General features: G+C 39.8%; 2 protein-coding genes across 3 annotated transcripts; one reads left to right on the top strand and one right to left on the bottom strand.

Moving 5' to 3' along the window:
- The first annotated feature begins 10,133 nt into the window (after positions 1 to 10,133).
- LOC311616967 (cytochrome P450 2J2-like) lies at positions 10,134 to 38,016 on the top strand. The gene is made up of 9 exons (XM_084872981.1): positions 10,134 to 10,404; positions 12,114 to 12,276; positions 14,768 to 14,917; positions 16,224 to 16,384; positions 21,419 to 21,595; positions 23,323 to 23,464; positions 27,615 to 27,802; positions 30,535 to 30,673; positions 35,009 to 38,016. Exons 1-9 carry the CDS (start codon positions 10,204 to 10,206, stop codon positions 35,185 to 35,187), a joined length of 1,500 nt encoding a protein of 499 aa, XP_084729107.1. The 5' UTR covers positions 10,134 to 10,203; the 3' UTR covers positions 35,188 to 38,016.
- A 7,429-nt stretch (positions 38,017 to 45,445) lies between these two features.
- On the bottom strand, positions 45,446 to 111,242 carry HOOK1 (hook microtubule tethering protein 1). 2 transcript variants are annotated; one of them, XM_084872962.1, is made up of 22 exons: positions 111,014 to 111,242; positions 106,601 to 106,686; positions 103,557 to 103,629; positions 99,329 to 99,379; positions 97,018 to 97,150; positions 91,289 to 91,356; positions 89,808 to 89,870; positions 87,717 to 87,800; positions 84,580 to 84,746; positions 77,079 to 77,219; positions 75,778 to 75,979; positions 75,134 to 75,244; positions 69,339 to 69,426; positions 69,196 to 69,256; positions 67,052 to 67,192; positions 62,720 to 62,813; positions 60,147 to 60,181; positions 59,510 to 59,592; positions 58,773 to 58,873; positions 56,902 to 57,003; positions 54,305 to 54,373; positions 45,446 to 49,191 (listed from the first exon to the last, which is right to left on the bottom strand). In XM_084872962.1, the coding sequence occupies exons 1-22, from the start codon at positions 111,074 to 111,076 to the stop codon at positions 49,021 to 49,023; spliced, it is 2,187 nt and encodes a 728-aa protein (XP_084729088.1). In that variant the 5' UTR covers positions 111,077 to 111,242; the 3' UTR covers positions 45,446 to 49,020. The 2 variants fall into 2 exon arrangements, with proteins under 2 accessions (XP_084729088.1, XP_084729089.1); XM_084872963.1 differs by lacking the exon at positions 99,329 to 99,379 and having other exon boundaries at positions 111,014 to 111,222.
- Positions 111,243 to 121,896: the final 10,654 nt, after the last annotated feature.

Here is a 121,896-nt window from a genome sequence, read left to right on the forward strand (position 1 = left end):
AAAATCAATAAAACATATTTTTTGGGGAAAAAAAATTAGATTCAATCATTTTTTATTATTCCAATTGGCAAATAATCATTAGCTCTGAGTTGATAAACATGAGGGGAAATTGGTACCTGGTATATAAGTAGTGGGGACTCTGTGCAAAATGTGGTTATATGTCTCAGTATTTAAATAAACATATCCTTTGACCCAATTGTTCTACTTCTGTAAATTGATCCTATAGGCATATTCACATAAGAACATTAAAAATGCAAGTAATACCCTCCCTGAAGCATTGTTTGTAATATTAATATGTACAGTCACCTTTTTAAAAAAATATACCTTATTGATTTTATACAGAGAGGAAGAGAGAGGGACAGAGAGTTAGAGACATCGATGAGAGAGAATCATGGATCAGCTGCCTCCTGCAACCAAAATACATGCCCTTGACCGGAATCGAACCCAGGAACTTTCAGTCTGCAGGCCAATGCTCTATCAACTGAGCCAAACCGGTTTTGGCTACAGTCACCTTTTGAGACTGCACATATCCATATCTAGTTAAAATGATTGCTGGGCCTGGCTGGTGAGGCTTAACAGTTGACTATCGATGCAGCAACCAGGAGGTCCCTGGTTCGATTCGAAGTCAGGGCACATGCCTATGTTGCAGGCTGGATCCCCAGTGAGGGCTATGCAGGAGGCAGCCAATCAATGACTTTATCTCTCATCAATGGTTCTCTTTCTCTCCCTTTCCCTTCTTCTCTCTCTAAAAAATGAAATGAAATGAAATGAAATGAAATGAAATGAAATGAAATGAAATGAAATGAAATGATAAAAAATAAAACGATTGCTGGGACATTTTGCCAAGTGAAAATAGCAAGGTTTAGGATCATATTTGTAGTAAGCAACAGTTTGTACCTTAAAAGGATGACTACAATTACAAATGTATATACATCTACAGCTACTTTTTGAATGCTGTCTCTACTCCTCAACTTTCTTTCCTGCAGCCCACCACAACCAGGCTCTCTTTCCACCACTCAGCTGGGATATTCTGACATCAGTGATTTCCAGATTGAGAATTCTAAGTATAACGTTACTATTATCTTACTTTATTTCCATAAATTCAATGCACTAACCATTCCCTCTTTCTTGAAAATCTTTCCTCTTGTGTTCTCTGAGATGCCAGATTCTTCTTCATCTCCTCTTACCCCTATAAAGGCTGATAATCTTTCTGGAAACACCTTTGCAAGAGCCTGCAAGCTTCTCTTGCTAACCTGAAATCATGGCATGTACTTGTCCAAACTGGCTGAAATGCTGTTTCCTTGCCAAACTTCAACTTCTGAATGTTCTGTCCTCAACTTGTTTATTATTGGGCCACCCACTGAGAAATACTGGCTGATCTGGGTATTGTTCTAACCTCCTATTTCTTTTCCTCCATACTTGTTTTCTTTTGACTAATCTCTATGCCTATATAACATTTGCTAACCACTCTTGTCCTTTCAGTCTCTCAGTCTACTAATACTTACCAAAAGCTTTCTCTTTGCTTCTCCATTTCTCTGGTCTTAGTGGATTCTTGTGGGCTTCTTTTCTCTTTCACCCCAAGTACTGGCATCTTTAGTCTCTTCAGGGATACTCTTCCTAAGTGATATAATCTAGTCTCATCACTTAAAAATACTTTTACCCAGAACACCAAATCAGACCATTCAACTGTCAACTTGATATGTCTATTTGGATATCTAATAAATGCATCAAATTTTTTTTTTAAAATCAATCTTTATTGTTCATATTATTACAAAGGTTCCTCATTTCTTCCCCCCTCCACCAGGTTCCCACCCCACCCTCTGCCCCCTCCCCATCCCCCATTGTCCTCATCCATAGGTGCACAGTTTATGTTCAGTCTCTTCCTCCCTCCCTTTCCCCGATAGTAAATCCCTTTTCAGATAGTAAATCTGTTACTTAGCATTTTCTCATATCAATAATACCTCCACATGCCCAATGATACACTTCACACAAAAGACATTTTCAAATAGGTCAACCAGCCTCATCCAGGCCCCACCCAAGGCACTCACAGATCAACACCCCAGCGCTATACTAACTCAACACATTCAGATCTAAGCTTTCATCACTTGATTCAGCAGACCCTCAAGTTCCCGCAAAAGTTTCCAGCCATGTCTGAGAGGCAGCCGTGGGCAGGTACAGGCGAGGAGCGAGCTGTTTCCGGCCTGGCGGCTCCAGGCCTGGCCTCTGTTGCTCTGGTTCGTTCCACAACCAGCTGCTCCGTGTCTGGTCACTGCCGCTCCCGACCTAGTTGCTCTGGACTTGGCTGTTGCTGCTACAGGCCTGGCCGCAACAGACCCGGCTGCTCTGGGCCCGGTTGCTCCGGTCCCGGCCGCTCTGGGCCTGGCCGCTCCCAGCCTGTCAGCCGCTGCTCCGGGCCTGGCCGCACCAGACCCGGCTGCTCCGGGCCTGGCCGCTCCCAGCCTGGCAGCTGCTGCTCCTGGCCTGGCCGCTCCCAGCCTGGCAGCCGCTGCTCCGGGCCTGGCCGCACCCAACCCGGCAGCTGCTGCTCCGGGCCTGGCCGCTCCCAGCCTGGCAGCCACTGCTCCTGGCCTGGCCGCACCAGACCCGGCTGCTCCGGGCCTGGCCGCTCCCAGCCCGGCAGCTGCTGCTCCTGGCCTGGCCGCACCAGACCCGGCTGCTCCGGGCCTGGCCGCTCCCAGCCCGGCAGCTGCTGCTCCGGGCCTGGCCGCTCCCAGCCTGGCAGCCGCTGCTCCTGGCCTGGCCACACTAGACCCGGCTGCTCCGGGCCTGGCCGCTCCCAGCCTGGCAGCCGCTGCTCCGGGCCTGGCCGCACCAGACCCGGCTGCTCCGGGCCTGGCCGCTCCCAGCCTGGCAGCCGCTGCTCCTGGCCTGGCCGCACCAGACCCGGCTGCTCCTGGCCTGGCCGCTCCCAGCCTTGGCAGCCGCTGCTCCGGGCCTGGCCACTCCCAGCCTGGCAGCCGCTGCTCCGGGCCTGGCCGCACCAGACCCGGATGCTCCGGGCCTGGCCGCTCCCAGCCTGGCAGCCGCTGCTCCGGGCCTGGCCGCTCCCAGCCTGGCAGCCGCTGCTCCGGGCCTGGCCGCACCAGACCCGGCTGCTCCGGGCCTGGCCGCTCCCAGCCTGGCAGCCGCTTCTCCGGGCCTGGCCACTCCCAGCCTGGCAGCCACTGCTCCGAGCCTGGCCGCACCAGACCCAGCTGCTCCGGGCCTGTCCGCTCCCAGCCTGGCAGCCGCTGCTCCGGGCCTGGCCGCTCCCAGCCTGGCAGCCGCTGCTCCTGGCCTGGCCGCACCAGACCCGGCTGCTCCGGGCCTGGCCGCTCCCAGCCTGGCAGCCGCTGCTCCTGGCCTGGCCGCACAAGACCCGGCTGCTCCGGGCCTGGCCGCTCCCAGCCTGGCAGCCGCTGCTCCGGGCCTGGCCGCACCAGACCCGGCTGCTCCGGGCCTGGCCGCTCCCCGCCTGGCAGCCGCTGCTCCGGGCCTGGCCGCACCAGACCCGGCTGCTCCGGGCCTGGCCGCTCCCAGCCTGGCAGCCGCTGCTCCGGGCCTGGCCGCACCAGACCCGGCTGCTCCGGGCCTGGCCGCTCCCAGCCTTGGCAGCCGCTGCTCCGGGCCTGGCCGCACCAGACCCGGCTGCTCCGGGCCTGGCCGCTCCCAGCCTGGCAGCCGCTGCTCCGGGCCTGGCCGCTCCCAGCCTGGCAGCCGCTGCTCCTGGCCTGGCCGCACCAGACCCGGCTGCTCCGGGCCTGGCCGCTCCCAGCCTGGCAGCTGCTGCTCCGGGCCTGGCCGCTCCCAGCCTGGCAGCCGCTGCTCCTGGCCTGGCCGCACCAGACCCGGCTGCTCCGGGCCTGGCCGCTCCCAGCCTAGCAGCCGCTGCTCCTGGCCTGGCCGCACCAGACCCGGCTGCTCCGGGCCTGGCCGCTCCCAGCCTGGCAGTCGCTGCTCCGGGCCTGGCCGCTCCCAGCCTGGCAGTCGCTGCTCCGGGCCTGGCCGCTCCCAGCCTGGCAGCTGTTGCTCTGGGCCTGGCCGCTCCCAGCCTGGCAGCCGCTGCTCCAGGCCTGGCCACACCAGACCCGGCTGCTCCGGGCCTGGCCGCTCCCAGCCTGGCAGCTGCTGCTCCGGGCCTGGCCGCTCCCAGCCTGGCAGCCGCTGCTCCTGGCCTGGCCGCACCAGACCCGGCTGCTCCGGGCCTGGCCGCTCCCAGCCTAGCAGCCGCTGCTCCTGGCCTGGCCGCACCAGACCCGGCTGCTCCGGGCCTGGCCGCTCCCAGCCTGGCAGTCGCTGCTCCGGGCCTGGCCGCTCCCAGCCTGGCAGTCGCTGCTCCGGGCCTGGCCGCTCCCAGCCTGGCAGCTGTTGCTCTGGGCCTGGCCGCTCCCAGCCTGGCAGCCGCTGCTCCAGGCCTGGCCACACCAGACCCGGCTGCTCCGGGCCTGGCCGCTCCCAGCCTGGCAGCTGCTGCTCCGGGCCTGGCCGCTCCTAGCCTGGCAGCCGCTGCTCCAGGCCTGGCCACACCAGACCCGGCTGGTCCGGGCCTGGCCACTCCCAGCCTGGCAGCCGCTGCTCCGGGCCTGGCCGCACCTGACCCGGCTGCTCCGAGCCTGGCCGCTCCCAACCTGGATGCTCCGTGCTTGGCTACTGCTGTTCTGGGCCTGGCTGCTCCCAACCCGGCTGCTCTGGGCCCGGCTTCTCCGGGCCCAGCCACTCCGTGTCTGGGTGTTCCTGGACTGGCCACCCTGGGTTTGGCCGCCTCTGCTTCAGGCCTGGCTGCCACTGCCCCAGGTCTGGCTGCTCCAGTGCTGGCCGTTGATGCTCTTGTTCTGGCTGCTGCTGCTCTGGGGCCTGGCCACTGCTGCTCCGGGCCCAGCTGCCACTGCCTTGTGCCTGGCCACTCTAGGCTTGGTCGCCGCTGTTCCAACATTCTGTCCCTTTTTTCTCTTTTTTTTTTTTCTTTTTAAAAAAACAAACAAAAATGCATTTATGTTGTAATGTTGGCTGGTGCGTTGAGTTCTGACTTAGTCTTTGATTTTTCAAGATCTTCTTTGTATTCTTTCTTAAGTAATTTTACTATCATTTGCTCTCACTTGATTTCTTCACATTGAGAACTTCTTTGGTTTCTTCCTCCTTGTCCAGGGAGCTCAGCAGGTTGGCCTGTGGCACCCCTTTGTTCTCCGCAGGCTCCCGCGCTGCTCCAGCCTGTTGCCGGGGGTCGGCACCGCCCAGGAAGCAGCCCCCGTCCTTGGCTCCGTTGCCCGCGCTCAGCAGTCGAAGGCTCAGGGGCACCCCCCCCCTGGGGGCCCCGTCGCCCAGCTCCTTGCTGGCGCCCAGCTGGCCGGTGTCCGGCAGGGGCTCCTGCTCCACGTCGCGTTCCTCCAGTCTGGAGCTTTCTTTCTCCCTCCCACTAGGGGAGTCCAGGATCAGAGTCAACAGACTGTCCTCTGCGCACAGTGTGCGCGACTCCGGGGGCTTGGCCTTTCGCCGCGCTCCCAGGACTCCACCTCACAGCTCTGTCTCCCCCTGCCCGAGCCTGGGTCCCCAGGGACTGGCCCAGACCTGGAGTTCAGAGCGGTCTGGACTGAGGCTCAGAGCGGCCGCCGGAGGCTTTGTTTCTTCCGGCTAGGGTAATCCAGCATCAGAGTCAACATTCAGTCCTCTGCGCGCCATGTGCGTGCGACTCCGGGGGCCCCGCCTTTCGCAGTCCCCCGGGATTGTCTCCCCCTGCCGGAGCCTGGGTCCCCAGGGTCTGGCCCATAACTTGGGGCTCAGCACTGCCTGTTCGGGGGTTCAGCCCAGGCTGGGGGTTCTATTTCCTTCCTGCTAGGGAACGCCAGGCAGCACCCAGCCCTCTCCTCCTCTCCGGCTGCGACCTCTCCGCGCGCGCGTGCGTGCGAGCGCGCCGCATGTCTCCGTACCTTAGGCTTTTTTTCAGCTCCTCTGATTTTCCTTCTGGTTTTCTCCCTCCTTCCTATTGTAGAGTTTTCAATCAGTCGACTACCTGTAGCTCTGGGCAATGTCCACTCTACATTTTAGTTGTATTCCATTGAAATTGTTGTGAGCTGCTGCGGCTAGGTGTATACCCGAGCAGCCATCTTGGATCCTCCTCTAAATGCATCAAATTTAACAGGACCAAAGGAGTCATATTTTCCTACTCAAACCTTTTCTTCCCTAAGTTTCCCCATCTCAACAAGTAATGTTATGGTCCACAGTCAAAACATTAACCTAGTTTTATTTAATTGTTAAAAAATTAGATATTTTACCTTTTTTTTTCAATTTTGAAATGAATTTCACAACAGTATCTACTCTAAAGTGTAGTTATGAGACCCTAGCCAGTTTGGCTCAATGGATAAAGCATCAGCCTGTGGACCAAAGTGTCCTGGGTTCACTTCCAGTCAAGGGCACATACCTCAGTTGTGGGCTCCTCCTGGCCCAGGGCCCTGGTCAGCGCACATGCAGGACCAATCTATGTGTCTCTTTCACATCAATGTCTCTCCCTCTCTCTTCCACTCTCTCCAAAAATCAATGGAAAAATACACTGAGTGGCCAGATTATTATGATCTCTGAATGCATAATAATCTGGCCACTCAGTGTATCTCCTATATAATAAGAAGCTAATATGCAAATTGGCCCCTCAACCAGGAGTTTGGCCAGCAGGCAGGCTGGCCAACCGCCCATGTCCCCTCCTTCTCCCTCCTAAGTGATATCACCCAGTCTCATCACTTAAAAATACTTTTGCCCAGAATACCAGATCAGACCATTCATATGTCCACTTGGATATCTAGTGGACATATACATTAATTCATATACCAGGCCTCTAATATATTCACTGAGTGGCCAGATTATTATGATCTCTGAATGCATAATAATCTGGCCACTCAGTGTATCCTTGGGTGAGGATTTTAAAACATAATTAAATAAATTGTGGTTATGAGAATTGAGCAAAATCCCCAAAGGTATTATCATCATTACTTTTATGACTCTCCTTCCATCAACAAGCTCAAGCTTATCAACTCTACTTCCAAAAACACATCCTGAATTCCATATGATTCTCTTCATCTCATCTACTATCACCATTCTTAGCTATTACCCACAAGTCTGTTCACTACAATGCCTACAATGACTTTTTAGCCTGTCTCCCTGCTTCTACTATTACAACTACAGCACATTTTCTTTAAGGAAGGCAGTGCCATTTCACAGGAAAGAAATCAGTACCTCACTCTTTACTTAAAAAAAAAAAAAAAAAAAACAAAACAAAAAACTGCAATGGCTTGTGATCAAACTTCAGATGCTGGGAGAATGAAGATGGCGGCATAGGTAAACACCTGTGCTTGCTGCCTCCCACAACCACATTAAAATTACAACTAAAATACATAACAACTATCATCCAGAACCACAGGAAAGCTGGCTGATTGGAAGTATGACAACTAGAGAGATAAAAAGAAAGTGCATTGAGACTGGTAGGAGGTGCCGAGGCGCATATTGGGCTGGCACCTGGGTGTGCTGCTTTTTAAGTCAGGAGGGAGATACTAGTTCCCACTTGCTATGAACTCCAGTGCCAGGTGAGACACATATAGGGGGAAACTGGATAGTCTGCCATCAGGGCAGGAATGTTGGGCAGCTTTCTTCCAGATGGAGGTAATCAATATTTTCATTGTTCCTGTGCTGGAACCTCCCCAGTGTAGGGCTGACTGGCAGATATTGTTATTTGCTCCACCCTGGAGATTCCCTGAGACCCCATCCTTTCAATTTACAACCCCACCCAAGCTGTATGCAATGCCTTTTGCATATGAACAGCCTGTCCTTTCTCAGCCTAAAACCTGTAATCTAAAAAGCTTACAGCTGGATCAGACCCAAGGCTGTCAAAAGAAGGCCCAAGGCCAGCACCAGTACCAGCTTGCCTTGCTTCACAACTGGGCCTCATCTTGGCACTTCCAGTCTGGGCACTTCAAAACCTGATACAAACAGGAGGAATCTGTAGATCTCTATATTGCTCCTGCTGGGTGGCTCCAGGCAGTGACTGACTTTGCACCTCCTTGGAGATCCTGAATTCAGTATGAGAGACACTACCAGTCACCTTTAAAATTTTACTTGCAAAAGAGCTAATGAGAAAGCACTTTGAAAGGTGAGGCTTCATCTTTGTTTTCCAATAAGTGGTCTCAGTTTTTCTTCTTATAGAAGTTTAAATCAGTTTGTTTCCAATCTATCTAAACCATTACTGTTTTCAGCTTTCACATAAAGTCTAGCACTCTGTTTATACAAAGTTTAAGAAAAGTCAATAGAGATAATCTAATCTAAACATGACATCATCCCACCCAAGTTCATGGCACAACCTTTCACTTTCAGTGCTATTTTAATGCTGTGCTATATTACAAAACACACAACTATAAATGGAAGTAGGGAAAAACTAATATAAATTTTCACATGGAAATGGGTAAATTGTGGTATAAAAATGGAACTAGCGCATGACCCAGCAATTTCATTTCTGGGTATTTATTTGGAGGAAATAAAAGCATTCACTTGAAAAGACATACGTACTCCCATGTTCATTGCAGCATTATTACAATAACCAAGAAATGGAAACAACCTAAATGTCCATTGGTGAATAAGTGAACAAAGAACCTATATGTAATTGAATATTATTCAGCCATAAAAAAAGAATGAAATCTTGCCATTTGTGATAACATGGGTGCCCCTTCAGGGCATTATGCTAAGTGAAATATGTCAGACACTGAGAGACAAATAATGTGATCTCATGGGCAGAGTTTTTTAAACAAAACAAAACAAAACAAAACAGAAACAGTCTCATAGATACAGTGAACAGATTGGTGGTTCCCAGAGGCAGGAGGTGGGAGGTTGGCAACATAAGTGAGGGGGTCAAAAGGTACAAACTTGCAGATACCAAATAAGTAAGTCCTGGCGATGTAAAGCACAGCGTCGTGACTATCATTAATAACACTGCATTTCATATTTGATGGTTGCTAAGAGAGTAGATCTTAAAAGTTCGCATCACAAGAAAAAAAATCTGTAACTATCTGTGGTGATCATCCCCCAAATGTACACACATATGGAATCATTATGTTGTACTCGGGAAACCAATATAATGTTCTATGTCAGTTATACCTCAGTTTAAAAAGCTGTGGTGCAGTGACAGAATAAAACATAGCTGTTAAAATGAATGAACTATAAAGCCTCAACCTGTAAAGATCTCAAACACATAATGCCGAGGGGTTTTTAAAAGCAGTTCTATGATAATTATTTAAAAATTACAGTTATGTAAATAGTCTCAACAGTTCATGGATGCCTAACAACTGGAGGAAACAGAAAGATGTCCACTGGAAGGACAAAAGCAAAACTGCCTAGTCTCTCCCTCTGGACTTTAGAAATAAACTTTGCTTCAGAGTTAATCACCTATTTAAGGACTAGGGTCAGTGCTAGGAGCTTTTTGTTTCTAGTTTGATTCCCAGTCAGTGCACAAACCTGGGTTTCAGATTTGATCTCAGATTGGGGCACCTTATGCAAGGCTGCCAATAGATCTCTCTCTCTCTCTCTCTCTCTCTCTCTCTCTCTCTCTCTCTCTCTCTCTCTCTCCTTCTTGTCTCTCTAATCTCCTTCTTCCTCATCCCCTTCTCTCTCTCATCTCCTTCTCTTCTCTCATCTCCTTCCCTCTCTCATCTCCTTCCCTCTCCATAAGCAGGTCCTCCCCTGTCCTCCAGTTAGGATAAAAAAAAAATAAAAAAAATAAAAAAAAAAAAAAAAGAGGAGAGGAGAGGAGAGGAGGAGAGAGAAGGAGAGTGGGGAAGAGGGGGAGGGGGAAGGGGAGGGGAGGAGAGGCAAAGTCTGTGACTTTCTCTGAATTGCGTTGAAACCCATAAACCCAATAGTCCCAACAGTCTCAGAGACTTTCCAAGATCTCCCTGGGTTATCCCTTGAAATCCAGAGCCTGGCATCTGGCCTGGGCAGGCTAGCTAGGGGCAGGCTGAAGGCAGGGCAGAGAGAGGGGGACTGATGTGATTCACAAGTCCTGTGGGCTCAGAACTAGGACAAAGTTCGGGGGGCGGGGCGGCAGGGAAGGGGCGTGGCTGAGTGGGGGCGGGCAGGAGGGTTGGCAGTGTTGGGATTGGTGTGACAGAGGCGAGCAGGACATCACCAGCTCAGAGTGCCTTGGAGCCAGAGGACCTCAGAGCCAGGATCTCCATGATGGGCTCCCTAGCGGCGGCCCTCTGGAGGGTGCTCCATCCCAGTTCTCTCCTGCTGGGAGCAGTTGTCTTCCTGCTCCTTGCCAATTTCTTCAAAAACCGGATCCCCAAGAACTACCCGCCTGGGCCTCAGCGTCTGCCCATCCTTGGGAATTTCTTCCAACTGATCTTGAAGGAGCCTCATCTGTCTATTCAGAAGGTAGGAGTGGGCGGGCACAGGTGCTGGGTGGAGTCCTGACCCTGACCTGAGGGCAGGACCCTGGGGGGACCTAGAGGTGTGAAGCACAGCAGGGAACTAGAGTAAATAAAGCTGTCCTGCATATGTGAAAGTTGCTAAGAATAGATCTTAACAGTTTGCATACAGGAGGTTTCAGTTCATCCACTTTAAATAGCTGTGTAGTATTGTCATCACACCACAATTTTTTTTTTTTTTTAAACTGAGGTATAATAGACATAGTACATGGTATTAGTGTCAGGTGTACAACCTAATGATTCCATATTTGTATACACCTGGGAATGATCACCATAAATAATATCTGTCACCATGCGTTAGCTACAACTTTTTTTTCTTGTGATGTGAACTTTTTAAGTTGTGCTCTTAGCAACGTTCAAATATGTACTCTTAGCAACGTTCAAATATGTTATTAACCTCAGCCAGGATGCTGTGCTTCACATCCCAGGACCTGCTGCTTTACAGCTGCAAGTTTGTACCTTTGACACCCTTCACTCATTTTGCCATCCTCTCACTTTCACTCTCTCGTTCCCACTACACTAAGGTCCCCACTACACTCTGAGGTCCCTACTACATTCTGAGGTTCCCACTACACACTGAGGTCCCCACTTCAATCTGAGGTCGCCACTAAACTTGAAGGCCCTGGAGCCACTTCAGGGTCTTGTCCTCCAATCTTACACAATTCCCTCCGCCACTCTATAGCTTCCTTACCTTGGCTGCATTCCTTCAGCTCCCACTCATTTTCCTTTCTTGAAATTCGTTAGGACCCTGGAGCCCTTGTGAGATTAAATAAGATAAAAGATAAAAGGTGCTCACATGGTACCCAGTGAGCATGGCCCTTGCAACCAGGGGGGCCGTCCTCCAGCACATCCCTGCACTCTGGTCCTCCCACCGCCGGGAGCGCACATGCAGGTCTTTCTGCACACAGGGCGCCTTCCTTCTCCAGGACCCCAGCAGCCATGTACTGGGTACCAGAAAACACAGTGCCTTTCGCATTGCTGCCCTCCTTCTCCCTAGCAGCGCCCTTTGACGGAAGGATCATTCTCTCTCTTTTATAGCTAGGGCTCAGAGGCTCCAAAAGGTGAGACAGTTTTCTCAGGAGCCAACAGTTGGTGACCAGAGAACTAAGGTCCACACACAGAGTTCCAGAGCCAGAGGGCTTTTCTCACACCTGGTCCCAGCCTGGTAAGGAATTTTCTGTCTTCTCGCACGTGTTGAGAAAGAAAACGTTCTCTTTTGCATAAATGACATGATTTGCTAAAAAGTCCATGCTTATCAACAATAAAAAATACATTTGAAAATGAAACAAAAAAGTCCAAGCTTGCTACACCAGACGTGCACTACATGGGTCTCAGCCATCTTGGTGAGTCATGTGTACTGAATTCTCTCCCTTTATTAGGCTCTAAGATGCGGGAGGTTAGAGACCTTATTCATTTTTTTGAAGCGATATCTTCATAACTCATTTCAGGACAAGGGTAGATGCTCTTATCAGCTCACTCTGTGAAGGAATGTTTTATAATGTATGTCCATGCCCTGCAGTGACTTGCATCCAGGCCTGGTTGAGAGGAGCAGAGACTCAGAGCATACACCTGGGCCCTCAATACAAACCCCCAACTCCACACTCCTTTCCTGGACACCAAGATGGGCTTGCTCAACTGTAACTATTTCCTTTTCAGTATGTGAAGCAATACGGGAACCTTTTTAGCATGGAGTTTGGTGCCTGGTCTTCAGTTATTATAACTGGATTGCCCTTCATCAAAGAAGCCCTTGTGCACCAGGGTCACAACTTTTTGAACCGTCCCATGTCCCCTGTTCGAAAACGGATCTTTAAGACAAACGGTAAGCTTCTTGACTAATGTCATATGTGGATGTCTTAATATTTTTAAAGCTTGTCAGTGGTGCATCTGTGACTATAATCCTCCAGCACTCCCCCGAGATCAAGCCCATTATTGAGCTCCTGCCTTTAAAGAAAAATTGATGTTCACATTTCCCCAGGAAGGCGCTCTCTCAGAGGATCAAACAGGGCCAGTCCTAACGACGAGAATTTGGAAAAACAGCATTTCCGGTGTGTGTTCACTCACTCTGGATGCTTTGATAAACACGTAACCCTTCATTCCATGAGAGCAGAGGAGGTGGCAATATGTTGGCTCTCTCTGGTTTCCCGCTGCCAGTCTTCCCCTAGGAATGCGGATGTACATCTGCTTCCTTCCACTGCTTTTGAGGTTTCTTCTTAGCTCCAGTTCCTCCTGCTTTATCATTAAGGTGTCCACAGGCATCTCAAGCCTTCAGGTCTATGTTAGAAGAGTTTGGCGTGAATACTTTAAATGATCATTAAATAAAGTGAAACATTTAAAAATCTGAACGAACATGTGTTGCTCTACCAGAGCACCATATTTTTCAAGTGCTCCCCAAGTCCTCTTTGAAAGAGTTTACTGCTTCACTCTCCATCCATTTACTCTATTTATTACCTGCAAGATGAAGTACAGTGCCAGGTACCAGTGATACAACAATGAGTAGAATAGATAAAATCCACATCTCTATGTAAGTCAGATTCTATCCCAGAGAAAGACTATCAATTCTCCATAATAATTTAAAGCATTTATGTAGACAAGGGCAGATGCACTTACTAGGAGTATCTAATCTAGTCCTGAGATTCAGGAAAAACTAATGTAAGTAAATGACAAGTGATTTAATAAAGAGAAGAAGCAATCAGGCAGAGGGACTAGAATATAAAAAGTCCCTGAGGTGAGAAGAACAGTAAACCTGAGGAAATGAAAAAGTGGCCAGTGTGGCAAGCACAGTGATTCAATGGAATAATTAAATGGAGATGAAGCTGCTGAGCTTGGCCTGGGATAATTTATTCAGGTTCTCAATAAGGATGTTGGTTTTTATCCTAATAACAATGAAGCTCTTAAATGGTTTCCAGCAGAGAAAGGAATCATCATATTTACATTTTAAAGCCTTATTTGGGCTGCAATGTAGAGAGTAAAATGAAGGAAGCAAGAGACTGTTGCAACATTTTAGGTTAGAGAAAGTGTTTGCTTGGACTGGAGAGGTGGCAAGAAAGGACAGTGGGTGAAAATGGGACAGTGGCAGAGAAAATACATGAATTTAAGGTATCCAGGAGATAATCCAGTAAGACATGATGAACCAGAGGGAGGGACAAGGAGGGAGACTGACGTGAGGCAGACCCCCAAATGAGTGGATTGATGGGAAGAAGGAACATTTGGAGGACAAGGTGTCCGGTTAGGCTTGGGTGGGGAGTTGCGTGGAGAAAGGCATAAATTCCATCATGGATAGGCTGGGATTGAAATGCTACATTGGCAAAGTCAAGCAGAGACCTGTATATCTATATCTGAAGCTCAAGGAATAGAAATAGAGGGTCTCTGTCAATAGATGTTACTTAAAATTGTAGGTGTAGTGAGATGTCCCAAGAATGGAGTAAGGATGCGAACAGAAGACTTTACCTTGAAGAACTCCAGCATTTGAGAACTTGGTAGGAGATAAACTAGGCAGAGATATAGGAAGTTCTCTGCTTTCAGAGATTAGGGGACAATTCTGGAGAGTGCAGTGCCCTGAGCACCCCTGGAGGAGAGAGTTTTAGGAAGAAAAGGTCAGGTGCTGCTGAAAGACCAAGGAAGGTGAGGTTGCAAAGCAGCCCTGAAGCTGCCAGCCTGGAGGGCCATTTCATGGAGATGGTGGAGGCCAGGGCCAGGTGTGAAAAGGAGTTGAAGCGTGCTCTGGAAGTGAAGAGGTGACAAGAGCATGGCCTTACCTGTGTTATGAAAGAAAGGATGGTCTGTGCAACACAATGAGATGTTGTCTTTTCCTTTGCCTGCACATGATATCCACTCCTCTGCTTTCTTCAGTCATTTACTCATCTGTTAAGGTTTAGCAATGCCTTGCCTCTTTACAAACCTGGGTTTTCTTCCCTGGGGCTGCATTCTTAGTATGTAGTGTAACATAAATACATAAATCAACCTATGTGGCTGGTAATCAAAGCTTGGGCTGGGTACTCAGGGATGTGAACTTGAATGCCTGTTCAGCTGACCTTGTGCACATTACTTTATCCCTGTGCCTCAGATTTCTCATCAGCAAAGTGGGACAAGGGGTGATAATTGTATCTACCTTAGAGTTCCTGTAAGTACTAAATTACATAATGCATAAAAAATGCAAATTTGCCTGGCATTGCAAACCATCAGTACATGTTGGCAATTGTATTCACTGCTCTGCGGGGACTCCTCTGAATATTTTTTCCTGCCTAATGCCTTTTTTCCTTCTGCCATCTGATACAACTCCCTGTACCCATTGTTGGCTTTCTTTTATTCAGGTTTGATCATGTCTAATGGCCAGGAATGGAAGGAGCAGAGAAGGTTCACCCTGACAACACTGAGGAACTTTGGTTTAGGAAAGAAGAGCTTAGAGGAACGCATGCAGGAGGAGGCCTACCACCTCAACCAGGCGATAGAAGAGGAGAATGGTGGGTATATTTCCTAGATCAGATGCAGGAGACTGCAGCTCATTCACTCACTGAACAGATATTACCAGTAGTTAGTACTTACATACCTGTCCGGTGCCCAGAAGTGTGTTAGGCACTAAGAATAAAACTGAACATGTAACCATGGTCCTGTGCTCATGGAGCGCTAGAATTACTAAGCAAAAGAAAACTGGCATTAAAGACATTACTGATTATGCCCTGGCCAATGTTGGTAAGTGGTTAGAGCATCGGCCCATGCACCAAAGGATCCTGGATTTGATTCTCTGTCAAGGGCACATGCCTGGGTTGTGGGTTCGTTCCCTGCTCCCTTGTCAGGGCACATGCAAGAGGCAACCAGTTGATGTGTGTGTCTCCCCCTTCCCCTCCTTTCCCCCTCCCTTGGCCCTACCTTCCACTCTCTGAAAAGCAAGAGAAAAAGTATCCTCTGGTGAGGATTAACAACAAACAGACATTACTGATTTATTTTTTTCTTTTTGAGAACAAAGCAAGTTATTCAAGTAGAGAAAAAGAAAGAGGCCAGGCACAGGCACCACTATGAAAGAAGCAAAAGTACAGCATTTGTCTGTCAGGGTGGATGTGGGTCAACTTGAGAGGGAGTTGTGCTCCTGGCCAGTTAACTTAATGGGATTTTGCTTCCAAGGATGTGGGTGGGAGGGGGATTGTCTCCAAACATTGTGGTGTCAAATTCTGACTCTGCCTTCTGGTTGAGAGTAGGAGTTATTGTTGTTGTTATGACTCCCAGGACCACACAGGAGCCTCCAGCCATTTACCCTTTCCCTTTGATTATTCCTGGCCATGGGGGCTCTGGTGAGATGTCAGCTCCTACTTCCTCATTCCACTTGTCTGAATTTTTTCCTAACTACTCCTCCCCCTCCCTTTAACTTCCTCCCCTCTCCCTCCCTCCTCTTTCTTTTCTTCCTCCTCCTCCTCCTCCTCCTTCTCCTTCTCCTCCTCTCAGAAAATATAGAACACTCCCATGCCATTGTAAAATGTTTTGCCTATCCTTGCAAAATAGGTTGCTTGCTTCAAAATGTTTAAACCCTTCTCTCCCCGTTGTGTAGCTGGTAATATGTATATCAGCTCAACATTACTGATTTTAAACCCTGGTCAGCAATTCGACTTTCCAGGCATTGAGTGAGCACTTGCTGTCAGATTCTGGGTAGGGTGCTATGGCCAGGCCTCAGATGTATTTCTGTGCTCAGTATGTCATATGACATATGTCATGTAGACTCTCAGTAGAAACAGAGATAAACCAACCTGAAGGATCCACCTTTTCTTCCACCTCCAGGACAGCCTTTTAACCCTCACTTCAAGATCAACAAAGCAGTTTCCAACATTATTTGCTCCATCACCTTTGGGGAGCGCTTTGAGTACCAGGATAGTCAGTTCCAAGAAATGCTGAGGTTGCTGGATGATATCATAGTTATGGAGGTGTCAGTGTGGAACCAGGTAAGGGGTTCTCTTTTCATACATTATTAAGGATATTGGGGTTGATGTCAGACATGGATTTTTAAAAATATATATTTTATTGATTTTCTACAGAGAGGAAGAGAAAGGGATAGAAAGTTAGAAACATCAATGAGAGAGAAACATTGATCAGCTGCCTCCTGCACACCCCCTACTGGGGATATGCCTGCAACCAAGGTTTGACTGGAATCAAACCTGGGACCCTTTAGTCCGCAGGTGAAAGAGACTAGAAAAATATTAATTTTGGAAATGGGGGACAGGCAGAAGCCCAACTCTAGTGGGAGGACTATGCTTTGATTTGGCCTTGCCATCCCTTTTATTCAGGTTTGGGATACACACATTGCCCTTAGGCAGGCAATTCCAGTAACAGGCAGATTATCTTATTAGTAAGGATTTACATGATTATTTGGTGGGAAAGTTGCTTCAGCTAACATACCATGTTTCCCCGAAAATAAAACATCCTCCGAAAATAAAACCTACTTACAGGTTTCCTTCTGAGTGAAATATAAGGCATCCCCCCCCACCCCCCGAAAATAAGGCCCCCCCAGGTTCTGTTTCAGAATGAAAATTAATTTACCGTAAACTGGTCGCTAGGGCCATCCCGACTGGTGTCTAGCAACCAGTGATGTTACTCAGAGTCCTGACATCACTACTGTGTGGAAGCTGAGCAGAGGTCAGAGCAAGCTGTGAGCACTGGGCGGGAGAGAGGAGGAGACTTTTGCAGATGCGTGTAGAAGAACAGGAGGATTAGAGTGGAATGGACACAGCGAAGGGGGTGAGTGCTGATCTGTCTCTGGTGACACTACCTGATGCTCACTGCTGCCCTCATGATGACTGAAGGTTCTCAGTCAGTGGTAGACCCTGCTCCAGCCCAGATCCAGGCCCTAGCAAGCCCAGTGACAGTCCGCAGGCAGGTCCCAGGGGGTAAATGTCTGATAAAGGGGTAGGGGGGATGTCTGCTGAAGGTGTTCAGTGGCACAGGGGTGGGGGAAGGGGGATCACTTAAAATGACACAGGGGGATCATAAGGGCCAATCAAAATGACACAGGAGGATCAAAAGGGGTTACTAAAATGGCAATCCCCCCTCTGATTCTCCTGTGCCATTTTGATTCCCCCCTCTGATCCACCCTGTGTCATTTTAAGTGACCCCCCTCCCCCCACCTTGATACCCCAATTCCTTTTTTTTACCCCTAGAAATGAGCACAAAAAGAAAAAGCTACTCCATGGAGTACAAGAAAGGAATCATGGAAGACTCTTGGGGCCAAAATCTTACTGCTTTCTACAAAGAGAAGATGTTGAGTATCCTATTGTTCCGAAAATGGCGAGCAGAGTATGGTAACCTCATTGAACAAGTGGACAAGGGAAATGCTAAAAAGCGCAAGTGTGGATCAGGTCAGCAACCATTATTTTCTGAGCTGGAAGACCTGATCTGTGAATGGGTTGTTGACAGGAGAGAAAGGCTTTGGTTGTGAATAGGGCTCAGATTCAAGAATTTGCCCTTGCAATGGCACCACAGTTTGACATAGCCCCCGAAGACTTCAAAGCATCACAACACTGGCTGGATAATTTCCTTCAGCAAAGTGAACTGTCTTTAAGAAGATCTACAACATTGCTTAGGTTGGAAGATACTCAAGTTATTAAGCGAGCACTTGCATTCAAGTCCTTTATTGATGATGCTGACTTCTCTAAATACAATCTTTCCAACATGATTGCTATGGATGAAACTGCAGTGTTTATGGGCCAATCATCTCAAACAACAATTGAACAGTGGGGTGCCTCCTTAGGTACATTCCCTCCACTGTTCACGAAAGTGCAAGTGTTTCCTGTATTTTGGCAATTCATCTGGATGGCACTAAAATCCCACCTTTAATCATTTCTAAGGGCAAGAAGGAAAAGATTGAACGTGTTTTGGGCATTCTTATTCTTGAAACTGAAAAAGCCTGGGCCACACAAGCAGTTATAATGAAGTGGGTCAATTTAATGCTGCCTCTTGTTATGCGATGGAGCCAAAGAGGTCTGCTAGTCTGGGATGCAGCCAGCACTCACCGCACTAAAGACATGAAGACATTTCTTCATGAAAGAAAAATAGATCAAATAATGATTCCCGCAGGAATGATGGCCTATCTCCAGACTCTTGATATTGGAATAAACAAACCATTCAAAGACAATTTGCACATGGAAATTAATGACTACATTGAAAATAGAATGGAGAGAAATCAGCATGGAAACTTTGTGAAATCTAAACTGCAAGAAGTTGTGACTTGGGTGAAGAATTCATGGGAGAAAATCACTGACAGTTGCATTGCAAATGCACTGTGAGAGGCTACCTTGACAAGAAGTACTCATTTAAAGACAGTGCTATTGCTAAACATGAGAGATTTGGTCCACTGATTCTGAAAGAAATGGAGTCACAAGAAATTCACCAGGAAATTCAGGAATTGGATTGTTATGATGATGTTCCAGAAGATGATGACATGATTGTCATTGAATAAATGAGTAAATTCTTGATACTGTAGGATTCACAGTTTGTCTGGTTTGTGTTGACAACTACCGTACTACCGTACTGCATACTGGTAATAAATTCCTTTATTTTCATTTAACAATAAATGTGTACCGTATTCTTCTTCATGGAAAAATAAGACATCCCCTGAAAATAAGACCTAGCGCATCTTTGGGAGCAAAAATTAATATAAGACACTGTCTTATTTTCGGGTAAACAGGGTAGTTTCAATTAGATAGGGAGTGGTTGGCTCTGACCTTTCAGAGTTTCAAGGTTGACCAGCCTTCTGGGTTTCTTATCCACAGCTTTTTAATTAGTAAGACAATGATTGGTTTTCCTCCTGCACCTATGTTGTTTTATTTAAAAAGGACAATAGTGCTTGTCTTTGAGTTCCCTGGTCTCTCATGTCCCTCCCTAAGCCAGCTGTCTCAACCCCCTCTCTCCATCAGCTGGCTATTTGAGATTCATTGGTGTTAGTTGCCATTTTTTAAAAAAAATTCTGAAGAATATTTCATCTTATGAATATGACATTGTGTGTCCCTCTATTCTCTATTCATATACACTTGGATTGTTTCCCGGTTTTGAATGTTATGAATAAAGCTGGCATGTACATTCTAGTACAACTGCTCATGTGGACACATCCATTTGTTTCTCTTGCCCGTATAAACCTGGGCATAGAAGATGCTGCCTAAAAGTTTTCAAAACTGTTACACTGTTTACACACCCATCAATAGAATATTATCAATCTAATTTCATAGGGTAAAGATGGATAATTATTATGATTATTATTAAACCTCACCCTTCCTTGGTGGACACTGTCTGTGCTCCATTTTTGTCCCTGGGGGCCTGTGAGTCTTTCAGAAACTCTGTTCAGCTTCTTGGTCTTAAATCAGTGCAAGTGTTGACTCACCTCTCTGGTATCTAGAAGTGGATTTATTTTTTATTTATTTCTAACAAGCATCTTTGCGTAGAGCTTTATGGCTCCATCATATCAAAACAGATAAAGAAGTTATCATGAATCCTGGCACAGGAAAAGGCCATAATGAATGAAAGCTATAATTATTATTATCAAAGTTATTTTTGAATTCCTAGTTCTCACTTCCAGTCATGGTAGCACCCAATCCAGTGATTCCACTTTGTTCTTGCTAATAAGACAGAACACAGGAAAGGTGAGAGATCAGAGGATACCCCGTGACTTTCGCCAGAAAAAATAAATCCCTGGAAGGGTAGGAAGGAGCAGCAGAGGAGGAGAATAAGCATGTCTTGGGGTCCAAAAATAGACGAGGCATTTTGATGAACAATTGCACTTGATCTAAGTTAATTTTCACAGCAACCCTTTGAAGATGAAATGAAGCATCCTGGTGTGTGCAGGCAGACATGTCAGTGTGTGAGCAATGTCAGATCATGGCTCTTTGGCTCCGTGTTAAGTTCTTAATGGATTGCATGTCACTGAGTCACCAGAATAATCCTGAGGCCCCACAGGCAACAAGATAAACAAAAGAGCAACAAGTTACATCCTCTTCATTTTCATCCTCATTATTATTTTTACTAGAAACCCGGTGCACAAAATTTGTGCACTTTGGTGGGGGGGTGTCTCTCAGCCCAGCCTGCACCCTATCCAATCTGGGACCCCTCGAAGAATATCTGACTGCCCATTTAAACCCGATTCAGGTGTGATTGGGCCTAAACGGGCAGTTGGACATTCCTCCACAATCCATTACTGCTGGTTCCCAGCTGCTCGCCTGCCTGCCTTCCTGATTGCCCCTAACTGTGTTTGCCTGCCAGCGTGATCACCCCCTAACCACTCCCATGCCAGCCTGATTGATGTCTAACTGCTCCCGTGCCAGCCTGTTTGGCCCCAACTTCCCTCCTTTGCTGGCTTGGTCACCTCTAACTGCCCTCCCCTGAAGGCATGATAGCCCCCAACTGCCCTCCCTTTCAAGCCTAGTCCCTCCCAACAGCCTCCCCTGCTGGCCATCTTGTGTCCACATGGCCATGGTGGCAGGATCTTTGACCACATGGGGGCAGCCATCTTGTGTGTTGGAGTGATGGTCACTTTGCATATTACTCTTTGTTTAAATAGGATAGAGTCCTGGTGCATGTGTAGGGGCCAGCTGGTTTGCCCTGAATGGTTTCCCAGATCAGGGTAGATCTTGGGGTGTGGGGCAGGCTGGGCCAGGGGCCTGTGGTGATTTGCAGGCCAGCCACGCCCCCTGGTGACCCAAGTGGAGGCTCTGGTATCTGGGATTTATTAATCTTTTACAATTTAAACTTTGTAGCCTGGAGCAGAGCCAAGCATTCTGCTCCATCCATGGTGTCAGCTATTTCTGTTGGAATTAATTTATCTTCTATAATTGAAACTTTGTAGCTTTAAGCGGAGGCGTGGGCTGACCAGGGTGTGCAGAAAGCTGGACTTCCTCCTTAGCCAGCGGCAACCCTAGCCTCCTGCTCTCTATTGTCTCATAAAGTGCAGTACTTGCACCATGTTGCCTTCATATTCTGTTTTTCTCTATTAGCTCTATAATACCTTTCCACGGATAATGAACTTTCTTCCTGGATACCACCAAACACACTTTCACAAATGGGAGCAATTGAAGTTGTTTATTTCTCATGTGATTCAAAACCACAAGAGAGATTGGAATCCTGCAGAACCAAGAGATTTTATCGATGCATACCTCACGGAAATAGAAAAGGTAAGGAAAATTGTTTCCTGTGCTTTGTTTGTTAGGAACAAATGGGGATATACAGGTTTCCTCTTGATGCTGTAACAAATTAACTCAGTGGCTTACAACAACACAGATTTATCTCACAGCTTTGGAGGTCATAAGTCTGAAACCAGTTGGACTGGGCTCAAGTCAAGGTGTTGGCAATACTGTCTCCTTTGAGTGCTCTAGGGGAGAATCTGTTTCCTTGACCTTCCCAGCTTCTACAGGTCGCCTATATTGCTTGGCTCATGGCCCCTTTCTACATCTTCAAAGCCATCCATGTAGCATCTTCTCTATTACCATCCTTACATCTTCTCCTTACAACCCTCTGGCCTCTTGTGATTGTATTGGGCCCATTGGGATGCTCCAGGATCATCTTCCCAAACCAAGACTGTGAACTTAATCATATCTATAATGTTCCTTTTCCCATATAATAACCACAGCTTTCAGAGATTAGACATAGACATCTTTGTGAGTCAGTATTCAACTTACCACAGGGAAGTAAAAACAGAGGCAGAATTTCATAGAGTGTAAGAGTAGCATTAACTCAGGATGGATGAGGCAATTAGGAATAAAGATAGGAATAAAGATATGGGTTCAATGGCATTTGGCTTAAGATCTTGGGAATGCACAAATACTGCCTTTTCTTCTTCTATTCTCTACCTTCCATATTTGAAGGAACTATATGAAAAAGGAAAGATAAGAATTGAACCTCAGAACTTTGTTTTATTATTATATGGACCTGTGCCAAATGACCTACCCCTACAAGAAAAGCTGAATGCATGGGAGAGTTTATCATCAAGGACTGAGTAAGACCCTAGATTGTCCACTTTATGACATTATAGGAAAGAAAAAGGGGTGGGGGTACCAAATTAGATGTGTAGATTTCAACACTGTAATCCTTCTGATTAATAGACTTTGTATCAGTGTCATAATTTTTGACAATCACATTAATTGATCCTCCTATGAAAGTTGGCAGAGTGATGAATTTCTTTCCCATTCTCTCTCTTATTTCACTGTATTGGCATTATATTAATAAAAATATTGATTTGTACTCAGAGGAGGAAACTTCATGTGCTATATGGATCCACACAGTAAGAGGAATGTTGAGAAGTTAAAGCTTTCAGAAGAAGGTGGTAAAAATGATGAAATGCCATGAAGAATGATTGTTAGAATCAGTGAGTTTTCACCTGGAAGGAAAAGATTAACTGAGAGATATACAACTTGTTGCACATAAACAAGTTCAGTTTAATCTTTCCAGTATCAGTATAAACATTTGTTGAGTATTTTCCATGTGCCCTTTGCCTCTCATGGCATTCATAATGTTATCTTCATGGGTGTGTTTTGTTATTTCTATTTTTTAAGATGGGAAACTAAGCAGGAGGGTAAGTAACTTGCCCTTTGTTATAGAAACAGTGAGTGGTGTGGCTAATATTGGAACCCAAGTCTGACTCTCCACTAATAGCATCTCCAAAATTATAGGCATAAAAATTCATTGTCTTGGTTTTCATTCATCCAAACTAATAAACATTTTCAGAACTTGGAGCAGCACTATGCTAACAATATTGCTGTGATAAGACTGCCACTCAAGGTGACCAAAGGGAGAGCATTTCTCTGGGGCTCTTTCCTCCCACCTGTCTCCCCAGGATGAAGCCCCTATACATTGTGGCCACCAAGGATCCTCTAAATAAACTAACAAACATGGTGCTTTGTAGCACAAGGGTGATGATGCTTCCAGTTTCATTGAGGAAAACCTCATCTACAGTACCGTGGATCTCTTCTTTGCTGGAACCGAGACAACTTCAACAACACTGCGCTGGGGTCTGCTTTATATGGCCCTCAACCCAGAAATCCAAGGTGAGCAAGCTGGGCCAGGACACAGTGGTGCCTCCTGGACACACTGCCCCAAAGTTGAGAGAAGATGATAGCATGGTGGAGAGGAAAGATAAGCAGGGCAGTCACCAGGCCATGTGGACGTAAGAACAGGCATGTTCTTCATTTTTTGTGTCATTATTGTAATGAAGCCACAGCATACAAATATAATAGGAGTCCCTGACCTCAGGACACTCTACTTGGGAAAACAGTGAAGTTAATTGACATTGTGATGAGTTCCAGGAAAGTTACATTCTCACAAGAAATCTGGTCTTAGTGGGAGTTAGATGTCAGACAATAAGGAAAAAAGAAAAGAAGGAAGGAGGGAGGGAGGGAGGGAGGCAAATAAGGAGGGAGGAAAAAGACTTGTTCCTAGCCTTCTCTCCTTTTATGTTGTCTTGCATTGCACTGTGGAAAATGTCTAAACTTCTTACTTCTTACCCTCTGCTGTGCCTCTTACTTCCTATCCAGCCTCAACTCACCCTCCCTGCATGGGGTCCTCATTAAATTACCTGTCATTTTCTTTGCATTGTCATTATTTGTGCCTGTGTCATCGCTCCTGGTGTTCTTTCTACAACAGTGGTTCTCAACCTTCCTAATGCTGCCACCCTTTAATACAATTCCTTATGCTTTGGTGACCCCCAACCATAATATTATTTTTGTTGCTACTTCAGAACTGTAATTTTGCTGGTGTTATGAATTGTAATGCAAATATCTGTGTTTTCTCGTGATCTTAGGCGACCCTGATAGGTTTCTCAAGAATGTATTTCCCTAATTTTTCTACTTGGAAACGACTAGCTCTGCTTGAAGGATGTGCTCAACACCACCTCTCATGTTTTCCCAATCCTCTGGAACATTAGTAGCATTCTCTTTCTCTAGAGATGACCTGATGTCCCTCCATAACTGTGCTATTGCATATTATTTGTATATCTGCCCCACAAACTGTAGTCCATTCAGTGACAGTGACTGTTATAATCAGTTTTCTTTCTCCAGGCCCCAGAACAGTTTGATCACATGAGGGATTAGATTTGTTATGATACAACTTTTTAAATTCTGGGTAACAGTTTATTAAAGGGACATAAAATCTATTTAGTGAATCAAGATCTTTTTTGTTGTTGTTGTTTTGTTAATCCTCACCCGAGGATATTTTTCCATTGATTTTTAGAGAGAGTGGAAGGGAAGGGGAGAGTCAGAGAGAGAAACATCAATGTGAGAGACACATCGATTGGTTGCCTCCCTTTCACTCCCTGACCAGGGCCAGGGATCAAGCCTGAAACCGAGGTACATGCCCTTGATCACAATTGAACCTGACTCTTCAGTCTGAGGACTGAGACTCTATCCACTTAGGCAAACAAGCTAGGACAAGACTTTTTTTCCTCTAAAATAAAGATAGAACAGAAAAGATCAGAGTGCTTTCCATGTACTATGGATAAGTTTGTTCATGCCACTTGATATATATATATCCTGAGTCATGATGCAAAATGCCTTTGCAACTGTGAATTAAATTTTTTTTTAAAGTATAAAAGCTACCTAGTTAGAATACAGACTTAGCTTCCAAAATAATAATGGTAAAACTGATAGAAGTTTACACCCATGTTCATAGCAAGGTTATTCACAAACCACCAAGAGGTGGAAGTAACCAAGTGTCCATTGATGATGAACAGATAAAACCATGGAGTATAATGGAACATCATTCAGCCTTAAAAAGGAAGGCTATTCTGACACATGCTTGAACATGGATAAACCTAGAGGCCATTATGCTAAGTGAAATAAGGTAGTTAAACACACAAAAATAATACTGTATGATTCCACTTATATGAGGTATCAAGAGGAATCAAATTCATAGAAACTAAAAGTAGACTGGTACTTGCCAGAGGCTGGGGAATGTGGAGAAATGGAGATTTGTTGTTTAATAAATACAGTTTCACTTTTGCATGTTAGAAAAGTTCTGAAGGTTGGTTGCATAATAATGTGACTATTCTTTTTTTTTTTTTAAATATATTTTATTGATTTTGTACAGAGAGGAAGGGGGAGAGATAGAGAGCTAGAAACATCGATGAGAGAGAATCATCGATCAGCTGCCTCCTGTACATCCCCCACTGGGGATATGCCCGCAACCAAGGTACATGCCCTTGACCAGAATCGAACCCGGGTCCCTTCAGTCCCCAAGCCGACGCTCTATCCATTGAGCCAAACCGGTCTCGGCTAATGTGACTATTCTTAACACTATTAAACTATATACTTAAAAAGGTTAAAATGATACATTTTATGTGTATTTTACCATGATTAGAATGTTGGTTTTATATATATATATATATGTGTGTGTGTATATATATATATATATATATATATATATATATATATATATAAGAGAGGAAGGGAGAGGGAGAGAGAGATAGAAACATCAGTGATGAGAGAGAACTATTGATCCACTGCCTCCTGAATGCCCCCTACTGGGGATGGAGCCTGCAACCCAGACATATGCCTTGACCAGAATTGAACCTGGGACTCTTCAGTCTGCAGGCTAATGCTCTATCCAATGAGCCAAACAGGGTAGGGCACTTGGATGTTTTAAATGGATGGTAAAACATATATAGAAGTTTATATATCAAATTTGAACTGCACTCTACAGAGTTCTTTGGATTTCAAGATCACTCCACTGTGATGTTCTGATGTATCTAAATAATGTTCTTATTAGCACAAAGATGTCTCCCCAATGAGAAGGGCTCAAAAGCACACACCCTTCTTTTAAGAGTATGTTCCAATTATTAAACACTAGTGGCCTGGTGCATGGATTCATGCACATTGAAATTAGTTAGAAGAAATATTTTAACATCTCTTATTTGCCTTTTCTGTATAATAGAAGTGTCAACAAAATTCACGATCGACAATGAGAGATCAAAACACACGTATGTGATTGTCATGAGAGTTTTATATGTATCACATGAGTCAATTTAATCTTTCGTATATAGAATAAACTTGCTTAATTAGACCTGCTTTCTGATTTAGCTAAACTTTTTCCAGCTAAGTGAAGCACCCCAACTTCTCTTTAAGGTAATTGTTAGCAACACAGCAGTAAATATCAACACGAAGCAGATTATTATTGTAGATCACACAGGTAGAACAAAAGGTAAAATACTTAATTGCAGCAGTGTTTGACTATTCTGCACAGTGAGAACACCTGAAGTCATTTTCAAGGCCTACCATTTCTTCTTTTCAGTCGCGTCAAGTTTCTAAGCTTTCTAAATCCCTGTTTTCTGGCTAATGAAAAGAAAATAGAATTCCACAAAGTCTCCTATCTACCTACTCCAGGACTTCTGTGAGGATCAAATGAGATGAGGCATGGGAAAATGCTTCACAGACATTTGGTTGCAGTGTAAAATGTTTGCACCTGGCTTATCTTCCTGGGCTGAAGAAACTCTAAGGAGGCTAGTTGCTAGGGACAGAAAGCTGGGCTTTGCTATGTGACATCATTACCTGGAGCCCACAGCCACTGTTTCTAGGCTAGGCTGGGCTATGGGCTGCATTTTGCGCCATGGGGTCTCAGCAATGTCAGTTGCAATTTGGGGGACTGTCACTCTGGGGTGGTGACGGGACCTGTGTCCCACTTGAGGGAAGCTGAGTGTTGCTTTGTGGGCGCCAGGTCCAAGGTTCTGTTTCTTTGTAAATGGCCAGTGCACATCAAGACAGGTCCTGCATTGAGCGTCTGCCCCCTGGTGGTCAGTGTGCATCTTAGTGACTAATAGGGCAGGGGGACATTTACCATATTAACTATATATATATATTCCTCCTATACACTTTCTATTGGTCAAAATTTAATCACATGGTCACTGTAATAAAAAGAGAATCTGGGATATGTAGACTTTGGCTGGGTAACCAGGTATCCAGTTAAAATCAATTATTATTGTAAAAAAAAAAAAAGGGGGGAAAAACAAAACAGACATTGGGACACAATTAGCAGTTTCTATCATTGACTTATTCTAGGGCCCGCTTTCCACTCTTATTACCTCCTTGACAAACAAGAGTCTATGGAGCCTAGTATAATGTTAACGTTTTGATCCTAGTCATTCCACTCCTTAGCTTCACAAGGCTCAAGGAAAGGTATTGAATGCAATAACTTATTTTTCTTTTCAAGAAAAAGTGCAAGCTGAGATCGAGAGAGTGATTGGCCAGTCGAAGCAGCCAAGCACGGATGCTCGGGAGCTCATGCCCTACACCAATGCTGTCATCCATGAGGTGCAGAGAATGGGAAATATCATCCCCCTGAATGTGCCCAGGGAAGTAAACAATGCTACCACCGTGGCTGGATACCACCTGCCCAAGGTAATGAGCGACTCCAGCTTCAGATCTTTTTTTTTTTTTAAATAAATATTTTATTGATTTTTACAGAGAGGAAGAGAGAGGGATAGAGAGCTAGAAACATCGATGAGAGAGAATCATCGATCAGCCACCTCTTGCACACCACTGGGGATGTGCCCGCAACCAAGGTACAAGCCCTTGACCGGAATCGAACCCGGGACCTTTCAGTCCGCAGGCCAATGCTCTATCCACTGAGCCAAACCGGTTTCGGCCAGCTTCAGATCTTAAAGCTTATTGCTTTGAATGGTAGAATCTGAATTTGAAAAGTGACAGATTCTTGTCCTAGGGAATTACTCTAATGGGGAGAGATATTTTACTTGTTTCAATATTAATTTTTTGTCCTTGGGTAAACATTAATTCAAGTAGGTAGTAATAGTTATTATGGAAAGGAAGGGGACTCCTAGGTCAAATATGTCTAACCAAAGACTGGCTTTTCTCTGCAGTAGGATTGCTCAGTGTTTTTACTATGAAATGTGTATTGTGAATCTCTGCAGCTGACTTTGCATGGAATCTTCTTCTTGGCCTTGGTAGAGCATCTCACATGATTAGGGACTTGCCAGAATTACTTTAGAGAACTTCGTTTCACAATCCCGAGTCTACTATATAGAACATTAAAATATAAAGGGACAATTGAGACTATTTAGGCCAGTAGTTCGCAAACTCATTAGTCAACAGAGCCAAATTTCAACCGTAAGAGGAATGAAATTTCTTTTGAGAGCCAAAATTTTTTTAAAATATATTTTATTGATTTTTTTTATAGAGAGGAAGAGAGAGGGGTAGAGAGTTAGAAACACAGATGAAAGAGAAATATTGATCAGCTGCCTCCTGTACACCCCCTACTGGGAATGTGCCCGCAACCAAGGTACATGCCCTTGACCGGAATCGAACCCGGGACCCTTCAGTCAGCAAGTCGATGCTCTATCCACTGAGGCAAATTGGTTTCGACGAGAGACAAATTTTTTAAATTTTAAAAAGGTAGGTACATCGTTATTAACTTAATTAGGGTACTCCTAAGCTGGCCTTTGCTAAAAACTCAAGGGGCCAAAGAGCCGCATGTGGTTCACAAGCCACAGTTTCCCGACAACTGATATAGGCCAACATCACATTAATCCTGGTGTTTCTAATGTAATATCCCTATAGGTGTTTTTTCAGTTTTTACTTGTAGCCTGTGATGGGAGAAACCAATCCAAGTGTGTGCAATATTAAGTATTAGAAAAGCAGAGAAAGAACACACACTTGTTAAGCAGTAATTATGTTCCATGGACTATAGTTTCTTTCAAAATATGTTAATCAGTCCTCAGAATAAGTCTGTTCTTTCTATTTTATAAACTGAGAAGTACGATCTCATAGCGATTCAGCTTGTATTAGGTCCCTCAACTACAAAGTGACAACAGTTGGGTTCAAGAACCAGATCTGTTCTGATTCCCAGGCTCATCTTTTTTGTACTAAATCATGTCCTCTACACAGGAGTTGTTTGACTTTGACCTAAAAAGGGTCTTCTTGCAATTGCTCTCAATTCGTCCCTGTTTAATTCTGTGTCCTCACAAAGGAAATTCTGATCTCACTCTACCAACTAGGCTTATGATCTTAGCAAACATCTCTCCTATGCCACCTAGCGCCCTTTCTGCACCTTTACAGGTGCAGAAAGGCACACTGCACCTTTACAGCTCCCTTGCTTTCTCACCACTTTGGTCAACCTCTGTGGGTCCATTCCAGTTGTATATGTCCCTCTGCATATGTCTTACCCAGAGATGAACTGAATAGGCAGAACCAAGGGGATTTCCCATTGTACACGTTTTGGTCATTGTCCCTGCAGAGCCAGGAAAAGCCGCTATACCTGCAGCTATTGCACTTACGATTTCTGTGCCTGCTTGTAACAATATGCTTGCCTGCAACAAGATAAGGAACTTGGCTCTAACTGGTTTGGCTCAGTGGATAGAGCGTCGGCCTGCAGAGTGAAAGGTCCCAGGTTCGATTCCGGTCAAGGGCATGTACCTTGGTTGCAGGCACATCCAGTAAGGGGTGTGCAGGAGGCAGCTGATCGATGATTCTCTCTCATCGATGTTTCTAACTCTCTATCCCTCTCCCTTCCTCTCTGTAAAAAAATCAATAAAAATATATATTTTTAAAAATTATGAGCAACGAAGATGTAGCTATCAACAAGTGAGTCTAAAAACCAAGAGAATTAAAAGATCTGATGAACAATATTAACTGTGAATATAATAGAATCAGAGGTATGGAAGGGGAGCAGACTGAAGATTCTCTGGGAAAAGGGAAATGGGGGGTGTGGGAAGAGACTGAACAAAAACTGTGCACCTATGGATGAGGACAATGGGGGTGGGGAAAGGGCAGAGGGTGGAGTGGGAACCTGGTGGAAGGGAGCAATGGAGGGGAAAAAAAGAGGAACATTTGTGATGATATGAACAATAAAGATTTATTAAAAAAAAAAAAAAAAAGAGTAGCCATACTTCCCTAGGAAATTCCCAGCAGGCATTTGCAGTTGATCATTGCAAGTTGTACCATGGCAAAGTAGGCCCCTGAGAAGGTTGGGGGTGGGGAGCTGGGCTCAGAAAACAGTCGGTTGGGGAGGGTGAGGATATGGTCAGGCCCTGGCTTGGGAGCAGGGGACTTCCAGCCCTCTGCATGGGGGTGTTGCATGGGTCAAGCCTTGACTGAGTCTTTGCTGCCTTCTCCAGGGGACCATGATCATGACCAATCTGACCGCACTGCACAGGGACCCTGAAGAGTGGGCCACCCCCGACACATTCAACCCAGAGCACTTTCTAGAGAATGGACAGTTTAAGAAAAGGGAAGCCTTTCTGCCTTTCTCAATAGGTGAGTTCTACAAAATAAGAGGGTGTGAATTCAGAGCTCCCCTCTGCCCTCTTCTGATCCTCTCCCCATCATCCTTGGCTTTAGCTGGAATGCCTCCAAACAGCCCTGCCTAGCGTGATTTCCTCTTATTGCTGTTCCAGCTCAGGATTCCCAGGGCTGGAGTGCCTCCAGGCTGCCCTTTCTTCCTCGGCCCTTGCTTGGCAGTTAGAGCAGCCTGAAGATTCCAGCTTCACTCTGTTCTGTCCCCCGAAATATTGAGGACAGAGACTCAGACCCTGCCTCTTGCTCACAAAAAAGGTTGGACACTTGCCATCTTCACAGAATTTCTAAGGGCCAGCCACTGACACAGAACTAGAGCCAATTTATAATATGGGAGTGGGGAGGGACAAGGAAAGTGGCTACTTGCTTATCATTATGGGCATCAGGAATGATGCTAATGCCATCCTGGACTAGATGGGATTCTATTCTATATGCACCCCCTTTTGCCTTTTTACATTTTAATTATGCTGTAAAAGGTTAGTTAATACATTTACAGGGTAAACAACCTGAATGGTGTAAAAGAGATGCTGTGAAAACTTATGTTTTCAAACAGCCAGTTCCAAAGGCTTTTTAAACTCATAACATTGTAAAATGAATAACAAAAATTTTTAGTATCTTTATTAGTTTTGAATTTGGTATGTCTCATGGGTTATTTTAGTTCTGGAAATGTGTCCTGAGCCAGTAGTCAGCCTGAGCATACTTCAGAGATAATGAAACTGAAGCTTGAGGGGTAGAGTGTGGCATCTTTTACATCTGTTATTGACTTGTTTATATTTCTCCTTTTTACACTTACTTTTTCTTTTTGCATTGAATATATATTACTTAGGGAGAAAATAAATTATTACACACAGAAGAGAGATGGTGGTTGTGACCAGTGAGGGGTGCTGTAGCCCAAGATAGGTGGGGTGGGGGGGGGGGGCATTTGTGAAAAGGAGGGGACAGCGGAAGCCTAGAATGGGTGTCAGAGCACCAGAAAGATGAGGCAGAATCTGCACAGAGTGGCTATGGTACTGATGGGAGATAAGTTATATACACGGGATACTCACTCAATGAGTAAGTAAACATATCAAGGATAATGGGGGAGGGGGGTAGTTATAAATAGGGGTTTATAAATAGTTATATATAGTTATGATATTAGAATGAACTCTGTGGTGTTGGATTGAAATAAGAGGTTATCTATACAAACTCAGATTTTTAATAGATTTGTAGGTAGATAAGAAGATATAGAAGTAAATCCTATATAATTAAAGAGTAACATGCAAATTAACCATACCTCTGCTACACTCACAAGCCACACCCACCGGCCAGAGTATGCAAATAAACCCAACTAAGATGTCTACAGCTATAGAGAGCAGAAGGGAGGCTTGGGTTTTTCCTAGGTGACAGAGGGAGGAAGCCAAGCTTTCTGCCTGCCCTTTCTGGCCTAGGCATCCATTCAAGGCTACGAAGTTTCAATTATGTAAGGTAAACTAAACCAAACAGAAATGGCTGCTGGCCACAGAGTGAGCAGGAGGATTGGATCCGCTCCAGGCTATAAAGTTTCAATTGTAGAAGGTAGATAAATTTCAGATACCAGGGCCTCCACTTAGGTTGCCAGGAGGTGTGGCTTGCCCATCCCACGCCCCAAGGGAACACCCACTTTGATCCAGGACACCCTTCAGGGCAAACCAGCTGGCCCCACCTATACACCAGGCCTATATCTTATCTAACAAAATAGTAATATGCAGATTAACCATCACTCCAACACACAATATAGCTGCCCACATGTGGTCAAAGATCCTGACCCTATGTGGATCACCACAGGATGGCCACCACAAGATGGCCAGCAGGGAACAACAATTGGGAGACACCAAGTCTGCAAGGGAGGGCAGTTGGAGGCAATCAACCCTGCAGGTGAGGGCAGTTAGGGGTGACCAGGCTGGCAGAGTAGAGAAGTTGGGGGAAAACTGGCTGGGAGGGAAGCACTTAGGCATCAATCAGACTGCATGGGAGTGGTTAGGGGGTGATCAGGCTGGCAGGCAGAAGCGGTTTGGGGCAATCAGGAAGGCAGGCAGGCGAGAGCCAGCAGTCCTGGATTGTGAGAGGGATGTCTGACTGCCTAAACTTTCCGACATCCCTTGAGGGGTCCCAGACTGGAGAGGGTACAGGCTGGGCTGAGGGACAGCAGTCCTCTGGAATAGATATAAACATGGATGTATATATCCTCACATTTAAATATATACTCATGTTATATACACTAGAGGCCTGGTGCACAAATTTCTGCACATTGAAAGGAAATTAATTAGAAGAAATATTTTAATATCACTATTTGTCCCTTCTCTATAATAGAAGTGTCAAACCAAATTCACACTCAACAATGACAGATCAAAAATCATGTGCATGATTGGTACCAGGGAGAACTTTATATATATAGATAAACTTGCTTAATTAGATCTGCTTTCTGATTTAGCTAAACTTTTCCCAGCCCATTGAAGCACCCCAACTTCTCTTTCAGCTAATTGTTAGCAACGCAGCAATAAATATCAACATGAAGCAGATTATTATTGTAGATATCAAAGTGAGAACAAAGGTTAAAATATTTAACTGCAGCAGTGTTTGACTATATTCTGCACAGTGAGAAAACCTGAAGTCCATTTTCAAGATCCACCATTTTTTACTTCTTTTTAGTCAGGTCAAATTTCTAAGCTTTCTAAATCTGTTTTCCAGCTAATGAAAATAGGATTCTACTGAGTCTCCTATCTACTCCAGGACTTCTGTGAGGATAAAATGAGAAAAGGCATAGGGAAATGCTTCACAGATATTTGGTTACAGTGTAAAATGTTTGCACCTGGTTATAAAGCAAATCATGTTCCTGGCCTAAAGAACCTCCAAGGAGGCTAGTTGCTAGGGAGAGGAAGCCTGGTGTTGCAGTGTGACGTCATTACCCGGAGCCCACAGCTACAATTTCTGGGATGGGCTGTGGGCTGCATTTTGCACCATGGGATCTCAGCAGTGTTGGCTGTGGTTTGGTGGGATGTTGCTCCAGGTTGGTGGCAGGACCTGTGTCCCACTTGGGGGAAGCTGAGTATTGCTTTGTTGGCACCAGGGATGTTTCTTTGTAAATGGCCAGAATGCATCATGGCACCTTGTGCGTTCAGCATCTGCCCCCTGATGGTAAGTGCACATCATAGCAACCAGTCAGATATTGGAGAGATGCTTAGCATATGAGCTTTTTATATAAGTAGATACTGAGTTGCTATACTCACCAAGATGCCTGGGAGTAACATCATCTCAATAACAATGAGCATGTCTAATGCTCAGATCTATTCGCTATCTACTAAAAGGAACCAGGAATTTGGGGGAAATCAGCTGATTCCAGGTTGAGGAAGGAAAAGCATGAGATAAGCCTGCAATGTGGTGGGTTTTTTTGTTTGTTTTGTTTTTTCTTTGTTTTTGTCCAAAGTAAGAAAATAGCAGCTTGAATGCTTATTTATTAGCCAAACCCAGAGTATATTGAGATCCAAACACTAATAACAAATTTTAACCCTTTAAATAAAATAGGAATCTGTGAATTCATTCCGATATAAGTGAGTGCATAAATAAAATAGGGAGAGAGCATTTCCTTTAGTAGAATTCTAATAATGTGGAATGAATGATGGAATTTTAAAAGTCCCAGTCAGGCAACCATTAGATTAATAATTTGGGCAAAAAATAGCAAAGGAAACTAGTCCAATGAGGAATGGTTATTAGTCTCAAACTAGTATTTATTAGTTGCAAAGGGAAAAATAATAATTTTATAGGGGAGAAAGGATAGACACTACTGTAATCAAAATAAATTCACCAATAATGGGGCAAATCAAAAGCATGTCCCACCTGATAGGGTTCAATGATAAGAGCCAGCCTCCCTTGGATGATCCTACCCCCAGAAATGCATGACCTCCCAACCTGAGTCTAATCTAGGTTTGAAAAAAATTAATAGTGTTTTCTGCTTCTGTCATTGTTGTTAATTAATTTTTTAGAGCCTGTAGGCTAAACACCCACATTCTAGGTCAACCCAGGCCTCCCACTTCAATCACTGGCTACAACTGCACCTTCACTTGCCTGACCCCTGAAGGCACTGGAGTGAGTCTGGACATAAATTCTGTGCTTAGCTTAAGCCCAGTGTTGTCAGATTGAATGAGCCTCTGTACAGAGAGCCCCGGAGCCTAGAAGGCCCTCCCCGCTTTCAAGATATAAAAAAAAACTTTAGAGAAGATTTCAGTCCCTCTGGGCATGGACACCAACTGGAAAGCTAACTCTTATGTTCTTGTCTTTCAGGAAAGCGGGTATGCCTTGGAGAACAGCTGGCCAAGGCTGAGCTGTTCATTTTCTTCACCTCCCTTTTGCAAAAATTTACCTTTAAGCCCCCGGACAATGAGGAGCTGAGCTTGGAGATCAGAATGGGCGTCACCATCTCCCCAGTAGAACACCGCCTCCGAGCAGTTCCTCGGGCATGAGGGCATTGGGGGAGCAGGGGAACGGAACACAGGAAGAATGGGCATGTCCTCCTATGGCACTGGGGCCTGCTCAGAAGGGAAGGACCAGAGTGGAAACTGGATTCAAATCCAGTTTTATCTCCTGCAATGTAGCCTTGAACAAATCATGTATCTCTAGAAAACACACTCAAAGATATTCCTAGAATAAAACCAATCACATCAGGCCTGGAACTTCCTAAATACCTGGGATGTTGCCTTCCATTTCTTTTTCCCAATCAGATCACCTGAGAAGCAGACTGGGAAATTGGCCAAAATATTTCACATAATAGCATCAGTCCCCTCAATTGTAAAATGAAAGACACTGGTGAAGGATCTGAGTTCCACTCTTGCTCTGCTGTCCATTTGTCCTGATTCCAGATGGTGAGGCATTCACACACTCTGTGTGGAATACATGTAAACTGCCCAGCACTCATCCGGACGTAACAGATGTATTGGGACTCAGAGAAAATATGATAATTATGGTGAAACCTTGGGGAATAGATAGCTGAAGTTTCTGGTAATAAAAAATGACTCCCTTCCTCCCTCTCAAAGCTCCTTAGAGGGATTCTAATATGAGACCTTTTCCTGCCCAAGAGTTACACACAGGTTTCTTCTAATTTGTACCTTTTATTTCTTGTCTAGTTTGAGAGCTCCAGGTCCCTTCCCCTCTTCCTTTGCCATCAGTGTCTGACACACAATGTGCAAGCATATGACACTTTCTGTGGCCCCCTGGCCAAGGCACAGGTTTTACCCGAAAGCAATTCAGGCTGTGAGTCTTTCCCTACTGCTGTCCTGCAGAGACACAGACACATGCAAACTGCACTGTAAATTAAAACTGGTCCAGGGCCAGAGGATTTACAGCAGAGAAGGAGCAGGACACAAGAAGCTAGTATGGAAGTGTGCTAGGGTCTGGCAGAGGAAGCCTGCATGCAGGAGGGGGAGGGTCCAGTAAAGGGCCTCTCAGAATGCCCTACCTATTTACAGCCAGGTGCCAGGGGCTAGCTAGGTGACTAAGTGAGGAATCAGGACAGCTTCCTGGGTGAGAAAGCTGCTTTGTCAGAACAGGGAATTCAGAGCTCTAACTCTTGTCAACAGATGGTCCTTGGTGCCAAGTCAACACCAACAGGAATTCACAATTGAGGTGCAGTAAAGGAAAGTGTATTCAGTGCAAAACAGCTCAATGGTGATACAGCACGGCTGTGAGACAGCCCTGTGGCCTTGCCCCTCTGCTCTCTGCTCCTCCACTCTGCGCCAGTCTGCCTCTCTCTGCCCCTGAGGGTCCGTTTTCCTTTACTCTAGTGGCAGGTCTTCAGTGTTTCTGCTCTACCCAAGGAAACACAGTTTTTAGTGTTTGGTGGGAAGGGAAAGTGCACTCCTGAGCCAGAGGGGAACTGGCTTATATAGATAGAAGTCCTAGCCCCTACTCCCTGATTGGTCTATCCTCATGCAAACGAGAACTCCAAATCCTTACAGTTTGGTCCAAAAGGCATGGCCTTATTGGCCAGAATGGAGCTGCTCTGAGTGGCTGGTAGAAATGTTAATGGGGATAATGTTGTGCCATTTTATTGGATGGGGAATCCTCAGTTCTATTGGTTTAAACGGGATTCTTGGAACTCCGCAAGGACTGGTTCAAATAGCAGAAATAGTGTAGAAAAGGAGCTGAGTGCAGGAGGCAGGCAGCTTAGTGCAGGCTTCTCCCTGAAGTGCCATTAGCATGAGAGAACCCTGTGTAGAAAAGGCCTCTAGGCACTGTTTTTGTGTTTTCCTAATATTTAAAAAAATAATAATAATTTTGAGAGATGAGAGAGGCAGAGATATTTTAAAGATCATTTCATTTGTTCCTTTCTCTTGGGAATCATAGTTCTGAAGTGTCAGTTTTCCAAGAGCTGAAAACTTATTTTTATTTACTTTGCCTAATTTTCTGGTTGTTGTTGATAGAAGGGCTAGTCCAGTGCCAATGACTCTTCCATAGCATGAAGCATAAGTTTCATCACCGTGTTGAGTTTTTATGGAATTTAAGGTAGATGAGAACAACTTTCATTTCCCAAAATAATTCATAATAATTCCCCTCTGTACTCACACCCCTTTCAGTGCAGCTCAACAATTTCTCCCATAAAGAGATGGACTCTGTGTTCATTCCCCTTTACTCTGGGCTGGCCTGCTAACCAACTTTGGCCCATAGAATGTGGTGAAATGGCTTCTGAGCTAGGGCTCCTCCTTGCTCTTTGGGGACTCTACGGCCACCATTTAAACAAGCTCATGTCACCCTGATGGATGAGGAGGAACACAGGCCTCGTTATTCCTGTCATGTTGCCCTAGATGACAACTGGCCCACCACAGAACTGTGCAAAGGGCCAACTGAGATGAACTAGTCCCAACCATAACCAATAGCTGAATGCAGATGCATGACTGAGCCCATCTGAAGCAAGAACTGCCCAACTGAATCCGGCCTGAATTGCCAACCTTAAATGAATGATTATTGTTTTAAGCCTCGACATTTTGAGGTACATTGTTACACAGCAATAGGACAGTATCTTTTTTACTATTATAAACAAAATATTTTTCAATGTTAAGAACAGTGTCTTTTTCAATATTAAGAATATTGGTATGGACCAATAAAACAAATAAAATAAGGTGGAAATTGTCTGGCTTGTATGGCTAAGTAGTTAAGCATCGACCTATGAACCAGGAGGTCACAGTTTGATTCCCAGTCAGGGCACTTGCCCAGGTTGTAGGCTCGATCTCCAGTGTGGGGCATGCAGGAGGTAGCCAATCAATGATTTCCTCTCATCACTGATGTTTCTATACCTCTCTCCTCTGAAATCAATAAAAAAAATTTTTTTTAATTAAAAAGGGTTAAATCATTGTAGGCTGGCACTAGATTGTATCTATTGACTAAAATTAGATCTCTGCCACTATTCCTCTATCCTGTCACCTCACTCCAATGCCCTATTTCTCGGTCCCAATGCCAACTTCTGTTATAATCCTTCAATGACACAGTGGAAAGTGCTCACTGCTCCATTTCCCAGCTGGCTTTCTGGAATAGGGCCACCTATTCCATTTCTCCATGCTTATTTCTGAAGAACAGGCTGATGTTCTTAGATGGGCTCTATTTGGGTCACACTGTGTTTTTGTGCATGCAACGTGAGCTATCTGTTCTGCTCTGAAAATCTAACAACCTTTCCCTCTTACTTTTGAAACACATATTAAGCAAGAATAAAGGGTCAAATGCAAAGGCTCACTTTCCAGAGCTGGCACTGAATCGTGATGGTGCCTAGTACAACTGTAAAGGTCAGAAATAAAAGGCTTCTCTTCATTCAAATACATCAAGTATCCAAAGATAACACATAAAACAACATGAAAAGACTCAGTGCAGGGGTTGGGTAGCACAGAGAATTAGATGAACTGGAGTTGGGTCTCTGAAGTTACACTGGCCTGAATTCAATCCAGGTATTCTCATTAATTTTTGCTTGCAAATTATAAAGGATACTTTACTAAATCAATTTCCCAATCTTCAAATAGAATTAATATCTGTGTGGTTGATGATGATGGTCAAAGGAGCCACTAACCCTTTCTGGTGGCCTTTCTCTGTGGTGTTCCTCTCTGTGGGATGATTACACATAACCACCCTGATATATGCAGGAATGGCATGTCCTTTGTGAGAGACAAGTTCCATGAGTATCTTCTCAGTGCTGAAGAGTAAGCTAGTAGTTCATGTTTCCATTTTCTCTGCCATGAAACCAGCAATGTCCTAGATAAGGGCCTGTCAGCCTACATCCACGTGACAAAGAGCAGAGACATAGCTGATTCAAATGGATATGCGATGTGAAGAATGAACCTATTTTGTTAGCCACTAAAATTTTGAGACTGCTAGTTACTATAGCATAACTTATCCTAAACTGTCTGATAAACCTGTGAGGCCAAAACAGAAGGGGAAAAAAATATATATACATACACACACACACACACACACACACACACACACACGCGCACGCACGCGACAAAAACACAGTTATTTTAAGATATATGAATTTATAATACATGTACACTATATGTTATACATAAATATCACATATATAAATATAATTCAAATATATATAATAAAGAAAGACATAGTGTACCTGGCATATAATAGATTAAATTGTAGCTGCAACGCTGTTATGGTTATTTCAAACAACACCTCTAGTTACGACACTGTAGAGCTTATTTCTCTACCTTTTTTTTCCTGGCAATTTGACCTTTTTCTCATTAGGCTCACAGAGCAGTAAATCCTTCTCCCTACTGACCATTGGAGGTTTTTTGGCAGGGCTACATTATGAAAGCCCAGGTGGCTGTCACTTGTAGTCCAGGTGAACAGTGCTCTCAGGAGTGGGTTCTGTGAACAGCCCTATGTGTGGGCCTGCTCCTTAGCAGGTGTATGACCATTTCTGGGATCTGAAACCTGCTCACCTCTTCACATCTCTTGCCCAACTACCAATTCTCTACACTGGATTGGTCCTTTAAAATCTGTGTGTCTTTATATAAAGTACTAGCGGCCCAATGAATGAAATTCTTGTAAGAGTAGGCCTTCCTTCCCCAGACTGCCAGGACCAGCTTCCCTCTGGTCACCGGCTTCCAGAAGGACATTCGGTCTAATTAGCATATTACACTTTTATTATTAAGATGCTTTCTGTAAGAAACATCTAATTATACCTGGCAGACTCAACTTTGATGTCAACTCCTCAATGACATTTTTCTTGACTCTCCCAGTCAGTTGCTCCCTCCTCCATCCATTCTCTGAGAATGTTAGTCAAAAATTTTAATTTGCTATTGCCAGGTACTCTCCCAATTATACTCAGCTTTGCAGAGATGATTGTGCCTTGCTTACATAGGTTCAGTACCTAATGGTTTTGATGCATAATAGATGCTCAGTAAATGTTGAACCTCTGGGTGGGGAGGAGTCAAGGGACTGAGGCAGAGCAGAAATGTTAATGCTTCAGTGTGTCAGAAGTTTCTGTTCCTATGCAGCAAACCGTTTACCTCTCTGCACCTTAGTTGCATATTCTGGACAATGTGGACTTCAAAGATTGCACACTAAGACCCCTTTTACTTCTAAAAATCTGACCTGGAGAGAAGAACTTCTCAAATGGCAAAGTGACCTCCCAAAATTCACTCCTCAATAAAAACCCTGAAAAGACTAGCAAACTTGTCAAAATCAACATTTCCAGAACTATGGAAATTAATTGAATTCTTGCAACAATCTGAGCACTTAAAAAAAAAAAAAAAAAAAAAAAAAAAAAGCCAGATCTCAGTAAGAAGTGAGCTCTGTGGCATTTTTAAAATAGCCAAAGCAATCCTGAAAAAGAAAATTTAGGATACTTAATTACTAATTTTAACACTTACTACAAAGCTATGGTAATCACAATTGTGTGATACTGGCACAAGGGTAGACGTGTAGACCAAGGCACTAGACTTGAGTGTTTAGGAATAAAAGCATTCAGGAAAGGTCAGGTGATTTTCAACTAGGGGCCAAAACAATTTAATGGAGAAAGAATAATCTTTTCAAAAAGCTGTACTGGGAGAAGTTGATATCCACATGCAGCAAAATAAAACTGAACCTCTGCCTCACACCATACGTAAAATTTATCTCAAAATGGCTTACAGGCTAGTATAGGATGTAAACTTATAAAAATCCTAAAAGAAAGTATAGGGGGAAATCTTCCTGACTTTTGGTTTCTTAAATATAACACCAAAAGCACAAGTAAAAAAAGAAAAAAAAAATTGGTAAACTGGAATTTGTCAAAATTAAAATATCTTGTTCTACAAACAAAACTTCCAAAAGAATGGAGAGACAACCCACAGGACAGTATAAAATTATTAAGTCACATATCTAATAAGAATTTGGATCCACAATAAATAGCAATACAAAGACAAATAGACTAATTAAAAAACTGGAAAGTAATTTTAATAGGCATTTCTTTAAAGATGATAGAGATACGAATGAGTAATTAAATATCAAACTACGATTAACATCATTAATTTTTAGGGAAGTGCCACTCAAAACTACAATGAGATACCACATCACACACTAGGATAGCTAAAATAATGGCTATTTCAGGTGAGGATGTGGACAAACTGTAACTCACATTGGCGGTGGAATTGTGAAATATTGCAGGCACTTTAGAAAACAGTCTGGCAGTTCCTCAAAATGTTCAACATGACTTATTATATGACCCAGCAGCTTCATTCACAAGTATATGTATCAATTGAACTGCTATAACAAAATACAATAAACTGGGTACATTATAATGTTTTTCTCACAGTGCAGGCGGGAGGCAGCAAGGCCAACATGAAGGTGCTGACAGATCTGGTGTGTGGCAAGGGCACATCTTCTGACTCAGGGACAGCACCTGTTTGCTGTGTCCTCACATGGTGGGAGGGGAAGGAAGGTTTTCTCAGGCCTGTTATAAGGGCATTAAACCCATTTATGAACCTTCAGGATCTAATCGCCTCCCAAAGGTTGTACCTCCTGATTTCTATCATCTTAGGGGGCAGGATTTCAACATAAAAGTTTTAGAGGGACATAATCAGACTGTGGTGGTATATATCCAAGATAAATGAAACCTACTTCCACACAAAACCGTGGACATGAATGTACATAGCAGAATTATTCAGAATAGCCAGAACCCAAAAATCCATCAACTGATGAACAACTAAACAAAAGGTGGCACAAACATGTAACAAAATATTAGCCTACCTAATAAAAGAGTAATATGTAAATTAATCATCACTCTGCTGCTACACCCACAAGCCATGCCCACCAGCCACGTTTATCAGCCAATCAGAGTGAGTATGCAAATAAACCCAACCAAGATGGCTACAGCCATAGAGAGCAGGAGGGAGGCTTGGGTTTTCCAGGCAACGGCGGAAGCCAAGCTTTCCTCCTGCCCTTAAGGGCCTAGGCCTCCACTTAAGGCTACAAAATTTCAATTATAGAAGGTAAACAAATCCAAACTGAAATAGCTCCCTCCATGGAGCAAGCAGGAGGCTTGGCTCCACTCCAGGCTACAAAGTTTCAATTGTAGAAGGTAAATAAATTCCAGATACCAGGGCCTCCACTTGGGTCAGCAGGGGGTGTGGCTGGCCTGCAAACCACTGCTGGCGCCTTGCTCAAGCCGTTCCTCACCCCAAGAGAACCCCCACCCTGATCCGGGACACCCTTCAGGGAAAACCAGCTGGCCCCCACCCATACACCAGGCCCCTATCCTATCTAATTAAAGAGTAATATGCAGATTGACCATCACTCCTACACACAGTAGCTGCCCCCATGTGGTCAAAGATGGCTGCCCCCATGTGGACACAAGATGGCCAGCAGGGGAGGGCAGTTGGGAGGCACTAGGCCTGCAAGGAAGGGCAGTTGGAAGCGATCAATCCTGCAGGGGAGGGCAGTTAGGGCTAACCTGGCCGGCAGAGAAGGGAAGTTGGGGGCAAACCGGCTGGCAGGGGAGTAGTTAGACATCAATCAGGCTGGCATGGGAGTGGTTAGGGGGTAATCAGGCTAGCAAGCAGAAGCGGTTAGGGGCAATCAGGCAGAGGCAGGCAAGCGGTTGGGAGCCAGCAGTCCTGGATTATGAGAGGGATGTAGGACTGCCTATTTACGCCCGATCCCACAAAATTGGGACTAAACGGGCAGTCGGACATCCCGCGAAGGTTCCCAGGTTGGAGAAGGTGTAGGCTGGGCTGAGGGACACCTCCCCCCCCCCCCCCCCGCCCCACCCCGTGCACAAATTTCATGCACTGGGTCTCTAGTTCAGCAATAAAAAGAAATAAAGGAAGCATACTACAGAATGAACCTTAAAAGCCTAATGCTTAAGAGTCTATTCATGAAAGCTCACATTTTGTATGATTCCATTGATATGAAATGTCCAAAATAGGCAGAGAAAGCAGACTAGTAGTTCTCAGGGCTGGGAGGAGAGGACCAGCAGATCAGACAGTAATGGCTACAGGGTTTCTATTTGAGGTGACAAAATGTTTTTAGAGAAATGGTGATAGTCACACAACTGTGAATATCCTACAAACTTCTGATTTATACACTTTTTAAATGTGTTCATATGGTATTCGAATTTTATCTCAATGAAGCGCTTATAAAAATATGACTATTAGTAAAACCAAGAAAGAGGCTTAGAAATAGGAGCTATTTAGTTGTAGGGCTGAAATAAAATATCTGTCAATTTCTTGCCTATGTAGGTATTCCTTCCAAAGCACTCCTCCAATTCCTTCAGATCATCTTGAGAGTGATTTCTACCGAAAATATTCAGTCCATCACCAGCAATTGTAGTTCAGCTGGTATATATTTGCTGACTTAGTGGAAGACAGTATTCCAAGTACCAGAGGGCAACAGAGATAAGCTATAGTCCCCAACTTCAAGAAACTTAGCCTAGCTCTAGCCAGTTTTCTAAGGGTTAGAACATTGGCCCATGGACTGAGGGGATCTGGGTTCAATTCCTAGTCAAGGGCACATGCCTAGGTTGCAGGTTCATACCTGTCCCCAGTTGGGGCTTATGCTAGAGGCAACAAATTGATGTGTCTCTCTCACATTGATGTTTCTCTCTCTTTCCTCCCTCTCTCCTCCTTTCCCTTTTCCCTTCCTTTATACACTAAACGTCAATGGAAAAAAATATCCTTCAGTTGTTCAATCTTGGATACATACCTGTTTTTAAAAAATATGTAAGATTAATTAAGGTCACTAAGACAAAGACTTCACCTTTTAGAAAAATGGATTTCTCACCTTGAGAAATTATGGAAGCATTTATGGAAGAGGGGAATGTTTAAGCTGAAGCAAAAGGTCTAAAATGTAACATTTACCAGGTACTGAGGGCAAGTTGCTGCAACCAGTTGAGCAAAGGATGGAGGGAGCACTTTACCATCAGACCTACAGCCAGTAAAAAACCCACTGCGGCTCTCTCCCTGCGTGTCACTGTGCAGGGATATGTCTGAAAGCTTCATCTTACTACATGTGTGTGATCTCACATCATGGGGAACTTCCAAGAAATACAGAATGTGTCCATTCAACCTAGGCCTTTGGAACAGAGCTGTCCATGATTGGTGATGACAGAACTGTCCTCTATCTGCACTGTCCAATATCTTAGTCATGGCCATGTGAGGCTATAATGAGGAAATAAAATTTCATTAAAATTTATGATTAATTATCTAATGTGCTAGCAGCCCACATATTGGTCAGTGCAGGTCTAGAATCTTGAGTCGCTCTTAATGAACCACTTATAACATTAGGTGATGTTGGGCCAGTACAGAAAGTTAAATTTAGAGAAAAGTGGTCTTCGGGGATCATGAAGATCTAACTAATGTGAGACAGAACTTCACTTTTGTCTACACCTTTGCTTATCTGGCACATTAACTTTACTCTCAGCATTAAATAAACATTCACTGAGCCTCTACTAACACCAAGGGAATTAAACATTCCCAAAACATAATCCAAGAACATGGAGCACCTGCACTTCTCAAAAACTTTCACAACTTATTTTGACAAGCCTGTGTAGATAGGGAAATAAAATAAGATTCCAAAAGAGAGAGACCCCAAAATAAAATAGCTATGAAAAACCGCTTGCTTAAATAAAGAGAAATATGGACTGTAGGTCCGCAGTTGATCTGGCAAGGTGGTGACTTCAAGGATGCAAGTCCTTTCTTCCTTATTGGTCCACTGCCCTTGATAGTCACCTTCAGACCATGGCATTCTAGAAAGGGAAAGGGCTGGGGCAAACATACCCATTCTTTTTATAGGCACACATCACTACTCTTCACATTTCTTCAGCCGGAACTCAGTGAAATGACCCTACCTAGTTATAAGGGAATCCAAGAAGTACTTATTTTTTTCTCCCTAGAGGTAAGATAAATGTAACAAGCTAAAATATGGGATTCTATTACAAAAGGACAAACGAGAGAATGGAAATAAAGAGATGAGTAGCAATCTCTGCCAAAGAAAAGACAGAAATGTTTTGAATCCACAATGATACAAAATGCCTCGATTCCAATAGTGAAACTGGAGATGTAACTGGGCAAACCAAAAAATTACTACTACACATCTACTCATTTACCAAAAAAACTCAAACATATTATAGAACATTAAAAAAATTAAATTAGTGCTATTATTTTCCTTTTCTGATCTAAATATTTTAAGTCCTTTATTTAAAGCAGCAAATAAACATATACCTATACCTAATAAAAATCAATCATAACCATTACACAGAATCAGAAACTTTATTTACTAAAACATTTTACAACATTATACTGTTATTGGACAATCATTTATTTAAAATATTCTAAATACTTACAAAAATAAATCAAATATTGCTTCTATTTTTCAAGTGTCAAAGTCTTTGCCATGGAAAATAGAAAGGACCTTTTATAAACTCAACATTATAATAAAGCTACATCATGTTTAACAACTGCACACCACTGTCTTTTGTGGTTATGCTTTAGTGCTTTACAAATTCCCAAATGACTTTTTCGTAATGTATAGGTTCACAGTAAGACTGTAGGTATACAACCATCTACACTCATTTTACAGCGGAATGGTTCTTGTTAAATATACACACAGAGAACCTAACACGGTAGTATTGTGCCCTATAAACCACCCCACAGAGCCAATGTGCCACTATACAGAAACAGGTATAGGTGTACAAGCATTATCTAGCATTCAATTCAGCACTCCAGTATCCAAGATGATACCTTCATGAGGAATGTCCAGTTTAATGTTTCTAGACAATAATTCAATTCTTTTCTGTTGTTAAATCTTACCCGAAGGTATTTTTTCTATTGATTTTTTTAGAGAAAGTGGAAGGGCGGGGAGGAGAGGGAAGATAATAAGGGGAAAGGGGAAGAGAGAGAGAGAAATATTGGTTGGTTGCTTGCTACATGCACCCGACTAGGGATCAAACCTGCAACCCCCATATGCACCCTTGATGGAGAATGGAACCTGAGACACTTTGGTACATGCACCAGTGCTCTAATCACTTAGAAACAATAGCCAGGGCAAGACATTAATTTTTAATCTATACTAAATCATTAGTTCAGCAGCCTTATTTATTAAAAAAAAAAACAAAAAAACAGTGAACTTAAAATATTTCTCAATACATTAAGTTAATCTCAGGGTAAACATCATTGCCATAAGTATACATACTTATTTTAAAAAGAGAAAGTGATATTAATTACACAGCAAATGCTCAAAATTAAAGATAATTTCCAAATGATCTGTGGTTTTACTTTATTATCACTGGGACATTCAACTCATTACCACATAAGATAAATGCTAAATTTCTCTTCCCTGGTATATGCACTTAAGCATCAGTTATAACACAGATATGTATAATTCATGGTTTATGAGGCATATTTATGATGCTTTACCACCCACAGGGTGTCAATTTCACTCTATTAACCAGATGTGGAAAACAATCTCACTTCTGATCAATTCCTAAATTTCCATATGATTAAATCACAATAATACAGAACTTTAAATTACATTAGTATTGTATAAATACTTATGTATCAAGCAATTTAAATTCTACTTATAAACTAGAAAAGTAGTAAATCACAAAATTTGCTTTTTCTCTATTAAGATAAAAGAATCTAGCTTTAAGTCCTTATTCATAAATTGCACAAATTACTTAGAAATTCCAAGTATAATAGAAAATTTGTGATCAATTGAATTGTGAAAATATTAATTTATTGGCATTGATGTTTTACAACAAGTTTCATTAAAAGGGAGCTTGACAAGGTTGTAAATTTTCAATTATAAGCAAGTAGTAAATACCAAAGGAGCTCATGTCTTACACTGACCAAAATATTCTAAAATGCCATATACTTAGAAAATTTTAATTGGCATGCTAATACATTTTCATTTCACCAAAAGTCACAGGCACGCAAAGACTATAAGGCTATATGAAGAAGCAAACCAACTATAAAACTGCACTGAAAAAAGACACCAAAATCTAAGAGGTAGTCAACAAAAGTAACCCTGATAAAACAAAATATCCTGACAGATGTGCCCTAATCTCAGAGACCACTATGAAATACAGTATGAAAGCAATTCTTGTATTTTCAGTAATTAAAAATTTACTGGTAGAGAATTAAAAAAACAACAACCAAGAATCTAAATAAATAACACTGCAAATGGAACAATATTTATATTTTCAAGGAAAGACTAAGAATAAACTCGAGATCGAAGGAGGTCCACTGCCTCCAGGCCAAATCTGAACTAACACCAGTTTTTGTAAGTTTTATTGAAACACAACCACGCCTATTTGGTTTACATACTGTGTATGGCTACTGCTTTCATACATAAGGGCAGAGCTGATTTACCTGCTACTGATCACATGGCCAACAACACACAACACCTAAAGTAACTAACTACTATCTGCCCCTTTACAGAAAAGTGTGCTGACCCCTGCCTGGTCTACGCACAAGCAGGTAAGTGTGCAGCTGATTCTGAAGAGTACTGCAAAGATTAACTATGAATGTCACAACACAAGCTATTCAACTTTAAGGAATGCAAATGCTAGTTTTGCCACAATTCAATTCCTTTTCAAACTGAAAAAGGCCTGACATTTTCTTCTTTTTACTTTTGTGGTCTAACAGCAAGGTGTGTTTCAATGTTATTATAAGAAGAGTTAGCATGGCACTGTCCAGAACTTTCTGCAATGATGGAAATACTTTATGTCTGCATTAATTCTGTAGCCATTAGCCAATGTGGATACTGAGCATTTGAACTGTGGCTGGTGCAACAAAAAAAACTTAATTTTAATTAGCTTAACTAAAATTGCCACATGTGGCTTCTGGCTACAATATTGAACAGCACACATTTTACTCTCAACTAATTAAAATTCCAACAAGTAACTCTTAAATAATGAGAAAGTAACACCTTTGAAAATAACGGGCTTTGGGCAGAAACGAACTGAATACCATAAACACAGCCCAAGACAGATTGCTTTCTTATTAAACAAAATTAACTTGATTCCAAATTGTTTCATTGCTGCACCATTTCTTCTTTGGAGGCAAAATTATTATAGCATTTTTAGCATAAATCCTGATAATTTTATGCTTAAAAGTAAAATAATTATTATCGTTATTAATTATATTAAAGAACATGTGGATGTTTCACACAAAGTATATTTTTAGCTTGTTACCTGTCAGAAAATCAGTTTATCCACTTACCCTACCCATTTCCACCATGCCGCATAGAAGCCCTGCTTATGGTAAGTAACAGAAGTATATAACCTCTTCTGAATAGTCACTTTGCTATAACAGAGTCAGTTCAACAATCAAAACTTCCAAATGTCGTTATCTTCTACTTCACGATAAGATATACCCATTCAATGACAGAGTTAGAGGCTAGAGGTCAAGCCTTGTATATATCAAGTAAAAAAATACAACTCTTTTATAGTTCTACATGTGCCTACTTTAAGCTTATTTTTATATGGACCAAAACAATAAAATGAATATAGATGCATTTTTAAATTACTTATTACTGATTACACATTGCAAATTAACCAATTTACTGACACAAATGAAAACACTAACTAAAACATACAAAGTCAATTTGAAATTACAGTAGTCTCAAAGCACAAATGTTTAGGTGGGTGCCTAATCCCTCAGAGAAATAGCTAATTCTATATTTTGCTTTCAAAGTCAGCCAGCAAACTTAATTCCGTGACTCTTGAACAGCTGATATCCAACATCATAAACATATTTTTTTTCAGTCTGGTAGTTGGTTGAAAGACACAAACTATTTTAAGGGCACTTCTGCTTGTTGTCTTTAGCAGTTTAATCAGAGGTTGCAGCAGGAACTTTAACAGAGAGATTTCTTCGGGAGTTGGTGATGTGCCGCTGCTGTGCTAGGAAAGACCGTGCAGGAGGACAGGCAGCAGGGTCTTTGCCAGCCCCGCTGCTGCTCACAAGTCTAGATTCCATCCCCAGTTTCTGGAATGCTAGACTCTGAACAAAAATAAAAAACATAATAAAATGACTACTTAGAGTTAGAATTTAAAGTGCTTTCTACATACATAAAGTTATTTAATCCTCGAAACAATATTACAAAGCTGGTTTGCCTCATTTTTTAATTTAAAGAATAAGAGTGCAGAAATTAATTCATCTGTACCTGGTACTGCTAGTAAGAAGAAAATAAGGACATAAAACCTAGTTTCTCTATGTTAATCCATTAAATATAAAACCATTAAAAACAGCACCTTAAAATAATGCTCTAGAACTAACTTTAATTACAAGAACAATTAAAAAGGTTCCAAAGCAAAAATTCTGCATTTGGGCAATCACTCCACCCACAATGAGCACCCATAACACAATATAAAAGCTTGGGTCAAAGGTTACCCTAAGTGTGAGCCCTGGATTAACATTAGCACCAACGAGAATTTGTTAAAAAATGTAAGTTTTATGCTACCCAGACCTAGTGAGTAAGAAGCTCTGTAGGAGAGTCCAATATTTAACAAAGTCTTCAGATGCATACTTAAGTTTGAGAACCACAATACTGTTCAAATTTACTATGATCTATCTACGTATTGATACCTAACAAAATTACTAATTGTAGCTATTGGATTTCTTAGTAAGGGAAATCATTACTTCTTTCTCACTAGACCACATCACCTAAGTTTACTGAACTGAGAATACTGATTAATATAAGACACAGAATCAAGAAGATGCTCAAAACATATAAGTTGAAAAATGAATAAATAATGCATTATTTAGCTTTAATATTTTTAATGATTTATGTACTAAAAGTCCACAGAGATCTGGGAAGATGGTGGCAGTTTAGGTGGAAGCTACACTAATCTCCTCCCTAGACCAAAATGGAATTACAATTAAAGTATGAAAAAATCATCCTGAATAACCAACTGAAGATTAGCTGAAAAGAAGCCTTATAACCCCAGACTTACAGAAGAAGTCACACCAAGAATGGCAGAAAGTGCAGAGGCATGAGAAGGCTGACTGGGCTCCAATGGGAAGTAGCTAAAGTTCTCGAGAAATATCTCAGCTATGGGAGTGTGGCAGAGTTATTGCCCCTGAGAAGTGTAGGGTCTAAATTCCAATGTAGGCTCACAAGCCTAGAACAACAGAACTGGGAAAGGAGCCCACAAAACATCAGCTGTGAAAACCAGTGGGGTTTTTGTCTACCAGGGGGAGATAGCATAGAGATGCAAGCACCCTCTTAAAGGGTCAACACAGCATTTTGTTTGCAGCCACTCACCCTGGCTCTGGCAGAGAGAGGGCAGAATGAACTGGAGCTGCATGAGGGGAGTCTAGGGTTGGTGGCCCCGGGGAGAGAGCTGAAGGATCAGCCGCCCAGGATCCTTGTGCTGAGTCATTCCTGCATACTGCAGAAGCCATCTTTCTCCAGCAAAGCATTCCCCTCCATGTGGCATCAGCCTGGGGTAAACAATAGCCCTACCTGCTACATGCCTCTTATTCTACCCTGTGGAGTTACACCCTACTAAGAAGTATAGCCTGAGGTTCTTTCAGTAACTAAGCCTACCAGGCAGCTTACAAGCAGAGGCGGATCTCTGGGTATTTTGAAACAAAGCCAGCCTTGGTGCTCAGCTTGGTGCTTTCTGCATGCACCTAGGTCCAGAAAAGGGAGCCACAATTGGGTCATGGATAGCAGCAAACAGGGTGCCCAGAGCCAGTTATAGGCAGTGCCTGACATAGACCTGCAGCTGAATCCCCCTCATGAGGCCCAGACCAATATACCCAGTGGCCAGCTTCAGGCAACAACAGAGCAAAGTCCAATAAGCTTCACAAGCAACATTTCTTTAGGAAGATATTGTCAGGCATCAAACCCTGCCAAGGCAAATTCCATTTCATGTGATTAGCAGCTGCTAATGCATAATGCCTTGGTGCATAAGCCTCACAGCTGGACAGCCTAAGGGGCAAATGCACACACAAACAGGCTAATAGTAATCAAGTAATTAAGACTCAATTACAACAAGAAAGCCCATAAAACACCCACAAGGAACATTCATAGAGCACCCAGCTCAGGAGACTGCACCATTGGGTTCCACAGGACACCTACTACATAAGGCCACCCTAGTAAGACTCAAAGAACTATCAGAAAAGAAAACTAAGAAAACAATCCCATTCAAAATTGCTTCAAAAGGAATAAATTTAAGCAAAAATGTAAAATACCTGTCCTTGGAAAAGCATAAGACAACAAAGCAATAAACTGAAGAAGATGCAAATAAGTGAAAGCATATACCTTGTTCATGAATAGGAAGAATTAACATCATTAAAATGTCCATACTACCCAGAGCAATCTATGAATTCAATGCAATTTCTATCAAGATACCAATGGCATATGCCACAGAATTATTCCCAAATTTTATATGGAACCACAATAGACCCCAAACAGCAATATGATCATGAGAAAAAAAGAACAAAGTGGAAGACTCATGCTACCTATCACCAAACTGTACTACAAGTCCATAGTTATCAAAAAAGCATGGTGCTCAGCTGGTGTGGCTCAGTGGTTGAGTGTTAACCCATGAATCAGGGGTCATGGTTCGATTACTGGTTAGGACACAAGCCTGGATTGTGGGCTTCATCCCCAATAGAGGGCTTGCAGGAGGCAGCCAATCAATGATTCTCATTATGGATGCTTCTATCTCTTCCTCTCTCTCCCTTAAATCAATAAATACATATTTTTAAAAACACTTTTAAAAAACATCTGTCACAATGTTGCTTGTGAAGCTGGCTACTGGCATAAAAAAAAAAGTTATATAGATCAATGGAACAGAAAAGATAGTCCAGAAATAACCCCATGCTTTTACAGCAATATTTGAACAAAGGAGGTAAAAACATACAATGGGGTAAAGCTAGTCTATTAATAAAAGTGTTGGAAAATTAGACAGATAAATGCAAAAAAAAAAAAAAAAAGAAAGAAAAAGAAACCAGACCATTTTCTTACACCACACACAAGAATAAACTAAAAATGAATTACAGACTTAAATATTAGGATCATAAAAATCCTAGATGAAAACATAGGCAGTAAAATTACGGCCATTTCTCATAGCAATATTTTTTTCTGATGTACCTCTAGGGCAAGAAAAACAAAAGAAAAATGAACAAACAGAACTACATCAAACTAAAAAGTTTTTTTTCATAACAAAGGAAACCATCTATAAAATGAAAAGACAATCCACTGAATGGGACAACATATTTGTTCATACATTTGATAAGGAGTTAATATCCTAAATTTATAAATAACTTATAAACTCAACACCAAATAAAAACAAACAATCCAATTAAAGAACAAAATGGACATAAGACATATGAAAAGTGGTCAATAGACATATGAAAAGATGCTCAAGTTCACTAATCGAGAGATGTAAATTAACACCACAATGAGATATCAGAATGGCTATCATTAATATTATCAACAAACAAGGTCGGAATGAAGATTAGTGCAGCCACTATGGAAAGCAGTATGGAGACACTTCAAAAAATTAAAAATGGAACTGCTTTATGACCCAGTGATTCCACTTCTGAAAATTTATCTGAAACCAGAAATACGAATTCGAAAGAATATATACAGCCCTATGTTCACTGTAATGTTATTTACAACAGCCATGATTTGGAAGCAACCCAAGTATCCATCAGCAGATGAGTAGATAAAAAAGCTCTGGTACATTTACACAATGGAATACTGGTTGGCTGTAAAAAAGAAAATTTTATCTGTGAGACAGCATGGATGGACCTGGAGAATATTATGCTAAGTGAAATAAGCCAGTCAGAGAGATAAGTATCATATGATTTCACTTATATGTGGAATCTAATGACTAAACTGAGATAACAAGCAAAATAGAGATAGAGATAGAAGATTGACAGCTCTGGCATGGGAGCAGCTTGGGGATGGTGGAGGGATTGAGCAAAAACAAAAAAAACGAAAGAACTCCTGGACAACAGTGTGGTAATTGCATAGGGAGGAGGTAGTGGAGGTGGAAGAAGGTATGGGAGGATTAATGGTGATGAAAAAAAAAAAAAAAAAAAAAAAAAAAAAAATATATATATATATATATATATATATATATATATATATTTTTTTTTTTTTTAAAGGGCCACAGGAGAACAAAGAAAATTATCCATAATCCTCTATATTAACTAGAATGATTAACCCATGATGGAAGATTCCAGGAACACTACACAAGTAATTTCCTTCAAAGCCTTGTTAAATTAAGTCAGATTTTACCAAACAGAGCAGTGAAGGAAAGAAAAAAGAACAAAAAGTTTGATGGCATGAAAGAAACAAAGCATGTCTGAAGAGAGACAACTAGTTCTATGTGGTAAAGCACAGGGGGGTCTATAAATTAATATTATCTCATATTAAATAAGCAGAACCTATGGTAAGTGGTATATGTGTTAATATCTATTTTAGCCGATTAGAATAACCCAAAAGAACCATGAACTGCTACTTTTCTTGAAAACATCCTACAGATATTCAGAGTAAAAAAGCAAAAACATTTTTAATTATTTTATACTATTTTTCTCCTTGTAAGGACAATTACTGAGGAGTAAGTAGTCCCTGGATTTAAAAAAACAAACAAACAAAAAACAAATACATTAAAGGACACACTGAGAGGCTTCACGGGATGTTAAAATAAATGCTGATTACTAGAAGCACTTCATATTGCATTACACATATATTCATATTTTTAAAGAAACCTTTTATGGAACACAAATATAATGCTTTAACTCAAATAATGCTTTTTAAAAAATATTTATGGATTGTTGCATGTACACTTCGTGTGCTTTAAGTAAAGGTGGATGCGTCATGAGGTCAATTTACTGATTTTGAAAAAGTAAAAATCAACTAAACACATTAAACTAAAATATATAGTTAATTGGGATTATGACCAACATTAAAAAAAAAAAAAGGGTATGACAGAAAATACCTGAATGCAATGCACATAGGGTAACTTGTTTACATATATAATATGTATATATATTGATCTGTGGTATAAATACATTTTCATCATGTTTCCTGATCAAAATGTTTGATAAACACTGTTCTAAACATCCAATCACTGGCTGAATTTCAACTCACCTTATTATACCAGGCAGAAACAATTAGTTTTTCTTCATAATCACGGAATTTTGCTACTTTACATTCACTCTGGAAAAAGAAAGGAAGACTACTAAAATCTCCCAAATTACTAAAAATGTAACAACATTTCTTTGTATGTTCATTATTGAATTTGGTGAATGCATTTTGAGGTATAAAAAATTGTCGAAACATAGATTCAGTCATGGAGAAATGCTTGTATAACAGCTTTATAAAGGAGTAAGATTGTGACTAGTAAATCTTTATTTCAGGAATTTTACTGGTACAGGTATTAAAAAACAAAAACAAAACCCACAAGAACTAGTGATTCTTATGCTACTATCCTTTATATCTAGAAAAAGTAACAACTGGTTTAGGTAACAAAACAGAGCTGCACCTATTTTGAAGAGTAAAAAAACTAAGGAGAAGGATGTAATAAAAAATATCCTAGAAAATCCTTTAAATCTCCTTTAAGGCTTAGTGTGGGTTTTTATCTCTCAGTTCTTAATGACCTATGTACTAGATTGCCTGTGGTCATAGTTACAAGCCACCTTAGTGACAGACATCCGTTTCTTAATTACTCTAACTACTTTTATTATTTTACTGAGTATCAGATATAGTTGATTCATTAAAAAAATCATAACCTTTAAACATTTGAATGTTTTCACAGCAAGATGCTGATGATACAAAAAGCTTACAGAAAATGAAGGAGGCAAGATGCCTTTCTTCTGCCTCACACCCACTCCAGACAAACACTCCTCAAGAAAGATGGCAGATAGAATAACTTCTGTTATTGATCTTACTCTTTCTACTTTTTTCAGTGTACAGATAAATACACATAAATTAAAGTCCCAAATGCTGTGACTTAGAGCCGTAGAGTTAGAGGCACCACTCTGTCATCTTACATGTTAGGGAGCTGCATTTCAAGCACTTTCAAGCATCAACAATGCTGTCCATTCTCCCTGGCTTTTGATGGGAAGTGAATAGTCAGAGCAACTTAGATTTCAGACTCAGTCCAAATATCATTACTTGGACCAGAGAGGAATAGTGATTACTTTCTTTTTAATACATTTTTTTTTCTTTTTTAGAGAGGGAGAGAAACATTGATATGAGAGAGAAACATTGAACAGCTGCCTCCTACATACCCCCTACAGGAAATCAAATTTTTAATTCACTCATTGATTGCCCTGACCAGTAATCAAACCATCAACCTTTAGGTGCTTGGGATGACACCCAACTAACTGAGCCACACTGGCCAGAGAGAAAGATGATCACTTTAAGATAAGTTACTAATAAAACTGACAACTTGGCCTCTGATTTATGTAACATTTAATGGTGGGAGTACAAAGATATAAGATGCAGTCTCTAGCTTCAGTTCACAGCCTTCTAGCCTAATTCAAAGAATACTACTATGGAATGAATTCATGAGTTCACAGTGCATGGACAAACTCTGGAGAGAGAATTAATTTTGCTTAAGAAATCCAGGGAAAACTTACCCAGGAATACATCTGAGTTGAATCCTCAAGAATGAATAGCATTTCTGCAGGGAGATATCCCCTAACCAGTGCTTTTTATAACAGCCCATATGGCCTGATCGGGAACTTACAGAAAGTACACATAAGACTGTTGTGTATTCTGGGTATTCAAGTCTTAAAATCTTTAAACAAAATATTTTTACCATAGCCCATATCTACTGGCTCAGAAATAACACAAAGAAAGTGGTAAGTGAACATAACATGTTTCTTTGAAATAAAGCATTCCTATTTGATTCAAATAGAAACCAATTATCAATTATGAGAATTTCAAGGTAGGTATATAGAATTCAACAGGGCTCTGCAATTATCCATATGTGATTATGAGGAAGTATATACTGACTTCAAGAATAACATCAAATCTCATTATAGTATTAAGAACAGTAGTTTTGTGAAACACTTTGCAAAGAAAAGTAGAACATGCCCAATTATAAAAATCTAAGAATATACAATTCGATACTGACATATTTATAGTTTACTCAGTTCATAAAAATAACATAACCACTGATATAAAATTAACTCTAAAATTTAATGATGTTACTATTACCATAATTTTGCATGGTCAGTAACAAACAGGCACTTTATTCAAGGGCTTACTGGGATTTTGAAGTACTTCCTTCTCTCAGGAATTCTACCTAGTAAGTATGTTTGGGTTCCCATGGGATCAGGGAGAAGATATGATATATTTGGTGAACTGAATAAGGTTTTCTATTTAAAAGGTGAACTTGTTTTTTTTTCTTTCATTTCCTTTTTTTTCTTTTTCTTTTTCTGAATGAACTCTCATCCACATAATTTTAAAAGGAGTGTGATAGTGGAGTCTATTAAAAACTCCAAAAGACATCCATAGATTGGCTGTTACGAGGAAGGGAGAAACAATACAGCAGGGAGCATGAACTGCAGAGACCAATCTCGTGGGCCAGTGAGATGCTCTGCAACGAACACACAATGCTAAAATAGAGTATTTCTAACTTCTTGTGAGACATGATCATTAATGGCTAATATATCAACAGTTAATTATCAGGATTAAACAGAATAATTAAGAGGAGAGAAATGAATATGAAGTTTTACCTCCAGAATCTCAATTCTTCTCTCTTTTTCTGCCAACTGCTTTCTAAGCAGCATTATTTCAGCTGATGCTGGATTTAATTTAGGATCTAAAGTTTTTATTACCTGTTTAAAGAAAAAAAAAAAAAGGATGTTCACTTTATCTTATAAAATGTTGAAATATAAGAACACAGTCTACAAAATCAGTGCAGTAGAAAATTATACAGAAAGAGATCCAGCAACTATAATTTGTCTCATAATTTAATTTTAATTACAAAATAATTATTCTATAGGTGAGAAAGAGAATAAAAATTCAATACAAAAATGAAAAAATCCCCATCTCAAAATCAAATGTCCCTTCTCCAAGGCTCAATAATCAGTAATAGTTATTTGGCCTTCACTACAGTATTTTTTTATTTTTATTTTTTTTAAACATGAGCTAACTCTGTTCAAGTAAACCTTTATTTTTTTTTTTTTTAAATATATTTTATTGATATTTCACAGAGAGGAGGAAGGGAGAGAGATAGATAGCTAGAAACGTCGATGAGAGAGAAACATCGACCAGCTGCCTCTTGCACACCCCCTACTGGGGATGTGCCCGCAACCAATGTACATGCCCTTGACCGGAATCGAACCTGGGACCTTTCAGTCCACAGACCAATGCTCTACCACTGAGCCAAACCGGCTTCGGCACTAGAGTATTAAGAATAGTAGTTTTGTGAAACACTTTGCCCTGAGGCCTCTTAAGAGATTAAAAGTAACAGCCTCTAGGCAGAAGCAACTGCCCCACCCTGTTGAAAAAACTCTCACTACACAAGTTAGAGGCTGTCCTTGAGCACTGAAGCCTTGAAGCATATTGGAAATGAGGGAAGTAAGATGCCTTCTATTTTTATGTGCCTTGAACATTTTTTATTTTTATTTTTTTAAAATTCTTTAAAAAGTTAAAATGAATTCAGTAATTATAGTAAAAATTGCTGATTGTACAAAAATTGTTAGCAACCATCTTTTTTACTATAATTATCTAGTTAAATGTGGTAATTCAATACATAATCCTATCTAATAAAAGAGTAATATGCAAATTGACTGTCACTCCAACACACAAGATGACTGCCCCCTTGTGGATACAAGATGGCCAGAAGAGGGCAGTTGGAAGGGACCAGCCTGCAAGGGAGGGCAGTTGTGGGTGATTAGGCCAGGAAGAGAAGGCAGTTGGGAGGGAAGTTAGGGGAGACCCAGGCCTGCAGGGAAGAGCAGTTGGGGGGGACCAGGCCTGCAGGGAAGGGCAGTTAGGGGTGATCAGGCCTGCAAGGTAGGGCAGTTAGGGTTGACCAGGCATGCAGGGGAGGGCAGTTAGGCATCAGGGGCAAACAGGCTGGCAGGGAAATGGTTAGGGGGTGATCAGGCTGGCAGGCAGAAGTGGTTAGGGGCAATCAGGAAGGCAGGCAGGCGAGCAGTTGGGATCCAGAAGTCCTGAATTGTGAAAGAAATCCCAGATTGGAGAGGGTGCAGGCTGGGCTGAGAGACACCCTCACCCCCATGCACAAATAAAATATTTTCAAACAAATTTAAATAGCTAAATTTTCACAATAGACAAACATGCCTTCATTTTAAAGCTAATGATGCTGTATATCACAGTGGTCATTTTCTCTAAAGAGGTCACTGCTGTCCATTCTTAACTGTTTCTGTAAGTCATGTGTTCATTTTACCTGAGGCTGATGAGTGAGAGGAGAGGATGTGAGGACTGACCTGAAACCCACCGGGAGCCTGACAGGCAAGACAGAGAGTGGGGAGGGAAGTGACGTGACAGGGAAACAAGAAGAGCAGTACAATCAGGTGGAACAGGCCTACTTAGCACCTGCGTCAGAGTCGTAAGTCCTATAGAACGGATCACTCACATTTCTTGCTTTCTCTAAATACATTTTATATCGTTCCTCCATTGCTTTCATATCTTCATCTTTCTTTTGAAGAGCAGCTTCAAGTTCACTGATCTTTTGTGCTATTGTTGAAAATAAAATGAAATAATCAAATAAAATAACCAACTACCCCCTATTTAAAATACTCCATCCTCACACAGAAAAATATACATTTATCACATTTATTTTCTAGGGACTCATAAGAGAACTTAACAGAGAAACCTTTTATTTATTTTTTGTAGTGAATTTTTATGTAAAACTTTTGAATTGCAACCAATACATCCTTGTTAATTTCATATTATTTTCTTAAAAATATCTATAACCTGCTTTATCTAGCTATTTTTCTTCTTTCAATTAAGCATTTCAATGAGCAAACACACCATACAATTTAAGCACAACCATCATGAGAAAATGAAACATTCTTTTATGCAATATTTGAATTTCATTTTAATCTGATTTTAAATCCTTTTATTTATATTTTCATAGTATTAATTCTATTATATTACAAAATGTTTGATACTCCTATATATCAATAAGTTCATGTTATTAGACATATTTTTTGCATTAAGATTAGATCATTTATTAATTAAACTAAAAATTATCATAGCACTTATTTGAAATGGATGTATCTATAGTTTGTCCAAAAACTTATACATAATTCTTGTATTTGTCAACTAAAAAGGGGAAGTCCTTAGAACCAGATTTTTACAAATACCTACCATTCTGGTTTACATCTGGCTGAAGATCTTCAATGAGCTCTTGTTTCTTCTGTAATTCTTCATGTACCTCTGTTAGTTTTTCCCTAAGCAGTAGAAAGAAGAGCAAGGAGCTTTGGAGCCAAACAGATCTAAGTATGAAAACTGGTTTTCTGCCACATAATATCTGTGGACTGTGGGCTCATCACTTTCTGATCCCTACGCTCCTCACCTATGAAATGGGAATAATATCTTCCAAATATTATAGGGATTGTTGTGAAGAAGTAAATTGGTTGGCACATGATAGGTGCAAAAAATGCTAAATTATTCCCCCTACAAACTTTGCTTCCTAAGAAAGCTAAAACAGGTATTTTATAGGATAAACATCCCTTTTTCCACATAATCTAGTTCTGATAGTTGCCAGCTCTGTAAACCCCTCAATAGCATCAGTAAATGAAAAATGCAAGCGTTGGGATCACTGGCAGGCAGGCTGAACCTTCTAGCACATTTTTTTTTTTCACTTTTTTATGGCAATGGTGAACATTCAATTGGCATCAGGGTACTTGTTTTCATAAACAAAATCAGGAAAGGATATTAACTTTAGATCTTTTTAAAAACCCTTCCCCTCTCATATTTGAAATGAAATACCAATTCTACTTACATATGAGCTTCCAACTTCTGCTTTAGGTTGCTGGACTATAAAAATTAAAAACAGTTGCTGTAAGATAACTATTGTGGCAACAATAAATTTTCCAGACATCAGAATCACTTTATCTCCTTTTGAAGGCATATTATTTAAATATAAATATGCTAAAAATTTATATATCTAATAATAAACTTTTAAAAACATAGAATTTAAGTATTTTTCACTTCAAAGGGAAAGGAAAGAAGAATAGGAAATGAAATAAGACGAGTACAATAGTAAAAAGAAAATGCTTCACATTTCTGAATACAATGCAAATACAATTTGAACTTGAAGAAAAATAGAAAATGCAAGCTGAACGTGATATATGGAGGAGTATCAAACACTGAAATGGCTACAGAATCATTTATCCTATATAATAAAAGGCTAATATGCAAATCGACCAAATGGCGGAACGACCAGTTGCTTTGATGTGCACTGACCACCATGGGGCAGACACTCAATGAAGGAGCTGCCCCCTGGTGGTCAGTGAGCTCCCACAGGGGGAGTGTCCTTCAGCCAGAGGCTGGGCTCAAGGCTGGCAAGCCCAGCACTAAGGATGTCTGACTAAGTTTTCAGTCCCACATACCCCGAGGGTTTCCAGACTGCAAGAGGGTGCAGACTGGGCTGAGGGACCCCTCCCCCCCGCTCCACCTGAGTGCACAGATCTTGTGGACTGGGCATCTAGTTTAAAATACAATGCTTGAGATTTTAGATCTTTAATGAAGAATTGACTGAAATAACTAACTTATCTTTATAATAAACCTTAATCATTATAAATGTAAAAACTTTAATATTAATATAGAAAGGAAGTCATTAGATTTTGTTAAAAAATAAAATTCAAGACATAAAATTTCCTTTAAAAAACAACCAGAAATTTAAATTTCAAAAGTAGTTCTGTATCACCTATTGTATAGCTGCAGAGCTTAAAATATATAATTTGAGCCCTGGTCAGTTTGGCTCAGAGGTTAGAGCATTGGCCTGTGCACCAAAGGGTCGCAGGCCCGATTCCTGGTCAAGGGCATGTACCTAGATTTATGGTTTGTTCCCCAGCCCAGGTCAGAATGCATGCAGGAAGCAACTAATTAACATGTCTCTCACATGGAGTTTCTCTATTTCCTCCCCAATTCATCTTCCTCCTTTCCTTCTACTCTCTCTGAAAATCAATGGAAAAAATATCCCCCTGTGAGGATTAACCAAAAAAAATCTATAAATTTATATATATATATATATATATATATATTTCTATCTTTATGTATATAATTTGGACACTAACACAATTTTTTAAAAGATAAATTTAAAATTTTAATCTAAAATGTACTCCTCCAAATAGATTCGATTTTTCAATTATTCCCTAATGTGTCTTAAAAATATATTTGTATTAGAGAGGTTACAATACCGTATATATGCACATATGAGATGCCGCCATGCATGAGACGATTTCTATTTTCCAAGCCCCCAGGGAAAAAAGAAAAAATCAAATAAAGCATAAAAAAGGCAGAAAGGAAATGTAACCCTTTCAATTTTCCTTTTCATCTCTTTATTCTTCTGAGTTTTCTCCCCCCATCAACATGGGTAGAATCACCTAACACTCCATCTAATCAGTATCTACATAACACACAATTAGCCCCATCTTTTTGCTGTTGTTTTAGTTAAATGCATTCCTCCCTCAATTGTTACTTCTTTTTTCTTTTCTATATATAGAGAGCCAACTATAGGAACACTGCTAAGTATATTTAGGCAGTTTGATCTTTTTTTTTTTTTTTTTTTTTAAAATTGATTTGAGATAAAGGAAGGGAGAGAGACAGAGAGTTAGAAACATCAATGATGAAAGATAATCATTGATCAGCTGTCTCCTGCACACCCCGCAATGGGATGTAGACTGCAACCCAGGCATGTGCCATGACCGGGAATCTAACCATGACCTCCTGGTTCTTGCTTAAATACTCAACCACTGAGACACACTGGCCGAGTTGTTTGATCTTTTTTAGTTCTTTTTCCAAGTTCTCTTATTTTCGCTCTCAAAATATATGCTATCAAAATCCATTAGAAATGGCAAGGTCATGAGCTAGAATGGAAGGGGGCAATGTCTTCAAGACTTCATTAAGGTTTCTCTCCTTTGGAGGTTGGTATAAATCACTTCATAACTGCTCTTTTGGTAGAAATCATTTTTTCATTCTCCTTTTTCTTATTAAAAGTTTTCCTCATTTCTAGCTGATGCTTTCTCTCACTAGACTTTTTTTCAGGCCAGCCCTGTTGGGTTCCCAGGAGAACTGGGAAGGCCTCAACTGCAGCAGGTCTCAGTCAGAAATTGCTATGAACACAGTATTAGTTGTTGAAGTAGGACAGATAGAATTCACCTTCCAATACATCTGATCAATTTACAGGTTCCAAATTGGCAAAATCACCGCATCTGTTATGCAAATATATACGGTATTTAAGGGTGTCATCAAAGATAAAGGGTAGCACTTTCAAATACAAGGTTAATTTGGGCATCAGGACCTAACAGAGGGGCCAAAGAACAGAATCACCACAATTTTTCAGGTACTTACACTTTCTCCTTCAGACTTGGAGCCTTGCTCCTGTAAAGACTTCTGGAGGTCTTCAATCTGCTGCTGCAATTCTTGGATACGCTCTTTGCTCAGCCTATTTTAAGATGAGTTATATATGTTTATTTGTATTGAAAATCAAAGTAGTTAAGGATCTAAAAAAGATGCATTTATGCAATTTAATTCAAACTATGTATTTAATGGCAACAAACAGATGCTGAACAATGTTCTGTGGCTAGGTATAGTATACAGTATATAGGAGACTACTTACAAGGATATCTACACTAATAAAAGAGAAACATGTAAATCAACCATATCTCCACTATGCCCACAAGTCACACCCTGACGGAAGCCACCCATTGTCCTCACTAGCAGAGAGGTGTGGACAAGGAACCTAGAAGGCTGGCCAACCTTGAAGCTTTGAAAGGTCAGAGCTAACCACTCACTGTCTAATTGAGACAATGGTAGCTAAAGCAACTCCCACATTTTAGTCTTAAGTAAATTCTTGCTGATTGGCTACTACTGGCTATGAGTGGATCCCAAACCTTAATAAAAGGCATAGCAAGGCCAGAGGTGGGGGGGAGTCCTCCCCTTTGAGGTGGGCTTCCATCTAGCCCCCAATATCACCAAATTAATACATTCTAGTCTCTTTCATTTGTGTGCAGCCTCCTCCACAACCCAAACCCTGAACCTGAACCCTGAACCATGCGGGTTGTGGGAGAACACTTGCAACTGGAGTCGTAATGTGTGTTCCTACAACAGCCACCAACCAATCAGGAGCAAGTATGCAAATTAACCCAACCAAGATGGCTGTGGCTATGGAGTGAGCAGGATGCTTGGGTTCCCCAGCAATGGAGGAAGCCAAGCTTCCCGCCCGCTCTGGCCGGCACTGGCCTCTGCTCAATGCTACAAAGTTTCAATTATAGAAGGTAAATAAATTCCAACAAAAATGGCAGTGGCCATAGAGCTAGAGGGAGCAGGAGGCTTGGATTTCCCTCAGCGATGGAAGAAGCCAAGCTTCCTGGCTGGCCTGGCCTCCACTCAAGGCTACAAAGTTTCAACTATAGAAGATAAATAAATCACAGATACCAGGGCCTCTGCTTGGGTCACCAGGGGTGCATGGCAGGCCTGCAAACCACCAGTGGTCCCTCACCCATGCTACGCCATGCCCTAAGGGAACCCCCACCCTAATCCAGGAAACCCTTCAGGGCAAACCAGCTGGCCCCCACCCTTGCACTAGGCCTCTACCCTATCTAATAAAAGAGTAATATGCAAATTGACTATCACTCCAACACACAAGATGGCCACCCCAAGATGGCCAGCAGGGGAGGGCAGTTGGGAAGGACCAGGACTGCAAGAGAGGGAAGTTGAGGGCAACTGGGCCTGCAGGGAAGAGCAGTTGGGGGGACCCAGGCCTTCAGGGGAGGGCAGTTGGGGGCAATCAGGCTGGCAGGGGAGCAGTTAGGCTGGCAGGCAGAAGCCATTAGAGGCAATCAGGAAGGCAGGCAGGCAGGCAGGTGAGCAGTTGGGATCCAGCAGTCCTGGATTGTGAAAGGGCCTGATCCTACTTAAATGGGCAGATTGGAGAGGGTGCAAGCTGAGCTGAGGAACACACATCCCTATGCACGTATTTCGTGCACTGGGCCTCTAGTATTTAATAAAAGAAGACATTTTTATCCTGAAAGCATATTTACCCACATCTAAAAATTGAGAGTATTTTATGTGTCAGTAGTAAAAATACAACATTTCTACACTGTACTTACTAATAAAAACAAGAAAACTAGTTTAATTTTGCTATACACACACACACACACACACACACACACACACACTAGAGGCCTGATGCATGAAGATTCATGCAAGAATGGGCCTTACTTCCTCTGGCTGCCAGCACTGTCTTCACTACGGCCCGGAGTGGCCTTTCTGCCTCCCATGCTGCCCAGAGGCACGGAGCTGCTGGGGTGGTAAGAAACACCTGTGTCATCACTCCAGCGATGACGCAAATGTCCCGCCCCAACCCCAGCCACTCAGCGCTTGCGTATGCAAATTAACCTGCCATCTTTCTTGGGTTAATTTGTATATTCACTCCTGATTGGCTGGTGGGCATTGCAAAGGTACAGTCAATTACCATGTTTCTCTTTATTAGTGTAGATTTATCACATAATATAATAATTACCTATTGATATATCTAGTTTCCTATATTAACTTTCTAAAAGCTAAAAATTACTATATCCAGTGTCAATTGCTATTAAACTGTGTCAGATAGTAATATTTAATGGTCACTTTAGAAAGCCAAAATGCATTCTTCATTTTACCACAGCTGATGTAATGTGTGCATACAAGTATGAGAGACAAGGTTCAACTGTCTCAGATTCCTATGGTTTCTAAAACCCAGTGAAGGTTGGTCAAGTACATTTAAATACCTTCAGTCCAAGTATCTACAATAATTAAAGAGCAACATGCAAATTGACCTTCACTCTGCTACGCCCACCAGCTAATCAAGTGAGAATGCAAATTAACCCAACAAAGATGGCAGCAGTCACAGAGCTAGAGCAGGAGGATTGGATTTCCCCTGGCGACAGAGGAAGCCAAGCTTCCCGCCTGCCCTGGCCACCACTCAACGAAGGAATGGCTTGGGGAGAGGAACAAGAGGGGCTGGGATCGTGGTTTGCTGGGGGGCTTGTCCAGCTTGCAAACAGCCCTCAGCCCCTCACCCAGGCTGGCCAGGCACCCCAGCAGGACCCACACCCTGAAGGGGTGTGGCCAGCTTGAAAACGGCCCTGAGCCCCATATCTAGGCTTGCCATGCCACCCCAGCGGGGACCCTCACCCAATGCAGGCATGGCCAGCCTGCAAACCAACACAGGCTCCTCACCAGGCTACCCCATGCCCCAAAGGAACACCCACCCAGATCCGGGACATAGCCCCCACCATGCACAAATTTCATGCACAGGGCCACTAGACCTATATAATAAAAGGATAATATGCAAATTGACCCTAACTGCAGAATGACTGGAATGACCGGTCACTATGACATGCACTGACCACTAAGGGGCAGATGCTCAACCCAGGAGCTGCCCCCTGTGGTCAGTGCACTTCGACAGGGGGAGCACTAATAGCCAGAAGCCAGGCTCACAGCTGATGAGCCCAACAGCGTTGGCAGGAGCCTCTCCTGCCTCTGTGGCAGTGCCAAGGATGTTTGACTAACGGCTTGGGCCCACTCCCCACCAGGCAACTAGTGCTATTTATAAAGAGAATGTTAGCATAGTGGTTAAAGCACAGATTCAGAAATCAGATTGACAGAGGGTCAAGGTAGGATCCAGAATTTACCAGCTGTATAACTCTGGGAAAGACATTTAATCTCCTTGTACTTCACTTCCCTACCCATAAAACAGTGGTAACCATACTTATTATTTCATAAAGTTATTATGAGGATTTACTGAATTAATACCAAAATGTGCTTAGAAATGTGCCTGGCATACAGTAACCACTATATTAAATGTCATACCCACATATATAAAAGCCAAGCAACTGGAATGGCAGAATGACCAGAACAACTGGTCACTATGATGCACACTGTGGCAACCAACTAGCCCAGTGTGGGCCCTGTTTGGCCCCACCAACCTCCTGTGGCCCCTCCCCCAACTGGCCCAGCCCCCGCAACCCCAACTGGGGGTGGGGCAGGCCGGCCAACCACCCACAGCCCACTCTCAGCGGGCCCCGCCCCTGATTGCCCCTCCCAATTGGGGACGGCGCTGATGGCCAACCTCTTGCATCCCATCTCCCTGATTGGTTCCCATCAGAGTGGGCCAGCCAGACACCATCCATGCACAAATTCGTGTACCAGGCCTCTAGTTTTTTTTTAATAATATATTTGAACACCCCTCATTGGTATTAAATAAGTAAAACATTTGCTGTAATCCTCATAACCTGTAAATAGGTATCACCTCCAATTTATAGTTGAGGACACTAAGTGTGTATTTAAGTAAGTTGCTCAGAACCAAATAATTAATAACTTTAAGAAGAAGTGGGATTCAAATTTGACTCCATAATCTATGTCCCATCTCTGCACCAGTCTGCAGTAGAAAGCCAGGTTGCCATCTATTCATTTGTTAATTTTCTCTAAATAGTGAAGACATGCAAACAAAATTCAAGGATAAGCAATCTGGTTAACAGAATCTGCTAAAAGTAGTATGAGACTACAAACAACAAAAATTAATCTTCTTCTAAAAATCCTAATTATGTTAATGACAATGATATTTGCCACTTCTGTGAACCAAGATTTTGTGGTTGGTAATTAAATCACCATGATGTTCACTGTGAAGGAGCATGTCACCTGTGCTCAGTTTCCAGTTCGTTCATCTTGCGGTGCTTCTGTTCCAGCTGCTCCTGAAGTTCTTCAATGCGCTGGTTCTCAGTACCTTCCTGCTGCAGGCGAAGCATCTTATTTTCATGTTGCAGTCGAATAAACACCTCCCTGATGTTGACAAGTAAAATTTGTTTTAAATTGTTTTAAGTGTAAGAAGTATTACATTCTTAACTTTCTAAAAAGGGAAATGCCTGGCAACTCAATAGCTGTCATTTTAAAATGTTACTAAAGCTTCTGAAAGTTATTAAATAAAAAGCTATGTATAAAACCATGTCTCAAAAACAATTAGTAAATATTTTAAAGATGTAAGATTATTCTACATATTGTTATATGACTATGGAAATTCCTGAGATAATATGAATTTTTATAATTTAGAAACTATTTACCAAAGCGAACATAGAGTATATCCTTAAAAACCATGTACAGCAAAAGCAATAGATTTAAGAAACCACAGTTGGCATACAATTTTTAAATACACTTTTGTGATAATTGCAGTCATATGACTATCTCTAGATATTTTTGTTTTTAGAGAAAAAACTATTAAAGACAAGTTTTTAAAATACAAATGAAAGAAACAACCTTATATAATAAAAGGCTAATATGCAAATTTCCCTTCGGAGATCAACCACTCACTATGACATTTGATGACCACCAGGAGGCAGTGTGGAATGAAGGAAGGCCCTGGATTGCAACCAAGGGAAAGAAGGCCCCAGCCAACAGCTGGCAGCCTGGGAAAGGAAGTCTCTGATTGGCCCTGATTGCTGGCCAGGCCTAGGGACCCTACCCATGTACGAATTTTGTGCACTAGGCCTCTAGTATTAAATAAAAAAGTAACTATCAACAATAAAAATATATTTAAAAATGAAAATAAACAATGAAGGCCTACCTGCTCCCCTCCTAAGTCCCATTCCCTCAAAGTAACCACCATCAATCTCAACTTTTATTCTTCTGATTGCTAGCACTATTATTAAACTTTAAAAAATAGGTTCATATGGCCATTTAAAAATATTAATACCACTACATATTAATAATTAAAAAGTACAAATGATTTCTGGTTCAGCATGACCAAAAACTGAAATAAAAATCAACAACTTTGTAAACATTATGCTTAGTAAAAGAAGCCAGTCACAAAAGGCCACATATTGTATGATTCCATGTATATAAAATATCCATTACAGGCAAATCAACTGAGACAAAAGTACATAACTGCTTGCCTGGGGATGGACATAGATGAGAGGTAGGAGTGGGGAATAACTGCTATTTATGTAAAGGTATCTTTTGGAGGAATAAAAATGTTGTGAAAATTTATAGCATTAATTGTTGCACAGTTCATGACTAGACTAAAACCCACCAAATTCTACAACTTTAAATAGGTGAAACTCAATAAAGCTATTTAAATAAAGTATAGAGTTTACAGTACTGAATAAATACAGCTGTTACGAAAGAAAGAAAAAGAAAAACATAAAAATACCATAAAAATAGTCAAATGTCTAAGTAAACATAGCAATAAAACCTAAGATAAAAGATGGATCAAGAGGAACCTCTAAATTTGTTATTTTAACTTCTACTTAATCCTCCTTCTATTATTGACAACTCCTGTCCTTTTCTTTTGACCATCTGGATTTGAATGCCATGTATTAAGATTTTTCCATAGAGGTTCAGAATAAGGAAAAAAAGTTAAACACAATAAAGTGTCATATTATAAAAACTAGAACATGTCAGTCAGTTAGGTTGTGAAATTTTACTTATGATAAATTTGAAACTGCTATAGTAGCAATAACAAGCTGACTTAGAAAGCTTAAGCAGCGCTGGCTGGTGTTGCTCAATGGATGCAGTGTTGGCCTGAGCACCAAAGGGCTGAGGGTTCAATTTTCAGTCAAGGGCATGTACCTACATTGCGGTTCAATCTGCACCTATTATAGTTGGGATGAGTGCAAGAGGCAACCAATACATGTGTGTCTCTCTCCCTTCCTTCTGTCTTCCCTCCCTCCTTTTCACTCTCTCTAAAAACCAATGGAAAAAAGATCCTTGGATGAGGACTAACAACAACAAAAAAGACATCATATTTCTAATATTAAGTATAGATTATAAATTAATAAAAACAAATTTACCTATATTCCACTGGCATAATCTCAGCAGCAAGATTCTCATAACTTTTGGCAGCAGATGCATCTAAATAGCAACAACAAAATAGATGATTATTTCAATATCTTTACCATTAAAAAAAAAAGTTTCTGAATTCAACAAAATTTACCTGTTTGGTTTAGGTGATCCTGTTGTACTTGTGAACATCGAAGCTCTTCATTTGTTTCTTTCAGTGTATCACGCTGCTCTATTAGTCTCTAAAAAGAATTGTTCATAGAAGCAAAATTTTTATTTATGCCCACAGGTGGTATACTGTATACTTATATAATTTATTTTAAGTTAATTTGATAATTGTTGCTTAATTTAAAATGGCAATGTTTTAGTTTTAGTGCTTAGGAGTAATTTTCTCTTGTATAAATTATATAACTACATAGTTTTTGTATAACACAAAGCTTGTGTTTCCCTTATTACATAGCTTGTCTCTGAACCAAACGAATGAAATTATGCAACATAGTACAAATATACAACTGCAGAATAATAATAATAAAAAAAAGCATGGAGTTTGGAGGCAAATAGATTGTGGCTTAAATTCCAGTTTCACTCCTTCCTAGCTATATTATCTAGGGCAAGAGATGTGGCTCTCTGGCTTTAGTATCCTCATTATCAAAACAGGAATACTGACAAATACAAATCCTTTCAAAGGTATTTTGAGCAACAAATAAAATAATGTTTGTCAAGTACACAGAATATAGTTTTATGTGTAAAAGATGCTGGAGAATTATTTATTTATTTTTATCACTGGTAAAAAGAGATGTGGCTCTCTGGCTTTAGTATCCTCATTATCAAAACAGGAATACTGACAAATACAAATCCTTTCAAAGGTATTTTGAGCAACAAATAAAATAATGTTTGTCAAGTACACAGAATATAGTTTTATGTGTAAAAGATGCTGGAGAATTATTTATTTATTTTTATCACTGGTGTGAAACTCTACTGAAAAAGTGGTAAGTAGCATCCTGGAAGTATGAATTTGTGGCTTAATATCTTAAAATCATTGCAATTACTAACCACACTACTAAATAACCACATTAATGCAAAAGACAAAAATCATATATCTCAATGAACCAGAAAAAGCATATGACAAATTCTAATACCCTTTCATGATAAAAATATGCAATAAAAAACTTCCTCAACTTCATAAATGGCTATCTACAAAACAAAACAGCAGCAATAAAAAAACACATGGCTAAAATGTAAATAATTGTGAAAGAATGGATGCTTTCTCCCTAATATTAGAACCAAAAGAATGATGGCCACTCTTGACACTTCTATTCAACATAGTACTTAAGTTTCTGGCCAGACAATTTGACAAGAAAAAGAAAAAGGCATTCAAAGTGCAAAGCAAGAAATAAAACTATTCCTCTGCAGATGTCCTGACCTTTTATCTAGAAAATCCTAGAGAACCCTATAAAACCATTAGAAATATGAAGTGAATTCCACAAGATTGCAAAATGCAATATTAATATACAATTTGCAATATTAATATACAAAATGCATTAATATATAAAATGCAATATTAATATACAATATGTAATATTAATATACAAGTTAATATAAAATTGCTATACATTAGTAATAGAAAATAAAAAATGTATATATATGTGTGTATGTATGTATGTGTATGTATGTGTGTGTGTGTATGTATATGTGTGTGTGTGTGTGTGTGTGTGTGTGTGTGTATATATATATATATATATATATATATATATATATATATATATAAATAAAAGTCCAGTGACCATTAAGGCAGAATTACCAAAACGACCAGAATGACCAGTCACTATGATGCACACTGACCACCAGGGGGCAGACACTCAACACAGGAGCTGCCCCCTGGTCAGAGCGCTCCCCCAGCAGGAGTGCCATTTAGACTGAAGCCAGGTTCACGGCTGGCAAGTGCAGCGGTTGTGGTGGTGGGTGCCTCTCCCGCCTCTGCAGCAGTGCTAAGTAGCAGTGAGCCAAGTGGTAAGGAGTGAGCAGACAGGCAGTTAGGAATGAGATTGTGAGAGGGCACAGGCCGGGCTCAGGGACATTCCCCCTTCCCCGCTGTGCACAAATTTCGTGCATTGGGCATCTAGTTTCACTTATAATAGCAACAAAAATAACAAAACACTCAGAAATAAAAATTTTTAAAGTTTAAATCTTATATAATAAAAACTATAAAACGTTGTTGAAAGAAGCTAAAAACCAAAATAAATAGAATGTGATCTAACATTTAAGGATGAGAAACTTAATACCATTAAGGTGGCAATGTTTCTAAATACATCTACAGATTCAGACAATCCCATCTTTAAAAAGAACAAACTTGGAGGGCTCATACTTGCCAATTTTAAAACTTAGTGGTACTAGCATCAAGCTAGACATACAATCAGTGACAAATAAAGTCCAGGAAATAAACTCTTACATTTATGGTCAAATTATTTTTACTTTTAATAATCAATTAACAGATATTAATTTTGCTCCCCAAAATTCAGTAGATAATATAGCCCTTTTTCTCCCACTCCTACACTGCCTAGTTTCCCTCATTAGCATCTTGCATTAGTATAGTTACTTATAAGAACAGAGGAACCTATATTGATACACTATTATTATTAACTAAGGGTTACAGTTTACACATTAAGGTTCACCCTGCTTTACTTTTATGAGTTTTGACAAATGTAAATTGTATCCATCATTACAGTCTCATGGCCAATTGATTTTTAACAGGAGTACCAAAACAATTCAATGGAGGAAAGAACAGTCATGTCAACAAATCATGCTAAGACACTTACACCATATACAAAAATTAACTCAAAATTGATCAGACTAAATATAAAACCAAAAAACATAAAACACCTAAAAGAAAACACAGGAGTAAATCTTTATATCCTCAAATTATTCAATGTTTTTACAGAAACACTACCCACAAAAGCACAAATAACAAGAGGGGGGGGGGGGAAGATAATTGTGACTTCATCAAATAAAAATTTGGTAAACAGTAACATCAAGAAAGTGAGAAGATAATGCGCAGAATAGGAGAAAAATATTTGTAAGTCATATATCTGACAAGGATATGTATCTAGAATATATAAAGAAGTTTAAAAATCAATAATTATAAAGCAAATAATCTAAATCAAACATGAGAAAGAAGTATGAAGAGACATTTCTCCAAGGTAGATATTCAAATGGCCAATAAGCATAGGAAAAGATGCACAACATCATTAGTCATTAGGAACCTACAGATCAAACTCACAATGACATATCACTTCATACCTAGGGGATAATTAAAGGTAAAAATAGTAAGTATTGGTAAGGATGTGTACAAACTGGAACCTTCAAAAATTGCTGGTGGGAGTAAAAATGGTTCATCCACTTTAGAAAACAGTCTAGTTCTTTAAACAGTTAAACTTGGTTATCATATGACCAAACAATACCATTCCATACTAAAAAAATGAAAACATATGTCCAAAAAAAAAACTTGCATGTAAATGTTCATGGCCACATTATCTGTTTAATAATGAAAAAGTAGAAACAGCCCAAAAGACCATAACCTGATGAACAGATAATTCAAGTGTCGTATATCCATACAATGGAATATTACTCAGCAGTAAAATTGAAGCACTGATATATGCTATGACATGGATGAACCTTGAAAATATTATGCTAACTATGGAACCAAGTCACAAGACCACCAAGTGTATGATTACATATTTTAGATAGACTAGGCAAATCTATAGAGAGAGATTACTGATTGCAACAGATGGGGTGAGGGGGACCAGAATGCAGAATAACCACTAAGAGGGATAAGGTTCTTTCTGGAGTGTTGTGGTGTCGGTTGCACAACTCTGTGAATATACTAAATCTCACTGAATTGCATACTGTAAGTTGATAAAATTTATGGTATGTAAATTTTCTTATATAATAAAAGGCTAATATCCAAATCAACTGAACAGTGAAACAACCATTCTCTGATGCAGGGACTGATCACCAGGAGGCAGGCACTCAACACAGGAGTTGCCCTCTGGTGGACAGTGGGCTCCCACAGGGGGAACACCACTCAGCCAGAAGCCAGGCTCACAGCTGGCAAGCGCAGCAATGGTGGCAGGAGCTTCTCCTGCTTCTGTAGCAGCACTCAGGATGGGCTGAGGGACCCCTTCCCCGCCAAGTGCACAAATTTCATGCACTGGGCTTCTAATCTAACCTAATAATAGAGTAATATGCAAATTAACCATCACTCTGCTACACAACACGCCGACCAGCTAATCAGAGCAAGAATGCAAATTAACCCAACAAAGATGGCAGTTAATTTACATACACAGAGTGGGGGGCAGGGAGTGAAGTCTGAAGACAGCATAGAAGGAAGAGGGAGGTAAAGTGGAAAGCAAGCCAGGACCAGTTTGGCTCAATGGATAGAGCGTTGGCTTGGGGACTGAAGGGTCCCGGGTTCGATTCCGGTAAAGGGCATGTACCTTGGTTGCGGGCATATCCCCAGTAGGGGGTGTGCAAGAGGCAGCTGATCGATGACTCTCTCTCATCGATGTTTCTGGCTCTCTATCTCTCTCCCTTCCTCTCTGTACAAAATCAATAAAATATATTTAAAAAAAAATAAAATAAAAAATAAAGTGGAAAGCAAGGTGGCTTCGGCTGCTGGAGAGAAAAGCACTGGCAGCGTGTGCCGGGCGGAGCGCACAGCTGTGGAGATGGTGGTGGAGATGGCTGCGGGAGCAGTGGGGTGGAGGCTTTAGGCTTGGGAAGGGGCTGAGCCTGTGACTGGAGGTTCCGGTGGGGGCAGGGGACCCCTTCCCAAGCCTAAATCTTGGGGTGGAGGCTATAGGCTTAGAAAGGGGTCAAACCTACAATTGGAGGTGCAGGGGTTGAGGGGACCCCTTCCCAAGCTTAAAGCCTGGGGTGGAGGCTTTAGGCTTGGGAAGGAGCTGAGCTTGGGATTGGAGAGAAGGGGAAAATATCAATGGAAACATATCCTCAGGTGAGGATAAAAAGAAAAATAAAGAAAGAAATGTGTCATATCTGCCCTAACTGGTTTGGCTCATTGGATAGAGTATCGGCCTGCAGACTCAAGGGTCCCAGGTTCGATTCCAGTCAAGGGCATGTACCTTGGTTGCAGGCACATACCCAGTAGGAAGTGTGCAGGAGGCAGATGATAGATGTTTCTCTCTCATCAATGTTTCTAACTCTCTATCCCACTCCCTTCCTCTGTAAAAACTCAATAAATATATTTTATTGAGTTTTTACAGAGGAAGGGAGTGGGATAGAGAGTTAAAGAAAAAGAAATGTCACATCCTATGAAAGTCACATCTTGAAAATGCTTAAAGAAAGTTGTCATTTTTTTCATAGTGAAGGGACTGGAGTCCATGTTGATCAAAATACCTTGGCAGTGACTGGCAGTGGCTACAGCAGTGGGGAATGGGGTTGGCACCTTCCCCTGATCAGCCCGGTCACCTCAAGCAAAGGGAGGCCAAACTGTGGCTTAGGTCCGCTCCCAATGGGGAGTGGGCTTAAGCCATCCATAGGACATCCCCTGAGGGCTCCCAGTATGTGAGAGGGGGCAGACTGGGCTAAGGGATCACTCCTCAGTGCACGAATTTCGTGCATCAGACTCCCAGTATCTTAATAAAGCTGCTAAAAACTGCATCTACAGTCCTCACTTTCAAAGAGTTGATAGTCCTGAGTTGAATAACATTAAATTAAGACATATGACCTCTGCTCTGTCATTTGATCTTCCCTTGTGAAGAAAACTATCAAAACTGCATGAAGAATTTTTACAAGACTTTGTTACATCAACAACTTCAATTTGAAGAAAGACAGGAGAACTGGTTCATTTCACTTCTATTCTTAGAACAGCAAGGATCACATGAAAAATAAAAGCAAACAGACATATTATTTATCAATTATAGTGATGTTTACCTCTTTTTCCTTAAGTAAAGCTTCATGTTTTTCTTCAAGCCTCTTCATTTCAAATGATAGTGTGTCTGCCCTTTTGGATTCAGAGGAAAGTTTACTGTGTAGATCCTGAACCTTTTGTCAGAAACAAAAGTAAAACACAAGAATATAAGATAATGATCGTCTGATTTCAGAACTCAATAGATGAAAAACTGATTGTAAATAAAATTATAGTAAGATTTCAGTCTAAGTCTAAAGATTTATGGAAATAGCATGTAGATAAGAACAAATTTTAAAATACCCAAATAACAATTTAGACAAAAAACACTATCAGCCTTCTACTGTTTCCATAGGTTGGATGATAAATAACAAAATAGAATATTTTAGGTTATAGTTCCATTATCTAGGCTTTTATCACTGGTTACCAGAAATCTTAAAAAAATCAAAAACAAAAAATTATCTAATAAAATATATACTCAAATCCAATAAAAAAAAGACCTAGATAATTCAAACTCAATAATCAACCCTTGAACTGAAATTATACATAGAAGAAATTTATCATAACTTCAGTTTACTATAAGCAATGTTTCTTTACTTCTTTGCAAATGGAATAACAAAGTTGAGGTCTTTAGATTTTAATGATTAAAAAAACTAAGATATATTTTTACCTGTCTCTTGTATGTTTCTAATTGTGTACGTGCCGCATTTGCCTTCTTTAATTCTTCTTCTAAGCTGACTGTATTGTGCATATACATCATGTTTGTTTCCTGCAACGTTTTCACCTGCTTCCGAAGGTCATTCAGATCTTGTAGCTTTTGACGATATATCTCAACTGTGGACTCCAGCTTATTTGCTTTATCAGAGGTAGTCCTAAATGATAAAAACTAAACATTACTGTGTGAAAACTAGCAAATACACATCATTTTCTTCTGGCTGAAAAAAAGAGTATTTCAAATAAACTCTCGATTGGCAAAAAAAGAAAAGAGAGAGAAATAATAAACTGTGAGAACTTTGGAACCAGACTCTGGCATAACACTATCTATAATTCAGCCTTTTTGTTGCAAAGGCTTTTTTTTTTTTTTTTTTAAAGCTTCTAATTTGACACACTAAATAATAAAACTGTTTCAATAACTAGCATGCTGTATACAAAGAATGGTTTTATAAATATAATCTGAGCTACTCTATAGATTATGGACCAATTGTGCTTTGTGCATAAATAACATTTAGTATAGTTTTATTTCAAGTAAGTGATATGCTTTGGGTGTTAATTCAACTTACACTTTGTCTTGTAAAGCACTTCCCTTTAGAGTTGTGTTTACCTGACCAATTGAGCCAGAGCAAAAATAAACAAGCAAACCAAATCACTTCACTCTCAGGTACAGGTTCAAATAAACGGTTATAAGGATTTTGTTTCAAATGGATATTAAAAACTGTATACCAAAATGGCTAAGAAAATGTAACAGAAATTATAAATAGCATGTGGATAGTCTATTTATTTGAACAACATTTTATAAACCAAAGCTAACTATAAATTTTATATTGTCAAATACAATTAAAGAGACCACTGAGGTGATCCTGAAATAAATGTCAGCATTCTTATCTGTATTTATTTATTTTAGCAAATATCAAAATATGAATTGAGACAGTGTGCATTTCCTTACATAAAAATTCAACAGGATAAACTAATGAGAAGATAGAGGTAAAGATAAAAGTAACTTACAAACTTTTAAGAAATAAGTTATCATTTTATTTAGGCTTGTTGGTTCTAATGTAAAATTGTCCTAAGAAGAATTGAAAATTATCTTGAAGTTGCAATTATTATCAACAAGTCTTAAAGACTAGGAGCTTGGATAAAAATTGATAAATACGTGATACATAGGGGTAACTCTAAGAATCACTGATTAAAATATGGAATACTGAAATGAAAGTAATAACTCAGAAGTGACAATCCTACTGAGACATGCCATACCTAAGAACATCAATTTCATCTTTCAGGGCTCTTGTTTCCTCAGCAAGACTAGTCAGTTCATCATTCCTATGCTGAAATTCAATTAGTTGCTTTTCAAGTTCTTCACAGTGAACACGGTAATCATCTTTTGCAGCTTCAAGCCTTGCATAAAGGAAACAAATTAGATATTAATAATTCAATTTCCATCATTTACTTTCTCACTGAGACTTGAAGTTAACAAGACTTACATCTATAATACATTATTTTAAATCCCGAATTCAAAGAAGAAAAACTAAAGAAGTAAGATACTTTGAGTTTTTGCTTTTCAAATAGACTTGAGAAGTAAATGATGTTCTGAATTTTCATTTTCACTTCTGAAACATTTGTGTTTGGTTATCTCTAGTCCAAACAGGAATTTAATTTCAAAAGATGAAGAGAATGTACATATATATATTAAAATTACTCAAAATTACACATAGCATATAAAGTAGCAAAATATTAACTCTTTGTAGACTGGGAAATTAACAATACTTCAAGCCCTACTGCAACAACAAAAACTAAAGTGACAACACAGTGATTAAAATGAAATATTAAAAAATTAGTTGACCAATCTCCCAAAAATGCAGGAAAGGGAGAAAAAAACACACAAAAGAATAGATATGAAAACAAAAAATGACATATTGATAGACAGACTTAAATATAACCATATTAAAAATTACATGAAAGCAAAGGGACTAAATGCATTAATCCTAATTACAAAAGACATATTAAACATAAAGACACAATTAAATGTAAAAAGATAAAAAAAAATATCATGCAAATAGTAAGAGAAAGCTGGGGTGATTATGTTACTATTAAACAATAAATTTTAAGACAAAAGGCATTACCAAAGATAAATATTTCTTAGTTATAAAAGGCATAATTCATTTGAAATACATATAAAAGTATGTATACCTAAAAACAGAGTTTTCACATACATGAAGTAAAACTGACAAAATCAAAATTAGAAATCCACAAATCCATAGTCATTGTTGAAAATTTTAAACATCAGTCTCCCAATAAATGATAGAACTAAACAAAAATATCAGTAAAAATGTAGACAAGATCTGGATAACACTATTAACCAGCTTGATTTAACTGACATTTATAAAACATCAGTCAAAAACTACAGAACACACATTATTTGCAAGTACACATGGAATAGTGACTACACTACAACATGATGAACAATAAAAAAAAGATCAGAAATATAAGACTGAAATTTCATGGAATATGTTCTCTAATGACAAAAAAAAAAATTAAATCAGAAATCAGTCACAATAAGAAACCTAGGCCCAGCCAGCATGGCTCAGAGGTTGAGTGTCGATCTATGAACTAGGAGATCGCGGTTTGATTCCTGGTCAAGGCATATGCCCGAATTGTGGGCTCGATCCCCAGTGTGGAACATGAAGGAGCAGCCTATTAATGATTCTCTTTCATTGTTATTTCTCTCTCTCTTTTCCTCTCCCTTTGTCTCTGAAATCTATATATATATCTATATATATATCTATATATCTATATCTATATATAGATATATAGATATATAGATATATATATTTAAAATTAGAAATCTAAAAAAGCCTTAAATATTGAGAAATTACACAACACATTTTTTAAAAAAATATATATTTTATTGATTTTACACAGAGAGGAATTGAGAAGGACAGAGAGTTAGAAACATCGATGAGAGAGAATCATCGATCAGCTGCCTCTTGCACACCCCCTACTGGGGATGTGCCTGCAACCAAGGTACATGCCCTTGACCGGAATCGAACCCGGGACCTTTCAGTCCGCAGGCCGATGCTCTATCCACTGAGCCAAACCGGTCCCGGCTACACAACACATTTTTAAATAACCCATGAGTCAAGGAAGAAATGACAAAGGAAATTAGAAATATTTCAAACTTAACAACAACAAAAATACAGCCAAACAAGTTTTGGGAACACAGCTAAAATAGTGCTTAAAGGAAAATTAATAGTTTTAAAGACTTATATTAGAAATGAAGAAAATTTTAAAATTAATTATCTATGACTCAACCTTAAGAGGCTAGAAAAAGAACAAATTGAATTAAAAGTATAAGGCAAGAAATAAAGAATACATCTAAAACTAATAATGTAAAAAGCAACTTTTCAGAGTAATTTTTAAAGTTTATTTGTAATAGCATCAACAATATAAAATACTTGAAATAAAGTTAATAAGACATGTAAGATTTCAATTATGGAAACACAGCATTGCTGAGAGAAATTAAAGACTTAAATAAATATTCCATATTCATAGAAATTCTCAATATAATTAAGATATCAATTATATACAGTCAAAATCACAAAAGGTATTTTTAACAGAAATTGACTAACTGACAAACCCACCAATAAAAAAGAACTTTAAGTCCAGAAAATGACTCAAATTTTGTTTAGATCTTTTTACACCAAGGTGTCGAAGCAAAATAAAAATGATTTCAACTGATGATATTGGAACAAGTAGGTACTCATACGCATAATAAAAATAAAACTTGACCCGATTACCTCACAATATTTTCAAAAATCAATTCAAGATGAACCACAGACCTACATGTAAAAGATAAAACCATGAAGTTCCAGGAGAAAATACTAGAGACTATCATCACAACAAAGATTTCTTGGACAGAACACAAAAAGCAACAATCTTAAAATTCTGATGAATGAGACTTCATCTAAGTTAAGGACCTTTATAGATACTATTTAAAAAGGAAAAGGCAAGCCACAGAATGGGTGAAATATTACATATATCTGACAAAGGATTTATATCCTGAATTTTTAAAACTCCTATAATTAAAATAAGACAGCCAACTTTAAAAATAAGCTTTCTGTGTGAAGAGATAATTCACGTAAGTATGATATATTGCCAATAAGCACATGAAAAAGGACTTAACCCATCATTAGTTATCAGGAAAATGCCAATTAAAGCCACAATTAGATATCCCTAATATATTCTGTGAAATATTAGGTCTAGTAATAATTAATGTCGTTTTCTAATACTTTTTTTAAATCGAATTTATTTAAACAATACAACAAAATTTAATCAACAATATAGTTGCCGTTGTTTTCTACTACTTGTGCCCAACGCTCAGGAAGCATTTTAATCCCTCTGTCGTAAAATTCTTGTGATTTTGATGCAAAAAATTCGGTCAATGCATTTTTGAGGCATTCTTCATTATTAAATTTTTTTCCAAGAAGAAAGTTTTGCAAAGAACGAAACAAATGGTAATCGGAAGGGGCAATATCAGGAGAATATGCAGGTTGAGGGAGAACTTCCCATTCCAAGTGGCGCAGTTTTTCAGCAGTGATTCTTGCAGTATGCGGTCGTGCGTTATCGTGGTGAAGAATTACGCCCTTCCAATTAATCAGCGCGGGTTCTTTTTCTCTTAAAGCTTGGGCTAACCTTTCCAATTGGGCACTATACACTGCACTTGTAATGGTTTGGTTAGATGGTAAAAGTTCATAATGAAGAATTCCTTTAAAATTCCACCAAACACACAACATCACTTTTTTTGCATGCAAGTCAGGTTTTGGCGTGGGCTGCGGAGCCTCATTTTTGTCCAACCAATGAGGCCGCCTTTTCAAATTAACATACAGCACCCATTCTTCATCTCCGGTAACAATTTGCTCTAAAAACGGCAAACGGTTTTGACGAGAGGAGTGAACTGCGAATTGTGACTCTTTGATTACGGTTGTTGTCGGTCAACTCATGAGGAACCCATTTTCCAAACTTTTGGACTTTGCCAAGTGCACGCAATTGATTGGAAATTGTTTTTTGTGAACAATTTAAAGTTGTCGCAAGCTCTTGTTGGGTAATTTGAGGATTTTGCACCAAAAGAGCTTGAAGAGCTTCTTGATCAAAACTGGACACACGGCCTCGACCACTCTTGTCATCTAACGAAAAATTTCCCTCGCGAAATTTCTCAGACCAAACGCTGGCATTTTCTGGCGCTAACTGCATCTTGACCAAGAGCACTACAGATGTTTTTTGCAGCCTCACTTGCTTTTCTTCCTAATTGAAACTCGTAAAGCATGCAGTGCCGAATATGCTCTTCATCCACCATCTTCTTAGCCCTAGTTTTGCAACAAAAACCAAACCAAACACAAACTTTTTCAAGCAAAACTTGTTAATTGCACTTCACACGTTCTGTAGATACCACGTGTTTGAAGGTTATGTCAATACAAGTCAACGCCAAGCAAGATTTTAAACGAATGTTAAAAAACGACATTAAATATTACTAGACCCGATAGCTACAATTAAGAGGACTGGTAAGACCATATGCAGCAGAGCAACTAGACTAGAGCAACCAGCAGTAAACACAGGCAGTGGAGATGTAAAATTGTATGACCACTTTGGAAGTTTTGCCAATCTTTTTGAAAACCAAACACTGATCTACTCAGCAATATCACTCTATGCATTTCCCAATGAAAAATAAAAACATATTTACAAATATTTTTGTATTCCAATGTTCATACCTGCTTTATTTCTATTAGCCCAAATTTTTATTTTTTATTTTTTATTTCTGAAAAACCAAATGTTCATCTAAAGAAAAATGAATAGCCTGGCCAGTATGGATCAGCAGTTGAGCACTGACTTATGAACCAGGAGATCAAGGTTCAATTCCTGGTTAGGACACATGCCTGGGTTTTGGGCTCAATCTTAGGTGGGTGGTGTACTGGGAGCAGCCGATGGATGATTCTCTGTCGTCACTGATATTACTATCTCTCTCCCTTCCTCTCTGAATTCAATAAAAATATAAAAAATAAAGGAAATGGATAAACAAAGTGTGATATAATGTGGAATAATTCCATATCTACACTAATAAAAGGGAAACATGCAAATTGACTGTCCCTCTGCTACACCCACCAGCCAACCAGGAGTGAGCATGCAAATTAACCCAACAAATATGGAGGTGCAAAGAGAATACTGAAGACTGCGTAGAAGGAAATGAAGCGGTGGAAAAGGGAGCTAGGCAGTGAAGATGGGAGGAAGCAAGGCAGTGGAAATGGGAGGGAGGGAGGCAGTGGAGATGGCCATATGAAGCCCTATTCTTATAGGAATCTTCCTGCAATGGGCCTCTAGTAATAGAATAATACTCAACAATAAAAAATGATGAATTATTGATACATTCAACATGAATCTCACAAACATGCTAATAAACAAAAGGAATCAGTCACCAAAGAGTTCATATTGCATGATTCAATTTATATGGAGAGTTCCATATGAGAGAAAAGGAATACACGGTGAAAAATAATCAGAAGAGTAAACAGCTCTGGGAGGTAGGGACTGACTGGGAAGAAGCATAAGGAAACTCTCCACAGTGACAGAAATGATTTATCCAATGATAAAAGTATGACTTACACAAATGTCGGCATTTGTTAAAACATGCCAAATTGTACTCAGTATTTACTCATTTCACAATATGTAAATGTTATCTTGTAAAATGAACTATAAACATACTGAAGTCTATTATTAGCTTGCATTAGCAATTCTTAAATTACTTTCTGTGTATTTTGGAGTTGAGTAAATATACTGAGGAAAATATAAGGCAGGTTTCTGGCTGTTGGAGTAGGAAGTTACCATATCAAAATGGAGATCAGAATGAACCCTGAAGTCACTGGACTAAAATAAAAGAGGTCAATATAAACTGATTTTTCATAACTGTAAACATCCAAATAAATCCAGATGTTTATACACAAGTATGTGAACATGGACAAGTATGAACCTGTGAAAGTGCATCTACTTGTTCTGTACACCAGAGTGGCCTAGGAGCAGTGATAGAAAAATCAAAATGGAGCATAGATCCTTGTTTCTAAATGGAATCAGGCTACTTGGAGAAATGGCAGACTCCAGAGGTAGGAAAGGGAAAGGAGATGAGTCGGGAACACTAGTAGTGCCAGAATGGGAGAAAATGCTCAAAGAAAAGTGATATATTTAAAGGGTACAGGGTGTACAAATCTGGGACAATATGAGCATTAAAATAAATGCCAGAAATTGATTTATAGTATATTGATTAAGAATCTAGACTAAATGCAATGCATGATCCTAAATCAGATTCTGATTCAGGGGGAAAAAATAGCTATAAAAGATATTGAGATAACTTAACTGATGGAATTTGAATCTGTGGATTCAATAACATTACATAATTGTCAATTTTCCTAAACTTGATCACTATACTGTTATTTATACGAGAACTAGAAGCCCAGTGCAGGAAATCTGTGCAGTGGGGAGGGTCCTTCAGCCTGGCCTGTGCCCTCTTACAGTCCAGGAGCCTTGCAGAGTGAAGTCCCGCCCACTGCCGCTGGCCAAGTATAATAGCCTAGGCCTCCTTCTGCAAGGTGATCATGGGGCTCCCTGACCAATCACATCACACCTGCCTTGGCGCCAGTAGTCAGTGCTGGGTTGCAGTAGCGCCCTCAACGAAGGAGGGGCCGAGAGGTCAACAGTTCAGCCTGCTCACCAGTCCCCGCCCTCCTGAGCCTGCTATGCACTACGCAGCATGGCATTCAGTTATTTTGGACATTAGGGACTCTGGCTCTTTATATATTAGGATGTCCTTATTCTTAGAAAACACATACCAAAGCAGATAAGAGATAAAGGGAATGTCTCTAACTTATTCTCAAATAGTTCAGGGAAAAATATGTTTATATATTAGTATTTAAAAATATAGACAGTGCTAAATAAATAGAAAGAAATCTGTAAAATATTGAATCTGAGTGAAAGGTATAAAAGGATTCCTTATACAATTTTTGAAACTTTTTTTTGTAAGTTTAAATCACATGTGTCAAAAACAAGGCCCGCGGGCCAAATCCAGCCTGCCAGGCCTTGCAATGTGGCCCGCACCGCACTGTCATCACTGCACTCCGCTGTCAGTTTATGACATTGTCAGTTTATGACTGTTCAGTAAACCATTCGGCCCGCGATTTAGGCTGGATTTTAGATTTTGGCCCCTTCTCTGATTGAGTTCGACACCCCTAGTTTAAATTATGCCCAAACAAAGAAAAAGAGCATATACAGTATAACCAGATAACCTGGCTCTCAGGCCAAAGAGTGCAAGGCTCAGTGGCAAGCACACAAGAAACCATCAATGTTTTCTAAATGTTAGATGAACATGAAAATCGAAAGCATCTCTTTAGTATCAGGTTTACATTTTTTCCCAGTTATTATCAAGTTCTCTGTACTAAGCAATGAACACCCCATTCCCACGAGGCTTCAGCAATCACTCCTTTAAACTCCTAGTGAACTTGCCTTCATTTGGCACTTAACACACATTATTTTGAATGGTTTACTTTTATATATATATACCCCACTTGCCTTACTGGACTATAAGCCCTGTGAGGTCAGGAATCACTTACAATAGCTAAATCAGTGACCTAAATATGCTTTATAATGTAATTAGTTGTTGATATGATTTTTTAGCTATCAGCTTAATAAGACTCTATAGAATGATTTCAATTATAAATGCTACCTGAAGTTTTCTTCCTGTAATTGCTCTAGTTGTAACTGTGCATGAAAAAACTTTTTTGCAACCATTGTGTTTGGATCATCAAAAGATCCATCCAACTGGTCAAGTTTTTCATTCATCATCGCATTCTCAGAAACCAGTGAATTCTTTTCATCTTGAAGTGCAGTCACCTAAAAAAAAGACAAATACACAAATATAAGCATCAATAGTAAAAAGCTTGTAGTCCAGAGTTTCGGGTGCTAATTCTGGCAAACCCATTAAATTAGCTTGGGCAAAATAATGTCTAGGATCCTTCCAACTCTAGAATTCTAGGTCTAGGAGGTTCCATACAGAAGAAATAAGATTTGATTATCATACAGAAAACAGAGCGCGCGCGCGCGCGCACACACACACACACACACACACACACACACACACTCTCTAGAGTTTAGAGGCCAGGTGCATGCAAGTCGGGGATGGTAGGGGGAGGGGGTGTCATTCAGTCTGGATTGTAAGAGGGTACAGGCCAGGCAGAAGGACCCCAAAGGTGCATGATTGGGGCCGGGAAGGGAAGCAGGAGGTTGGCCAGCCAGGGAGGGACTGTGGGAGGGCTCCAGGGCATGTCTAGCCCATCTCACTCAGTCCCTATCAGCTGTACTCCAGCAGCAAGCTAACCTACCGTTCAGAGCGTGTGTCCTCTGTGGTCAATGACCAATGCACATAATAGTGACTGGTCAACCTGTCGATTGCCTGCTCCCTGGTAGACAATGCACATCATAGAGAGTGGTTGAGCAGCCTTAGCATATCATTAGCATAATTCGCTTTTATTGATGGAATGGATGACTGGATAACCGGACACTTAGCATATTAGGCTTTTATTATATAGGATAAGGAAAATATTTCTAAAATGTTATGCTTGCATTGGTTACAAAAAGAAAATTTTTCTAAGTCTCTAAACTGTGATATATCAATTAACTTTGAAAAATTAATTTGTTCTCATTTTAGTTATAAATTTATTTGTAGAATGCTGTTACCTATTAAGCCAAAAAACATAGACATATGCACAAAATTATCATTTGTTTCACAGCAGAAAATGATCGGTTGCACATCATTTTCAGGGGGCAAATGCATTATTTAGTTCGTGAATCAATAACAATTTGAATTAAATTTATATGTACATTGAGACTCTTCTTTTATTTAAAACTAGAGGCCCAGCACATGAAATCATGCGTGAGAAGGGTCCCTAGGGCTAATCTGCGATCAGGGCCATCTTCCTCCAGCTCGCTCATCCCTAGTCTGACCCTGCCGCCACTACCCACCGTGGTTCCCTGTTCACCATTCAGCAATAAAAGCCTGTGGCCAGAGAGAGGGACTGAGAGGTGGTCAGTGAACCTCATAGCGACTTATCGAGCAGTCGTTCTAGTCCTTACTGTTGTGGTGTCTGGGCTTTTATTATATAGGATGGGTAACAATATGTAACTTTAAAATCACATCAATATTAGTACCAGATGTTTTCCTACTTTACTTACATATTTATGTAACAAGCATGATATGCTCTCTTGTTCTACTTGTTTTCATTTTAAAACACCTTTAAAATTTTACAGCCATGCTGTGACTTTTTATAAAGCCATAAGTTTACATATGATTTTATTGATATTATTTAAAAACAAAACAAAACAACAAAACAAAACTGGAGCTGCCCTGGCCAGGTGGCTCAATTGGTTGGAGCACTGTCCCATACACCAAAAAGTTTTGGGTTCAATTCCTAGTCAGATACCTAGTTTGTCAGATACCAGTCTAGGCACAAATGGGAGGCAACTGATTGTTTCTCTCACATCAATGTTTTCCTCTTTCCCCCTTCTTCTCTCGAAAAAATCAATAAAAACATACCCTTGAATGAGGATTTACACACACACACACACACACACACACACACGCACGCAAAAATAAACTTGACCTATCATGACTCCTGACATATTGTACAAGTTTGGTATTTTTATTTTCAAAAGGTATAATTAACTTAATCCACTTATGTGAACAAGAGTATATATTCACACATTGAGCTAATAAAAGGGAATTAAAGTTCTTAATTTTACCTTAAATACACTATAGGAAAATTACAGACATTGTTCTCCAAATGAGAAACAAAAATAATCTGGAAAACTGTCCCCAGGCAGCTATAGAAGGAAACAATTATTCCTCCTTGTCATTAAAGCAGCTTAGTGACTATTACCTGTCAACTATAATCCTAAGTGACTGACATACAAAAAAGAATAAGAGCTTGTTCCTTTAAGATCCTTACAATAAAAACAAACAAAAATTAAGTTTACATATAGCATATTATGATGGTACAATTAACCATTTGTATAGTTTTAAGACTTACTGAATAGCTTCTACAATTGCATCTTCATATAATAGCAACGACGATATATATATGCAAACATATAGTGCTCTGTGCCAGGCCTCGTTTTTAGTGCTTTATGTATATTAACTTACTTAATACTCATACTCAGTCTGAGAGATATATAATATTATCACATCATTTCTTGACAAATGCGATTGAAATTAAGATGAAGTATAGAAATTAAGTGATTTGCTTGAGAGGATATAACCAGATAATAATATGGCCAGGTTCTGGATATAAGTGGCCTGGTTTGAAAATCTATCCCTTTAACCATTAATTATTATTTCTTAAATCAAGTTTATTCTGCTAAACAGATAAACACAAGAACTATATATATACATGTGTTCATATGCACATACATGTTAGCAAAATAAAATTGGCACTCACAGTTACTGGGGATCAAGCACTTCTAAGTACTTCTAACCATCACCTCACTTAATATACAAAAATTATTAAGTAGATACTGTAATTTCCACTTTTTACAAAAGAAAAGACTAAGACCACATCTAAATACTAGTTAAAATTCTATAATTTTTTAAAATGATCTTTATGAAGTAGTTAAGCCAGCAATTTTCAATTATACAGAAAAATAATTATGAAAATCATGCTGGAATATTCACATATTTAATAGAGTCTTTTAATGGGCCCTCTATGAAATGAAACCCAACCTGCAATACACTTTGCCAATTACCTAATTAAAATTAACGCTGGTACATTTAAAATGGGAACTTTTTAAGATCGGGTTTCTTTTCCGCACCTGCATATCCAGTTCTTGGCATCTCTGCCTCAGTTCTTCTTTTTCTGCATGTGCTTCCTGAAGTTCTTCCAGGGCCCTTTTAAGCTGAAATATAAAATGTCCTAATTGTTAGTAGATCATGTTTTGATACAAACTGAAAAATATACTTTTATCACTACATAGATGTACACTGATATTGGAAAAGGTATTTAAATTTTACCTATTAAGAAATAAGTCTTAATTTTTTGTTTTTATGTGATATTTACATAAAATAATTAACATTTAAGGCTAAGGTAACATAGAAATACAATTTTATATAAATCCTTGTGAAATATTTAAGCAAAAGAGTATTAGTGGATGCACTGTTTAATTTCATCAAAGAAAAAAAAATTAGAACACAAGTTTAAATTTAAGTCTTTCTAGGAAAAAATATTTTAATTTGAAATACTTCTTCAGATGAGTGGTGAATTCATTAAAACAAATGTCTAAAAACATAACAAGAAAAGTTCTTGATGCATTTGCCTCTCCTCTTGTCCTTTCCTTTATAACCAGACTGGGTTATATCCAGGCTGAGAGGGTATTTTCCCTCATTAAGAAAGTCATATAATAAAGCCAGGGAAAGGAGACTCAAGTACAAGGTCTTTGAGCTGTTTCTTCAATATTAAGAGAGAGGAAAGCAAATGTGACAAAAATTATATTATCTTAGTAGATAAATTTGAAATTAGAAAAATTTTTTTATAAAGTGTCTACTATTTTATAACCATACCAGAGGCCAGGTGCATGTAATTTGTGACTGGGGGGGGGGGGGGGTGAAGATCCCCCTCAGCCCAGCTTGCACCCTCTCCAATCCAGGACCCCTTGGGGGATGTCCGACTGCCAGTTTAGGCCCGATCTATAAAGCAGCAGTTCGACATCCCTCTCATAATCTGGGACTACTGATTCCTAACTGCTCACTTGCCTGCCTGCCTGCCTGATCACACACATCTGCCCCACCTCCTGACCTGGGTCATCCCCAACTGCCTCCCCTGCAGGTCTAGTCTCTCCCAAATGCCCCCCCCCCACTGGCCTGGTGGTCCCTTAGGGTACCCCTTGCTGGTGTGATCGCCCCCAACTGCTCTCCCCCCCCCCTACTAAGCTGGTCACCCCTCACTGCCCCACTCTGCCTGCCTGGTCTCCCCTCACTTCCCTGCCCCTCCCCCTTCCCCCCTCCCCGCCAGACTAGTCACCCACAACTGCTCCCCCTCCTCCTGCGGGCCTGGTAGCCCCATGCAGCCTGCTGCTCGGTTGTTTGGTCGCCCCCCACTAACACCCCTGCTGGCCTGGTTGCCCCATGCAACCTGCTGCTCTGTCATTTGGCTATCCCTCACTTGCCCCTCTGTCAGCCCAGTTACCCCACACAGCCTGTTTGGTCGTCCATTCGGTTGTTTCAAATGTGATGGTCACTTAGCCTTTTATATACATAGAGATAAAATAGGTCACATCCTACATAATAAATCCCTAATATGCAAATCGACCAAATAGTGGAACAACAACCAGTCACTATGATGCACATTGACCACCAGGGGGGCAGATGTTCAATGTAGGAGCAGCCCCCTGGTGGTCAGTGCACTCCCACAGGGGGAGCACCACTCAGCCAGAAGTTGGGCTCATGGCTAGGGAGTGCAGCAGCAGTGGCAGGAGCCTCTCCTGCCTCCGTGATAGCACTAAGGAGAATCAAAATGGCGGGCAGTAAAGGACTGAGGGGTCCCAGATTGCAAGAAGGAACCCAGATTGCAAGAGGTATGTCCAACTGCCAGCTTAGGCCCAATTCCTGGGCGCAGGCCGGGCTGAGGGACCCCTCACCCCAGTGCACGAATTGGGCCTAGTATGCATAATAAGTGTCAGAAGGAAGTTCAATACCTCTCAGCTCTTCAAATGATCATAAAAAGCTCTACAGACCAGCACTACTTGCATTCATGAAGGAATGCATAATATTCAATTGAGATCTCATAACTATATAAACCTCATGGAGGAAAATAATCTTGTATATATTCTCTGTAATCTTTATGATAGTAACTGGCAGAGTACTATGTCATTGCTTTCAACATCTTTCTCACATACTGAAATACTCACCTGTTGCTCTAATTCTCCAGCAGCATCATTTGTAGGAGAGCTCAATATTTCTTTACTCATCAACTAGAAAATTAAAATAGTAAATTAAGTACAAGAAAGTGATGTTTTACTCTACATTTTACTGTAGAGTAAAAATGTTTACTTGAAAGGACAGAATATTTTATAATTTTTCCTTGTCTTAATTTGACAATCCTTAGATTATTCAAATAAAAATTTTAGAGATTTAAGTTAAATAATACAATATTCAAGGCATTATACAAGTGTGAACATAATAAGTAAAGTAGGCTTAAAATAGGTACACATATTGAAAATATGTGCACTAAAGAATTATAATCCAAGCTCTAAAAGAAGAATGAATAAAAATTAACATAACAAAATGATTCTTCCATAATAAATATTAACTTTTAAAATACAGCCTTTAAATGAGTGATACAGCAGAATTATGCACCTGAACCTGTATAATTGTATTAACCAGTGACACCCCAGTAAATTGAAAGGGAACAAAAACAAAAACAAAAACAAAACAAAACGAAAATGAAAAAAAGAGTGATATGGCAAACTTACTAATTTAAAGAGATTTTAAAAGCAGGAGTTATATGAAAAAATTTCTGTAAAATAGTTATTTTGCACATAAGCAGCAGATTTATTTATGTATAGTGACACTTTGAATTCAAACCAAAAATGCATATTCAGATGTTATATATACAAGTCCTATATAATGCCCCATCCAAACTATGGTTGTCTTCAGTAATCCTTCACTCTACTTTCCCTCAGGTTTCCCCTGCTCTGTATCTCTGCCTTTTTAGTCTGATTTTAAGAATAAACATGTATCACATGACCTCTGAATCTCTATAGTTCAACTTTTATAGCTAGTTTGGCTTGAAAACCTACCCTGTTTCCCCGAAAATAAGACAGTGTCTTATATTAATTTTTTCTCCCAAAGTTGTGCTAGGTCTTATTTTCAGGGGATGTCTTATCTTTCCATGCACTAGGTCTTATTTTTGGAGGATGTCTTATTTTTGGGGAAACACGGTAGTAAGTATCACGATGTTTTCTCACAGTTCTAACATTCTGAAAATGCAAATAGTACACACACATACACACACACACACACACACACATAAATACAAATACACACACTTTAAAATTTCAGAAGAGATTGTTCTAACTGGCAGAAAAAAAATGAGAAGAAATAATTCCTACCTAGAGAGAGATTATTTATCCTGCTAACTTGAAATTATTTAAAAGACCTTGACAATATCAATTTATCTTTTAAATGCAGAGAAATTAATATTGGACTTGATCTCCTTTTAAGATATATATTGGGGGGGGGCAGGGAAGACACAATAACTAAAAGCAAGTAAACATTCTGCAAAGAGCAAATTTATACAAACAGAAAAATAAACATCCATAAAATTTGTGAAAAGTTTTATACATTTAGTTTAAGATTTTCATACATATATGAATATGACATAACTTACCTCTTGAATAGCAGTCATGACCACATGTTGAACAGATTCTTCCAGTGTCATTATGTTTTGAATATGTTCTATGATTTAAAAAAGAAATCAGATCTGAAAAATAATCTATTCTTTACCCATAGTGCTTTAGCCATTCAATTAATAGCATAAAAATGCATTTACCACATATAATTATCTATGCAAATACATTATTTTTCCACAAGAAATATATTCATTAAAAACAAGCAGAGTTGAAAATATTCATATAAATATTTTTAAATGGTTTACCTACTTATTTTTTAATCCTCATATAAGCATACACTTTTATTGATTTTTAGAGAGGAGGGAGAGAGGGAGAGGGAGGGAGGGAGGGGGGGAGAGAGAGAGAGAGACATCAATTAGTTGCCTCCCAAATGCGCCATGACCAGGAATCAAACCCACAACAACTTGGTGTACAGGATGAGACTCCAACCAACTGAGCCACCCAGCCAAGGGTAAATGGTTTATTTTAAAGAAGAAAACTTCTAATTTTCTTATAAGGAACAGGAAGAGAAGAGATTGCAATTAATCTTAAAACAATTATAACAATTTCTTCCCTCTTGTTAAAATATTCAGTATTATGGAATAAATTCACATGTATTAAATGAACTCCTAAAATCTTAAGCCCAGAAAGTTTAATTTGATTGCCTATTTAGTTCATTTCAGGAACGCTTTCAAAGAAGAAACTTACATAGCTTCCTGTAAAAGCCCATCTAACATTTACCAAGTCTCATCTTAAGGTGATACTTATACCTTACAAGCACACATGCAATAAATTAAGCTGATACTATCCCAATGAGAAAGGAGGAATGATGAGAAAACGTCTTTCATGTATTTGCAGATTTAAATCCATTTCAACTGCATATTTTCTAGCTAAAACAATTTTCTAACAACTTTAAAGACTTCTTATTTTCTAATAGTTTTGTTATTTTAATAACTCCTCTGAAAACTTCTAAGAAGTTATTTAAGTCTTTATTTTATTTGTGAAGCCAACAAATAGATTCTGATTCTGGTATGTACTAAGTGCTATAAGAGTGTGGGAGGGGGAAGAATAGGTAAAATTGCATACCTAACTTAGTACTCTGTATATAACATCTGTGTTAGAGCACTAGTTAAGTATACAATTTTACCTATATGTTCCCAAAAATTCTAGTTTAGCACTTCTTAGTTGGGATTCAGGAATCTGTGTTTTAACAACTCCACCAGGTGATTCTCATCATGAGAGAAGGTTGGGAAACACTGAACTAGAGAATGCAAAAGAAGTGGAATGGTTTCCTTTAACTGAATTTTTGGGATAATAGAGTACTTCCAGTTTCCTAAAGTCATCAAAAGAATGATCATTTTCCTCACCAAAATATACAGGATACTTGTTTACCAAACTAATTCATTCATTCATAATTAGAATGTTGCAATACCTTGGAATCATTTTGAAAATCAAATTTGCAAAGCATGAAGATATAGATGCTGCATTATATTCTGTGTTTTATTTTTAAATTTTAATTGTTAAACAATTTTTATTCATTTATCTACTTACTCCTAAAAATTGCAAACCCAGACACATTCCTCCAAAAATAAATTCAAGTACACAGTCCTGATTTTTTAATAATGAAAATTAAACTATCTTCTTATATTTACTACTTCCTAAGCTTTTAATTATGTACCTAGGAAATGAATTTTTCTTTTAAAAATATAAGGACCAAATTGCTAAGTAATGCTTACAATAATGAAAATACTACATATTACATTAAAATTTGTAGGAAGCAACAAAATTATAATGTAAGGGAAAACTCTAGCTTAACATGCCAATCATAGCTTGAAACAGAACTGATTTATTCAAGTGAAAGAAATAAGATAGAATAATTGATATTTATTAGTAGAAATAGAAGAGAATCAAAGCCCAAGTTGTTTCTTTAAAAAAAGAGTATTAAAACAGACAAACATGCTAAAATTAAGCAAAAGTAATGTGTGAACCCTGAGAAAGAAGACACCTACTAAGAAGGGATCCTGGTGGTTAACTGGGCTCAAATTTTAAAAAAACCAGAGCCCAGCCTGTCCGGCATGGCTGTATTTGAACATAGTAGACCTGTGAATCTGGAGGTCACAGTTTGATTCCCGGTCAGGGCACATGCCCGGGTTCCAGGCTCAATCACCAGAAGAGGGTATGAAATAAAAGGCAGTTGATCAATGATTCTCATCATTGATGTTTCTATCTATCTCCTTTTCTTCCTCACTGTAATCAATAAAGAATAAATAAAAAAACAGAGCTTATCAGCCATTTCTACAAAGGAACCTCACATGCAAACTGCTCTTCAGGAAGAATCTGCACTTAACTACTTGTCTTGCACTGTGTTTCTTCCATAAGAGCCAACTTATAAAGGAGTTCTGAGGCTTTCTCCATCCAATCAGAGATTCGAAGCTCCAACCAACTAGAGTGGCTCTATTCTAATCAATCAGACAGTGCCTTTTGGACCAAACTGAGAGAACATAGATTCCTCATTTGCATGAGGAAAGAAAAATCAGGGAGCAGAGGCAGGCACTCTTTTCCATATAAACCAGCTCCCCTCTAGCTCTGAGAGAACACTTTCCCTTTTCACCAAAAACTGAAGACTGAGTCTCCCTGGCTGAGCTGAATGGGCCAGAGAGGAACAGATCAGAAGACCAAAGCACAACAGAACAGGTCAGCTCAACCCAAAGCAGACCATGGAGTAGCAGAGCGCCTCAAGTCGACCTCATAGCCCTGCTGTTTTCACAGTCGTGCTGTATCACCGTTGAGCCGTTTTGCGCTGTATATAGTTTTTTTTCTTCACAGTACCCAAACTGAGGATTCCTATTGGCATTAAATTGGTGCCAAAGCCCACTATTTGACAGATGTTATATATACTCAGTAACTGAAATAGAAACAAGGATTAAAGAAAAAATTCAAAAGATCACAATAACAGAAAATTGCTAAAAATGAGCTTTGATTTGTCAATTTTTAATTAAACACTTATTGAAGTTTTAACTTTATATTCCTTACATTCCAGTAGGTAGACTGGTATTATCTGTTAGGTAGTAGGTATTATCTGTTAGAAATAGAAGCCTCTAGAGAAGTGCTGATGTGCCCTAGACAAAATAGCTAATGACACAAGAACTAATATCAAAATTTCCAGATACTCAATCCCTTTTTGATACAGGTAGTCCTCGGGTTACGTGGGACTTGACATACTGGTACGTCATTTTGTTGTTACATCGCCATCTCCCATTTATTTATAAAAAAATAAAAAAGTTCCGTCATTTGACGTATGTACATTTGTGCTCTATGTTTTTTATTTATTTACCACAAGTAAAGGTCAGGAATTGTTATCTTTCTTTTCATTTATTTTTTTTACTGTTTCACTTCATTACTGCTGTGTATGTGCTCCATGTGAATGACGTAGGTGCTTATGTAGGTGGGTTCTGACTTACACTGAAAACTGCATTACGTCCTGCTGTAGGAACAAATCTCCAAAGTAACCTGAGGACCTACTGTAACTAAGGGCCTGGTGCATGAAATTCATGCATTCGGGGTGGGAGGTCCCTCAGCTCAACCTGCACCCTCTTGCAGTCCAGGAACCCTTGGGGGATGTCAGACTGATGGCTTAGGCCCACTCCAGACATTCTTAGTGCTGCCGCAGAGGCAGGAGGCTTCTGCCACCACCACTGCGCTTTCCAGCCTGAGCCTGGCTTCTGGCTGAGCAGCGCTATCCCTGTGGGAGCACACTGACCACCAGGGGGGAGCGCCTACATTGAGTGTTTGCCCCCTGGTGGTCAGTGTGCATCACAGCAACAGATCGTTCCACCATTTGGTCGATTTGCATATTAGCCTTGTATTATATAAGATTAATGTCAGGTTTTTTATTTTTCTCCTTCCTCAATTTGTTTTATTGAATTTATCCTAACTCATATGCTCTCTTCTCTCATTAGATAACATGGAATGTGTTTTCTAAGGTCCTGGCTTAAAATACTTTACAAACTTAGCCTGGCTAGTATGGCTTAGTGGTTGAGCATTAACCCATGAATCAGGAGGTCACTAGTCAGGTACATGCCTGGGGTTGTGGGTCCAATCCCCAGTAGGGGGTGTGCAGGAAGCAGCTGATCAATGTTTCTCTCTCATTGATGTTTCTATCCCTCTAAAAACAATCAATAAAAACGTATTTTAAAAATATTTTACAACTTAAGTATCCAATATTTTGTTTTAAAGTAGGAGTGTCGAACTCAATCAGAGAAGGGGCCAAAATCTAAAATCCAGCCTAAATCGCGGGCCGAATGGTTTACTGAACAGTCATAAACTGACAATGTCATAAACTGACAGCGGAGTGCAGTGATGACAGCGTGGTGCGGGCCACATTGCAAGGCCTGGCAGGCTGGATTTGGCCCGCGGGCCTTGTGTTTGACACATGTGTTTTAAAGGTAATGTACTACTTGGTTGTGGGCATATCCCCAGTAGGGGGTGTGCAAGAGGCAACTGATCGATGACTCTCTCTCATCGATGTTTCTAACTCTCTATCTCTCTCCCTTCCTCTCTGTACAAAATCAATAAAATATATTTAAAAAAAAAAAAAAAAAAAAAAGGTAATGTACTAAAGCCAAGTTTGGCTGAATCATGCAAAAAAACCACAAGCATAAAAAATCTTGCTACCTAGATAAATGTAAGCCCTTCAGCCAAGTAGATCTTGGTTTGTTCAGTTCATCATCTTATTTACTATATTCAACCAAAATGCTCTTTTTTTACTCAGTAGAACATGGATCACTATGTTTGTTTTTATCAATATAATACACTAATTCCATTTATATCATTAGACTACTTATTTGGAGGATTCACTGGACAGACATTCTTCTGAAGAGCAGAATATCATCTAAAGAAGCCTGAATTATAATTTAACACCTGCATATTTATTTTTAAAAATAGAGGCCCAGTGCATGAAATCCGTGCATTGGGGTAGATGGGAGGGGGTCCTTCAGCCCATCCTGCACCCTCTCCAATCTGACTGCTGGACATCCCTCTCACAATCCAGGACTGCTGGCTCCTAACTGCTCACCTGCCTGCCTGCCTGCCTGCCTGACTGCCCCTAACCACGTGGCCTGTCTGCCTGATTGCCCCTAACCACTCTGCCTGCCTGCCTGATTGTCCCTAACCACCTCTGCCTGCCTGTCTGATGCCCCTAACTGCTCCTTTGCTGGCCTAATCACCCCCTAATTGCTCTCCTGCTAGCCTGATTGCTCCTTACCATCTCTGCCTCTGCCTCCATCACTGCAGCTTTGTCCAGAAGGACATCCAGAATGACATCCAGAAAGTTGTTTGGCTATCCAGTTAATTAGCATATATGGTTTTATTAGTATAGATTCTGAATCAACCTAAGGTTCTAGATCTTATAAGTGAAAGATATAATTTATCAAATGAATAAGTACAATATTTACTGATTATCCACTAAGTCTTAAGCAATAAACATATTTAACTAATTAAATTAAAATACATTACATTTAGCCACTGAATATGAATCTCAGAATCCAGGTATCATTATGATACTCAAGATTGGTAGCTTTTTAGTGGCAGAGCTGGGCTAGAATTCCTATCTTCTGGCTTACATCTCAGGGTGCTGTCAACCAGTAACAGTATATTTAGTGCTACTTTCTACAGAAATGTAGGTTGTTTATAGAAAGTACATATTCTCAAATGACAAAAACTCGCTTACCTTGCTTCTTTTCACAGTTGACTGCACAACCTAAAATAAGCTGCAGTAACCTCCCAAGCTCCACAGAATCTGAACTTTCAGTTATTCGGTTTAAATCAGGAATAAGTTCTTCAGAAATCTGTTGCCCCAAAAACTGTGGTATTGAAACAATAAATTAAATCATTCATTTATATAGGCTACAAAAAATTTACTACAATTAATTATTACTAGAAAAATAAATATAAGTAGGTTCCTAAAATGACTCAGATAAATTAACAAATGATATACCCAAAATTACTAACTAAAACCAGTTAGTAAAGTTCAAGCCACCTCCCAAAATTTTGAGTAACAAATCAAAAGCAACTGAAATGCTTTTATACAAAATATCCTTTGATCTCACTATAAAAAAGGGATTGTTTAAGAAGCCCCTGGCTTGATCTATCTTGACAATATTTAGGCCATTTCATAAAAAAAAAAAAAAAAAAAAAAAAAAAAAAAAAAAAAAAAAAAGATTTATGTTATGCCAAGGAATATTCATGATATTTTGATATAAAAGCAATTAAGAGAATCACAAAATAAATCACCACACATGAACAACAAATCCAATGAATTAATCTTTTCTGCCCTGATCTTTCTTTTTTAGCTAATTAAAGAGTTTTTGTGGCATTAGAAAAAGATTCAAAATGATTTTAGGCATAAATAAATTGAAAATTTTTAGTCTTAACATTATTTGGAAGAAATAACAAGCTGTGACAACTTTAAAAAACAGAAATATAATTTTGTAATGACAATTGCTGCCATTCCCAAACATTAAGCAATAAACTTTGTTATATCAAATAATCCTAGTAGTGAACTTATGCTGAATAAGAAAAAACAAACAAACAAAACCCTGATAATGTACTAGCTAAGGCATTTAATACTACTTTTACTTTGCATTTTCCCCCAATTCATTTGCACCAGTATAATTTCATAGTACCCTGTTTCCCCGAAAATAAGACAGTGTCTTATATTAATTTTTTCTCCCAAAGTTGTGCTAGGTCTTATTTTCAGGGGATGTCTTATCTTTCCATGAGCTAGGTCTTATTTTCAGAGGATGTCTTATTTTCGGGGAAACAGGGTATATTTGTTGCTATTGTTTGCATTGTAAACAGCTATCAAAGCAATGTTTTAAATACGAAATAATTGCAATCCTATTATCTGATAAAAGAGTAATATACAAATTGACCATCACTCCAAAACACAAGATGGCCACCCCCACATGGTCAAAGATGGCTGCTCCCATGTGGACACAAAATGGCTGCCACAAGATGGCTGTCAAGGGAAAGGCAGTTAAGGGTGACTGGGCTGGCAGAGGAGAGCAATTGGGGGCGACCAGGACTGCAGAGGAGGGCAGCTGTGGGGTACCCAGGCCTGCAGGTAAGGGCAGTTGGGGGGGACCAGGCCAGCAGGTAAGGGCAGTTGTGGGGGTGTGGGGAGGATCAGGCCTGCAGGGAGGGCAGTTGGAGGGGACAAGGCCTGCAGGGGAGGGCAGTTGGGGGGAGGGACCAGGCCTACAGGCGAAGGCAGTTGGGGAGAAATCAGGCCTGCAGGGAAGAGCATTGGGGGGAACCCGGCCTGTAGGGGAGGGCAGTTGGGGAGAACCAGGCCTACAGGGGAGGGCAGTTGGGAGGGACAAGGCCTGAAGGGGAGAGCAGCTGGGGAGAACCAGGACGGCAGGGGTGGGCAGTTAGGGGCAATCGAGCTGTCAGGGGAGCAGTTAGGTGTTTATAAGGCTGGCAGGAGAGTGGTTAGGGGGTGATCAGGCTGGCAGGCAGAAGCAGTTAGGGGCAATCAGGCAGGTGAGCAGTTGGGAGCCAGCAGTCCTGGATTATGAGAGGGATGTTTCCAGAATGGAGAGGTGCAGGCTGGACTGAGAAACACCGCCCCATGCACAAATTTCATTCACAGGGCCTCCAGTTTCATTATAAGATCAACTTTACAGCATTGCATAAAGTCAAATCATTTGCAGGCAATTCTATTTCAAAATATAATCAATTTAAACAGTATCAATATAGAAGCAACATTATTTCCCAAATCAATATATTAAGTTTAAGCCTGTTTATGTTCACGTAATTTGAATGTTCTAAAAATGGCAAGAATATATATGTATATGTATATATATATACACAATATATATGTGTGTGTATATATATATATACATATACATACATATATATTTGTTATAAATTATTTGCCAGTAATATGTTATAAATTAAAAGCCAAGTCATTTTTCAGTGTCATATAATTATCACATAGCATTTTGTAGTTAAACAAAGTCAGATGTTTCTCATACCTCGCTGTAATAACTCATAATTCCTTGAAGTACCTTCTTTAAATTACTAGCCTAATGGGGGGAAAAAAAAGAATAACAATTCAAGAATTTCATAATGAAAGAAACTGTATGCTAAAGTGAAAGACAACAGAAACTGCCCCCTGATAAAAATAACAACAAAAATACTATATGTTAGAGTTCTACAAATATAAGTACATGATAATTTTTAAACATTGAAGTGTTAATCAGTTTGACGAAAGAAAATAATGTCCGCATGCTTACAAAGTTTAAACCAGTATTTAAAATGAGTCAGAATGAAGTTAAGTACCAACTTTAAAGATTGAGCATGTCCATGTTCATTCATGAGCGAGTAACTTGTCTAGACTTAATTTTCCTGACACAAACAACAAGAAAACAGGAGAAAATACAAGGGTCAATTGTTTCCAAGCTGTAGCCAACAAGTATTATCAAATTAGAATTTCTGAGAGAAGGAAAAAAAAAAAAAAAAGATGACCCCTACATCATCCAATTTCACACCATAGCATAGGGCCTGATGTTCTTGTTGAGTTAAGGAGAAAGACCTAAGATGTTCATGAAGATCACAGTATTTGGAATTTACTGGGCAGATACAATGAAAAATTGAGAGCTATAGAGAAAAAGAACTCTAGAAATATGCATTAATGGTTCCTTTAACTCTATGCCTGAATATTAGTTTGTATGTACACGGGTAAAAATCAATGAGATTTAACAAGAATAATTTCCAAGGAAAGAACAATCCTGGGTACTATAATCTGAACAATTCTCAATGATTATACAAGCCAGAAATTGAAGAAATTCCCACCAGCCAGGGTGAAGAGACTATGCTGTATAGAAAAGCTTTCACTAATAACTCCCAAAAAATCACAACTTAGTAGTAGGTCTAACCTAGCCCTAGAACAGGAGTGGGGAATGTCTGACCTGCAGAATCATTTGATCTGGCCCTGCCAAGGCATTAGGGGTGAGTTAATTAAATGTTTGACCAAATATAGCAGGCTAATTTTTAAGCTGATAATTTTGTATGGTCCGAGAATTATATTATAAATATCCAAATGGCCCTTTGGAAGAAAAATGGTTCCCTACTCCTAATGTAGAGAATCTGCTTTCCATACCCCCAAACCTTTAAAAGATGACCCAGTGATTCCACTTCTGGGAATATATCCTAAGAAACCTGAAGCACCAATCAGAAAGAATGTATGCACCCCTAGGTTCATAGCAACATAATTTATAATAGCTAAGATCTGGAAACAGCCCAAGTGCCTATCATTAGATGAGTAGATAAAAAAGCTGTGGTACATTTATACTATGGAATACTATACAGCAGTAAAAATGAAGAACATTTACTCTTTTTTTTTATAATATATTTTATTGATTTTACACAGAGAGGAATTGAGAGGGATAGAGAGTTAGAAACGTCCATGAGAGAGATACATCGACCAGCTGACTCTTGCACACCCCCCACTGGGGATGTGCCCACAACCAAGGTACGTGCCCCTGTTCGGAATCAAACCCTGGACCTTTCAGTCTGCAGGCCAATGCTCTATCCACTGAGCCAAACCGGTTTCGGCTCATTTACTCTTGAGACAACATGGAGGGACCTGGAGAGTATCATGCTAAGTGAAATAAGTCAGTCAGAGAAAGACAAGTATCACATGATCACACTCATATGTGGAATCTATTGAACAAAACAAAAATTATTAACAGAGTGGATTCAGAGACTTGAAGCATGGAACAGAGTATGGAATCTCAGAGGGAAGGTGGGGACAGGGTCGAGGGTGGGGTGGGGAGGTAATCAACCAAAGACCATTTATGCATATATGCATAACTCATGGACACAGACAATAGGGTACTGAAGGCCTGGGGTAGGAGTGGCCTAGAGGGGGTCAATGTGGGAAAAAGGGGGACAATATGTAATTCTTTCAACAATAATTACTTTTTTTTTTTTTAAGGATCAAACTAATTTAGAAGTATCTTAACTGCTTGCAAGAACAAAGTCCACCACACTATAAAATACAAAACAAACCTCAGCACTAAACAATAATGCTCAAACTGTCTAGCACCCAATAAAAAATTACTACACATGTGAAAAAGCAAGAAAATGTGTATTATAATGAGGACAAAACTCAAGTCAATGAAATAGGCCTAGAAATCAGAAATGAAAGAATTATAAGATAATGTTATAACTGCTAGTTTAAAAATGTTCAAGGATTTCAATAAAAACAAGCATACAGAGGAGACATATGTACTACTATGTGTAATACTTTAAACAATAAAATAAAATTTAAAAAACAAAACCAAAAAAACAGGGATATAAGAAATGAAAAGATTTTTGTTTTTGTCACTATTTTAAAAAAAGCAAGACCCAACTATTACGTGTTTCCATGAAACATTTCTAATATAAAAACTCAGAGATTAAAAGAATAATAAAAAAAGCAAACCACTAAAGCAAAACATAATCATAAAAATGAAGTGGCTAGCCGAAACCGGTTTGGCTCAGTGGATAGAGTGTCAGTCAGTGGACTGAAAGGTCCCAGGTTCAATTCCAGTCAAGGGCATGTACCTTGGTTGCGGGCACATCCCCAGTAGGGGGTGTAAAAGAGGCAGCTGATGGATGATTCTCTCTCATTGATGTTTCTAACTCTCTATCCTCTCTTCCTCTCTGTAAAAAATCAATAAAATATATTTTTTTTAAAAATGAAGTGGCTATATTATTATCAGACAAAAGACTTCAAGGACTATTATAAAGGATAAAAAAAGATATTTCATACGGATAAGCATATTCATTCATCTATTAGGACATAAAATTAATGTATATAAACCTATTAATAGAGATTAAATTACGAGATTTAGAAATTAACAGAATTTAAAGGAGAAACTGACAGTCCACAATCATCATTAGAAATTAAAAGTCCTTCAACCTTAATAAAATAATCAGATAGGAAATCAATAAAGATATAGAAGATACAAACAGTATTATCAACAAACTTGACATAAATTGTAGAACTGCAGAATACATGTTATTTTCTTTCTTTCTTTTTTTAAAATATATTTTGTTGATTTTTTACAGAGAGGAAGGGAGAGGGATAGAGATCTAGAAACATCGATGAAAGAGAAACATCGATGAGCTGCCTCTTATACACCCCCTACTGGGGATGTGCCTGCAACCAATGTACATGCCCTTGACCGGAACTGAACCTGGAACCTTTCAGTCCACTGACCGACACTCTATCCGCTGAGCCAAACCGGTTTCGGCTGTTATTTTCAAGTATACATGGAATATTCATGAAAGACAGATCAGATGTTAGGCTATAAAACCAGTCCATTAAACTTAACGGAATTTCATATATCAAAATGGAATTAAATTAAGAAATAAAACTTTTAAAAGTTAATTAAAATTTCTAATTTTTTAGAATTTAAAATATTACTTCTGATGAACCCATGGATCAAATGAAAATTACCAAATATTTTGAAGTGACTGAAAATAAGAACACTGTATGTCAAAAATGTGTGAGATATGGCTGAGGCAATGCTTAATAAGGGGGAAAAGGAGGACAAAGGTCTAAAACTGATGATTTAAGCTTCCATCTTAAGAAGCAAGAAAAAGAAGTGACTATTCAAGTAGGAAAAAGAAAGTTAAAAAAAAATTTAAAGAGAAAAACCAATAAAACAAAACATAAGGTAGTTCTTTGGAGAAAAAACAAACAAACAAAAACCCACAATAAAATTCAAAAAGATTGAACCAAACTTAACAAGACAAAAATACATAACACATAAATTACAATATCGGGAAAAAAACAATTTAAACATCCATCAATAGGTGAATGTGGTATAGTAATGTAATGAAATAATACTTAGCAAATCTATTGTTAATAAAGTCAACACAGATGAGTCTCAAAAACATTATACTGAGTAAAAGATGCTAGAGACAAAGAGTACAAAATGTTTGATTCCATTCATATGGAACTCCAGAAGTGAAACCTTTAGGGACAGAAAGCAGATCTGTGGCCAACTGGGACCAAGATAAAGAATAAGAATTAATTGGGGGGGCCATATCTGACAATAGTTATAATGGAAACATACAAGTGTCAAAACTCAATCTGCATACAATAAGCGCACCCTTAAGTTAATTTTTTAAAAAAATTTAGTTGAGCTTAGTCCTAATTTAAAAAAAAAATGGTTGGATAAAGTGGATTCTTCAATTTAATCTGCATACCTTTATCCTCCAGTTGTCGGCAATATCCTCCTTAATTCGGCTTAACCAAGATTCATTGAACCACGCTGCATCACTGAAACAAAAATAGAAATGCTAAACATGTAAAATACCAAATTTAGTCAATAAAGTTATTTCATATTTTATAGCCTGTCCTTAATAAGAATAGTACTTATTAGTATTTAGAAGACCCACTAAATTTTTTGTTATTCCTAATGACCCATTTCAGAAATTCTCATAATAAACTACTTAAGTCATTAACAACTTCTATTTAAGAAACATTTAATAAATATGTCAACAGATACCAAAAGTCCCTATCCCACTGGTCGGCAAACTGTGGCTTGCGAGCAACATGAGGCTCTTTGACCCCTTGAGTTTTTAGCAAAGGCCAGCTTAGGAGTACCCTAATTAAGTTAATAACAATGTACCCACCTATATAGTTTAAGTTTAAAAAGTCTGGCTCTCAAATTTCAATTGTTGTACTGTTGATATTTGGCTCTGTTGACTAATGAGTTTGCCAACCACTGCCCTACCTAAGGAGAAAAAAAAAAAAAAAAAAAAGAGAGAGCGAGAGCGAGAGCGAGAGCGAGAGCGAGAGCGAGAGAGAGAGAGAGAGAGAGAGAAAACTAGTTTTTCATGTCTGCTATGTCTCAAGCACTATGCTTGATGTTTTTCCATATTATTTCATATAAATGTCACATTAATTTGGGCAAACGATCTATTATTTTCAATCTTACTCTTCAGAGCACTGAGGATGAGAGAACCTAAGTAATTTGCCCCAAGTGAAATTAGTATCTGGCAAAGCCCCAAATAAATCTCATTGTAACTGAGTATAATAAATATAATAAGAAATCAATAAGGACAAATTTAGTTTTAAACTAAGTATTATTGATATTGAAGGTCAATACAAAAAAATTGTTACTATATCAATATTTATGTATTAAATAAATAAGGTCTTGAAGAACGACATTTAACTATAAATAATGGACTATATTAATAGATTATATTTAAAACAAATATTTGGATACTTGCTCTGAGTAAGGTATTGAGCAAGATTAATTTGAAGGTAAATAATTTACTATTCTGACTCTTAAATAATTATTAAAGGGAAAAATAGAAAGCAAAAATAACTATACTCAAAGGAGAATGTGATAAATGCTTGCTAAGATTTAAGCCAACACGACTTAATATCAGAATACAGTGCTAGAATAGGTCTTAAAAGTCCCATTTAATCTTGACTTTACAGATAAGCAACCAAAGTGAGAAAAGAAATCAATCTTTTTCCATGGCAGTATCTTGAATTTAAAATGCAAGGCTGAAATTAGAACACAGTGATTAGCTTTTCAGAAACTGTCTGCCTCAGATGTTTTAATACAGAAGATCTCACTTCTGACAGGAGTAACCAAAAATGGCTTCACCACTTTAAATTCCTTTATTTTGAATTTTAACTGTTTTCTTTTTTGTTAATCCTCACCCAAGGAGGATATTTTTTCCTGATTTTTAGAGTGGAAGGGAGGGGGAACAGAAGAGAAAGATAGAAAGAGAGTGAGGACAGGAGTCGGGGGAGAGAGAAAGAGAGAAACTTTCACGTGAGAAAGATACATTGATACATTGATGGGTTGACTCCCACACACACACCTACAGGGAGCCAGGATCGAAACTGCAACCCAGATGTGTGCCATTAACCTAGACTCTTCAGTACACAGGTCAAAACTCTAACCACTGAACCACCTTGGCCAGGGCTTAACTGGTTTTTCGGCTTTTTTTTTTTTTTAAGCAAATTAATGTTAATTATGTTCAACTTTTCCCAGATGCCTGAGGCTACAATTTATCAAAATAATTTGGCTAAATGTATAAATTATATAACCAGATATTTATCCGAAAAGACTGAAATTAGTTAATGAATCAAAACTAAAAGTAAATTTGCTTTCTCTTGACATCAGATTAAATAAAAGAGCTATGTCAGTTGCAATGGTTAATTTTATGTCCACTTGGCAAGGCCACAGTAACCACATATTTTGTATGTATTTGGTCATACATGCTTGGATGTTATTGTGAAGGTATTTTTTAGATAAGATAAACATTAAAAAAAAAAAAAAAAAAAGTAGACCTTGGATAAAGCAGATTGCTCTCCATAGTGTGGGTGGGCCTATCTGTTGAAGGCCTTAAGAAAAAGACCTCCCTCCCCTGAGAAAGTGCAAATTCTGACTGTACACTCTACCTGCAACAGTATCTTATTGGGTCTCTCTCTCTGGAGAACCCTGACTATTACAAGTTTTTGACCCTAACAAAACTTCATATGGGATAGTATAATTATTTAGTAATTCATTTAGAAATGAATCTAGGGATAACCTCTTCTAATTTTTCATCCTTTTGTCTTGCATTCCTCCTTGCCTTCCTTTCCATCCCAAATCAAATTTTTCTACTAAGTACATACCTCATATTGTAGATGTCAAAACCCTTATTCTTATATGTTTGGCAAAAATCAAGAAATAATGGAGTTAAAAACTTTTCATATTATGCATTTAAATAAAATAAGCCTAACCCAAAGAGAACTGCCTTATTAGTTAAGGTTCCCTAGGATTTGTGACTTTAAATTTCATTTATACATTTCATTATTAGTGGATTAATACATTTACTCTTAGTTCAAAATACAGGTTTAAACATTTAATATTTTTTCTAAATCCAATATTTTATTTGCATTGATACCTTCAAATGATAAGAGTATAACCAAAGAAAACATTTCAAGCAATTATACCATAAATTTAACCTGTTCCTTTCAGTTACTATAAGTTGTAAAAGTGATAAGAACAAATTTAAAATTAACATCTCTGGAACAGAAATCCTGATTGTTCATTTAATTAAGACATATCTTTATTAACAACGATTAATCAGGTGATATACCTATTTGTTTTGTAGATGCAAGAATGCTTTGATACCATATGTGAGTCATCAATGTTTCAATAACCTTTAAAATACAAGTTTAAGTTTCCTTCCTTGGCATTGGGTTTACAATTCTTTCAAGAAGAACCGGGACCACTACTTACATTTGATGAAGAACTTGTGCCATGGCAACTCCATTCGTCAGCTGTTTTACATCCTGACAAGGCGCAGGGGTATTGAATGTCTGCAGCTAAAAGGACATAAAGCAAATGACTTTACTGCCTCTTTATACTTACAGGGTAGCATTACAACCTCCCCTCAAAAAATATTTATCTGTTTATCTACCTACCTATACATATATATGAAAATTAGAGAGAAAAATAGCTAACTGACCTTTTTTTCTTTAAGTTCAGACTCTGCCAAACAAGTAAAACTAAACTAATAAGTTTCTGTGGCTGTGTAATATTTTTATAAAATAAATACTTAACATTTCATAAATCATAAAAATATACCTAAGTCAAATATACTGATGTCATGTATGAAGTACTTCAGACTTTCTGAAAGCCAAGTATAGAACTCCTACGTATAGTATGTGTTTTGTCTGTTTTGGAGAGAATTACATCAAAAAAAGAACTTTAAGATAACATAACATTTGCAAGTGAAAATTTCAATCATATCATTTGGTAGGAAAACAAAGGCTAGAAATGTCAAGTCTAAAACTACTATTTAGTTTATTGATTATAATAGCTCTAAAATAAGGCTGGACTTCTGCCTGCTATCTAACAATTAGACTTAAGGCATAGACAGACCAAAGCCTACCTACTATATCAAGTTGTTTCCATCTAATTTGGCTTGAGATATTACAACTTTTCAAAGCTCTTTTTGTTAAACATTCATGTACATATTAAAAAGGGAAGTAAAATGGTGGCATCTTTTTCTAAAAAGCAAGCACAAGATAGACAAATGTTTAAAAAGCAAATTAGCCCTGGCCAGTGTGGCTCAGTTGGTTGGAGAGTCTTCCAGTATACTAAAAGGTTGTCAGATTGCTGATTCAATTCGTAGTCAGAACACATATCTAGATTGTGGATTCAACCCCAGGTTGGGGCACTTACAGAAGGCAACCAATCAATGTTCCCTCTCAGCTCTTACCTCTCTCTCTCTCTCTCATCCACTCTCTCCAGAATAAGCATGCTCTCCAGTGAGGATTTATAAAGCAAATTATAACAAAGCAAAAAATGGATCATCTATTTTCTAGAAATCTAATCTCAACCCATAATGATCTTTAACTCAATATACTATGATTGATTCTTTTTTTTCACATATATTCATCTCCTTTAGTTTACCACTATGTTAATCCAATAAAATTCTCTCCCACCATAATTCACCTTTAGTGGTTGTGTATATTTTGAGATTCTATAAATGTCTCCTTATTCTAATACAACATGTAAGAATGGCATAGACAAACTAAATCTAGCCACAGTTACTTTCAAAGTACACAAAGATACTTTGCTGAGCTTCTACTCTATTGGGATACTGTAGTACAGGATAGATTTACTAAGGAAAATTATCAGGTTTCTACCCTAAAGTAGCTTCAATCAAGAGATAAGGAGAAGAGAAAGAACACAAAAGTCATTTCTAGCAAATATGTTCTGTAGTCCCGTGATTATAGTATGCACAAAATGTTCTGAAATATACCAGTCAACTAATCAAATTAGGTCTTGTATTTAAGAAAGACTATTTAGAGATGGTTCCTAGACAGAAAGTCTTGAGTTGGGAAGGAAAATTTCAGGAAATAGGAAAATAATAAAAGCACAAGTATAGGAAAAGAGATGGTATTTTTAGGCAATGCACAGTTCAGTGTTATTGGAATTCTAGTGCAAAGAGAGGCGGGGAAGGGGTGAGTACAGTCATGAGTCAGGCCTCTGAAGAGCCATGACAAAAAGTTCGGCCTTATCCTTTAAGATGTCATCAATATAATGAAAAATAGTAAGAATAGCTCCTATTTCACAAGATTGTTTTGAGGAATCGGTAAACACTGTACTTAGATTAGTGCCTGACACATGGTATAAACTCAATAGCTGTTAGCACATTCGCTATGACTCAAGGTGTCTGGGTGTGTGGGGTCTAGAACAATAGGTATCACAATCTCCAGAAAATCCCCAAGTGATTCTTATGCACATCAGTTTTGTGGAAATACTGCTCCGGGTAATGATGAGAGTGACATCTTTAGTACGTTTTAGAAAATGGAAGAGAGTATTGTAGTATGCACAAAATAGTTGACAGAATGGAGTAAGTGGAGATCTTAGAGAAAACAAGTTTAAGGACAGTGCTTTGAGGTGTCAATGTAAGTTCAAGAAGTTTAAAAAACTCAAGAAATGTGACCATAAAGGGAAGGGGCACTACAGGAAGTGGTGGCTCTCCTTTCTCTCTTGTGAAGATAGAGAAGATTGGAGCAAGTTTGCATGTGGAGAAGAAGGAGCCCGTGGAGAAAGAAGTAGTAAATACAGAAAGGAGATAAGAGCCAAGTTTTAGAAGAGGTGGAAAGGATGGGATATAGAACCAGAAACAAAGAGGAGGAGGTCATTTTCCTGAGGTGGAGAAATGTTGGGGGGTTCAAATAGGGTACTGATAAAGGTTTTCAAAGAGAAATGTAAGAGGAACTGTGTGGCTATTCTTAATCATAAAGCTGGGCAGTGTTATGGGTATAAGTGGATTTGGCTGTAGCGGTATTTATAGAGGGAACATTCTGCACAGGAATTCCATTTTCTCCAGTGTTTCAGCAGCCTGAGAGAGAACTGGAGAAGCAAACGACCAATTATACTCTGCCATCTTTGATACTTCATCATTTGGTTTATAATGTTTGTACAGTTTTTAAGAAATTTTGCCTTCCATTGTAAAAATACACAGCTCTGCCAACCACCACAATTAAAATAGAAAGTTCTTTAATTTTCCTTGATATTGGTCTTCTTCAGTGCCTTATGCAAAGTAGGGACTCAATAAATACTTGTTAAAAGAATGGACATAATCACCTAATACTTTAAAGTATTGCAAAACAATTCAAGAAAATCCTATACTTCTCCACCACTTCATATTTAAGTCAATGACACCATACAGACTGCATTTACTACGCTAGTCGATGTTTAGTGCAACAATGCAACAGATTAGGATATACTGGTTAGTCACCTGTTTTAACAAAACGCATCATTAAAAGTAATGTTGCCTTGTCTATGACAGTCTTAAATACAGTACCTAAACCCAATACTTACTTTAAGTGAAAATACACATGAACAGTTAGCTAATTGCTTTAAGCCATACGCCCTGGATACTTGCATTCAGTTTAAAAGCAAGCTAATTACCTACAGAGTGTTCCAGTTGCTTTAAACTATGGTAATTTTCAATACACTTCACAAAGTGCCAGGAACCTTCCCTGACTTCTCACTCTTTTGAATTATGTGCATGAGGAGATCGCTTGGGAAGCTCATCAACCAGTCGCCGCCTCCGGATCCAGTCTTTTTACATTCCATTTTGCACACAGTACCTTACACAAAACTTAACAACTGGGTTGGGCAAGGGCATCAATAACAACATCCTATGATCCATAGGCATCAATAACAATACCCATTTAGAAACCACATCATGCCCGCTCTCTGATAGCTGAGCACCTCCAAAAGGTGAGACTTGATATGCACAACTACAATACTTGTAGCTGAGCACCTCCAAAAGGTGCTTAAATCAGAAAAGCTCTCAAAAAGTCACATTTTGAGGAAGGGAATAAACGGGGACAGATCCTGCCTGTCCAAACCCAACACAAATGACCAGAAAATACTAAACATGGCTCAAGTGCAAACAAAAAATGCCAAGACTTTTCCTTCCTAGAAAATGCTAGTCGGTTGGAGAGGTTGCAACCAGAAACATCTTTTTCTCCTCATAACAAATGGGTGTAAAGATCTAAGTGGCTTCTATAAAATCGGATGCCCCAGTGGCGTGGAGTAGCACTAATCCAAGAACGAAAACCACCTCTGGCCACCTGTCTACACGGAGCAGGGCGGCTGGGGTGGAAGGGAGGCTTTCGGAGGGGGTCCTGACTCCCAAGTGGCACCAAGGACGGTCCCTGTGAGAAGGCTGCACAGCAGATGGAAGGTGAGCGAGGCTGTGATCCAGAAGTCCAGCACTTGGTTGCGGGGCAGGGGAAAACGGGACAGGGCAGAGGGGCTGGGCGCCACAGCTGTTAGGAAGGAGCGGGATCGGGGGTTTGAGACCAGCCTCCTGCGTCCCGCCCCCCAGAGTTCCCGTCCCCTCCCCCGCCCCCACATACAAAGGTAAAAACGTGCACACACACACACACACACACACACACACACACACACACCTGCCCCGCGACCCGCAGGTGGCACTCTCGCGGTCAAGGGCGCCAAGAGGTGCGGAGGGCGAAGCGCCGAGTCCTCCAGGGAAGCAGGAGGCCTGGCTACTCCTCAGGCCCCCCCAGGGAAAACGGGGACCCCTCCTCCGTCCCTCTTGCCCCTCCCCCCCGGCCAACTCGCCGCGGCCCCTCGAACCCGGAGCCCCCTCGCACTCACCCAGATGATGAGGCTGTCACACAGCTGCAGCTCGGACTGCGGAAGCAGCTGCGTCTCCTCCATGGCCGCAGGTGACTTCGCCGCTGACCCGACACCTCCCCCGCACTCCCGCCGGAGCCGGCGTCGACGACCTGCCCGCCCGCCGGGAAAGCTCGGTGGCCAGGCCCGATGCCCGCGCCGCTCACGCGCGAAGCTCGCGCTGCCGACGTCGCGGCGTCACCCCCTCCTCGCCCCCTAGCCCCGCCCCGCCCGCTGCGCTCCGCGCCCGCCCCCTCCCCTGCCCGGCCCGGGCCGCCGCGCCGCACCTGAGCCCCGCCTCCTCCCGCCCATCTCTCCCTCCCCGCCTCCCCCGCCCTCCGCCCGCCCCGCCTCCCCCGCAGCGCACCTCTCCCCGCCGCGCAGAGTGACCGGGCGCGCCCCAGTCACAGAGAAGGAGGTAGCTCGAGGGGGGCGGGAGGGGGCGGGAAGAGCGCCAGGAGGTTGCCCCGGAGGGACGCGCTCCCTCTGTTCGGACCAATCAGCGTGAGACAAGACTGCGCTTCCCGGGCGCCGGGAAGGGGTTTGTGACCTGGCAGGTGCAGGGGAAGGTGGGGTGGAGTGCGCGTGCGCGGCGCGGCGCGGCGCGGCGAGAGAGAAGTAGAGGCCGCAGAGGGTGCCCCTGAGATTGTGTGGGTTCAGTTTCGGGCATCTTTCCGTCTCCTCCTTCGCGGTAGGGCAGCACCCCTGGGTTCACCTGTGGAGACCCACACTCAGCTTCCATTTGTGTCTGCAGAACTAGATCCTGCCCATGAATAAAACCTGGTCCAGATAGAGAGAGCTGATTTTTCTCCAAAGCGTTCTTTGGAAAAGGATGTTTTAATTGGAAGAGGTGGCAGAGACATGTGTTTTCCAAGGACGAAAAATACACCACAAAGCTGCTTAAATCAGAAAAGCTCTCAAAAAGTCACAGACCATGTGCAATTTTATTTCAAATGGGGCAAAAGGGAAGACCATTTGAGATAGGAAAATGAAGTGATTGTTTTCAGAAAACATAGAGGATATCAATATGCAGCTTATCCTATTTTCCTTTGGTGGTTTGAAAACCTGTGTTCTGAGAAAGTTCTTGGCGGAGGGGGTGGTGCAAATTGGAACCTCCCGAAGCATTGATCTATGGCTTAGGCTAAGCCTTAGGCTATGGAAATGGGCTAGAATATTTTTACTCTTGCAGTTGATTTCCATCACTTCACTCATTCATAAATTCAACAAATCATAGTCTGTAAAAATGCAGCTGGCCCATTTATATAACTGCATCTTTATATTTAGACATTGAAAGTTTAAATCTGATGGATGACTGCAATTAAAAGCCCCTGCATGAAAATCAAGTCTCATTCTTTTTAAAAATATATATCTTTTATTGATTTTTTTACAGAGAGGAAGGGAGAGGGATAGTTAGAAACATTGATCAGCTGCCTCCTGTCCACCCCCTACTGGTGATGTGCCCTCAACCAAGGTACATGCACTTAACTGGAATCAAACCCGGACCCCGGGACCCTCCCTCCCCCACCACCAGTCCCCAAGCTGATGCTCTCTACCACTGAGCCAAACCAGTCAGGGCCAAGTCTCACTCTTGATAGCATGCGTTTGCTATCAAATCCCTTAGCATTAGTCTAGAACTTTCTTATCCTGTGTGGAGTCATTTTATCTCTGGTCCCTAACAACATTGGCCATAAGACAATGAAAAGTAAAGAATGTAGGAACTGAAGACCTGGTCTGAGTCTTGGCTTTATTCCCCACTGGCTGTTGACAGCTGTCTTTTACTGGAACCTAATCTCACATTCCCAAAATAATCCTAATGACACTAGCCTACCCTGCCTATCTCTCAGGTGGGCAAAAATACAATGGATGTGGAAGAGTTTTATGAACTAAAACTCCTTTGCAAACTGCATTACTACAATTACTAGGTGTACTGGTTAATAATGCAGATTTAGTAATCAAAGAAAACACGATAATTTCAAGAGAAACAGCAAAAGTTTTTTATTCAAAGTAATGTCCATTGCTAGCTACACATTTCCCCATCTTTCAGGTAATTTGTGGATACCAAAGTGTGGTTCAAATTGGTTATTTGCTGCCGGTAGCAATCAGTATTAATGGTTTTACCTGGTATTAGAAGCTCATAATACACCACACCTTCCTGATCCCACCAAACACAGAGCATTGTCTTCTTTCCAAAGCGATTTGGCCTTGCAGTGGATGTTGATGGTTGACCTGATCAACCCATGAATTTGTGCATTTGGGATTCTCAACATAAATCCACTATTCATCGCCAGTCACAATTCAATGCATAAAAGTCTTTCTTTTGTGCTCTTGAAGCAACATTTTACTGATGACTTTTCGGTTTTCCATTTGTCTTTCATTCAGTTGATGTTGCACCCATTTTCCTTCCTTTAAAATTTTTTCCATTGCTTGTAAATGATCAGAAATTGTTTGCTGATCAACGTTTAATCTTCCTGCAAGTTGTTTTTGAGTTTGACATGCATCTTCATTCAATAATGTTTGTAATTGTTGGTCTTCAAACTTTTTCAGATGACCTGGACGTTCTTTGTCTTTCACATTGAAATCATCATTTCAAAATCATTTAAACCAGCATTCAGAAGAATCTTGAAATGGAGCATGTTCACCATAAGCTTCCCAAAGTATATAACTTTCAGCAGCACTTTTTTTCAAAATAAAGTAATGAATTAAAACTCCCCACAAATGCTCTTTTTTTTTTTTTTTTTTTGGCATGAAATTAGACATTTTTAAGTGTAAAAATATCTGTGATGCTAACACCTTCAGCAAATTTGACATATTAAGTTTTGAAGCTTGCTGTTAATACAACAAAATAGCATACATATCAAATCACATATATATCAACGTATGTGTAACTCCACCTAGTGAAAAAAAATCCGCACTATTAACCAGTACACCTAGTATATGCTGAGAAGCACATGAGAACACTTAACACTAAGAGCCACAAGTGATTGAACTTCTGGGAGTAATTGAGTTACCCTGGGCTCTGTTCAGAGAATAGTTTCTCAGGGAAGGATGCTCAATGCTCTTCATAATCCTAAGTCTAATGGGAAAATATGCTAAGGACATGATCAGTGAATTCAAAGAAGAAATACAAACATTCAAACAAATATTAAAAAGTTAGAAAAATGTAAAATGTGAACCATTGAAATAGGAAAAATAATGCCAAGGAAAGTGAAGTGCACTTTCATACACAACTAGAACAAGCATTGTAGAAAACTGTTCCTAATTTTTATCAATATCAAGAAGCTTTAAAATATACATACTACTTAAATCCTTGGTTCTATAATTCCACTTCCTATCATAAAATCTATTGAAATCATAAAAAATGAAGTCAAAGGTTATTGAACAATGGTATGTGTTGATATTCTGTATATACTGATCACTACATGTCCAATAAGCAAGAAAGGTTAACTACATTATAGAAAGTTTATAAGATAGACTATTTAGCAATTAATAAAAATAATGGTTTGGAGAATATTTGATATTCATAAAATATTCATAATATATAACAGTAAATTAAAAATTTAGGTATAAAAGTATGAGTCAAGATTTCAACATTATAAATATTATTTATGAATTTGACATGTGCACAGAAAGAAGACACGTGCTTGTCACACTACTATGTCATTTTTACATATTGATGGTGTTATTTTCTGTAATCTTCTATACTTGTCACTCTTTCTGCAATTAGTTTGGATTACTTTCTAATCAGAAAAAAAGATATTAAAAGGAATGCCTAATACAATGTAGGCTATCATTTTCCAACTATTGGCATTTATTTCTAAAAGTTGTCATTCAAATTTGGAAAGTTGAATGAAACAATAACTTTTAAACATTAATTGTAGGATTGTAATTTGGCACACTTTTTCTGAAAAATTTTTGAAAATATATATCAAGAGTCTTTATAATGTTCAAGGCTTTTAAGCCAATAATTTCCCTTCCAGAATATATTCTAATAAAATAAGCAGATGCCTACAAATTTGATGATTGCAGTGCTATTTATTAAAGAAAAAAAAAAGAAACCATTGAATGTATGAAAGTGATTAAATACATTATGATTTATCTATACATTGAAATATATTATAGCTATTAAAATATTTTAAAAGAAGTTTAATTACTCAGGAAAATGCTTATAATATAATGTTCAAAGAAAAAAATTGGATGATACAAATCTGTGCATACAGTATGGATCTCTATATATATATATATACATACGCAAAAGTAGGTTTACAGTTGTGAGTACATGAAAGAGTTAATTCTTGTTTATTCTTGTATTATATATTTTTCCATATGAACAACTATAAACCTACTCTTGCTCAAATATATACAATGAGTGGCCAGATTATTATGATCTCTGAATGCATAATAATCTGGCCACTCCGTGTGTGTGTGTGTGTGTGTGTGTGTGTGTGTGTGTGTGTTTTAGAGGCCTGGTGCATGAATTCGTGCATGGGTGGGGTCTGGCCAGCCTGGCCTGGTGCATGAATTCGTGCATGGGTGGGGTCTGGCCAGCCTGGCCAGGGAGAGGGGACATGGGGGTTGGCTGGCATGCCTGCTGGTCGAAATTCTGGTCAAGGGGACAATTTGCATATTAGCCTTTTATTATATAGGATATACATTGAGTGGCCAGATTATTATGCATTCAGAGATCATAATAATCTGGCCACTCAGTGTGTGTGTGTGTGTGTGTATGTGTGTGTGTGTATGTGTTATGCATTGTGTGTATATATACACAACAAGAGAGAAAGAGACAGACTAAAGGAAATAAACCAAAATGTTAATAGTTGTATAAAGATAGCTAGGCATTGGAATAATGGGTTTTACCTTCTTTGTACTTCACAGTAATCTTGTCATTTTCTAAAGTAATTTTATTATCAGACAAAAAGATAAAGGCTGAAAATGCTTAAAACTGTGAATATATTTAGATTTCAACTGTTGAAGAATACATATAAACAAACACACGCACACATACACTGCCTGGCTGATGTTGTTTAGTGGTTGAGTTTCAACCCGTGAACCTGGAGGTCAAGGTTCAATTCCCAGTCAGGGCACATGCCTGGGTTGCAGGCTCAATCCCCAGTAGGGGGAATGCAGGAGGCAACTGATCTGTAATTCTCTCTCATCATTGATGTTTCTACCTCTCCATCACCCTCTCTGAAATTAAGACAAATATGTCAATTTAAAAACGATACACATACATCTAAGCTATATACACAGAGAGGCTGAGAAGAGAGTGCTTAAAATTAAGCACAAACTTTGGTATTACAGAGACTTGATACCCCTTCTTATTTACCTGGGTGATCCTGGCAAGTAAAAAGGGGTATCAGCTTAATTCCATTAAGCTTCAGTTTCAGTCTCTGTAAAATAGAATAATACTTATATATTTCTGTGTGTTTTTATACTATTCAGGGTTTTTTTGGGAGTGTGTGGAATAAATCAAATCAGGTAACTTTATTTAAAAACTAGAGGCCCAATGCACAAAATTCGTGCAAGGGCCTTGCCCTGGCTCCCACCAGCCAAGGCCATGGCCAGGGACATCTGCTGCCTCTGCCTCAGCTCCTGCCTGTGGCAGCTTTGTCTAGAAGGAAGGACATCCAGAAGGACATCTGCCTAATTAGCATATTATGCTCTTATTATTATAGACAACAACGTTATTGTAAGAATATGGGAAAGATCACAGATTCAGAGGAAAATCTAAGGAACCCATCATGAGGCAGGGCTGGTCTCAGAGCAGCTCCTCAGATTTAGTAGCAAAACTAGGAGAAGTCTAATCAGGACAGCACTACCTGGGTGAATAGAATAAGATGGTGGCTAAGCCTGTCTGCATCATTCTATTCAAGAGTCAAGTCCCAGGGAAAGCATCTTACTGGTCCAACCCTTTGCCAAAAGAGGATAGAGAACCTGGACTGGTTACCTCACCAGGGCTGCAGACCCCAGGTGAAATCACAGGGCAGTTGCCCCATGTAGATGGAGGGTGGAGAGATGGATGCCTGAAGACAAAAACAATTCTATCCACATCTTTTCATAAGATTGCTGTGGGGATAAAATGCTAAACAGAAATCCTAGCTCATAATAGTTGCTCAAAACATTTTAGCAATTATATATACTGTGTGTGTGTGTGTGTGTGTGTGTGTGTGTGTGTGTGTGTGTGTGTGTTTATACTGATTTAAAATAAGACCTGAAAAATGTTAAAATATTATTAGTGGTTATTCATGGTGGTTATTATTAATTTTTTATTTTCCAGCTTCACCAAATGGACAAATATCTTTACAAAAATAAAAACATACTTATTTTAAGAGAGAGAAAAACAAAGTCAGGATGAGATTTTAAGCTCTGAAGTGGGCATAAGCAGATGAAGAAATGACAAGAGTACCTTAGTTAGGTACTTTAAACAGAACTCCGGTAGACTTGACTTGTGAAGAGGAACTCCGTGCCTTGCACATACAACTGCTGGAATAAAGAAATGGAGAAGTCTAAAGTTTTCCTTGCTGATATCTAGATACTCAGGATGGCTAATGTTAGACACCAACTAGAGAAAGAGTCTGGCCTGAACAGGCACCTGTCTAGACATTCAGACAGAGCAGCCATGCTAGCAGAGTGACCATATCAGCCACAAACAGTACAAATGGAACTCACCAGAAAAGTGAATTCCTGAAACAACTTGTTGGGCCCATATACAGAGCATCCTTTCAGCATTGCTTGAATGCAGCTATCCCTTCCATCATCCTCAAACAGAAGGCCTACAGATGTTTTAAAGACAGAAGGAAGGGAGAAGGGATAAAGGAAGGGAAGGAAGTAGGAGGGAGGAAGTAAAGAACTGCAGGGTAATAATATCTATTTTATTTAAAATATATTTTATTGATTTTTTACAGAGAGGAAGGGAGAGGGATAGAGAGCTAGAAACATCGATGAGAGAGAGACATTGACCAGCTGTCTCCTGCACACCTCCCACCACAGATGTGCCCACAACCAATGTACATGCCTTTGACTGGAATTGAACCTGGGACCCTTCAGTCCACAGACCAACGCTCTATCCACTGAGCCAAACCGGTTTTGGCTATCTATTGTATTTTAAACTGATGGGAAAGAATGTTTAGTTTGCCATTTACTGAGTGGAATATATAAAACCATTCCACTTATTGAATATATTTAAACTCACCCAAAGCTCTAAGTTAAATAAAATTAGACATAATTATTTTATCTTTGTTCTAAGTAACTCAGATGAGAAAAAATTAATACTCAAGTATATGTACTACATTTCTAAAAAATTAAAAATAACAAGTAACAAAACAAAAATAGACATTTAGTAAAATGCAATGATAATATAACCAATCTAAAGTATCAATCCTGAACATTATATATCAGTTTACCTAACAGGGGTGGAGAACCTGTTTTCTGCCAAGGGTCATTATAACATCATTCAAGGGCCATACAAAATTATCAATCTAAAAATTTAGCCTGCTCTATTTGGTCAAATATTTAATTAATTCACCCCTAAAGCGTTGGCATGGGAAGACCAAATGATTTTGGGGACCTTATACCGCTCATGGGCAGGACCCCTGAAGAGAATCATGACATCATCATTGTACACTCTGTTAGAATAGATTATCCATGCTTCTAATTCAGCTGGTGACCTAGTTTTCTTATGTACAAAATTCCTCTAATCCATGTAAACAGATTTTAAAAATAAAGACCCTACACTGACACATAGTGGCAATCATTTAATCCACAGATATGTGTCTCTAAGTAAGCACAATCTAACTTTACACTATAACTAACCAAGGTACTTCCTATTGTTTGCAAAGGTATTGAAAATTAATATTTGGAATCAAGAAGCTCTTTAATTTTCTGTATAAATGGAAAGTGGATAACTATGTTCACAAGGCAGGAGTCACAGAAATAAAAGCAGGATTTCTAAAGCAGATAGGGATCTCTGTGTTAAAAATCCTGCTTATTATTTATTATAGTTTGAGAAAACTATATGCTATTCTAAAACCTCCACATGTATATCAACTGAAAATACATTAATGTTTGCCTAACGATATATATCTTCCTCACTCTATACTTTAGATATGTAACTTTTTAAGGTTATAGTTGCTCCATAACTCATTCTCTTTCTTTCTTCATTATATAATCACTCTTTACCCTTAAATACTTCAGCATATATGTATAAGAATAAGGATATTCACTTATATAACCATATATAATTATCACACTTGGGGAATTTAACATTCATACAATATTATTTAATATGTGATCCCTCTTTACATTTACATAATTGTCTCCAATTATTTTTCTCATTTTTGTTTTGGGGTCCAAAAGAAAATAATCAAGGATTATGCATTATGGTTATTGCTCTGTAGCTTTGGTCTCCTCTAATCTAAGTCCGTTCCCCAGTCTGTGTGTGTGTGAGTGTGAGTGTGTGTGTGTGTGTGTGTATGTGTGTGTGTGTGTGTGTGTGTACGTGTGTGTGTATGTGCATGTAGGGGAGAGAGAGAGAGAGAGAGAGAGAGAGAGAGAGAGAGAGAGAGAGAGAGAGAGAGAGAGAGGGAGAGAGAGAGAGAGAGGGAGAGAGATTTCATGACAGCACTGTTTGTTTAGTCCAGGAAAATCTGTCAGATTGTTTCTTTGTGATCAGATTTGGTTCAACCATTTTTAGCAGAAATCTCTGCTATTGTGAACTCGGCACATCACACTGGCAGGAATATGGTACTGGATTGTCCAATTATGGTGTATGTTAACTGTATGTTAACTGTTATCATTTGGTTAGAATGGATGCCCACCAGATTTTTCCATTGTCAAGATATTTTTCTCTTAGTAATTACTAAGTTAACTTGAGACTCTTTGAATATATGATTCCCCCCAAAGTTTTCACACAATGCTTTTAGCATCCATTGTTAATTATCACCTGAATTAATTATTACTGTGGTGATCATAAAATGGTGGTTTTCTATTTCCATTATTCCATTTATATCCATTAGTTGGCATTCTGTTAAAAGAAAAAAAAAAGAGAAATTTTCTTCTCGTCACACCCACCTTACATTTTTTAAAATGTAAACATGGATTCAAATTTACTTTTATTCAATACGATATAATCCATTCTTATAACTATTCATTTTAATCATCAGAATGTCCCAAGTTCAGCCAGTGAGAACCCCTTCAGGTTGGCCTCTGTATTCTTTCTGCATACCTCTACAGGCTTTTAAAACCACTTCCTGTTTCTTGGCACAAGATGTTCCAGGTTCACTTTGTACTTTTCTGTCCTTATCCTGGAATTAGCCTTTCTCCAGAAGCATTGGTTTCATTTTTCGGGGAGTGGTGTTTAGTAAAGTTGAATGTCTTTGGCCAAAGTAGGTTCCATTTTATAATTAGCATTTCATTTCTTGGATATTAGATTTTAGTCCATGTTAAAACAAATGCATTCTAGCAAAAATTAAAATACTGAACATAATAGTCACACTTTAGGGTGAAGGTAATTAACAGCCAATTTATTTTACAAGGATTTGGAGGCCGAGAGACTGAGGACACTGGATTAGGTGAGAGTGGGAGGGGCAATGGAGAAGTGAGATGGGCCCATGGGTAAGGAAAGATAACATTAACTTCTCCTATTCCAGGTACCATCACATTCACAATTTAAATGAACTCTCACAATGTTATTTATTTTTGCAAATGAGGAACTAACTTGTTCAAAGTTGCGGTGTGCATGGCAGATAAGAAGAACCAAACCCTTTCTGTTTGACCCCAAAAGCCTCTTTGATGTCCTTCCACTACCCCTTGCCATTCTCTGAGCCTTGGGCTAAGAAGACAGGTTCCCCATTTCAAGCTTTGAGCTGGGCCAACTTTGGTTGTACTGCCTTGCCTGTTCCATGTGAACTGGCTCACTGTGACTTGCATGCATAGCCACCCTCACAAACACTGTCCTTCAGTTGAGAATAAGGTCCAAGTGTTTCTCTCTCGCTCAGGAAGTCTGTGGGAAACAATTCTATTTTATTTGCTTTCAGTGTTTTTTCAAAAAGAACAGATAGGCATCTCAAATTGAATGTGGTCTCAGTTGGATTACTCATTACAAGTATTGCTTGTTGCCAAAAGTTAGTGTTGGTGGTGGGAAGGCCTGTTGTAGTCTTGTAAGAGATAAGCGAGGCAGGCTGCCTAAGAAACAAGGTTGGGTACAAAGCCCAAAAGAACATGTTTTTTTCTCCTTCTTATTATTACCTTGGTCAGGTTCCTGAACTCTCTTGGTTCTCTGTTTTCTCTTTGTAAAGGAGGATAATAATAGCCTGCCTGCCCGAAGAAAGGAGGCAGGATATCTAGGACAACATCAACAACCACCTATTAAGTAACTCCTCTAGATAAAACATTTCCTTTGGTGCTGGGAATGTGGAGAAATATAAGCCAGTGTCTCCATTCTTATTATACTTACCATCTGATTGGGGGTGCTGGGCTTGCATATATAAAAAAGGCAAATAACACAAAGACATATTTGCAACATACCTGTGAGTGTCAAAGACAAGAGAAATGATTGATCACCAAGAACATAATAAGCTTCCCACTTAAAAATAATAATAAAATACAATGTTCTCTTTTTTCCTACCCATGTTTTAAAAAACAAAGGAAGGAGGACACAAGGGAAAAAGGGAATAAATGAAAGGGAAGGGAGAAGGGAAAGGGAATAAACACACAAGGAGTAACTAAAGTATTTACATAGGTAAATATAAGAATCCATATTAATGTATTTTAAGTTTTTAACTTCTTATTTTCCTATATAACTTAAAGAAAACTTCATAAAATAATAATTATAAATCTATATTGAGTATATAATGCATAAAAATGTA

Source organism: Pipistrellus hanaki, assembly GCF_964339955.1.
Source record: "Pipistrellus hanaki genome assembly, chromosome: 2".
Classification (NCBI taxonomy): Eukaryota; Metazoa; Chordata; class Mammalia; order Chiroptera; family Vespertilionidae; genus Pipistrellus; species Pipistrellus hanaki.

Bases quoted from the DNA above. Each gene is read 5' to 3' on its own strand.
- LOC311616967 (XM_084872981.1), top strand. From the start codon at position 10,204: ATGATGGGCTCCCTAGCGGCGGCCCTCTGGAGGGTGCTCCATCCCAGT. The intron at 10,405-12,113 runs GTAGGAGTGGGC...TTTCCTTTTCAG, and splicing joins CTCATCTGTCTATTCAGAAG to TATGTGAAGCAATACGGGAA. The intron at 12,277-14,767 runs GTAAGCTTCTTG...TCTTTTATTCAG, and splicing joins ACGGATCTTTAAGACAAACG to GTTTGATCATGTCTAATGGC.
- HOOK1 (XM_084872962.1), bottom strand. From the start codon at position 111,076: ATGGAGGAGACGCAGCTGCTTCCGCAGTCCGAGCTGCAGCTGTGTGAC. The intron at 103,630-106,600 runs GTAAGTAGTGGT...TTTTTGTTTCAG, and splicing joins GCACAAGTTCTTCATCAAAT to TGATGCAGCGTGGTTCAATG. The intron at 62,814-67,051 runs GTGACATGCTCC...ATCTTAAAATAG, and splicing joins GAACTGGAAACTGAGCACAG to GCTGAGCAAAGAGCGTATCC.